Here is a 123,276-nt window from a genome sequence, read left to right as displayed (position 1 = left end):
CAGATACCGCCTCGCTGACAAGTGATTTATGCCGATTCTGGGGCCCCAGCGGGAGGCGCCATTTTGTAGCGAGGGAGGGAGGCTGGTCCTTGTGACTAGCCGGGAGGGAGATGGGGTGACAAGCGCCATTTTCCCCACAGGGGCTAGGAGGTGGCTTTGGCTCTCTCGGTGGGCTTCCTGGAGCGCGTTCTGGTGAATGGTTGGGCTTTGCTTAGAGATTGTGGAGTGTCGCCCCGTTGGGAGGACAGTGGTAGGGAGGCCTAGGACAGGAAAAGACGCCTGACCGCTCCCTGGGGGCTCTCGGTGCCAGCCGAGGCCTTTGGTTTGGGGAGAAGGCCCTGCTTTCCCAGGAGCTGCTATATGCCGGTCACTGGCTGCCAAGCCTGCCCGGGCTTTTCAAGTCGCCGGGACATCATTTGGTGGGGGAGTGGGCCTCCTGCCCCTGCTGAAGCTCCGATGGAGCTTGGCAACGGGCGGTCGTCTTGGTCTCTGCTGGGAGACACTGCGGGTGCTTTTGTGCTTTCATGTTGCTTAGGTTGTAAGTTTGAAGTGGGCTGAAATGGTGTCGCCACCCTCGTTTTTAACTTTCCCTTTTCTTTTTGTTGAGAATTAAAAGCGAGAAGGGTGGGGAAAGCATTGTCTCGGTTGGGCTCCGCAAAACTCTCAGCTCAGAGTTTTATTGGAAATACTAGTCTTTTCAGGAATATTAAGTGTTCATTTGCTTTGACAAGGCTTAGTAAAGGTGAGATAGTGTGGAGACGAGATTTGTTCAGTCGTGTATTCCAGGTGTAGAATTAGGTAGTTAATTAGAGAATGAGGTGGCTGATCGCTTCAACACAATTGTGACCCGCCTACAAAAACTGGAGAGCTGGACGGCGTTTGATTTAGTGACTCGGATTTCAGGTGATTATGGAATTGCCAAAAGATTAAGACAAAGAGGTGTTAAAGATACCCAGCCTACTAATTGAGTCTGGTTTGAGATTTTTAACGTTACCTTCTTTTTGGTGGGGAATGGGGGTCGACTAACTATAACCAAAGCGGAGTTGCATAATTGGTGCCCAGACTCCATTAGAAGGCATATAGGACTTTGAGTTTCTTTTGAATAATACTCTTTAGCAGTTTAAAGTAGTTTCTATCTTTTACGTCCTTATAAAGATGGAAAATGTGACACAAAACTGGATTAGGTTAATTGAAGCTGGAGGAAGTGGCTTACAAAACAGACCGTGTACCCAATGGATACATTCTCTTTGAGAAGTGGAGTTCAGATGAAAAAACAGGTGTTTTAATTACTTTCAGTACCTTCCAGCTGTTATATCTGCATTTTATAAGTAGATATGTCATTAATCAAAATACTTTCATGTAGTTTAGCCGGTTGTTATTGAGTCCCATGCCTTTCTTTAATCTACTTATTAAAGCACTATAAATATAAAATCTCATAAAGAATTTAAAAATCACCCTGTAGTTACAGGCTGCAGTTGCAGGACATCTTCATGTCCCCAGAACCTTCTGAGTGGTTGTAAAAATTGAATGGTGGTGGATAGGGGGTTATAATTCCAATAATTCAGAGAGAAACCTTAATTCAGATTTTGTTACAGGTAGTGGAACTTCATGTTAACAGTATTTACCAGTGACTATAGAACAGAGTTCAAGTGTACATAGTATTCAAGGCCATTCATAATCTTCAGATTTTCCCATCACCTCGTCTCATATCAATACATGTTGTCAAATTAATGGCTTGTTGAGAATACTTCCAATCAGTGCTAGTCCAGGCTTTTAAAGCTGAACCATTTCCTCAATTTTAGAAATAAGCAAACATTTCTAGCCCCCTTTAAAACTGTTAACATCATGTTTTTTTTAAAAACGTTCCTTTCAGTACCTCAAAACTTTTCTAAAGAATTATTATTTTTGGCATGTTTGTATAATGACATGACCATTAAAGTACTACATGCACAGAAAAAAGATAAAGAGGATGCATTAAACTATTATAAGTATCTCTGGGAGAGGGTTTATTTTTTCTGTAATAAATATGGATCTTTTCATCATGAATTTGAAGATTTTTTTTTTTTTTTTTTTCCCAGCACTAAAGAATTTAAAACCAGGGCACTTGGGTGGCTCAGTTTGTTAAGTGACTGCCTTTGGCATGGGTCGTGATCCTGGAGTCCTGAGAGCGAGTTCCGCATCTGGCTTCCCGCTCGGCGGGGAATCTGCTTCTCCCGATGACCTCTCTCTCCTCTCATGCTCTCTCTCCCAAATAAATAAAATATTAAAAAATAATAAAAATTGGGGCGCCTGGGTGGCTCAGTGGGTTAAGCCGCTGCCTTCAGCTCAGGTCATGGTCTCGGAGTCCTGGGATCGAGCCCCGTATCGGGCTCTCTGCTCAGCGGGGAGCCTGCTTCCTCCTCTCTCTGCCTGCTCTCTGCCTGCTTGTGATCTCTCTGTCAAATAAATAAATAAATAAAATCTTAAAAAAAAATAAAATAAAAAATTAAAATTAAAATTAAAACCAAACTAGTAGCTTGCTCTCCATTAGGAGTTGTAGAATTGTCTTGTTTCAGAACCTGGTAAAACCACTTATTTTCACAATGTAATTGGGAGGATATATGATAATGTGGATAAATGTAGCACACTACTTACCAGTGTACTACTTTCTCATATACTTCTGTTAGCCTGTCTTGGTTCTTAAGCACCTTGATAACACCTTTGAGATTCAGATGAAAGCTACGCAAGATGTACTAAAAAGCTTGAAGTTCTGGGACACCTTGGTGGCTTGGTTAAGTGTCTGCCTTCAGCTCAGGTCATGATTCCCAGCTGGGATCGAGTTCTGCATTGGGCTCCTTGTTCAGCAGGGGAGCGAGCTCTCTGACAGAATCTTAATAAGAAAATAAAAAGAAATGAAGTTCTGGGGCACCTGGATGGCTTAGCTGGTTAAGCGGTTAAGCGTCAGACTCTTGGTTTCAGCTCAGGTTATGGTCTCAGGGTCCTCTGATCTAGTCCCTCCTTGGACTCGGCTCAGTGGGGAGTCTGCTCGGAAATTTTTCTCTTCCGCTGACCCTCCCCCTTCTCGTGCTCACACAAAAATAAATAAATCTCTTTTAAAAAAGGAGGGGGGGGGCGCCTGGGTGGCTCAGTGGGTTAAAGCCTCTGCCTTCAGCTCAGGTCAGGATCCCAGGGTCCTGGGATCGAGCCCCGCATGGGGCTCTCTGCTCAGCAGGGAGTCTGTTTCCCCCTCTCTCTGCCTGCCTCTCTGCCTACTTGTGATCTCTGTCAAATAAATAAATAAAATCTTTAAAAAAAAAAATAAAAAAGGAGGGGGGGCTGAAATTCCATAGGGATCATGGAGTTTTGGTCTGTAATAAACTTACTGAATTAACCTCATTCAGCGTCCACATTAATCAAGGTTTAATTAGAACGTACTTTAGGAAGTGTATGATTAGGTTATTTAAAACATTCCCATCTCAGTTCTCAGTATATATGCTGATACAAGCATAGGTATCATAAAACTGGTAATGTGGTAATGTTGGGCCCCCTGGGTGGCTCATTCGTTAAGCTTCTACCTTTGGCTCAGGTCATGATCCCGGGGTTCTGGGATCCTGCCCTGCATCAGGGTCCCTGCTCTGCTGGAAGCCTGCTTCTCCCTCTCCCACTCCCCCTGCTTGTGTTCCCTCTCTCGCTAGGTCTCTGTTAAATAAATCTTAAAAGAAAAACTGGTAATGTTGTTAGTGACTAATTGCGCGATTTCCTTACTTCAAACTGATAATGCCCATATGAATGCAATTTTTTCTTTTTGCCAACTCTGTGCTTGGACTAATTTGTTAACCCCATTTGAAAAAAATCACCCAAGTAGTGAGCTTCAGGGTTTACCAGTTGTGGTTAATGTGTATTGTTTATTTTAGTGGCAAACTAAAAATACTCAATCCATAAATTATAAAACTTGTAAAGCCCCTTAAGATTTCAGGTGTTCCTTTGAAACTGGCTACCTTGATGATGTTCTGGCTATCATTTTGGCTTCTAATTAACATTTACTTAAAGTAGAGCATTACAGACAGTAAAACCAGTTTCATTAATATGCATAGTAAATCTGTAGCATTTCAGCAGAATAAGTAGTTAGTCCGGGAATGAAACCACTGATTTTAACATGATTTTATTTTTCTGGGGAAACAATATTTTTTTAATTTTTAAAATATATATTTTTTAATTTGACAGCGAGAGGGGGTACACAAGACAGGGGAGTGGGAGAGGGAGAAACAGGCTTCCTGCTGAGCAGGGAGCCCGATAACGGGCTCGATCCCAGGAGCCTGGGATCACGACCTGAGCCACTCAGATGCCCCAACAATCTTAAAAATAAATAAATAAATAAAAATTTTCATTTTTTAGACTTTTTTTTTATAAGCTTATGATTTTTTGAAAAAGATTTTGTTTATTTATGTGAAAGATCACAAGTAGGTGGAGAGGCAGGCAGAGGGAGAGGGAGAAGAAGCACAATCCCAGAACCCTGACATCATGACCTGAGCCAAAGGCAGAGACTTAACCCACTGAGCCACCCAGGCACCCCATAGATTTCATTTATTCAAGACAGCACGCAAGCAGGGGGAGGGACAGAGATAAGCAGAATTCTGTACAGTGCCCGATTTGGGGCTTGATCTAAAACCAAGAATCAGATCCTCAACTGACTGAGCCACCCAGGCACTCCAGGGAAAACATAATCTTGAGATAAAGTGAGAATGTTCTTAAAGATTCATTTTTTAGGGGCGTTTGCGTGGCTCAGTCGTTAGGCATCTGCCTTAAGCTCAGGTCATGATCCCAGGGTCCTGGATCAAGCCCCACATTGGGTTCCATGCTCTGTGGGAATCCTCTTCTCCCTGTTCCACTACCCGGGCTTGTGTTCCCTCTCTAGCTGTGTCTCTGTCAAAAAAATAAAATCTTAAAAAATATATATATATATTTTTTTAGAGAGTGAGTGACGATGCACACATGGGCCCCGGGAGAGGGGCAAAGGGGGAGAAAGAGAAAATGACAAGCAGACTCCCCAGTGAGTGCAGAGCCTGACCAGGGGCTCAATCTTATGACCATGTGGTCATGACCTAAGCCAAAATCAAGAGTCAGACGCTTAACTGAGGCATCAGGTATCCCAATAATTTTTTTAAAAAATACAACTCACGTCTCCAAATAAGCATTAAGATTGGTATTATTTTATAGAAAAACACTAACTGCTGTAATATTTTTGAGAATATAGTTTGGTTCAGTCTTTTTTTTTTTTAAAGATTTTATTTATTTATTTGATAGATCACAAGCAGGCAGAGAGGCAGGCAGAGAGAGAGGAGGAAGCAGGCTCCCAGCTGAGCACAGAGCCCGATGCGGGGCTCAATCCCAGGACTTCGAGATCATGACCTGAGCCGAAGGCAGCGGCTTAACCCACTGAGCCACCCAGGCGCCCCATGGTTCAGTCTTAAATTCCTAATACTAGGGACACCTGGGTGGCTCAGTCGGTTAAGTGTCTACCCTCAGCTCAAGTCATGATCCCAGAGGCCTTGGATCCAGTCCCGCAGCCAGCTCCTTGCTCAAAGGGGAGCCTGCTTCTCCTTGTGCTTGCCGCTTCCCCTGGTTGTGCTCTGACAAATAAAATCTTAAAAAAAAAAAAAAAAAAAAAAAAAAGATATTTACAGTAAAAAAAAAGTAAAAAAGAGAATTTTAAGGATCTGGTTTCAGGGGTCCCTGGGTGGCTCAGTCTTTAAGCCTCTGCCTTTGGCTCAGGTCCTGATCCCAGGGTTCTGGGATTGTGCCCTGCATTGGGCTTCCTGCTCCACGGGAAGCCTGCTTCTCCCTCTCCCACTCCCCCTGCTTGTGTTCCCTCTCTTGCTGAGTCTATGTCAAATAAATAAATATTAAAAAAAAAAAAAGTATCTGCCTCCAAAATTTTGGCACCAGTTACAGCAATAGGGCTGTTTGATAGAGTGATGGAATTTAAAACATGAATGGGGCACCTGGCCAGATCAGTTGGTGGAGCTTGCGACTCTTGATCTTGGGGTCATGGGTTTGAGCCCCACGATGAGCCTAGAGTTACTTAATAACAAAAATAAAAAAATGAGCTAGTAGCAAATGAAATATGGGGAGATATAATCAAACTATTTACTCCTAATCTCTAAGATTTTATTTATTTGACAGAGAGAGAGATGGCAAGAGAGGGAACACAAGCAGGGGGAGTGGGAGAAGCAGGCTTCCTGCTGAATAGGGAGCTCCATGTGGAGCTTGATCCCAGGACTCTGGGATCATCACCTGAGCTGAAGGCAGCCACTTAACTACTGAGCCACCCAGGCGAACCTACTCCTAATCTCTATACTATTTACAACCGAATGACCACGAGTAAAACTTTTAAATTTGGAAGCATTTCAGGTTACTTTTTAGAGAACTTTAACCAAATTTGACCTTAATAAAACTGAAAATTGAGATATTTATATAAAGTTCAGCATTTTAGTGTTCCACTTTAGTGGTTTTTAGTATATTCACAAGGCTGTACAAATCATCACCTCTAATCCAAATAATCATCCCCAAAAGAAACACTGTATCACCCATTAGCTGCATTTCTTCATTCCTTCTCCACCCCCACAGCCACGACTGTCTCCACATTTGACAATTCTAGACGTTCATATAAATGGAATGTTTTGTCTGACTTCTTTCACTGTTTCAAGGTTCATCCATATTGTAGCATTTAACAGTACTTTGTTACTTTTTATTGCCTAATATCCAACTGACTGTATGGCCACAAATTTATCCATCCATCAGTTAATGGTTATCTGAGTTGTTTCTACCTTTTGGCTATAATGCTGCTATGAACAATTCTGTGCATGTTTTTGTGCAGATGTGTTTCTCTTCGTTATGTTTATCTAGCAGAATTTCTGGGTTACACTATTTTCAATCTTCTGAAGAACTGCCAAACTTTTCTATAATAAGCATTTTCATATTACCAGCAATGTATGAGGTTTCCAATTTCTCCACATCCTTACCAAACTTGTGATGTTCACCTTCTTGATTAAAGACGTTATTAAAGTATGAAATACCTACTTGGAATTTTCCTAATGACTAGGGATGTTCAACATCTCTTGCTAGGATACTGGCCATTTATCTTTGGAGAAGTTCTTTTTTCAGTAGGCTCTATGCCCAACATGGGCCCAGAACTCACCACCCAGAATGTCACAGGCTCTACTGACTGAGCCAGCCAGGTAGCCCTTTATTCCTTTTTAAATTGGGGTTTCTTTGTTGAGTTTTAAGAGTCCCTCTATATATTCAGGATTTCCAAATATTTTCTCACATTCTCTGAGCTATCTTTTCACTTTCTGGAAAGGGTCCTCTGAAGCAGTTTAAAATTTTGATGAAGTTCAAGCTACCTGTTTAACCTTTTGTTGCTTGTGTTTTGGTGTTAGATCCAAGAAACTGTTGCCTAATTCGGTCACAAATATTTATGCCAATATTTTTTCTTAAGTTTTGTTGGAGGGGTGTCTGGGTGGCTCAGTGGGTTAAAGCCTCTGCCTTCAGCTCAGGTCATGATCCCAGGGTCCTGGGTTCGAGCCCCACATCGGGCTCTGCTCAGCAGGGAGCCTTCCTCCTCTCTCTGCCTGCCTTTCTACCTACTTGTGATCCCCGTCTGTCAAATAAATAAAATCTTTAAAAAGTTTTGTTGAAGTTTGAATGTTTACATCTTTGAACCACTTTGAGTTAGTTTGTGCATATGGTGTGAGGGTAGATATCTAACTGTCTCAGAACCATTTGTTGAAAAGATTTTTCTTATATTGAATGGTCTTGGCACCCTTGTCAAAAATCAGTTGACCATAAGGGTTGATTTCTGGACTCTCAATCTTATTCCATCTCTCAGCATGTCTATCCTTATACCTAAGACCACTGCCATGATTACAAAATCATGTTCGCTTTCAAGATTGTTTTGAGACCCCTTGAATATCCATACAAACTGTTATTTCCTGAAAAAAAAAAAAGTAGCTGTTTTTATAGGAATTACATAGAACCCATAGATAAATTTGGGGAGGACTGGCATCTTCCTGATACTGTCTTCCAATTCATGCATATAGGACATCTTCCCACCTATTTAGTTCTTCTCTCAAGTGTTTATAGTTTTCACAGGTTTTTCAGTTTTGCTAAAAATTTTGATGGGTTGTAAAAATTTCCTTAATTTCACTGGTGTTTCAGTACAATTGATTTTTTAATATTAATCCTGTGTCTTGCAACCATGATGATGTCAGCTTTTTTGTGAGGATTCCTGTAAGCTTTCTACAAGATCATGCCAGTTTCACTTCTTGCTTTCTAATCTAATAGGATGCTTTTTATTTTTTCTTGCCTAATTGCCCTGGCTAGTCTTATATGTACAATGCTATATATAAGTGGCAACAGGGAACCTGCTTGTCTGGTTCTTGATCGCAGCGCCAGGTAAAATTTTAGTTTCTCATTACAGCCATTAGCTTTAGGCTTTTGGTAATGCCGTTTTTCAGTTTTGAGGAGTTCCCTTGTACTTCTAGTTTGAGTTTATTAAAGGATTTTTAAAAAAAAATCTTTAAGACTCAGTTGGGAAGCATTTAAATACAGGATCCAAACTGAGTATAACTGACAAAATTTCAATCTATACATGAAAGCAGAATCCAGACATACATAAAAGGTCACCTATGCTTTAAAAAACCTGGAAGGGTGCCTGGGTGGCCCAGTGGGTTAAGCCTCTGCCTACCGCTCAGGGCACGATCCTAGGATAAAGCTCCGCATCAGGCTCTGCTCAGCGGAGAGCCTGCTTCCCCCTCTCTCTCTTCCTGCCTCTCTGCCTACTTGTGATCTCTGTCAAAATAAATAAAATCGAAAACAAACAAACGTGGGTGTGTGTCTGTTCCTTCACAAAAAAGTTATTTAAAAGACATGTTTTCCTTACATATTAATAAAATCCTGGATTTCTAGCTAAACACCTAGTTTCCCTTTTTAAGAACCACATTCAGCAAAGTGCTCCTACAAGAGTGGCCAACCTCATCAAAGGTAAAACGCAGAATTCAGGAATGCTTAAAAAAAAAAAAAAAAAGTCACAGATATCTTCACCAAATCTTAAATGATATAGAACAGAACTGACATTCTTGTGATGGATGTTTTAATGTAATTTTAGGCCATTCATTTTACAAACACTTATGGAGCGCCTACTATGCTTAAGGCATTGTGTTAGATCTTCCCAAAGACATGGTTTAGTCATATTAATACAGTTCTTAATGACTTTTTCTTCATGCTTGCTTCAGGGCCTACATCTAGGGCTGAACAGAAGCATACAATCGTAAGGCTGTGGTCTGGCCACCCCAGCTCTACACTCTGGTCTCTTCCAGAGGAGAGCACAGCAGTCACTATCTTGATAAGGTGTGTAGCTTAGCAATCACCATTTTATTACCTGGAGAGAAACAGATTAATAACTTCCTTTAATAGTGATCAACGAATAGCTTTTGGAAAAAAAATAGACGGCTTAAGTTTAACAAAAAGTGAAGATTCTACGCTGTCAGTCATTTGACAAAACAAAAATTGAAACCCAAACAAAATCAGAATTAACTTCTATAAATTAAATAAGTTACAGGTTAGTGAAACTGTGGGAAAGACTGTATATTAAATAATATCTACATGCAACTCATTACAAGTCTGTAAATACTCATCCAAAGTCCTACACCCTTATTCAGAAGCACTGACAAATATCAAGGTGCATAATCTGTAAGAAACTATAATTTGATGTTAAATTTAAGGGAATACTGTAAATAACTGATATATATATTTGATACATTAGAAACTAATACTTGAGAACTATTTAATATAATTTAAAGGTCTTTAATTTCAATTACAATCTATAAATGGAGATTAGTTTGGATTGTATGACAGAGGAGACAATAAAACTTTTCTCAAAGACATACCAGTACATTTTCTTAGAATAAAAGCTCAGCAAATGAGAATTTTCATACTGTGCATGGGAATAACTAAAACCTTTATTAGATATGGTTTTCCAATAACAATGTGAAAATTGGAATTATCAATTCAAAGAGCACTGAAGTCTGAAGTTTAAAAAAGTAGACTAGATATTAAGGGATAAAAGGTAAAGGAAGACGAAAATGTTTAATACTATTCAATATATCCCCTCTGTACACAATGTTGCATATATACAACTACTCCATTTTAATTTTATTGATTTTATATAATAGTGAAATCCCCTTAAGCAACCTAGGGTATACAGATGTTGTCCAACTTGGGGGAAAAAAAGTAGAAACACACTTGATTAACAGTTTTCACCCACACATTTTAGACAGACAATTTTTTTGTTTGTTTTTTTGCCAAGATTTTCATAGTAAATTCATAAATATAGGAAATACTTTCACTCCTTCAGTGTTAAAATAGAAAACCAAACAGTGCCAACAGTAGTGGCTTAATTATTGGCATACAAGAAAAACACAACACCAATGGGTTTTCTTCATTATGCATTTTAAATATCAATATGTGCATTTGTTTCATTTTTACAGTTATAAATTTCCTAGTCTGTTATAGACAACAGCATTTAATAGTTTTGAATCCATTGAGATGTTGCTTTCAATTTGAAATATTGTGTGTATACGTGTATATAAAAAAATAACCCAATGTATGACTCATCTGACAGATGTTTAAGATCAATAAAGGCTTATTTTTCAACATGCAGTTAGGAGAGAGGGAAGCAAGCCAACCTCTCCACATTGTCTTTGTTGCTGGCTTGTTTTTGCAGTGGTATCAATAGTGGTTTTTGGAGGGAACCGTGTGCCTTCAGCCTAGCTATTTAAGAGAAGATACCACAATCAACAAGAGGGGTAAGGAAGAAGGGGGTAGGGGAATATGAGCAGGTGTTAAATTTTAAAAGTGTGCATTTTGCACTGTTCCAGGTAAAGAATAAAAACAGGCCAATGAGGGAAAAGTTTTATAATTAGGAAAAAAATGCAATCAAATCAAGACATAATAGCCGAATTAAGTTCTTTTAATAGATTGCATATATAGATGTTTAGCCATACTCTTTGATCAACTCTTTAAGAGTAGAACTTTATATCCAATTTACATGCTTCAAATATCACCTTTCTTATTTGATACAGTAAGGTCTTGTATCCAAGTCTCCACTTGTACACTGAGAGCTTTAAGAAAAAACAGGACACAGAGGGAGTTGCCATTTTTAGCAGCAATGAAATATCACTAACCCCTTTTAACATACCGAATTCAAGTCACTATCAGAGGTGAGTGCACCACAAAGTCACCAGGTACAAAATTGCTATTTCATTTTTAAATTAATAACTTGAAATTACCCTGCCCCCCACCCCATTACATCCCTTCTTTTTATAAACAGCAAACATTTTGCTATTTTATACATAGGCTAGCAGGCTTGTTTCAATATGAAAGTGCTAATTCATTTACAGATTTTTTTTTTAATCAGTTATGTAGTGCTACAATAAATGTCCAATAATCTACATAGGAACAATCTTTGATGAATGAAAATGATGAAGATTGAATAAGGCTATCGATTACCTTATCTTATTTACATATAAAGAATAGATACCCAATGGTGAGGAAGAGACAAAATCGGACAAATACTCATAGGTGTAAAAATTACATCTACCTTTGAGCTTATACTGTAAATGAGACATTTTAAGTAGTCCTGTAGCCCATGCCTATTTTTTCCTCAGAAAAAGAAAAGCTGCCTTCATGACATCCCCTCATTTCAGATTTCCACAGTGTCACTTGAACTTTCAGTCAGAATCTTACTTTCTTCAAAAAATAAAGAAAATACCACCCCCAAATTACCACCCTCCCCCCAAAATCCCTCTGGTTTCTTTTTCAGTGCCAAGTTGCATGATCAGGTCCCACCGCCTGGGTTTTTTTGTCCATCTATTGATCAATTAGTTTAGAGTAGATAACATGAACCAGTTCTGGAACCGCTACTAGGAGGAACACAAGCTCTTCACTACAATCACACAGCAGGAAAGAAAGTGATAACTCAATTCATCCCTGGTGCCGGGCCTCCAAAATTGAAAGAACTTGGCACAACTGGAGCACTGAATTTGTATCCTCCATGCTTCTCAATCATTTTGGATTCTAAAAAAACAAGTAAATGAAAGTTTAAAAGAGTATTTAATCATCTTTACTACTTTGGAGAACAGAAGGAATTGATAAGACATTAACAAAAGCTTAACCCACTTAATAAACAGAAAGTTCCAAAGTTGTCCTCTCCCTCCTTCTCTTGTATAGGAGTAAGAGAGGGGAAGACGTACATTATAGAGAAGATAAACCCTCATGTTATATGCAGTAGACTTCTTAGCCAACTTTCACTTCCTGATGGTAAAAAGAAATCTTTAAATACACCCTTCTGAGTCAAATACTGAATCAGAACTCAGTCTTCAACAAAGGGAAGAACAGCTAATGAATCTAAATATAAAATACCTTAGAAATTTGTGCCTTCCTTGTAAGGAGGATACTTTTTTGAATACTAATTTGACTAATAGTATTAAGGCCTACAGAAAATTGTTAGGCTGTGTATTATCTAAAATGTCCTTTCCTGAAATGCATACTGAAATGTTTAAAGATGGTAAGATGTCATGATGTCTGGGATTTCTTTAATATTTCTAAGAAAATGCAGTTTTCATAACCTAAATTTTTTTTGTACTTTTAATAGAATTTTCTACTATCAAGCCATCACCAAGAGCTTGAGCAACTTTATCAAAGCCATTGCACACTGAAATTACACTTAAAACCAGTCAACTATGGCCAAAAACAAAACTCATTTCTACATTTCATTCTTTCCTAATTCCTATAACCTGCAACAACTGTAGACTTATACAATTTTAAATCATTTAATATAAAATGTTAAAGCTGTATTAAGTCATCAATTGCATTAGAGAGGGGTTGCGGTCAATTGACATACCATGGGCTGCTCTTCTTTGATCAGCCAGAGTTGCTATATCCTGTAACTGTTTTCTTTGTTCTTCATTAAGACCGTGAGTCAAAGCCTGATACCACACAGGATTACGATTTTGTATAGCTATCAAAACAAAAACAAAAACAAAAACAAAAACAAGGGGGAAAAGGGCAATAATATGAAAGGCCTGGCATTTCCTTTATAATATGTTCCTTCTACTTCACCTCCAGTTCTGAAATTCTGATCTACTTTATATTTTCCCAGAAGTAATTTAAGTTATTTTAAGTTATTTGTGAAACAAAAGATAAAGGGGAAAAAAAAATTCTGGTTTGGCTTTATGCTACAAAAAAATCTACTCATTATCATACTTCGTATTTCCAGCAAATAAATCATGTATATAATATATAAAATACAAAGTCACAGACAAAAACAAGCCAGTAATTCATGGCACCCAATCAATTCTTGATGCCTGCCATGTAGCTCAGAAACCATTCCTTTGTGTTTCTGTACCTTGCATCATAATTGGGTTTGTCGTGGGTTTGGAAGACTAATGCCTTGGTTATCAGAGAATTTATTACACATCAAAGTTCTCATAATACATAGGAATGATAGTAGAGTTATAACTCTGTGGAGAAAAGGGTGTTTCAAATATAATGCCAATTTTAATTTCTTAAGTTGGACAGAACAGAGATGTTATATTTTGTTGAAGTCCACGTAAAGGATGGCAAAGGCACATACAATGTATTACAGGAAAAAAAGGGATTCTAAGACCATTAATATTAAAAATGGTCAACTTCTCAGAAAGTTAATTGTGGTTTTAGCTGGAGGGGAAAAGAAAGATACACATACATAAACACACAACAAACAGATACAAGAGTGCATACTTCTGGAGAAAGCTGAAAGAGAAATCAGAAGTGGGAAAGAGGAATTGTCATTGTATAAATTTTGAAATGTACTACTTTCCTATAATGTGCATGTTTCAATATGATAACTTAAATAGAAGTAAAATAATAAAATGAGGAAATGCTCTACAACTCTATGGCAACCATAGTAACTTTGGATACTTCAGCTACCAATCCCCTCAATCAATCAAGTCAAGTTTGGGTTTGATATACCTAAAATCCCTTCTTTAAGTGACAGACACAAATAAGAACAGACAAGTGCAGAGAAATGGATCATACAGAGCTATCTGAATTACATATCTTACATAAGTCGACTTACTTTGAAATATAGCTTTAAATATCTGATACTCATCAACAGGGTTATCTTCATCATCGATGATTGTGGAATAGCCTTCCAGAGCAGTCTCCTCAGCATCATCCTCTTCCCAATCTTCATCATCTCCATCCTCACCTGCTTGCTTAGCCAAAATCTCCAAATATTCTTGCCCATCTTCATCAATATCATCTTCATCACTCCCCAGTTCCTCTGTAAGTCATAAATAGGTACATTTGTTAACAATGAAGTATTCTCTTACTCAACAAACTGACAGTGATCACAGTTAGTAAATTACAAATCACAACTAAATAAATTCAAGTTCCAGAAACTGGTGTTTAAATACAATATTCTGCGGAGCACCTAGTTGGTGCAGTTAGTTAACATCTGACTCTTGGTTTTGGCTCAGGTCATGATCGGCTCAGGTCATGAGATCAAGATCCAAGCTGGGGTTCGCTGAGCATAAAATCTGTTTGAGATTCCTTCTGCCCTACCTTTTACTCCTCCTACTCCTGCTCTCATGCTCTCTTTCAAATAAACAGTTAAATAAATACAATATTTGGGAATAAATAGAATAAAAAATATCATAGAAATCCAAGAAACCCAACCACAATTCCTAATACCAGAGGTTTGAAAAAGGATTACATAATATGAGATTCAGCACTTGTGCTCTGGGCCTTATGGTATATACCAAACCAAACACCGAGAGTAAAATAATATAGTTGGTTTTTTTTATAAGATTTTATTTATTCCTTTAACACAGAGAGAGATCACAAGTAGGCAGAGAGGCAGGCAGAGAGACAGGGGGAAGCAGGCCCCCTGCTGAGCAGAGAGCCTGACTCGAGGCTCGATCCCAGGACCCTGAGATCATGACCTGAGCTGAAGGCAGTGGCTTAAACCACTAAGCCACCCAGGGGCCCCTAAAATAATATAGTTTATGTTATATCCATAGAACACTTTTTGTGAGTTTTTATTTAAAAGGCCAAGTTGGTGAATGATAAAAGACAAAAATGGCAATACCTATCTTATTCTGAAACCATTACAATAATTTCTCTTAACCAACATTCTATCAATTTATACTCTTGTATAAATTTATACTCTTGTAGTCTGGTGTCTAGAAGAAGGAATATATTAGCCAACGTCTAATCAAATTAGTTTTATGGTGCAGGTATACTCAGGTTTTAGCACTAATAAATGACAGATGTTTGCCAACAGCAAAAACCATAAATGGCTAGAACTGCTTTACATGTCAGGAGACCTAGCCCAAGTTCCTGCCTTCACAGACCTTATCCTCTAATAGGAAGATAAGGTAATCTCTCTAGGAATGAACAAACATGAAAGCATTTGGGTATGATTCCACATTTCTTTAGAAGGGTCAAAAAAAAAAAAAGTCCACTGATTTCTAACTAGGTAAGTTTGGCTTCTTCCACCACAAATCCCTTACCAGTTTCATCATCATCTTCAGCTTCATCATCATCATCACTATCATTCTCGTGTTCTGCATGGCAGGCATATGCTCTTTTTAATCCATTAAATAAAAGGATAAAAGCTGGCAAAATCTGTCCAGAAACCTGATTTAAAACTTGTGGTATTTGTTCCATATCAATAAGAGCACAAAGGCCCAGAACACACATCTTTCTGTCATGAAGCCTAAAAAATAAAATAAAATAAAGATTTTCTTCTTTTATTTTTAATAAGCAGAGTTTCTCACAAAGTTAAATAAACAATGATCCAACATGTGTCACTTACCCCAAGAAACAATCTACATCATTAAGCCACTGCGTAATAAAATGATTTGTAACTGGTTCAACATTATTAGGGAAGCGAAGATTTTCTAAGGTGTTGAGAAGCAGGTGTGGATTATAATACAAAGCTGCAATGGCAACTTGCAGGCACATTGTCCGAAGTTCACTCGTCTTCACCTCTCTTGTCAGTCTCTCTAAAGCTGCTTCCACAAATAAGGGAATGCACTATAAAGAAAGACAGCAAAATATTCCAAAACCTTAAGTGACAGCAGTCTAACCATCCTATATTAACTGTTGCCTCAACTAACCTCTTTTTGTCTTCATTAGATGACCTAATAGTATTTACTATTGAGGCACTCACTGAGAAATCTAACTTTAGAGAAGACAAGTCTTCATCAGGCTATCAGAGCCTCATCACGATAGCCAGCTGGATTCACAGTATTCTTACTGGCTAATCTTACTGTAGTAATCACTTCACACTATATACATCTGTATCAATTCATATCATACACCTTCAGCTTATATGATGTTGTATTTCAAATATATCAGTAAAGCTGGAAACTGTATCATGGAAATTTAACAACGAAGTCTATCTTACTGTAAAGTGAGAATGTGACAAACAATACGTTCACAGCCAACTATAAATCTTACCATGCATGATAACAAAGAGCCATAAAACTTGTCAGTCATGTTTTCATACATATTTAAACACATGATCATTATATACTGGTTAAATTTTAAACCAATAATTAAAAAGTGTTATCTAGTGTCGTAATAAACAATAATACACAAAATACACAACTGTCCCAAAAGAAAAAAAAGTGAAGGGAAAGATTCTATGAAGCCTCAAATGGGAATCATAAATAGTTAGCCTCACTGACCTGGTCAATGCCACGCCCTTTGCATTGTAGAATAATGACCTCTAACAATTTTGCTGCATGACACTCTGCATCTTCTCCTGCAACTCCTGTAAGAACCTGATCAACACAGAAACAAAAAACCTGTAATAAAGCATCATGAAACCTTTAAATCAGAGAATATCTGTCCTCCGTCAATAGTCTCTGGAGTTTTTAAGATACTCTAATTAATATAAATGATTATGATATTCATTGTACAGACAGGAATCTAAAGCAACTGTGGGGATTTGGAGTTACTGGTTGGGTGTATCTCAGCAATCCCACACCTTAGTCTACATACTCAAATCACCTCCCTTGTAGTGCCATTCTGGACTACAGCATGTTGAAAAACACTATCTTCTCATACAACCATCATAGCTAAAGCACCCTACCTTTCTCAGGGATATTAGGCTCCTATGTAAAGAAGTACAAAAAAATAAGTAATAATAATAAGCTGACAGTGCTAGGAAAGACATTTCTTTACACAAGTCTCATAAAATAAAAATAGTGTCACTGGACTGGGAGAGGAGGAAGAAGCAGCAGCTTGTTGATGGCAAATGCTATTTTCAAACAAGAAATAAAAAACATGGACTTGACTTGCTACTTAGAGAACTCTCAAGTGTTATGAGTAACTTCTGGAAAAGAAAGGATTTGGTACAGATAGATATCACTGTTCCCAGAGTATTAACATTAACTGTATAATTGACAATAAATAATGAATAGTACACCAGATGATTATTTTGTGACTAGGTGTTCAGAAAGAAAAGATATCAATGAAGACAAACCCCTCTAAAAATTCCATGGAGCAAATCATTTTTTTTTTTTAAAGATTTTATTTATTTATTTGACAGAGACAGTGAGAGAGGGACCACAAACAGGGGGAGTGGGAGAGGGAGAAGCAGGCCTCCTGCCGAGCAGAGAGCCTGATGCGGGGCTCAATCTCATGATCTGAGCCAATGGCAGACACTTAATGACTGAGCCACCCAGGCACCCCCAAAATCATTTTTAAAATGCCTGATGTTTTTGTTTTGTTTTTACGATTTTATTTATTTATTTGAGATAGAGAGCAAGTGAGCGCACAAGAGAGAGAGAGAGCACAAGTGGGGAGCAGAGGGAAAAGCAGGCTCCTTACTGAGCAGGGAGCCTGACGACTTGGGGCTCAATCCCAGGACCCTGGGATCATGTCCTGAACTGAAGGCAGACACTTAACTGACTGAGCCAACCAAGCGCCCCTAAAATGCCTGTTGTTAAACAGCTAGCTGTCTCTTAGCACTGTTAGAAATGCAAACCCAATTATACTGACTTTGATACTGAAGGACCCCAATTCAACAACTGTATCCCTTATCTCTTGTGTAAGAAAATCATTAATAAACAAAACAAAACAACACACAAAACATTCGGCATACATTTACTTGTTTTCTAAGAAACGGCACAGTACTTTTGACTTTTTTTTTTTTTTAAGATTTTTATTTATTTATTTGACAGATCACAAGTAGGCAGAGAGGCAGGCAGAGAGAGAGAGGAGGAAGCAGGCTCCCCAGTGAGCAGAGAGCCCGATGTGGGGCTTGATCCCAGGACCCTGGGATCATGACCTGAGCCAAAGGCAGAGGCTTTAACCCACTGAACCACCCAGGTGCCCCAGTACTTTTGACTTTAAGTAAACCCTTCGTTTTTACAATTTTGTTATTTACTAAATAATCACTGTAAAGCCTTCATAAACCTGTATCTTCCAAGAATTTTCTTTATAAAACATCTTTGGGGGGCCTGGGTGACTCAGTCTTCAAGTGTCTGCCTTTGGTTCAGGTCATGATCCCAGGGTCCTGGGATGGAGCCCCATATTGGGCTCCCTGCTTGGCAGGAAGCCTGCTTCTCCCTCTCCCACCTCTCCTGCTTGTATTCCCTCTCTCAGTCAAATAAATAAATAAAATCTTAAAACAAAACATCTTTATTTCTGATCCTTTCAAATATCTCTCAAATAAATTCTTGTTCTTTCCTTCTTCTGATTCAAAGGCTAGCAAAGAATTAGGCCAAGGTAAGCTCCAGGCACTCTAAACATAAAAACATTTATAACTTCAATAAAATGTCAGGCCAGACAGGGGAACCTGGGTGGTTCGTTGGGTTAAGTGTCTGCCTGCAGCTCAGGCCACGATTCCAGGGTCCTGAGACTGAGTCCCATGTCCGGCTCCCTGCTCTGCAGGAAGTATGTTGCTCCCTCTGCCCCACTCGTGCCCACCCTCTCTGAAGTAAATAAAATCTCAAAAAAAAAAAAAAAAAAAAAAATCAGGGCAGACAGAAGACAAATACTCGTCAAAGCCATTATTGTGGCATGTAGGAATCAGTCTTCTAGTTTATAACTTTTAAAGCCCTTATTCTGTCAGACCCATATAGTGTTCACTATAATGTGTCATGTGACTCTTCACAATTTCATACTTATCACAGCACCAGCCTCATGATATATATCCTTATATTAACTAAAAAATGACCTACCTTCTTACACATACTATATATCATTTCAAGATACTTGGTATCAGAGAGAAGTGTGTCTGTATCAACTGTTACGTAATTATGGAGCAGAGGCATCATATCTGTATTAACAAAAAGCATAAAAATATTAAAAATGGGTTAAAAACATAAAAAGTAATATAAGTCAAATATCTTTACTAATACAAATGCGGTTTCTGAAAAATATCCTTAGAAAAAGAAAGCAAATAGGCGATTGTTTGGTCTGTAACACAGAGAGAGAGAGAGAGAGAGAGAGAGAGTGTGTGTGTAATGCAAGGAGTATTATTATATATTGTACAAAAAGACTGACAGGAGCAGGATGCTGAGAAAATGTGTTAAAAGAAACAAATCTAAAAGGATAACTAAATCAAAATATATAATGGAAATCAATGTTATCATCTCAGCATTAACTACAAGTGAAGACTTGTAAATAAAGAAGCCTTAGAATATTCAAAAGCGTATGTTCAAGTGATATACTAAAAATAAATCAAAACGGGGAAATCATCAGTATTTCTATGTTTACTTGTCTTACCTGTAAAGTAATCAAAGCCATCTTGCTGAAAAACCTCAAATACTAGAGGTAGCAACTGCCACATTTGTGGAGACACTTGTTGACACGTCAAACTATGTGCTAGAGAAAAGATCTCTTCATAGAATTCTGAAAGAGTATGGAGTCATTAGAACAATGCTTGCCGATATGAAAAAGCAGGAAATTCTAAGCATAAGTAAAGGTATATACCTAAGACATGCTGCTGTAAAACAGTTCCAATGACCTGTAAGCAGATTCCCTCAAGCTGCTGGGTTATCTAAAAGAGAAGAAAAAAGTGTATGTAACTGTAGCACACCAGTGAATTAATTAATAAATAATGTATAATGCAATTCACTGCTTATTAAAATACAAAGTCAGTATCTGAAATCATTTTAAATCTTTGTTTGAAGTGACTCATTATAAAATTATGGGTTAATGTGGAATTGAAATTTAGTAAAATACCATTATAATGAAACACACACAAAAAATCACTTGCACAGTTTACCTAAAAAGTAAAGTATCTTGGGAAAATATAAGTAATTATGAAAATACAGAGCCAAATCATTCTGCGGATAGATTACAGACCTTTTTGTGTTTAAATATAGATCAACTCAGCCCTGATGTAACTGAAGAGTCACTCTCAATAGCTTACAGAAAAATTATTTGAAAGAAGGCATTATTTTTACCACTCTCACTAATTCTTAAGTCACCTCTATTCACGTAATTGTTAGCTACAGTGAACCACACCCCAAGACCAAAAACACAAATTCCTCTTTAACTGTCAGTACGATCCTCAATCAGATCCCAAATCTCTGGAAGCCATGAGAATGTTTAAAAAGTGAAGAGGGGAGACAAAATAAAATTTACTAACTGGATAAAGAACCAGGACATCCATTTCAATTACATATACTTAAAACATTTTCAACTCTTCAAATATAGTAACATCTGTTTTGTTAACCAGACACAGCTATAGAATTCTTACTATCTTCAACTATAATGCAGAATATAAATAGTTTACCAAAAATCTCTGGTTGCAAAAGGCAATTTGAAGATAACATGGAATTACGATTTATGGATATAAATATCTGCATTGGAATTATAAACACCAAATTCAGGACACTGGTTACTTCTAAGGGAAAGAAGCAGGGAAATGAGATTAGGAAGAGGTCCTCCAAGGGCTTCAATTACATCTATCTGAAATTGTTCTTAATGGAAATAAAGTCTAAGGGATATACTATAAAATGTTAAAATCTAATAAATTTAGGTGGTAGCTAAAGGGTATTGGTTATAGTTTTCTGTTCTTTATCCTTTTTGGATGTCTTAAATTACTCCATTTTTAAAAATTCATGATTACAGTTCTCTTTAAAGACAACCATAAAATGGGGCACCTGGGTGGCTCAGTGGGTTAAGGTCTCTGCCTTCGGCTCAGTTCATGATCCTAGGGTCTTGGGATCGAGCCCCACATTGGGCTCTCTGCTCACTGGGGAGCCTGCTTCCTCCTCTCTCTCTCTGTCTGCCTCTCTGCCTACTTATGATCTCTGTCTGTCAAATAAATAAAATATTAAAAAAAAAAAGACAACTATAATAGAAAACTATAAAGATGATAGTAATGTTAGCACAACAATGTATACTTAATGCCACTCGACTATACTTTGAAAATGGTTAAGATGGTAGATTTTATGTTATGTGTAGTTTACCATCACTAAGAAAAAATTTTTTTTTTTTTTAATTTATTTGACAGAGATCACAAGTAGGCAGAGAGGCAGGCAGAGAGGAGGAAGCAGGCTCCCTGCTGAGCAGAAAGCCCGATGCGGGGCTCGATCCCAGGACCCTGAGATCATGACCTGGGCCGAAGGCAGAGGCTTTAACCCACTGAGCCACCCAGGTGCCCGAAAAAATTTTTTTTAATTAAAAAATAAAAACTAGAAAGACGCCTGGGTGGCTCAATCAGTTAAACGTTTGCCTTAGGCTCAGGTCATAATCCTGGAGTCCTGAGACCAAGGCCCGTATGCTTCTCCCTCTGCCCCTTCCCTCCACTTGTAATTTCTCTCAAATAAATAAATAAATAAATCTTTAAATAAATAAATAAATAAATAAATCTCAGGGTTTTGAGATTGAGCCCTGCAATGGGCTCTGTGCTGGGCATGGAGTCTGCATAAGATTCTCTTCCTCTGACCTCCCCTTTCAAAAGAAAAAACCAGGGAGCCTGGGTGGCTCAGTGGGTTAGGCCTCTGCCTTCGGCTCAGGTCGTGATCCCAGGGTCCTGGGATCAGGCCCTTGCTCAGCGGGGAGCCTGCTTCCCACTCCCCAGCCCCTGCCTGCCTCTCTGCCTACTTGTGATCTCTGTCAAATAAATAAGTAAAAATCCTAAAAAAATAAAATAAAATGGGAAAACTAGGAACTAGGAAGGTTTTCCTAGGAATCACCACACTATTGGATCTGGATCTGAGACAGGTAACCTAAGAGGCTGCCAAAATCCAAAGCCTTGAAGTAAAGATATGGTAATACAAATACCTCCTTCCTATTCCTTCTAATACTAAAGAATCTAAAATATTTGTAAGATACCAATCTTTTCCTTAAAAAAGGGAACTAGTTAAAAGATGGAACAGTTAGGATGCATGGCAAAGATAACCAGAGAATTTAGATAAGCCAGAGCCTTCCAAAAATGCATTAGAACTATTGATGAAAAACGGCTTTAAATTCCCTAAAACTGGGATCATTACCTGGATCAAAACCTTATAACACTGAATCATTTTACCTCTTTATGATCTTCAACTACACTAAGAAGTGTGTCGATGGTATTCAGAATTCCCATAGCAGTAACTGCTTTGTCATCACTTCCTTCTTCATCTGGCCCAGTCTGGATTACCTGATTAAATGTCATTGCCTAGAGTCAAGAGAATATAATTTAGGCTTGCCGTTATAGCAGTATAAACACATTTTGGTCTAAAACTTAATTTTTAAAATGTTCTCACAGAGACAGCAAAACCAATCAATGTTACCACTGATTAATATTAAGAGTCTGGGCTCTACAATCAGAAGGTACTACCACTTACTAGGTGACCTTAAGTTACTTGACCTGTTTCCTGACATTTCATTTGAGAACTTTATCATAGAGATACTTTGAGGTTTAAATGAGGCAAGGCATAGAAATTGCCTAATATTACCAATATTCTTATTAATATTATTGGCTAACATTTGACAATGCCCAAATATAGGTATATTAATCAAGTCTTTTTGTCACAAAATTGTTTTCAAACTTCTGAGAAGTAGAGGATGGAGTCCTAATAACCAGCTTATTATAAATGCAATATACATACTTAATGAATGCTGCTACAGTTATTCAAATATCCTTCCCCATTTCAAAATCAGGTTTTCACAAAACTCTGCTTTTGCGTAAATCTACAGCAGATACCAAGACCTAGATTCCTGAAACCTCAATACTCAGCAAAAATATAAACTGCATCAAATAAATCACTGTACTGGGATTATGAATGGTAATTGTTAGGGCATGTTCATACTTTCTATTACCCTTAAACAATTTACATTGCTAATTCTCAAAAGTTTGGGGCTATGTATAGTAAACAAAGGCCAACTATTGAGTAACTACTGTTTATAAATTTCATTAAAAAAAAACAACAACAAGGGCGCCTGGGTGGTTCAGTTGTTAGGCATCTGTCTTTGGCTGGGGTCATGATCCCAGGGTCCTTGGATGGAGGCCCGCATTGGGCTCCCTGCTCGGCGGGAGGTCTGCTTCTCCCTCTCCCACTCCCCCTGCTTGTGCTCTCTGTCAAATAAATAAAAATCTTAAAAAAAAAAAAAAAGAAAAAAAAGAAAAACTACCTGGGGTACCTGAATGGCTCTTTTTAGAACTCATATTTTCTCTCAGTATATGAATATATTAAAAATATACAAATATATTTTATATATATAAATATATAAAAAATATATTCTTTATATAGAATTAAATGAGCTAAATGTATGAATTAAATACAGATATAAGGCTTAAAACAGTACCTGATATACAGTAAGCTCTATGAAAATACTTAATAAAAGATTAAGTACTGAATAAATGATTGGTTCAAATAACATACCAAATGCTGTGTCATTTCTACTGCAATAGGAGTAACTTCTTCACTATACTCGCAGATCATTTTCTGAATTACATTGGTAAGATCATCATTTTCTGTTTCTCTTATTATATGAAGAAGAGCTTGCATTACAGGTCTGATGAATGGCGTAATATACTCTTTAGCTGTAAGAGAAAAAAAATTTGGCCAAAACCTCCTAAAACCTGATATAACATATATCAAATAATAGATACTTTCCCATAAAGGGGAAGAAAATGTGTCAAGTTTCTAGGATTATGCCTTTTTAAATTATTTGTAAAAACACTGCACTATTTTTGAGATATAAATCCTTTACCTTTTTCTTGATTGCTGATCAACACCTGAAGTGCAATGGCAGCTTCCACTTTCACGGGCATTTCCCTATCATCAATCAGACATCTTCTTGTCAGCTCTAAGGCCGTTTGCAGGTTCTGGTCACTTTTGAACTTTACTTCACAAAAATAGTGAAGGACCCAGCAAGCCTTTTATTAAAAAATGCAGTGAGTTACTATAGATATCCTCTCCTTAAAATGCCCCAAGCTACAGTATGTCTATTCCAAAAGTTCTGTGTGGGAATCTGGAGGCTGGCCAGTGGTAGATATGCCCAAAGACACAACACTAGACCAGTACTATGATCCCAAATTATTCTTTGGCTGCATGACATTTGTGTGGATAGCAAGGTCTGAATGCAAAACACAGACAGACACTGCTATCAGACACAGATAAAAACTATGCACACATTACAGCAGCCATTTAATATTTACATGAAACAGAGGTCTGAAAGGAAATAAGGCTTTTATTAAGGTGAGCATTAAAAAGGATCCACATCAAAGTCCACAGAAACAGTCATTCATTACAAAACATAAATACATAAGTGAATAAGGATGAAAACATACCCTTGCTCTCATATAGCCTAGCTCACTGCTGAAGAGAGGGAATACATGATTCTGCAGCATGTACTCCATCTGATCTTTGTAGATCTTTTTCTGTAAATATAAACAACAATTATTTTTCAAAGAATTCCAAATATAATCAACTCAAATGCCAAACAAATACACAAATGTTAAAAATAACTATGTCAAAACACATTTATTCTAATTCTTTCTACCTCAGGATCCATGTCTAATTTTCTCATTCTCAAACTTCACCATCAAAAAACACTAAATACCTTTCCTTTAATCTTTTTACCTCATTTGCTTAGAAAGTTTTTATACTAAAACTTAACAGCAATCATGTTTGAGTAATGGGAGTGTGGTTAATTTTATTCCTTACCTTATAAAACTATTATAATGAAAAAAGCCTCACTGAAAAAGTTCTAAATGAATACAACACAGTTTGAGAAAAGACCCTGCTTACAAAGTAATTATCTGGTTATCTAAAAAGATATTCTCAGGGTACCTCAGTGGCTCACTTGGTTAAGCATCTGCCTTCAGCTCAGGTCATGATCTCAGGGTCTGGGGATCGTGCCCCATGTTGGGTGTCCTGCTGGGGGAGGGGGGAGTTTGCTTCTCCCTCTCTTATTCCCCCTCCCAATCTGTGCTTATGCACTCTCACTCTCTCTCAAATAAATAAATAAAATCTTTAAAAAATAAAAAAAATTTCTGGGGCGCCTGGATGGCTCAGTGGGTTGAAGCCCCTGCCTTTGGCTCAGGTCATAATCCCGGGGTCCTGGGACTGAGCCCCTCATCAGGCTCTCTGCTCAGCAGGGAGCCTGCTTCCCTTCCCCTCTGCCTACTTGTGATCTCTCTGTCAAATAAATAAATAAAATCTTTTAAAAAAAGTTAAATAAATAAATAAATAAATAAATTTTTACGTTTTAAAAAATGCATGGTTAAGGGAAAAAAAGAGATATTCTCATGAATCTTTAAAGTCTCTTCTAAGTGGTAACAAGCTTTTAAAAAAAAATCCTAGGGGCACCTGGGTGGCTCAGCGGGTAAAGCCTCTGCCTTCAGCTCAGGTCACGATCTCAGGATCCTGGGATCAAACCCCATATCGGGTTCTCTGCTCAGTGGGGAGCCTGCTTCCCCTCCTCTCTCTCTGCCTGCCTCTCTGCCTACTTGTGATCTCTCTGTGTCAAATAAATAAGTAAAATCTTTAAAAAAAAAGAAGAAGAAATCCTGGAATTGCATATATCAAATCTAAAAATATATGCCTGAAAAACTGAAGACTGAGACATAGGAACTAAATACAATGTGGGATCCTGGACTGAATCATGGCCCATAAAGGACATTAGTGGGAAATCTTGCACAATGTGAAAGGGGTCTTAAGATTAGTGACTAGTAGGCTATCAACATTAATTTCCTGATTTTGAGAATTGCAATATGGCTATCTTAGATGCTAACATTAAGGGAAGGTGGATGAAGAGTAATGAAAAACTATTTTTGCCATTTTTCTGTAAGTCTAAAATTACTTAAAAATAGAAAGTTAAAACAGAAAAATCTGAACTTGCCAGGAGAACTCACTAAAGAGTCCCAGCCTGCCATGTAACAAATAAACACTGTCTTTAACTTATAAGCTAACAGAAGGATGGGTGGACAGGTATAAAAAAACTAAAATATAAACAAAATATATCTACAAACTCATGGTGATATGGAACAAGGTTCCTGGGAGTTAAATGATTGTGACTAAATATTCACTTACACTTTGGTTACCATTTATTAACTTTTAAGCAAAATAAATTTCAGATCGCATTTATGAAGTCAGACACAATGTGCACAATTAGGTTGAGGTTCCTAAATATAAATCTATTCCAGGGTCATTCTTTATAGAAATTTATGTCACAAAAGCATGATGTTCCTAGGCTATGAATGGAATAATTCATGTTTATAAATTTCTTTAGAGATAAATTTTTTGAAGGCAAAAACACTATTTCATAATTATCTTACAACATAAATATAAAACAACTCATTCAAAAGGAGTACCTTAAGCACAAGCAGCAAAAGAAAACATAAACTGGACATAATTTCAGAATCTTATCAAAACTTGTACTTCAAAGGACATCATCAAGAAAGTGAAATGATAACCCACAAAATACTTGCAAATGATATATATGAAAAAGGTCTAATATTTAGAATATACAAAGAACTCTTAACAATTCAACAATGAAAGGACAAATACCCAGCTAAAAATAGACAAAGGATTTGAATATACATTTCTCCAAAGAAGATATACAATAGCCAATATGCACATAAAAAGATTCACTGTATCATTATTCATCAGAGAAATGTAAATCAAAACCACAATGAGGTATTGTTTGACACCAACTAGGACGGCTACAATAAAAAGGTATTAATTGTTGGTGCAGACAATTGGAACCCTCATACAGGGCTGGTAAAAAATATAAAATGATACAGCCACTTTGGAAAACAGTCTGTCAGTTTCTCAAAATATGACAGCAATTTGACTCCTAGGTATGTGACCCTAGGGAAGTGAAAATATTATGTCCACACAAAGATGTGTGCATAATGATCAGCTTTAGTATACAAAACAGCCAAAAACTGGAAACAGTGCAAGTGTACACCAACTGATGAATGCATAAATAAAATGTGGTATAGGATACAATGGAATATTATTTGGCAACAAAAAGGAATGAAGTACTAACATATGCCACAACACGGATGAACTTTGAAAATATTGTGCCAAGTGAAAAAAGCCATTTCCCACGAAGCACATGTTACATAGCATTCCCTTTACATGAAATGTCCAAAATGGACAAATCCATAGAGATGAAAAGTAGATTGGGGGTAGCCCAGGGCTGAGAAGTTTGGAAGAAAATGGAAATTAACTGCTAATAGTTTCTTTCGGGGTTGATGGTTGTACAACTCTGTGACTATAATAAAAACCACTGAATTACTCACTTTAATGGGCAAACAGTACGGTATGTGAACTGTATCTCAATAAAACTGTTATTAAACTACCTGCACACAAAAGAAGAAATACCTTCAGAAGTATTTCAGCTAAAGAGCCAATCATATGCAGGGCTCCATCTTTTTTTCGAGGATCAGCATTTGGTTCTGTAAGAATCTGGTAGCAAAATCCCATTGTCTTTTGCAGTACCTAGATTAAAAAAGAGAAGTTAACGCTTTATTCAATTTCCTAACAATCCTTAACAATAAAAAAGGACAAAATGACTTACATGGCTAACGTTAAAAGCTTAGTGTATATCTGAACAGATTTTAAATATTAAAGCAAAACTTCTCTATATTAAATAACCCACCTCTTTCCTCTTGCTACAAGCTGTAAACAAGAGTGTCTGGGCAGCAGTGGTAGGAGAAATGAAATCTTCAAACACATCTGGAGAATAAATTTAAAATTAATACGAAAACCAGTAATTTCAATTTCTTCAACATTTTCAAGTAATTTACAAATGATGCTCTGTAAAAGTAAGACCTTAAATTTATGCTGAATGTTCACGCTAGGTATAAAGAGGAAACCAGATTCCTATATAATTTTGCAACAGCCTAATTTCATGTCTCTTCAGTACAAATTAAATTTTAATCCATTAATTTCTCTTAAGGATCATTATCTTTCATATAAAACCAACTACCGTGAGAATTTTCACAATATGGTTACAATAGTGCAATTTACTACAAATACAAAAGATTTTGGTACGAAGGACTAATATTCAACATTAGTCAAATTACAATCCTTTAGTTCCATGCAGAGATTCCACGTGATTCCAGCTTCCAATATATGTCTTCTCAATTCCCATACATATGATGACTGACATGGGATCCAAAAGTATAGTTTTGACACTTAGTGTTAAGGTGTAATCTTGAATTTCTAAGTTTTAGCATGTGCCAAAAGTACATCCAATAATTGCAACTTATTAACACTACTATCAGTGTCTGCTAAAAATGAAGACTGTCATTATTAAATGCCATAACTAGTGAACACACTCCGAAAAGTCTAAAAAATGGATAAATTACATTAAAACAACAAAGATCTTTCAGTACCAAAGGAGAGACCTTAAGATACCACTATGAATACTATATACAAACTTAGCTACTGACATATTTTGTTTCTAAGAAGGTGAAAATTTACCAAACTTCATGCGTATATATTCATAAGGGTCTTCTTGCCAAAGTTCTTCATCAGCATCTGTATAGCACATCAATGGAAAAATAACATCTTGGATAATGCCCTGAAATTTAAAAGTTAAGGAAGTAACCTTAGGTCAGTCTTTAAATTTAAACCTTTAATTTTGGTTAAGTGCTGAAACAAAAGCAACCCAATAATATATCTATCTATATATTTTTTTTTATTTTTTCCCCGATAATATATATTTTAAACCTTAATACTAAACTTTAGCAATGATTCTCAGATCAACTATTAAGGTACATAGTATTTTGTGTAACAAATAATTAAAAGTAAGACATATGTGCATATAGGCAGCAATTAAGTATTCTGAGAAAATACATTATGACATTTTATTCCATCAAATCCTATAGTTCTAAATAAAGCAAATAAATCACTCACAGAAATAATACATAAGCTAATTACCCTCAAAACCAATCTGGTGAAAGTCCTTAGTTTATTCCAAATTACATGACTAAAATGTTATAATCATAAGCCAGCACTAAGAATTTAAATGCAAATTTTAAGATAATAGCTTTAGATTAAAAGGAATCTGAATATTTACAAAATACCTCTTATAAGTTTATGTCAAGGTATTTTCTCATTTTCCTACTATACCGTCAAAACAATTAACAGAACTAGAAAAACACAAGTAAAAAATAAGCATTTTTCAACCTTTATGTTATTTCAATTATATTCTCCAGAAAAACATCTCAGATAGAAAATTATTACTAACCCCCCCCAAAAAACAACAACAACAAAAAAAACCCAAAACAAAACAATGACAACAAAAACAAAAAAAACACAAACAAAAAAAATTATTACTTGTATATGAGGCTTCAAATTCTTCCAGGTGAGGGCATGAGAAACTCCTTGATTAATATAATTTAATGTCTGTTGTAAAACTCGAGGAGCCATATATTGTTTCTCCTTGTACTGATATAATACCTTCAATAAGACCTTTGAAAAAAATATTTGATCAGAAACCAAAACTTAAATAGAAATTTAACCACTTTATAAGTCAGCAAAAGCATCTGACCCGTATCTTAATACCCAGATCATCATCCTAAAATAACAACCATATTCTCTTAAAAAGAAAGTAATTTTGAAAATTTTGTGTCAGAGAAACATATCTATTCCCAAGGTAGTCAAATAAACAAACTGAATTAATACTATGTCAAAGGACTAGTTTCTGATTAAGTATAAAAAGAAAACCACAGGTTACTCACTGAACATGCCATAACTTTGAGATAGCCCTGTATTGTTGTTTACCTCCCAGAAAAACCTTATGCAAACCACTTACCAATTTAATGTCTGCTGTCTGGCAGGAGTTCTAATTCTATGTATTTGAGAATAGCAATTGTCAAGATTTGGCCCACAGACCTCCTGAAGGGTCTGTGAGGTCAAAACTATTTTCATAATAAGGCCAAGACATTATCTGCCCTTTTCACTACGTAACATCTGCATCGATGGTACAAAAGCAATGGTGGCAAATCCTCTGGTGCCTAACATGAATCGAGAGGCACCCAAGTGTACCAGCAGTCATCATATTCTCCACAGCCACATTAAATTCAAAACATTCATTCCTTAAGAATACTCTTAATGAATCAGAAATACAAGTATTAAACGGGGAGTATACAACATATAGCACTTCTTCTACATACCAAAGTACAATGGTTGGAAGAAAAGCTGAAATAGCTTTCCTATCAAATGCTATCATATGCTTGAAAGAAAAACTGATAGACAAATTATAGTTATTTAGACTTGTGTATATGGCATATTTTTCCTCAAAAATGAATAAAATGAGCCTGTCACCTCAAGGAAAATAACTGAGAGTATGTTACTGATGTTAAAATCTGAGCTTTTAAACAAAATTAGAATTCTCAAAAATCTTAGATGCAAAGACTTAGATCTGCTTAGTTTCCAATATTTAAAGATATTTCTGATAACATCAGTGGTAATATTAGCAAATATGATTTTTTAAAAGATTTTATTTATTTATTTGACACAGAGAGAGAGATCGTAAGTAGGCAGAGAGGCGGGCAGAGAGTGGGGGGAAGCAGGCTCCCTGCTGAGCAGAGAGCCTGATGCGGGGCTTGATCGAAGGACCCTGAGATCATGACCTGAGCCAAAGGCAGAGGCTTAACCCACAGAGCCACCCAGGCGCCCCGATTTCTTTTTAAAAACTGCATAATGAAGGGCGCCTGGGTGGCTCAGTAGGTTGAATCTCCAACTCTTGATTTCCACTCAGGTCATGATCTCAGGATTGTGAGATCAAGCCCCATGGTAAGTAAGCTCAGCGCTCAGTGGGTAGCCTGCTTTTCCTCCCTCTCCCTCTGCTCCCCCCCCTGCTCATGCATGCTATCCTTGCTCTCTCTCTAAAATAAAAAAACCTTCTAAACAATAAAATAAAATTGCATAATGAAGTATATTAACATTTGGAAAATGTTCATTAACTCAGTTTTCCAAATGACCAGCTATTACAAAATCATGTATGGATAAATGATCCATTCAAAGTGCAATATAGATCAACAGGTGATAATGTAAAAGAATATAAAATACTTGTTGTTAACAAACTTTACACTGCAATTAACTTTTAAGAAACTACCACTATTGAGTGGCTCAGTTGGTAGAGCATGTCACTTGATCTTGGGGTCATGAGTTAGAGTCCCACATTGGGTGCAGAGTTTACTTAAAAACAAAAACAAAACTATCATTATCATATTTTGATGTGCTATCAAAGAATTTCCAAAATTTTGTGAAAAGTTTACAAGTCTTTCTTTTTCCAACTTATCTGGGCCACAGTGTGCAGTTATGTCCACCAAAGTAAATTTAAAAAGACTAAATACATAGGTAGATGAGTATATAACTGCCTTTTATTAAGCCATATATTAAAAATTTAGTAAAAATGTTTAACAATACCATTTCCTTTTGTTAAAAACTTTTCATTTTGGGAAACAGTTTTTTAAAAAATAATACATAATCTGTGGGCACCTGGGTGGCTCAGTGGGTTAAAGCCTCTGCCTTCAGCTCGGGTCATGATCCCAGAGTCCTGGGATCGAGACCCATATCCGGCTCTCTCCTCAGTGGGGAGCCTGCTTCTTCCTCTCTCTCTCTGCCTGCCTCTCTTGCCTACTTGTGATCTCTATGTGTCAAATAAATAAATAAAATCTTAAAAAAAAAAAAAACCCATATTCTGTGTTAATATACATTAGGTTATTATTTTTAAATGAATTAATACTCTTACATTTTAATTTCTAGTATGATAAGTAGCATAGGTATAAATCACATAAATGGAAGCTTGCTGAGGCTCTCAAAAATTTAGGGAATAAGGAAGACCTAAGACCAAAAAATGAGAACTGATACAGGGTTCAAAATATTAAAGACTGCCACATGCAATCTTTGGGTACCAATAAACCAGGGAAAAGAGCAGAAATTAACCTAATAATAATGTTTCAATTTAGAAAAATTCTTAGACATACTTGCTGGACACCAACAGCAAACGCCTTCAGAAATACTTCAGCAAATTCATTATACTCCTTGGAAACATTGCCAGGGCTTCCATACCTAAAAGAACATTAAAAAGCCCACTGTTTCTTTATAATGCTTTATATACTGACACTTATAAAAGAGCTTGAAAAAATAAACTTAAGTCATCATACACTGAGAGAAGCTTACCTTTCAAAAAGCCTTGCTAAGATATGTAAAGCCCACTTCTTACATTTCCACCATGGTAACTCTGGTCTGTCATCTTCTTCAACCTGAAGTGTTTCCTTCAAAGAGATTTATTTAATGATATTAAGAGATGATACAATCTAAGAAGAAGAGCATGAGGTGAGAAGAGACTCACAAAAACCATTTATGTTGGCCTTTAGAAATAAAAGGCTAGATTTGGAAAAGTACTAACTCTTATTTAAATATAAGAGGCACTTTCATCTGCTTCACTACTTGGCTACGTAGCAAACTCAAACACAAACATTTTAGTCAAAATCCAATTAACATAAAGCCAAGGCCATGAAAAGTAGTTTAATCAAAACCAGTATAGTTCAGGGCGCCTGGGTGGCTCAGTGGGTTAAGTCTCTGCCTTCAGCTCAGGTCATGGTCTCAGGGTCCTGGGATCGAGACCCACATCGGGCTCTCTGCTCAGCAGGGAGCCTGCTTCCCCATCTTTCTCTGCCTGCCTCTCCCCCTACTTGTGATTTCTCTGTCAAATAAATAAATAAATCTTAAAAAAACAAAACAAAACAGTATAGTTCAAATCAAAAGGGCATGAGAAACACCGTCTCAAAAATCTAATTTCAGAAATATTGGTATAAACACAAAAGGATAAACAGATGAAGACACTAATTTAAAAACAATAGGGAAAAACTACCACGGTAAACATTCGCAAATAAGGGAATGCTTACTTATGGAACACCTATAAAATACTACTATACAACCACTAAAAGAATGGACTGGATCCTGGGGCGCCTGGGTGGCTGAGTCATTACAAGTCTGCCTTCTGCCAAAGTCATGATCCCAGAGTCCTGGGATTGAGCCCCTCCTCAGACTCCCTGCTCTGCTGGAAGCCTGCTTCTCCCTCTCCCGCTCCCCTTGCTTGTGTTCCCTCTCTTGCTGTGTCTCTGTCAAATAAATCTATAAAATCTTAAAAAAAAAAAAAAAAAAAAAAAGGGACTGGATCCTTACATATTGACCTACAACATCCCGACATATTTTTAATTTACAATGGAAAGTAAGACTTGGAACAACCAAGTCTTAGCTTAACAAACTAAAACTAAAAGTGAGAGCAATGATACAGCCACTTTGAAAATCACTTTAGAAGTTACTGATGAAGTTAAACATATACCTATCCTATGACCCAATTCTACTCTTTGGTAATTTGCTCAAGAAAAATGAAAACATGTGATCACAAAAAGATTTGTGTAAGGACATCCATAGCAGCTCTATTAGTACTACTAAAATCCTGAAACCACCTAGGTGTCAACTTGTGAATGGATAAATAAATTATAGTATATCCACACAATAAAATACTACTTGGTAATAAAAAGGAACAAGCTACTGTAACACAACATAAATACATAAGAAACAGACTAACACATGATATATCTCATATCATGCAAAAGAAGGTAAATACCAAAAATTAGCTTTAAGTTCTAAAACAGGCAAAATTAATCTATGGTGCTAGAAATGAGAATGGTGATGATAGGAAAGACTAAAACTAGCCACCAGCAAATATTCTAGGTGATGATTACATGGATATATGCAACTGAAAACTCACTGGACTGTTTATTTATAATATGTGTGTTTATAAATTATACCCAAAAAGTACAGAGTGGTTATAAAGGAAAACTTAACATTTTATTTTGTACCTATTAAATATGTCCAGAAAAATATACAACAAACGTTTCCTACAGAGAGGAAGAAATGTTCCTTCACTTCGTCTACACTGTTGTTTTGTTTTTTTTAAAGTAGGCTCCACACCCACTGCAGAGCCAAACACACTGGGCTCGAATTCACAACCCTGTGAGATCAAGAACTAAGCCAACTGAGATCGAGTCAGACACTCAACCGAGTCACCCAGGCGCCCCTACACTGTTTTTCCTTTTAAATAGGAATTTAAGCAATAAACCATAAAACAAGGTGGTCTCAACTAATGCCACTAATAAAATTGTTTTGGATAAATTATATAATCCTTCAATGTCTCCATTCAAAATAAATTCAGAGGGGATAGGGGAGAAAAATTAATTCAGAGAAATTTTTTGAGGATGAAATAAGTAAGGAATATTAAAGCACTTAAAGCGTATTTTGTATTTAGGACTTATAAATTCCCTTACCTCTCTAGAAAACTAGATTATAAAGAAAAATTGCATTTACTTTAAAAATTTTGACTAAATTGGGCTCCTCAGTGGCTCAGCTGGTTGGTGTCTTCCTGGGATTGAGTCCTGCATCAGGGTCCTTGCTCAGATAGGGGTCTGGTTCTCCCTCTGCCTCTCACCCCCAACTTGCACGCTCGTGCACTCTCTCTCTCTCTCGCAAAAATAAATCTTTTTTAAAAAAGTGACTAAATAAAACAATTCCTATATACTAAATTCTGTATGTACAATTCTGTATGAACTAAAACCTACTGAACTGTACACTTTGAAAAGGTTAAATTTATGGAGTATGTGCTATCTCCCTATAAAACTGTTTTTTTAAAAAAACAAGTAATATAACTAACTACAAAGTCTTCTGGTTCATGAGTAGCCACAAATTATTAGGCTAAACTCCAGATGCAAGCACTTTTTAAAAAATACATAATATATAAAATTGTATTAGTTTAAGGTATATAATACAACGTGATATATGTATATACTGTGAAATGATTACCACAGTAAATTTAAGAAGGTGGTCAAAACTTTCAGTTGTATGATAAATAAGTTCTGGAGATGTAATGTTCAGCATAGTGACTATATAGTTAACAGTACTGTACTATATACTTGAAGGATGCTAAGAGAGTAGATCTTAGAAATTCTCATCATGGGCTGCCTGGGTGGCTCAGTTTGTTAAGAATCTGCCTTCAGCTCAGGTCATGATCCCATGGTCCTGAGACTGAGCCCCAGGTCAGGCTCTCTGCTCACCAGGGAACCTGCTTCTCACCCTCCCTGCCATTCCCCCTGCTTATGCGTCCTCTCTAATAAATAAATACAATCTTAAAAAAAATATATATCATCATAGGGCACCTAGGTGACTCAGTCGATTAAGTTTCCGACTGTTGATTTCAGCTCAGGTCATGATCTCAGGATCCTGGGATTGAGCACTGCGTGGACCTCCACGCTCAGGGGACAGTCTGAGGATATTCTCTTCCTCTGCCGCTCCCCCTGCTCACCCATTCCCTTTCTCTAAATTAATCTTTAAAAACATTTCTCATTAGAAAAGGATTTTGTGGGGCGCCTGGGTGGCTCAGTCAGTTAAAGCCTCTGCGTTCAGCTTGGGTCATAGTCCCAGGGTCCTGGGATAGAGCCCTGCATCGGGCTCTCTGCTTAGCAGGGAGCCTGCTTCCTCTTCTCTCTCTGCCTGCCTCTCCACCTACTTATGGTCTCTGTCAAAAAAATAAATAAAATCTTAAAAAAAAAAAAAAAAAGAAAGAAAAGGATTTTGTAGCTATGTGAGTTGATATATATTATGAACTCTTAATTAAAACCTGAGAAGATAAGATGGGGTGCCTGGCTGGCTCAGTTGCATGTGACTTCTGATCTCGGGGTTGTGAGTATGAGCCCCATGTTAGGTGTAGAGATTACTTAAATAAAACTTTAAAAAAAGGGGCTCCTGGGTGGCTCTTAGCTGAATGTCTACCTTTCGCTTAGGTCATGATCTCAGGCCCTGCATTGGGCTCCTTGCTCACTGGGGAGTCTGCTTCTTAGCCCCCATCCCGCCGCCCCCAATCATGTGCTCTCTCTCACTCACTCTCTCTCACATTATAAAAAAACTTTATATATATAGATAAATACATAAATAAATAAAATTAAAAACTGAGAAGAAACAGAAGCATTAGGATATAAGTACCTATAGATATAAGTACCTAAACAACAGTATATGAAATAACACTGCACAATTTTTAATTAGTATTGCACATACGTAAACAAACAAAATGGTCTCTTTATCTAGAATAATTTGCATCATGAATTATATAAACTCATAAAAATGTTACAGAAAGTATCAGTTAAAATTCCCAAAAGATAATTAGATATTTCAGTAATACAAGAACACATAGAGACTTACATTCGGTACATCTCTGTTCACAACAGTCTTCAAAATTTCTATCCATTCTGTCAGGTTCTGTTGGTTTATCAGCTCCAATGGTAGTGTATACTAAATGAAAATCAAGAATCAATACTTTAAAATCATTACAAAAGAAAATCCTACTTCCTTTAACTCTTCACAAAACCTATAAAAAGTATTTCATTCAATCCACATTTCCCATTTTTAGTATACAAGCAAATTTCTTATCTGGCTGATCTGATCAGTTATCCACAACCGAGAATTGTGGCACTACAGTGACCATCCTTCTCTTAGTCTCAAATTACTGGGAATACATCTTATTTTTACCTAAGAGTGATATTGTGATTTCTAGTGAATGTCTTTTATCAAGTGAAGAAAATTTCTATTCCAGGACTCTTAGCTTGTTTTTTTGTTTCTTTAAAGTGGGAATGGTTATTAAATGTTATCAAATGCTTTATCTGGCAATCTTAGAGATGGTTATAGGTCTTCTTCTATGAGTTCATCATAGGGGCGCCTGGGTGGCTCAGTGGGTTGAGCCTCTGCCTTTGACTCAGGTCATGATCTCAGGGTCCTGGGACTGGGCCATGCATTGGGCTCTCTGCTCGGAGGGGAGCCTGCTTCCCCTGCTCTCTCTGCCTGCCTCTCTGCCCAGTTGTGATCTCTCTGTCAAGTAAATAAATAAAATCTTCAAAAAAAAAAAAAAAGTTAATCATAGAAACTGATCTCTTAACCACTGATCCACTCTTTCTTGCATTCCTTGGATAAATCCTCTCAACAGGGATAAAATCAATACCCTATTTGGGACTTTAGAATATCTATTTTCACAAGTGAGAAAGGGCTATACTGAATATCAGGGTATGTTAGCATCAAAAAATTAGTTGGGAAGATAAATATCTTGCCCTATTCCCTAGAACAATTTACAAAAATAACTTATTCTTAATCTAAAAGTTATAATCTTACCAACTAAAAAACAAACAAAAACAGTGTATTATATACCCAAATCACTTGTAAAAATTCTGTAAGCAGCCAATGGAATGGCATTAAAGTGTCCTCTGATTAAGACTGGGAGATAATAGACTATCTTTACTAATCTAGCAAAGACACACAAAATCCAACCAAACAATATGGTGAGTCAGTTACAATCTTAGTGGAAGTCACAGGTCTATTTAAATGAGATTTTGAAGTAAGTGTATAAATGAAACCAAAGGTTCTAGTAGATAAGATGAATCCTTCTATGGCTATATGGCACAAAAAGAACTAAAATTTTAATCTTGATCTAAACCAGTTTCATTTAAGTCATTATATCCCTCTGCGAAAATACACACAATCATTTCCTCATTGGGTATCTTTTATCCCAGGAAGATTCAGAATATGTAAAAATGATGAAGCCCATCACTGTGTGCCAGCCAAGCCACAGTACTAGTATTTTTGTTAAACTTGGGAATAGGTTTTGTAATCACTGGGACAATCTATATATATTTGGCACATCAGGTTCATGCTAGATATAAATTGTAATTTCAGTAATTGATTTTCAGACTTGTGAGCTTTGCGCAGTGGCAGTATCATAGCCAATGGGGTTTATCCAAGGCGTGATTATTACTAATTGATTTTCAGACTTGTGAATTCTTAAGCTGAAAGGCATAAAAATTTTTTACTAAAATTTTGTAAATAGTGTCAGATGATTTAAGAGAACTTAAGATTGACCAGTTATAATTTAAGATCTATTGGACTTGTTTATGTATTTAGGGACGTGTACTTCGTTAGACTTTTAATGCACACATAATTTTGGCAATTTATATATGACTAGCAAATCATCCATTTGTAATCCATTTGTAATCTAGATTTTCAAGTGAAATTATTATTAAGACATGGAAATTCTTTGTTATCTTTTAATGTAGCAAAAGATAGACTTTTATATATAAAAATTACCTGAACAAGAGCATAGAAGATCTTGAAAATCTGTTTCTGGATGAGGACAGATTGATCAGACTGATCAGAAAGAAGCTGGATAAAACGGTCCTTTAGAACTGGCAGGAAATGCTGCATTGCTGCTACCAGTGGACTCCGTTCCTCTGGTTTCTTGTACCTTTGGGTAGGAATACAAACTAATTCTGTAAGAATTTGCATCACAATTTCATTTATATGAATGAGATACAAAATTAAACTGCTTGTTTGTCCACACAAATATAAGCAAATACTTCCTAAGCAACTTTAGATTCCTAGAAAAAAAAGGAAAAACCAACAATGGAACTATATCACAAGCAAAAGCAACCTAAGAAAAACCTCAAATAATAACAAAGTATCTAAAATTTTCTGAGCATTCATTATGAAGTCAATAATCCTCAAGGCTCCTGGGCGCCTGGGTGGCTCAGTGGGTTAAAGCCTCTGCCTTAGGCTCAGGTCACAATCCCAGAGTCCTGGGATCAAGGCCCGCATTGTGCTCTCTGTTCAGCAGGGAGCCTGCTTCCTCCTTCACTCTCTGCCTGCCTCTCTGCCTACTCTCTCTCTGTCAAATAAATAAAATCTTAAAAAAAAAAAAAAAAAAAAAAAAAAAAAATCCTCAAGGCTCCATTAGTATCCTCACTTCAATAGTCTGAGGAGACTGAAGCACAGAGCAGTATCTTTCTCAACATACTCCTCTAGGTATGAACTTCAGCAGTCAAGATCCAAGGTCTGCCCTCACTACAGTCTCTAATTTGAATACTTATATAACTGAGGAGCTACAATGACTTAGCTTTTAAATATTAGCAGGTAACTGATATAAAATTGATTATCTATTACCCTCCTTAAGTTATTTACATACCAAAAGCATTAAGGCAGAAGTGGCATCTAGAAAGCAGAAAATAAGCACTTTATAAACAGGAAGTTCTTTTGTAACCTATTTGGCAAGAAAACCTGACTTCAACAGGCTATTTATGGTCTTCATTTATCCCATCTGGAGTGGATATTCATGTATTTTATAGCAGATATGATAATATGCATCTGACTACTGGGTGTTGGTCCAATTTCAACAGGAGTGTTTAACATGTATTATTATGTGAACCTTCTTATCTTTCTAAAATCCAAAAACTTCTGAATTCTGAATCACATTTGCTCCAAGGATGTGGGTAAAGAACTGCTGCCCTAAGTAAGAAATTTCCATGTATAGATTTCTTAGCATTTTAACAGTATTATTTAAAAAGGTCTGTTGATTTATTTTTAATTAAACTGTACTTCAACTTAAAAAACACTGTGTCAACTATGCTTCAATGGAAAACAAAAACGAAAACAAAAACAGATTAGAACTATAGGGGGACACCTGGATGGTTCAATTGGTTAAGCATCTGCCCTTGGGTCAGGTCATGATCTCCAAGTCCTGGGAGAGGCCAGAGCCCAGCTTCTTACTCAGCAGGGAGTCTGCTTCTCACTCTCTCTCCCCATTCCCATCACTGATTCTCTAATAAATAAATAAAATCTTAAAGAAAAAGAACTATAGGAATGACACCCCACCTTCTATTATTAAGGAGTGGATAGGCAGAATAGCTTTACAAAATACAGACTAGTGGTTAAGTCATTATTCTAAAAAACTGAGTTTATCTTTTTTGATTAAACTGCTTTTTAATTGGTTTTTCCTACCAGATTCCAGTTTTATCTATTGGTAGCCTTCTTGAAGAACAAAATATATTTAAGAATTGAGTATCTGAGCACATTTTTAAAAGGTAAAGGTAAGGGTCACCTGGATGGCTCAATTGGTTAGGCACCTGACTCTTGATTTCAGCCTGGGTCATGATCTCAAGAGTTCTAAGATCAGGCCCCAAGACAGGCTCTGCACTCAGCAGGCATCCACTGAAGATTCTCTCATTCTCCCTCTGCCCTTACCCCCACTCACACACACTCTCTCTCCAAAATAAATAAATAAAATCTTTTTTAAAAAAGGTAAAGGTAAAAAGGCTAGATTATTTTCCCCTACTAGATGGAACTAGAACTGAAATAAATTGCCAAGAATAAAACACACCACAGGGGAGCCTGAATGGCTCAGTGGATTAAAGCCTCTGTCTTCAGCTCAGGTCATCATCTCAGGGTCCTGGGATGGAGCCCCACATCGGGCTCCCTGATTGGTGGTAGCCTGCTTCCCCACTGCCCCCACCCCCCCGCCTGCCTCTCTGCCTACTTGTGATCGCTGTCAAATAATAAGTAAAATGTCAAATAATAAGTAAAAATCTAAAAAATAAATAAAAAAATAAAAAAATAAAAACAAAACAAACAAAAAAAACACCACAACAAATATTCTAATGATTGAGACTATTGAACAATTAACTCACAGATTATTTAAAATACTGTTTTAACATGCTGGGAAATTACACCTAGCATACATTTTAAAACATCTGTACAATTCTTTCAGTCAGTAAAAACAATTAACAATTTATGAAAGGAAGCCATTTGCAGTCTCCAATCTGATTACACAAACTACAGTGATTAAAGACAGTACTTCCTTTTAACTACAAAGGCAGAACTATATTATGCGCTTCTCTCCATTTACCCAACCCAGATGATCACCCACATTAAGAGGGTTTGAGTATCCAGTCCATATTACACATTCTTCTTTCCTACCTCCCTCTCTACATTCAGGAGAGGACTTGAAATTAGGTGGTACTAGCTGCTAATCTACGCTAACTGATATATGAAAGTAATTATGGTAGGAAACAAATTACTAAGCCTAAGACCTGAGGGTTTCTGACAGCACGAAAATGTGACACTAATAAAAGTGGACTACCACAAGGCTACAATGTGCCAATCTGGTGAGCCATGCTCACAGGAAATCCTAAGTACTAGCCCATCATTTTACCGTTAAAAACAACAACAACAACAACAACAAAAAACAAAAAAAAATCTTCAATGGTACATTAGTATCTAAAAGGTTACATCCAAATTCTCCATCCCGGCATTCAAAACTGTCTTTAACATGGTCCCAATTTACCAACTCCAAATTTATCCCCCCCGCCGCCTCTAAACAGAAATTATCCATACCATTGGTGGTCTCCTCACTACCCACTAAAGATAATATCTCATTTCTACCTCTGTACCTTTCTTTGGTCATACTACTCCGTATGGTGTGACATGCCCTCCTCTTCAAATGCTCCTACTGTGCTCTTTCAACTGACAAGCATTTCCTGAGGATCTATGCTCCTGAAGACCACCACAACTTCCAATTTCTCCATGAATTTTCTTAGAACTGCTTCAGTCCACACAGATCCCTTGTGAACACCTTGTGCTCCACAACTGAACACTGGCTGAAAATGAACTGGAATTCCAATATTGTAGCAGCCTCCTACGTCTCCCATTTAAAAAAATCTCTGTCACACTCTCTCCTGCTAAGATTATAGGACAGGAGAGACTTAACCTCCTCAATGACAATAACAGCTTATTATTGTTATTCTCTCTCATTTTAGTCACTCACTTACCAGAACTACAACAACTGGCACTCTGATAGAAGTTGGAGCAACAGCTGGAACATTCCTTAGCAGGAAGATGGGTAGCTGGTGGGAACACAAGAAAACACCAGTACCAATGCTGTAAATGGTATACTTCTCTCCTGCTCAGAAGAAAAGCAGCAGTTCATCAGCTACTTTAGTTGGGACCCAAAAAGGGTATCGGAGGCTAACTACAGGCCCCAGAATTAGCGGGCTCACAATGGCATCTGTGCAGCTGTCAGGACTGGAAATAAGGCCACCATCATGGTGTAAGTGTTCCTCATGCCTTCCTCAAAATTTTCTGTTATCAAAACTTTCAAATGCCTACAAATTTCATTACTTCCACTACACGACTGAGATAATCCCTTCAATGTATAGCTTACCACTCTTAATGCTATACCTCAGCTTCCAAGGTTAGATCTTTTTTCTCATCCCTAAACCCAGATCTAAAATGATCCCTTGGCCTAAAATCTTTCTTACTGATACTAATTACTTATATGAACTATAATTTGCTCAAATATGCAAACACCTGATATATGAAAGTAATTATGGTAGGAAACAAATTACTGAGACAGGTGACTGAATCCCTAAAACACAATGATTAAAAATGATCATGTGAAATTCCAACATATCCTTCTTAAAGAATTACAGGTAGGTTCTTGAAACTTATCAAGACCCCAAATTAAGATAAAAAATTCACAGAAAGCCAGAAGTTAAATAAGCTCTAATGCTCAAAGTACTCTGATACCCTTCACATTTTAAAAAAGCTTATGTTTAGGCCTTTTATCAGCACAAACTGAGGAGCCCATATTGAGGAATTAGAGATAACCCAGTTTTTGAATAGGGAAACAGATAATATGAAAAAAAGGGCACAACAAGTTTCTAAGCTGAATCAACAGAAGTGACTAAAGAATTAAAATAAGAGTGCTACTTTAAAAAGAAAATACTGCATTAAAATCAACATATAATTCGCTAATTTTTATATACCAAATGTAATTTTAAATGTTCAAACAAAATACCTTAGAATTTCCAAATTTTTCCTACTTCTCAAATTTCTGTAGGAATTGAGAGACACTTACTCATAATTTTTCACAAGCTGATAAAGGCAAAGAAGAATTCCTAGCCAACAAGCACTGTTATCAGACTGAAGATAAAAGCCAATTTTGTCCACAATGGCAGTCCAGCGGCTTGGATAATCATGTTTGATGATATGGTGAATGCATGTAGTAAGTTGTACCCTGAAAGTCAAAAATAAACAATAAGGAGAAAGAAATGGTACCTAGATAAAATTCTGCTCACACAAAGAAAATGGCTGGTTAGGTAAAAATAAGTAAGTCACTGAGAAAAAACTACCCATTCCTAATGATTTAAAAGAAACCCAACAAATGTTACAAATGTAGGTATGATTTTATTTTTCCTTATTTTTCATCCCTATCATCAACTGATGAATTTCATTTAAAACACAGCTATTTTCATTAAAAATTCTGCAAAATCGGGGTGTCTGGATGGCTTAGTCAGTTATGCATCTGACCCTCAATTTTGGGTCAGGTCGTAATCTCAGGGTTGTGAGATCGAGCCTTGCATCAGGCTCATGTTCAGTGCAGAGTCTGCTTGTCCCTCTCCTCCCCTCTGCCCCTCTGCTCTCTATCTAAAATAAATAAATACAATTCTTTAAAAAAAATCTACAAAATCATATAAAAATAAGAACTTTTAGTGATCAAGACCATATAATATATAGGTCAGCATTCTACAGTTTTCTTTAACCCCTCTCACCTGCTCACACTGTTTCATAAATTTCACATGAAGAAGTTTAGAAGTTCTTGGTTTAAAAATAAAAGAAGTTGTTCTTGGTTTTTATAAATATAAAAACTACAGTAAGAAAATACAAAAGGAATTTGCCTGTTATTAAGTTTACCGCTATAAAAATGACAGGTTTTTATGTTCTGAAAGGACCCACTGTGCTGTCCCCTCCCAAACTCCACAAATTATGTACCTGAAACAATGGGTAAGTTTTAAAATATACATATACCTGATGAGCTCAGGAGAGTGGATAATAGCTTCTACAATATTTTCTCGAATACAATGTCGATCTTCTTCTGGAATAGTATAAGGGGATATATCCCCTGGTGCGGTTTCCCGATCAGGCCAATACTGTGTTATCATATTTTTCAAATAGATAACACCTAAAATGTAGATCAATTTGACAAAAGAGTGTTTACTGTGAAAGTACTGTGAATATCCCTTTTAAGTGTCCACACCTCCATTTAAAATACTGCATATTTTATTATTTTCCAAGTTGATATTCAAAACAGTTTAATTCTTAGCTACAGTAATCACCCATGAAGTTAGTATTAAACATACAGGCTAAGAAACTCTACAAATAAACACACTATACAAACAAACTATTAAGGCTTTTTACATCACATTTATACTTTTTATCCTGCTTTCTGTAGGAAAGCTATTTGGATTGATTTCACCATATTAATTTTCTAAATGAAGCCTCTAAAGACAAAACTACATATACATACTATACTGTTCCCACAATTAATAACACTGCTATAGACTGAGTATTTGTGGCCCTCTCAAATTCATACTGAAATCCAAACCCCCCAGTTTGATGGTATTAGGGGTGGGGTCTTTTGTGATTAATGCCTTTATAGGAGAAACACCAGAGAGGTTCCTCTCCTCTCAACATGTTGGGCTCTAAGAACCAGAAAGTGGGTCCTCATCAGACACCAAATTTGCTTGCTCCTTGATTCTGGACTTCTCAGCTTCCAGAACTTTGAGCAATATATCTATCATCCAGCCTATGATATTCTGTTAAAGGAGCCCAAACTAAGACACACAAAGGCTATTATTTTTATCATAGGAAAATTACAGCATAAAAATTTTTAGTCTATAAATTTAAGCATTTCATTATACCACAATCAACCACTTCAAATTCATATTATTTTATGGGAAAATGTTCTGTGTTCAAAAATTACAGATTACTTTTTCTGTTAACTATCACACCACTATCTTGAATACTGCTGGTCAGTCAACACAAGATGAACTAGATTGCTAATAATGCTTTTTATCCAGTTCTCTACCCCCAAATGAGAAAAAGAACCCTCAACCACAAATGTATATGATGTATAGGAAATGGAAATTATTCAAAATTAATCAATTACTAAATTCTACAAAACACCAGCCCTTCTCTGATTAGTAATTAACACTTACCTGGAGTATTACACCTATTTGAATAGCATAACTCATACATCTATGACTTTTATATTCTACTTGGCTCTACCTTGGGAATTAAAATACTACTCCCCCCCCCCCCAAAAAAATACTACTCCACCTTACAGAGTATCTCAAAAAAGATTGACTGCACATTAAAATACCCTTCAACAAAAGTTTTAAGACAAACTACCTCTACAGTAAAGAACACTGACTCAGTATATGTAATATGTTTTAGGTTAGTACTATTTCCAGAATTTTGATTCTTTAGCTCCAAAACAGAACAGATTAAAATTAAGACGTGACACAGTGCTATGTCTTCTGCACAGAGCCTCTGAGTATTTCTTTCTATCATAATACATAAAAGAATGGGTATATAGGAGTGCCTGGGTGGCTCAGTCGTTAAGCGTCTGCCTTCAGCTCAGGTCATGATCCCAGGGTTCTGGGATCAAGCCCCACATTCCAGCTCCCTGCTCAGCAGAAGCCTGCATCTCCCTCTTCCTCTCCCCCTGCTTGTATTCCCTCTCTCGCTGTGTCTGTCAAATAAATAAATAAAATCTGAAGAAGAAAAAAAAAAAAAAAAAAGAATGGGTATATATATTTATTTGTATAATTATGATTCAGTATTTTAAGGTTTTTGGTCTCCAAAACACATAAACAAGTGAGAACTGCACTGTAAGGATACCGTGATTCAAAGTCTATTCCATCCAGGATGCTTGGACTCTGCTACAAAGACCAAATGCATCTCTCAAGTCTAGCAGACAGAATCACCATATGCCCTACACTATAGAGTATCATTCAATTATTAAAAGAATATAATTTGTAAAGTAATGATTAGATTTTAAAATTCTTGACTAATTCCACAGTTTGGATGCTTCTGGTTTTGTACATACTAACTACACAACTTTTTAGTATAATTTAATTTTGCTAATGCACATAATCAAGTCTCAAAATGTTAATTAAGGTGGTCCCTCCTCCTTTCAACATCTTAGCAAAAATCTGAGATTTAAAGGCAATTATTTTATTCATTTCAGAAGTAGAATTTAGTGACTCATCAGGTGTATATAACACCCAGTGCTCATTACATCAAGGGCCCTCCTTAATGCCCATCACCCAATTATCCCTTCCCTCCATGCATCTCCCTCCAACAACCCTAAGTTTATTCCTAGTGTTCAGTGTCTCTTATGGTTTGCCTCCCTCTCAATTTTCACCTTGTTTTTCCTTCCCTTCCTCAAATGTTCACCTGTCTTGTTTTTTAAATTCCACACATGAGTGAAATCATATGGTATTTTTCTGAGACAAAGATTCTTATCTACAAAATAACCAAATAGGAAAACACCAACTTCATTAGCAGAAGAGAAATGACAGTTAAAATGCATAAAAGCAACTTTTCAGATGTAGTGAAAAGAAGGGCCATATGTACCCCAATGTTCATGGTAGCAACAGCCACAATTGCTAAAACTGTGGGAAGAGCCAAGATGCCCTTCAACAGATGAATGGATAAAGAAGATATGGTCCATATATACAATGGAATATTACGCCTCCATCAGAAAGGATGAATACCCAAATTCTCTATCAATATGAATGGACTGGAGGAGATTACGCTGAGTGAAGAAAGTCAAGCTGAGAGAGTCAATTATCATATGGTTTCACTTACTTGTAGAGTGTAAGGAATAATATGGAGGACATTAGGAGAAGGAAAGGAAAAGTGAATTGGGGGATACTAGAGCGGGGAAGGAAGCATGAGAGACTGTAGACTCTGAAAAACAAACTGAGGGTTCTGGGGGGGGCAGGGGTGAGGGGATAGGTGAGCCTGGTGGTGGGTATTAAGGAGGGCACATATTGCATGGAGCACTGGGTGTGGCGCATAAACAATGAATCTTGGAACACTGAAAAAATAAAATTAAATTTAAAAAAATAAAGGCAACTTTTTTCTATTAATTAGAAATTTTTAAAAAAGACTTATAGGTGACCAGGGCCTAGTGAAATTACTATATTTCATAGGCCCCCAAAAATGTTCCATTGTTGTGCTACTTATATAATACCAATATTTTAAAAAATAATAAACTTATATGCATTCATTTATTTACTGAGTATGTTTGGTGTGTCAGGCAATATTTTAGGTACTGTGAATACAACTGTTAATGAAACAAATCTAAGATTAAGTGCTAACACTTGAAAAATGGTTCACTTCATATGGCACATTATGGTAAATTATTTAATCACTGAAATAAATGTTAAGACTAACACTATGTAAAGAAAAGGGATGAGCTTACTATACATTAAATGAAGCAAAAAAAATGTTTTTAACAAAACTGATGTACAGAAAAAGAACAGTAAGAAATAGTATCATAACATAACTGGTTTTTCTAGAATGGTGAAATTATTAGTAACTTTATATTTCCTATAACAAAATTAATACACCTGCAAATAAGTAATAGGACACTGAAGATGTGCATTCCATTATTTTGCAGACCAACAGATAATATGAGAAGTAACCCACCACATTTTCACAGACCATTTGGTACTGAGAGAACTGCTCAATATCTTATTGAAACTGGAACTAAGAAATACAGCAGTCCCCCCCTTATGCACAGATTCACTTCCCGTGGTTTTGTTACCCGTGGTCACCCAGTCAAGAAGCATATGACCTTTTCTGACATATTATCAGAATATATTTTGACCATGTGAAAATGCCTACATCATTAATCTCACCTCATCTCATTACACAGGGATTTGATCTTTACACATCATCACAAGAGTGAGTACCGTAAAATAAGATATTTTAAGAGAGAGACCACATTCACATTACCTTTTATTATAGTATCCTGTTATAATATTCTAATTTATTATTAATCATTGTGGCTAAATTCTTACTTGCCTAATTTACAAATTAAATTTTATCATAAGTATGTACATATAGGAAAATATGTAGTACATATAGCATCAGTTCTATATGTACTACATATTTTCAGGCACCCACTGTGGACCTTAAAATGTAACAGTCATGGATGGGGCAGCTAATGTAGTACTTTTTAAAAGGTTAAAAACAGTAAATGCACAAGCTCTAAGGAGCAAGTGCATAAACAAAGGGGTTTGTATCTTAGAATCATCCACCGGGCTACAAAGAATCTTTTAATAAACCCTATCAATTTCTCTTTTCAGCTTCTCTTTTAATTCAACGGAATACCACATTCCTTTAACTCTGCCACCAATAACAAGGCACTAGCTGTTATAGTAAACACATGAGGGCAAACGGATTTTCAGGGAAGAAAATCACTGAAGGGTCACCCCAACATACCTCTGCTATTCAACTATGAACCTTTTAAATAACTGATTTACACAAACCCAAGAAAATAATTCAGGAACTTGCCTGCCTGTCTCACAGGTAAATCCAGTTGTTCCGACATAGTAATCTGAAGCAGTGTTGAAACAAAATTCAGAGACTTGTGTGCCTACAAACAAAAAAAAAAAATAGGTTTTAAATTTCTGCAAATAAATATTCCCAGTACTCTGTTCTACTGTTTGACTGGCACAAAAGGTTAACCACCCACAAGTTGGTCCAAGCCTATTTCCCATCACTCACCGACAATGAACTAAAAAAAAAAAAAAAATTAATAACCTAACTCCTAAAATATTCTGGATGTTTGCATTTGCCTTCATTTCATACTGTTCCACTTCCCGTTTTTCCTAACCGGCACTCTTAACCTACCTACACTTAACTTACATGAACAGCTCAAGAACAATATCCTCTTTAATACCTACTTCCCCAATTCAGTAATAATTTCTCCACAGAGATGTTCTACTGAGTGACCAGACAAACTAAATCAGTAAAAATTAACAGTCTGGGAAGTGGTTTCCAAGGTGCTAATAATGTTTTATTTTGGAATGTGGCTATTTCATCGAAGTGTTCAGTTTGTAAAAATTAATCAACAGTACCCTTCCAATGACTATCCTGTATGCATGTTACATTTAAATAGAAATTTAAATTAATAGCTCTGAACATACAATAAAAGTAGGATACAAATTATATGTTGATAATTTAATAAATACATTTATATGAAATTCCAATGTAGCATATACAGAAAATAAAGAAATACACCCAAAATGTTAATATAGTTATCTCTTGGGTGGTGGGATTATAAAGGGGCTATTCTTCACATATTTTCTATTTTCCAGTTTATACTACAGACCCTGGACACTTTCATTAACAGTATAAAAAAGTTATTTAATGATTCCTAGACTTGTCATATTTGCTTGTTTTTTTAAAAAAACAACCAAACACTCAAGTTATAGCCCTTCTTAAATGTTTTCAGTTGCATTCTCTCTCCCCCAATATAACTACCACCTATGTCATCTCTTCCTTTCTGTCCAAGTTTTAGTATTTTTTCTGCACATGTTCACATAAACAATAGTAATTTTTTTTAATCTTTCTTTTTTTTTTTAATTATTTATTTACTTATTTGAAAGTGAGGCAGTGAGAGAGAGCATGAGCAAGGAGAAGGTCAGAGGGAGAAGCAGACTCTCCGTGGAGCTGGGAGCCCCATGCGGGACTCGATCCCGGGACTCCGGGATCATGACCCGAGCCGAAAGCAGTCGTCCAACCGAGCCACCCAGGCGTCCCAACAATAGTAATTTTTATTTTAGTTTCTTCTTTACAGACTTTCCCCCATAAAAATATTCCATACATTCTTAGAAACAAAAATTTCCCTTTGGATATAAAAAAATTTCTTCTACATTAGAAGCTGGAATTCAGTCACTCCAAAAAATGTTTATTTAAATGTTCCTGGTGTTGGGCACCTGGGTGGCTCAGTGGGTTAAAGCCTCTGCTTTCGGCTCAGGTCATGATCCCAGGGTCCTGGGATCGAGCCCCACATCGGGTTCCCTGCTCAGCAGGGAGCCTGCTTCCCTCTCTCTCTCTCTGCCTGCCTCTCTGCCTACTTGTGATCTCTGTCAAATAAATAAATAAACTCTTTTAAAAAATAAATAAATAAATAAATGTTCCTGGTGCATGACCCCATGGCAGGAGCTGAGAATACAAAGCTGAAACAAAACAATAAGGTTCCATGACCTCATGGAAAAAAGAGTTTAATGTGAAGGACAGTGTAATCAAACAAGTAATTACAGTAAAGTACAGTAGAAGAGGTAGACACAGTATGGGAGAATCAAAAGGAGAATCTTCCAACCTAGAAGTAATGGGTAAAGACCCAAATGGGAGTAGTTAAGTGGATGAATGATAGGTATTTGTCCTTTCTGGTACTCTAAACACCATTAACCACTATAACTTTCCTGAAACACCCTTCTAACTATGCAATTCACACACCACTGTTCCTTCTCAGATTGCTTTGCTGGTTTTTTATCCTATTTAAACTGTAACTGCTCAGTCATAGGCCATCTTTTACACTTCCCAGCTGATTTCATCCAACCACTGTCTTTAAATACTATGTCAGATATATTATTTCAAGTCCACTTCACTCTTAAGAGATTTCTTTAACATCCCTACCTCCACAGGCTTCTCAAATTTATTACGTTCAAAGCATATTCTCCCCTAAAAGCTATGTTTCTACTTTCTTGTACCACTTCTTCCCACCTTTTTCATCACAAACCAAAGTTACTTATGTCTAACACCTGAATGACATCTTTAATACTTCCCTCTTTTTTATCCCAATTCAATATTCAGGACCTGTCAATTCTATATCCAAAATACTTCTATAATTAATATACCCACTTTCTCCATTCCCTCTAACATAAATCTCATCCAAACGACTATCATCTTCCTTTATGTAAGTAAGTACTCCTCACCTCCACCATTCCCCTTTTAACAGCCAAAGGTCTTTAAAATTGTAAACCAACCCCCTTAAAAAAAGGGAAAAAAGCCTTTTAATTTTTTTTTTTAATTTTATTTGTCAGGGGCTCTTGGGTGGCTCAGGTGTTAAGCGGCTGCCTTTGGCTCAGGTCATGATTCCAGGGACATGGGATAGAGCCCTTCATCAGGCTCTCTGCTCAGCAGGGGCCTGCTTCTTCCTCTCCCACTCCCCTTGCTTGTGTTTCCTATCTCGCTCTGCCTCTCTGTGTCATATAAAATAAATCCTTTTTAAAAAAAAAACTTATTTGTCAGAGAGAGCACACAAAGCAGGGAGAGCAGCAGGCAGAAAGAGAAGCAGGCTCCCTGCTGAGCAAAGAGCCTGATGTGGGAATTGGCCCCAGAACCATGGGATCATGACCTGAGCTGAACGGAGACGCTTGACTAACTGAGCCACCTAGGCGTCCCAATGGCTTTCTACTCTACTTCCCAAAGGCTGTATAAGGGTCTGTATTATCTTGCCCCTACCTATTTCATCTCATTTAAAGAAACTTTCTCACCTCCCACTGTCCCACCTTACCAGCCGCCTTTAGGTTCTTTCAACAACAACCATAATTACTCCACTGTCCGTGCTGTGACTTTCTACCTATAACACTCTTCTGTCCACTGCTCCACCGGAGTTAACTGATTCACAGCTTCACATTCTTTGAGTTTCCACTTAAACATTTAGAGAAGGCTTTGCTGACTGATCATTCAAGTTAAAGAAGGGCTCCCTATTACTCTCATAATCTCCAGGGTTTTTTTTTCCTGTAACATTTATTACATATTTATAGACTGATTTATGTCCATCTCTTCTGTTAATTAGATTTTAAGCTTCACTGACAGTAACTATTACTATTTTTATTCCCAGTTCCTCATGATGGTTGGCATTTAAGGTGTTCAACGAATTTATTAAATGAAGAACTGAAATGAATCAACAAAAAAATGCCTTGGAAGCAGCAGTGAGCACCTAGGAGCAGTGTAGTATAAAAGAGTACTTACATTAAAGAGACAGATGAGCCCACAAAGGACACTACTATCCACACTAACACTGTGGTTCTTTTTAGGACATTTATATTATTGTATATATCTTATCCCCTGCATCAAATTATGAATCCCTGGAAAGGACAGCTAGATTCAGACAGTCTGATTATAAATACAAGTGATACTATTTCCGACATTTTAAAATCTTGAGCAAGTTGCTTCAGTAAATCTAAGACTTAATTACAAAATTAATGTAACAAAATCTGCTTCACAGGATGGCTATAAGAAGTAAGTGAACAAGGTGCCTGGATGACTCAGTTGGTTGAGTGTCTGCCTTCGGTTCAGGTCATGATCCCGAGGTCCTGATAGGGAGCCCAAAGTGGGGCTCCCTGCTCAGCGGGGAGTCTGCTTCTCCCTCTCCTTCTGCACCTCCCCCCAGCGTGTGCTCTCTAGCTCTCACTCATTCTCTCTCAAATAAATAAACAAAATTTTTGAAAAAAGGTGAAATATGTAAAATATTATAGTAAATATCAAGACATAACAAATTGTTATGCTGTTTTTATCTCCATACACAGTAGAATCTCATCTTTCTCAGAGTATGTTTTGGCATAAACTGAGCATTGACAAATGGTTCTTAGTTCTTTAAATCACTTAAAAAGGGCGCCTGGGTGGCTCAGTGGGTTAAAGCCTCTGCCTTCGGCTCAGGTCATGATCCCAGAGTCCTGGGATCGAGCCCCACATCGGGATCTCTGCTCCACAGGGAGCCTGCTTCCTCCTCTCTCTCTGCCTGCCTCTTCGCCTACTTGTGATCTCTGTCTGTCAAATAAATAAATAAGTAAATCTTTTAAAAAAAAAAATCACTTAAAAAATACAACATCTGTGGAGCACCTGGGTGGCTCAGTTAAGTGTCTGCCTTCGGCTCAGGTCCTAATCCCAGGGTCCTGGGATAGAGCCCTGAATCGGGCTCCCTGCTTGGCAGGAAGCCTGCTTCTCCCTCTCCCATTCCCACCTGCTTGTGTTCCCTCCCTCACTGTGTCTCTCTGTCAAATAAATAAATAAAATCTTAAAAAACAAAACAAATATTTGTGGTTTTGCATATACAGGGTTCTCTCAAGGTCCCAATACTGCAGTTTTTCCTTCTGAGTTAAAAAGTACTTCTAGGATTGGAACCCCAGATGAAGTTGACGGATTCTGTTTAGGGGTCATGTTAAAATAACAAAAACCACCACAACCAACACTGTTTTTGTTGGCTAGCCACATATACAGGCACATGTGAGTTAAAAATGAGCATATGACACTAACTACATCTTCCTACAAGCACAACAGGTACTCCACAATGTTACATCAACAAAAGACCTTTATCAATTTCTAATTTAAGTTTTAAATATAAAAAATAAAACCCCAGGGGCACCTGAGTGGCTCAGTCAGTTAAGCATCTACCTTTGGCTAAAGTCAGGATCTCAGGATCCTGGGATCGAGCCCCATGTCAGGCTCCCTGCTCAGCAGAAACCTGCTTCTCCCACCCCCTCCCCATGCTCTCTCCCTCTCTCAAATAAATAAATAAAATATTCAAATAAATAAATAAATGAAAGAAAATCCCAAGAGTACCTGAAGGAAACCACTGTTAAAAACAAAAACAAAGGGGCGCCTAGGTGGCTAAGTGGGTTAAAGCCCCTGCCTTTGGCTTGGGTCATGATCCCAGGGTCCTGGGATCGAGCCCCATGTCGGGCTCTCTGCTCGGCAGGGAGCCTGCTTCCTCCTCTCTCTCTGCCTGACTCTCTGCCTACTTGTGATCTCTATCTGTCAAGTAAATAAATAAAATCTTAAAAAAAAAAAACAAAAAAAAAAAAAACAAAAAAAAACCCCAAAACAGGGGCGCCTGGGTGGCTCAGTGAGTTAAAGCCTCTGCCTTTGGCTCAGGTCATGATCTCAGGGTCGTGGGATCGAGCCCCGCATCGGGCTCTCTCTGCTCAACGGGCAGCCTACTTCCTCCTCTCTCTCTGCCTACTTGTGATCTCTGTCAAATAAATAAATAAAATCTTTAAACAAACAAAACAAACAAACAAACAAAAAAAAACAGGGGCACCTGGGTGGCTCAGTGGGTTAAAGCCTCTGCCTTCAGCTCAGGTTCATGATCCCAGGGTCCTGGGATCAAGCCCCGAATCGGGCTCTCTGCTCAGCAGGGAGCCTGCTTCCCCCCCCCCCACTACTTGCCTCTCTGCCTACTTGTGATCTCTGTCAAATAAATAAATAAAATCTTAAAAAAAAAAAATCCCTCTCTCTCTCCATATATTTATTTGTTTATTTATTTATTCATTTTAGTTTCAACGGTAAGTATTTTTATCTTAGTGGAAAAAAAACCTAAGCCTGACACCAAAGACTGAAGACCATAAAACAGTTTTTGTCTCAAGTAGAAAAAAAAGAATTATAGATGCTCCACCCCTCATCAATATAAACAGTGTAAAAAAAAAAAAAAAAAAGAAGAAGAAAATATCTGCAACATCTGAGGAAGAGTTAAAATCACTCCAAAACAAAAATTAGCAAATATAGGGGTGCCTGGGTGGTTCAGTGGGTTAAGCCTCTGCCTTGGGCTCAGGTCATGATCTCAGGCTCCTGGGTTTGAGCCCCGCATAGGGCTCTCTGCTCGGCAGGGAGCCTGCTTCCCTCTCTCTCTGCCTGCCTCTCTGCCTACTTGTGATCCCTCTCTCTCTGTCAAATAAATAAAATCTTAAAAAAAAATTAGCAAACATATGCAGGCACATTACGAAAGAATCAGTACAAGCAGACAGTCCTACCTGAAAACAATGTATGCAATACATGAAAGTACTAGTGAGGATGTGAAAAATATCAAACTCATACACAGTGCTGGTAGATGCATAAAACAGTACAACCTTACTGGAAAACTGGCATTTTGAAACATGCACTTACCTTATAACCTAGCAATCTCACTTTTACATATCCAAGAAAAATGCTTGTGTCCACAATACCTGTCCACTGACAAGTGAACGCAAAAACAAACTGTAGTAGAAGTCATACAATGAAATACTATACAATAACTTAAAAAAAAAAAAAGTTTACCTATGGAATCAAGTAATATGGATCTCAAAAAACATGTTAAGAAGCTAGACTACTTGGTTACATACCAGGTGATCCTATTTGTATGAAGTTCAAAGACAGGCCAATCTAGTCTTACAGTTAACAGAAGTCAGAACAACAGAAGTCAGAAAAATGGCAACCTGAAGGAGGAAAGGTATTAATTGGGAAGTGTCTCAAAGGAACATTCTAAGCCAATAGAGATGTTATATAAATTTTGATTTGGGGCGCCTAGGGGGCTCAGTCAGTTAAGCATCTGCCTTTGGCTCAGGTCATGATTCCAGGGTTCTGGGACTGAGTCCCACGTTGGGCTCCCTGTTCAGCAGGGACTCTGCTTCTCCCTCTGCCCCTACCCCAGCTTGTGCACCCAGGCTCTCATGCTCTCTCACAAATAAATACCTGAGATATAAATAAATTATTTATTTGACAGAGAGCAAGAGAGAGAGAACATAAGCAGGAAGTGGCAGGCAGAGGGAGAAGCAGGCTCCCTGCTGAGCAAGGACGATAACTGGGGCTTGAACTTAACAGGTGCCCCAATAAAATCTTAAAGAACAGCAACACCACCACCACCACTGAACTGGATACATTAAGTGGTTGAATTCAGTAAGTTATTTAAAAAAAAAAAAAAAATCAACAAAACCGAACTATGAAAATAAGTACTGATTTTACTACTCTTCAAAGTCATTTGCCTTCAAAAATACACAAGTACAAATCTAAAAAGTCCAACTGAGGAAAAGTTATTTTCAGACAGCTGAGCTGGGCCAAGGGGTAAGAAAGAATGTTTTTGACAGCAGAAATCACAGAAGCAAATTCAACCTGGCGCATCTATCTACTTGACCCATACAAATTTCCATCTAGCTGGAATCCCTAATGCCTTCTATTCTCCCAAAGTAACAAATGGACATAAAGTAATAATATCAGACATGAGATTCTTAAAATTCTGAGGGAAAGTAGATTAGCAATCACCTAGGCCTGGGATATGAGATTGATTAAACTGGAAGGAAGGATTAGTGCGCCTGGGTGCCTCTGTCAGTGAAGTGTCTGCCTTTAAGCTCAGGTCAAGATCCCAGGGTCCTAGGATCAAGCCCTGAGTTGGACTCCCTGTTCAGTGGGGAGTCTGTTTCTCCCTCTCCCTCTGCCACCCCCCCGGCCCCCCGCTCGTGCTCTCACTCTCACTCTATCTCAAATAAATAAAATCTTAAAAAAAAAATAAAAATAAAAAAATTGGAAGGAGGGATCTTACTGGGATAATGAAAATATTCCAAAATTAGATTGTGGGGACACATGGGTGGCTCAGTTTGTCTGCCTTCAGCTCAGGTCATGACCCCAGGTTCCTGGGATTGTGTCCTGTACCCAGCTTCTTGCTCAGCAGGGAACCTGCCCTATCCCTCTGCCTGGTGAGGCACCCAGGCATCCCAAAGTATGGGTTATATTAAAGAGATTATTAAGAGGGGCGCCTAGGTGGCTCAGTAGGTTAAGCCTCTGCCTTCCGCTCAGGTCATGATCTCAGGGTCCTGGGATCGGGCCCAGCATTGGGCTCTCTACTCAGCAGGGAGCCTGCTTCCCCCCTCTCTCTGCCTGCTGCTCTGAATACTTGTAATCTCTCTCTCGCTGTCAAATAAATAAATAAAAACCTTTAAAAAAAAAAAGATTATCAAGAGAATGAAAGACAACAATGAAAGACAAAAATAGGTAAATTGTGACCACATCACAATCTAGTAACTGGTACTTTTTTTTGAAATTTTTACACAGCTGCACCTGGGTGGCTCAGTCGGTTAAGTGTCTGCCTTCAGCTCAGGTCAAGATCCCAGGGTGCTGGGATCCCATCCCGCATCAGACTCCCTGCTAGGTGGGAACTGTGCTTCTCCCTCTCCCTCTGCCACTACGCACTGCTTATGGTCTCTCGCTCCAGCTCTCTTAAATAAATAAGTAAATAAATAATCTTTAAAAGATTGTTTTTACACAATCAGTTAAGGAAGATAAGGTCTTCTTTAAAAATTTCTATTTATTTGTTTAATTGACAGAGAGACAGTGAGAGAAGAAATACAAGCAGGGGGAGTGGAAGAGGGAGAAGCAGGCTTCCCCCTAAGCAGGAAGCCCAATGTGGGGCTTGATCCCAGGACCCTGGAATCATGACCAAGCCAAAGGCAGATGCTTAAGGACTGAGCTACACAGGCATCCTGGAAGATAAGGTCTTAAAGCAGTATCAAGGATGTAATTCTGGGTATATGACTATAAAACATCACAGGTAGAAAGCTATTACCACATAGTAATAGGCCTGAAAAACTACTCCCTGGGCAGCCTTTCCCCACTCCCCAAAATATGTCTAACTTTACAAAAGAAAAAGATGAAAAATACACATACATAAACAAATTTCCCCTGACCCTACTATGCCTTTAACCTACAGTCTTATTCCCATTCCCTTTCCAGCATTCTAACACTATATTCAGAAAATTGCTTTCTCCAAGGTTACCAATATTTTAAAAGCTTACCCCCAAAGTCTTCATTCTGCTTTAACCCCCCTCATTTGGAAATATCAATAACCCTTTCTTTTTCTAATAGCTTTTTACTTATTACATAAGTAATTCATGTTTACTAGTAGAAAAATCTATGAAATTCATTTAAGTAAAAAGAAAACTAAATTACCCACAACCAAGCTTACTTAAAATTCCTTTTCTTGTTTCCTACTTTTTTTTTTTAAAGATTTTATTTATTTGAAACAGAGACAGAGATCATAAGTATGCAGAGAGGCAGGCATAGAGAGAGAGAGGAGAAAGCAGGCTCCCCGCTGAGCAGAGAGCCCGATTCGGGCCTCGATCCCAGGACCCTGAGATCATGACCTGAGCCGAAGGCAGAGGCTTAACCCACTGAGCCACCCAGGCGCCCATTGTTTCCTACTTTTTAAAAAATACTTTATTCATTTACTTGACAGAGAGAGCAACAGCACATATGCAGGGGGAGCAGCAGAGGGAGAGGGAAAAGCAGGGACTAAGGACTCCCGCTAAGCAGGGAGTCTTTTGTGGGGCTTGATCCCAGGACCCTGGGATCATGACCTGAGCTGAAGGCAGTTGCTTAACCAACTGAGCCACCCAGGCGCCCTTCTTCCTCTTACTTTTATGCACAATTCTCCTTTTTCCTGCTTCTCCAAGTTCCAAAAATGGGCATGGCCAACAGTGAAGCCCTCCAGTCCATCCTACACCTCTAGATCATACTTAATTTACTGAGAAAAATAACTTTTTCATTGTTGGTTTCCCTCCTAACCTTCAATTCCATATTCCCTATTGCCTGCTATACATTTTCTATTTGATGTTTACCAGCTCCTCAAATCTGACTTAATACTCAAGTCATGTTTTTCTCCAGTGTTTCCCCTCTGGACCCACATTTTTCAATGTAATTACCTAATGTCAGTATCTTTTATAGCTACTCTTTAAGAAGTAACTTTTTAATATTTCTCTCCATTGGAATGCAACCGAAGAGAGCTTCAATTACTACTGTACTTTACACTATTTATAAGGAAAAACAGAGGCATAAGGGCACTGTGACATCAAAGTACATCAATGAATATAACCAGATAATTCAAGAGCAAAGTGATTTCTAACTTTTCTGTTGTACTAAGGAATTTGACAAAGACAGGGGCACCTTCGTGGGGCAGTTGGTTAAGCATCTGCCTCTTGGTTTCAGCTCAGATGGTGATCTCAGTGTGATTATTGAGCTGACAAAGTCTGCTTAAGATTCTCCTTCTGTCTCCCCCAACCTCTAGTGTGCTGCCTCTCTCAAATAAATAAATCTTAAAAAAAAAAAAAAATAAATAAAAATAATATGACAAAGACAATACTATCCCAATTTTATCTACACAAAATATTAGGCATAGTGAGGTTAAATCATCACAGTGGTAGAATCAGGGCCAGGCTTGAGGCTTTTCATTATGTCTTCCAGCTTTTCATTAAATAGTGGTAATACTTAAATGCTTTTCAATCAAGGAGTTTAAAATAACTTTTTTTTTAAGATTTTATTTATTTATTTGACAGACAGAGATCACAAGTAGGCAGGGAGGCAGGCAGAGAGGTAGGCAGAGAGAGAGAGGAAGGGAAGCAGGCTCCCTGCTGAGCAGATAGCCCGATGCACGACTCGATCCCAGGACCCTGAGACCATGACCCGAGCCGAAGGCAGAGGCTTAACCCACTGAGCCACCCAGGCGCCCCTAAAATAACTTCTTAATTACAAATTATCTTAGTTAAAAACAAAAAAACAGGGATGGCTTAGTCGTTTAGGGTCTGTCTTTAGCTCAGGTCATGATCCCAAGATTCTGGGATTGAGCCCCATGTAAGGCTCCCTGCTCAGCAGGAAAACCTGCTTCTCCCTCTCCCATTCCCACTGCTTGTGTTCCCTCTGGCTGTGTCTCTCTCTGTCAAATAAATAAATAAAATCTTTAAAAATAAATAAATTAATCAAATTTAATTAAGTTTTTTAAAAAAGAACCAGATTGGGAACTGTTATTCAGAATAAACATTTCAAAAAAATTTTTCCTGACATTATATTTTTTAAAAATATCTTATATGCAAGTAAGAGAGAGCGAGAGCACACACAAATGATGGTAGAGGGGCCGGAGGAGAGGAGAAGCCGACTCCCCGCTGAGCAGGGAGCCTGAGGGATGGCTCCATCCCAGGGTCCTTGGTTCATGACTTGAGTGGTAGGCAGACGCTTAACTGACTGAGCCACCCAGGCCCCTCTCCTGACATTACATTTAAAACTTCAGTTCAAATGTTAGATTGTTGAGAAAGAGGACTCTGTCTTGTATACAGTATCAGATCCCCGGCATAAAGACAGAATCTGCCACATGATAGGCAAATATTTTTAAAATATTTGAAAATAATCTGAAACGGGGCGCCTGGGTGGCTCAGTGGTTAAGCCTCTGCCTGTGGCTCGGGTCGTGATCTCAGGGTCCTGGGATCAAGCCCCACATCGGGCTCTCTGCTCGGCGGGAAGCCTGCTTCCCCACCCCCCTCTCTGCCTGCCTCTCTGACCACTTGTAATCTCTGTAAAATAAATAAATAAAAAATTTAAAAAAAAAAAAGGAAAGAAAATAATCAGAAACAATTAGTTGTTAGTGTCCATTCTCAGTTAATTAAAAAAATCTTCATCTACTGATTTTATTCCTATTAGAGATAAGTTCAAAGTCCATGAACTTTTAGAGTAGAAAAGAGAGCAATCGTCTAGTTCAAATAAAAATAGTTAAAATTTAAGGAACACATAAAACTAGGTGTTAAAAAGGTATGAACTTTCAGCTTACAAGTATCACAGAAGGTCAGAGTAGGAAAAGATAGCATTTAAGAGGGGATTAATGAGGGGCGCCTGGGTGGCTCACTGGTTTAAGCCTCTGCCTTCGGCTCAGGTCATGGTCTCAGGGTCCTAGGATCGAGCCCCACATCGGGCTCTCTGCTCGGCGGGGAGCCTGCTTTCCCCTCTCTCTCTGCCTGCCTCTCTGCCTACTTGTGATCTCTGTCCGTCAAATAAATAAATAAAATCTTTAGAAAAAAAAAAAAAAGAGGGGATTAATGAGGGGCGGCTGGGTGGCTCAGTGGGTTAAAGCCTCTGCCTTCAGCTCGGGTCGTGGTCCCAGCGTCCTGGGATCGAGCCCCGCATTGGGCTCTCTGCTAGGCGGGGAGCCTGCGTCCCTCTCTCTCTCTGCCTGCCTCTCTGCCTACTTGTGATCTCTGTCAAATAAATAAAATCTTTAAAAAAAAAATGGGATTAATGAGATTTGTGAATAGGAAACCCCCCCCTTTTTTTAGATTTTATTTATTTGACAGAGAGAGAGAGAGAGAGAGAACACAAGCAGGGGGAATGGGAGAGGGAGAAGCTGGCTTCCCACGGAGCAGGGAGCCCAATGCGGGACTCGATCCTGGGATCCTGACCTGAGCCGAAGGCAGATACTTAACCGCTGAGCCACCCAGGTCCCCCTGAATAGGAAAACTTTTAGTTTTAGGTGCTAAGAGCTTAACAGGAGGGGTGAGCAGCAGGAGCAAAGGTTTGTATAGAAGGTTTCCACTGAGAACACGGGTAGTGAAAGCAGGAAGAATGCAGAGACTATGTCTATTATAATAATCTCCCAAAATCTTCAGAGATGTCTTAACTTCATCTTAGAAAGAAACAAGTATTTCTGAGTGAGAGTAGGAAGTAGCAGTCTCTGGAAACATAATAAACAATTAATGTTGAATAAATGAATACCAAATGCCATAGATTTTAGATTTCCTTAAAAAAAAAAACAACAAAAAAACCCTTTTTTTTGAAGATTTTATTTATTTAAGAAAGATAGTGACCAAGAGAGAAAAAGCACAAGCGGGGGCAGGAGCAGAGGGAAAGGGAGAAACAGATTCTCTTGCTGAGCAGAGAGCCATATGTGGGGTTCAATCCCAGAACCCTGCCTTAAGCAGTCAGGATTCTGGGATCATGACACAAGCCAGGCAGACACTTAACTAAGCTACCCAGGAGCCCCAAAAACCAAATTTTTAAAACTGTACTTCAAGATATACAGAAGTCAATTAATCTCAAAGTATATAATTTAAGTGACAAATGAGATTCCTGTACACAACTCTAAAGACGAAAGACATTTCTAATATTATACAAGTTCTTACTTCTCTTTGCATACAACAAATATTTACTGAGAGTCCATAGTGTGCCAGGCATTGTGCTTATAATTGTGCCAATTTTCAAGTTACAATAAGCTACTTACTAATGATCTCACTGTTTAAATAGGCACTTATATTCTTTCTCCATTAGTGCTGATTGTTTTCCACAGAAATATACAACTACTACAGTTAGACTGAGACAGGAAATAAAATGTATGGCATGGTAGATGGGTCAATCAATGGGCACTTATGCGTGATTCAAATAATCTGGAGAGAACTTAGTAGGTGCCAAATACTTTGTTGAATTTTTTACATGCATCTCACTTAACCTACATGACACTATGACACATATACTATTACTATTTTTATTTTGTACATAAGGAAAATGAGATGCTTAGAAGTTAAATAACTTTCCTAACATCCCCCAGCTAGTACAGAATGTTTCATAGTTTAAAAAAAAAAAAAATCAAATAACTAAGCGGTTTTCAATTTTATTTCCAAGAAAGCTTGTACTTCTTATTGGTTTTCTCCAGTGTTTGAGGCAAAGCTTATTAGATGAAGATATTTCAAATTGGGAAATGACAACGCGATCAAAAAATGTTAACAGCATTAGGGAAAAAAAGGATCAAAATTCGTGCTACGCTACAGAGTAGTAAGTCAGTGGGGAATATTAAAATTCAGCTTTTTTAAAAAAAGATTTTATTTCTTAAGAAGAGGCAAAGTAGGAGGAGCAGCAGGCAGAGTGAGAGGGAGAAGCAGGCTCTTCCCTGCTGAGCAGGGAGCCCAATGCAAGGCTCGATCCAGGACCCTGGGACCATGACTGGAACTGAAGGCAGACACTCAACTGAATGAGCCACCCAGGCGCCCTAATACTAAAATTTATCTCAAAAATATCTGCCAAAAAGAGAGTCCTTACTGTGGTCTCCAGCAGTCTAATGGAACTTTCTTAATTTTATCTATATGTAATATTAAAAAATATATAAATAATCTAAAAATCCTTGATTTGGGGGCTAAAGCCTATATTATTATCTGCTATAATTAAGGCTTAATACTGACAAATCAAAGAATTACAGTAACAAGACAAAAATTCCTCATCTCATAAAACTCTAAAATTATACTAGTGAGAATAAAATATGTATGATAAACTAGTGCTACAGAGAAAAATAAATGAAGAGAGATCTAGAGTGTCTAGCATGTTGTAGTCAGGGGAACTCCTCAGTGATATGAAGGAAGTTAAATGATGATAGATCAAGTCTGGGAGATCACTGACTAAAAGCGGATCCAAACAGATGGAACAGTTAAGTGCAATCACTGTGAGGCAAGAGCAGAGCACTTTGTTGTTAACTATCTGCACTAGAATACTTTGATAACATTTATAATTTTTACAGCTAGTGATTACTTCACTTAGCTGAAGAGATTTACTCAAATTCAGTAATCTTTTTCTTTTAACTAAGTTAACCAAAATATAATTTCAATAAAAACAGTATGGAATGATTGCTTCATCCTGTCTTCTACAAAGCGAGAAGAGCCTGAAGGAAATAAAAATGTTACTTCCTCATTCTTACTTCAGTCAAGCTTCTTCAAGACTTATCTGGGATCTATTTCTTAAATCAAGGTTCTGCCACAAAATAAGTCAAAGCAAGTTAAGTGTTCAAATGGAAGCACTTCATTAAAACAGAATGAGGACTAGAGCTGAGGATATTCTAATTAAAAGAAAAGTTACCTTAGGAAAATTACTAATAAGTTAAGGTGGAATAATTGAAAGAAATTTGCAAAATGTAAACAGCTAACAATCACAGAAATACAGGCTAGACCACAAATTTTCTTTGACAGAAAAGCAGTGTTTACTACTCAAGAGTATTCCAAAACCCTAACAGAAGCTTAAGAGTTAAGCAAAAAAATGCTATGAATACTATTTTGATTATTCATCTTCTAAAGATCAGCTTGTTAAGTATTTATTCCAGGTCTCAATTACAAGATATCAGTGCATATAACTAGACATTCAATACCTGCTTGAGGAATGAATGAATTTCAGATTTTTCTACAAGGGAACCAACTCTTTTTTCAAATAATTTTTAAAATTATTACACACAGCATGTTTAATCAGAATAATAAAATCATGGTAGAAATCACTGTAACTAAACTGTTAGGGTGCCTTAACTTACACATCTATAAATACTTCATGAACAAAATAATGTTCATCTTAACCTGTATCACAAATCAAAATAAAAAGTGATCCATAACTCCCTCCATATTTTCATAATGGTTCAAAAGAGGAATTTGTTTCAGCACACTATTTTATATAAAAGAAATCTAAACTCCTCCCAAGGTGACTTTGAGCCTAAAAATTTGAGTATGGGGGGTGAGGCCTGGGGCCTGGCTGGCTCAGTGGGTGGAGCATGGGACTCACCAACCTGGAGTTGTAAGTTGGAACCCCATGTTGGGTGCAGGTTACTTAATCATAAAATCTTTAAAAAATTTTTTTGAATTATCACTCTTGGTTGAGCTAATGACAGTCGCATTTATGTATATGTAAGACTTAACTTTTTTATTTTAAAACAACTTTACACTTGATTTGTCTAAACTCTGTGGGTAGTCTTAAAATATAAGTTCCTTGAGGGCAGAAATCTCTAAAAAGAGCACTGTACATTTAAGATGTCCAATTAGGAATACTCCTGTGGCTTCTGTAAAGTCAATACAAATAATGTTTTTAAGTGAGTTTCCTACTAGATAAGAGGAGCATTAAAATAACTGAATTTCTACCTTAAAGAGGGGCTTCTTTTTCCATTTAAAAATAAATGTACACTGAACTTCACTAAAGCTTGCAGACTCAGTGGGATACCAAAAGACAATTATTAACTGGCATAGGAAATTACAGGGGTCCTTTTAAGATGCCTTTAAAATATTCATTGAAATATAAAAAGTTGCAGAAATTTAGAAACAAACAATGAAACTGAAGATAGTACAATATACCCCACATATTACGGCTGTTTTGCAAAGGGTGGTCCCCGAAAATAAAGGGGGAAAAGGGAACCAATCCTCCGCAAGCTGATAAGGAGCTTGGCACGTTTCAAGGCACCCTGCTTTACACTGTCTCACTTTGACCGTCACAGCAACCCTGTGGCCTAATTTTATGAATGGGAGAAATTCAGCATCAAGAGGTTAAGTGACTTGTCCAAGGTCAGTCAAGAAAATTAGTGGTTCAGCTCTACCTAGAAGGGTGTACTTCACCTGACACTTTCTACTACATCGCCGTGCCTCCCCGACTGAGGCATTAGCAGAGTAGAACAGTGAATCAGACTGATATAGGTAGCCCGCACTACCCTAGCCCTGCCCAAGAGGCGGGGGCTTGCCTCTGAAAGCTTTCCCTGGCCGCTCAGTCGCAGAGAAGAAAGTTGTGCAGATCACGGATCAGCCCACTTAAGTGACAAGCTGACAGGCGAAACCCCCAAAGGACCGGCTCTGCATTCCCAGGAGCCCCTCCGACCCCGGCGCCAGCGAGACTGCTCCCGGAAACGTCTGAAAAACCTCCCAGTGAGTTTCGCCCCCTCCTGGGCGCGAGGAACGAGCTGGGAATGAGCCAGAGGGCGGCCGGCCACCCAAGCCAGCCATGTGTCCAGCCCGTCACGCCCGCCTCGCCTCAGCCGGCTCCTCATGCCTTGACCGCAGCCAGAGGCCCAGCTCAGGATCCGACGCAAAGGCTGCCTTGGCCGCCACCACCACCGCAGCAGCCTGAGGCGCCCTGGCGTGGCACTCGCAGTCAGGTCCCCGCCCCACCCCTCCAGTTGGGCCCCTCAGCGACGCCGTCCGCGCCTGTGGCCAGGCCCAGAGGGCTCGGCCTGCCACAGTAAGCCGCCCGCCCGGCGTCCTTACTTCATTGAGCTGGCGCTCCGCGGCCTCACGCAGGGCTGGGTCCATGGTGCCCCTCAGGGCCTCGATAATGGTGTTGGGGTCCATCGCAGCGCGGACTCGGTCAAACCCGGGGCTCGGGTGCTACTGGGCCAGAAATAGCGCCGCTCACTGCGCACATGGACCCGCCGCGCTCCGCAGCGGCAACCGGCGCGAAAGGAAAGAGAAGCGCCAAGGCCCCGGATAGAACCTCTTCGCCTCGGCGTGGAGGCGGGAGATGCTCCAGCCACTTCCTGTCGGCGCGCGCGCGGGGCACCTTGGGAGATGTAGTCCACGAGAGCTTTACGCAGCCCACGTGGCCCTGAACTGTCTCTCCTACAGACCAGTCTTGTTTTTCAAAAAGGAAAAATGTTCAAACTGCAAGAAAAAAATTAAAGCAATTAAAGCCCTCTGGCTCATTCCCAGCTCGCAAAAAATTTCCCAGAATTATATACCTATAGTGACCGTGAAGTGAATCTGATGCAATGTGTGATGCGATCCATTGCTAGTAGCTTTGTAATTGAAGGTAATCTTCTGGAAAGCAGTTGAGATGTATTTATAAATGCCATAAAAATGCTCATAATCTTTGCCCCAAGAATTACCATTCATGAGACTTTATCTTAAGAAAATAACACAAAAGATTAAATGAGCTTTATGTGTGAAAGGTATTATGACACTACATATTTATGATAACCAAATACTAAGAGGGTTTTTATTGAGTATCCAGATTTTGGTTAGGAACTTTATATAAATCACCTGTAAATGCAGAATAAGACATAATCCCTATTAGAATCCCACCTTCTTTAAAACAGTTAAACAGTTTCAGAAAGGTTAAATAACTTGCCCAAGTTCACTTCCTAAGAAGCTGACCTAGGATTTCAAATCCTAGGATGTTTCTGTTTCGAAAGTTTTCATTCTCTTCACTGAATCATTCTGCCTTTCAAGAAAAATGTCAATATGGGGGGACGCCTGGGTGACTCAGTTGGTTGGATGACTGCCTTCGGCTCAGGTCATGATCCTGGAGTACTGGGATCGAGTCCCGCATCGGGCTCCCAGCTCCACGGGGAGTCTGCTTCTCCCTCTGACCTTCCCTCGCTCATGCTCTCTCTCACTGTCTCTCTCTCAAATAAATAAATAAAATCTTATAAAAAAATGTCAATATGGGGATTGTCAAGCAAATTAAAAGAATTCGATCAATTAAATATTTCACAGCCATTAAAAATTACAAATATTATATACATTGTAACAACACAAAAAGTTATGTGTGTGATGCTATGGCTTTGTAACATGGACAAAAACTGGGAAGCAAAGCTGGCAAATAAAATCAATTGATTTTCTAGGATGGTGAGATTTTGAGTAATTCCCTTTTATATTCGTCATCATTGTAATAAGGTTATATAAACATAGTTATGTGAAATTAATCATATATCTTCAAATGCAACTTGTTAAAAGGTCACTTATTGTTTTCAGTTTGCAGAAAGGAGAAAGGGGCGCAAGAAAGCCTTTCCCTGGAATAATGGACTTTGTAATATTAATATCTCTTATATGCCAACCATTGTGCCTGGAAGTGAGGTTTATATAATTATTCCTAATTTATGAATGAAGAATCAAAGGCTCATATAAGCTACTTAAATTGTGAAAGATCATAAAATTTCCATAATATAACCTGTTGTTAGCTCTGTCAGTGTACTGGTACAATCTGTTCAAGAATTTCCTCTCCCTGGGGCTTCTGACTGGCTCAGTAGGAAGAGCATGGGACTCCTGATCTTGGGGTCATGAGCTATTGATCTTGAAGTCCTGAATTTGAGCCCCACATTGGGTCTACACCTAGAAATTGCTTAAAAATAAGTAAACTTTAAAAAAACACAATTTCCTCTCCCTACACATCCCTTGATTGTGAGAACCTTAAAAATAAGGATGATGTTTTATTCACTTTTGTATCCTTATCTCCCATCATGAAGCTTAAATGTCTGCTAAGAGTTCAATAAATATTTTAGTGAATAAATGAAGAAAGGAATAAATGAACTAGTGATGACTTGGTGGCTGAGCCAGAATTGAAACCTCAATCTTCATGATTCCAAAGCCAGTCCTCTTTGCACTACTACATATCTATTTTAGATTCCAGAATTGATTGTACATTATGAAATTGTGACAATTATAGCATAGCACAATGTATAAAAGTGCTCCAAAAATGTTATTTCCCGGGGCGCCTGGGAGGCTCAGTGGGTTAAAGCCTCTGCCTTCAGCTCGGGTCATGATCCCGGGTCTTGGGATCGAGCCCCGCCTCAGGCTCTCTGCTCAGCAGGGAGCCTGCTTCCTCCTCTCTCTCTGCCTGCCTCTCTGCCTACTTGTGTTCTCTGCCTGTCAAATAAATAAATAAAATCTTTAAAAAAAAAAATGTTATTTCCCTTTCCCTGAAACTGAAAGGGAAAAGAAGTAGTAGTGGAAAATAGGGTTTTTAAGCTATAGTACTAGGAACTGGGAACCAGCAAGTTTTGCAGATCTAAAGCTGAAGTGGGGTTTGTGTCTCATACTTCAGATAGAGCCCATAGGATGCTCGATACCGTCTGGGGAGCCAGAGCTCCTTTATCCACACAAGGAACTTGGCTCCAGGACCCTTCAAAAGGTTAACTGCAGTGTGATTAGTATACCCAACTTATTTGTAGGTTTATTATTTTTTTGTCAAGCAAGTGACAGAGAGGATGTTACTTATATGACTGGAAATACAGATGTGAGCTCCTCCAGGGCAGAGACCATGTCTATCTCTTTGTGGCAAACACAGAAATGAACATGTGCTCAACAAACAAATGTGTGAAGATTAAAGAAAAAACTGCCACATTAGATCAGTATAAACATCAGTAGATAAACTTTTTATCTCATTGCTCAATCCCAATTCCTAGTACCACGATAGCCAATATAAATAAAATACCTTCTCGGGCAAGATTAGTCTGAGGAATTCAGAAAAGTATAAAATAATTTTGAGCTGGAATGGAATTGGACAAAAACAGAGGTAAGGAACAATGTAAGGGTGACTTGGTTAACTAATCTTATAAATGATGGTTCTGTTGTTCATACAGAAAAAAGGCATATCTTCTGCAGATATGAAAGGAAAGGAGGGTTCGGGGCGTGACCATACAGCTATAATATAAGGAAACAAAAAGAATCAATTTTCTCTTTACAAACTTCCATTGGAGGCTTTTGTGGATGGACACCAGTGATAAGGCCTTGAGGATAAATATCTAGCACCCAAAGGTATCTTAAGACCTAGACGGATGTGTCTGAGATGACTGGATTTTGTAAAGACATTCCACAATTACTGAAGCTTCACATCCTGTATATCTTTTGTTAGGCCTATTTCAGACAACCCAAATATTTCAGACAAAATTTTTCATGAAATTTAATTTTTTCAATAATGGTTATCATTATACTTGTAACTAAATGAAATTCATTTTTACACCTTGGTAAGATTTTTACTCTAAACAATTCAAAATGTAGGGGTTAGGGTGCCTGCCTGGCTCAATCAGTAGAGCTTGGGACTCTTGATCTTGGGGTAGTGAGTTCAAGCCTGACCTTGGGGGTAGAGTTTACTTTAAAAATAAACAAATAAAACAAGTTTTCCTGTGCAATATCCTTTCCCAGTGTCTGCTAACTCCTGGGACCACAGTGGAAGAAAAAAAAAAAGGTGGGGGTTAAAAAAAAAAGACAAGGAAGCTAAAAAAAAGAGTGATTGATTATGTTCTGAGCCATGTACCAACTGTGTTGCCTTGAGTAAAACTTTTATCTCCCTGGCCCTCTTTTTTGTTGTTGTTGTTGTTCCTGTGAAGGGTTAAATAATCCTATCTAGGCTCCCAAAATTATTCTGAGAATCAAATGAGGTTGGGGAGTGCTTTGTAATTAAAAAGCTCAGAACAAAAGTAAATTGTTATTGGTATTTTAAGGCAAGGACTGAGGAGAAAGGAAAGTAAGAGGGCAAGGAAGGAGAGTTATAGAAGGTGAGGAAAGGAGGACTTTCTTCAGAGCATCCTTCCTGGCAGCTGTGGTTCTGCATGTTCGGCAGCTTGGTAGGTACGTGTGTAAAGCTTAGTATGTGCAAGAAAAAGTAAAAGACAATGTCGTACAGAAATTGTTGAATGAAGACCATTCTTTATTGCATTTCTTTTAAATACACTGAATTGCACAAAATTGGAGTTCATGCCCTAAACCACATAAACAATTTTAAAGATCAACTTCATCAAAGTATTATTTACTTAAAATTCAATGAGGGTTCACAAAGTTATACATTCATGTCACTCTACCACAATCAACACATAGATTGTTTCCATCAGCCCTTCCCGATTAATCCTTATGTGTTCAGCTCTGTGCCTCATATGCCCACCGATGTGCTTTCTATTGCTATCAATTAGATTTGCCTTTCCTACTGTTTCATATAAATGGAATCATGCAGTAAGTGCTTTTTGTGTCCGGCTTTTCTTTCCATGATGTTGAGGGTATCAGCAGTTCCCACCTTGCTAAATGACAGTCCATTACCTGATATACAACAATTATTCATTCATCCATTGCTGGACATTCGGGTCATTTATAGTTTTTTTGCTATTGTGAATTAAGCTGATACGTACATTCATGTACAAATCTGAATGTGGATATATGTTTTCATTTCTCTGGTAAATAGCGAAGAATGGAATGGTTGATTTGTATTTTAATTGTATATGTAACTTTACAAGAAACTGCTGAGGGCGCCTGAGTGGCTCAGTCAGTAAAGTATCTGCCTTTGGTTTAGGTCTTAATTCCAGGGTTTGGGGATTGAGCCCCATATCCAGCTTTCCTGGCTTCCTGCTCCTCAGGGAGCCTGCTTCTCCATCTCTCTCAGCCTGCTACTCCCCTTGCTTGTGTGTGCATGTTCTCAAGTGAGAGTTCTCTCTGTCTCTCTCTGTCAAATAAATAAAATCTTTAAAGAAAGAAAGAAAGAAAGAAAGAAAGAAAGAAAGAAAGAAAGAAAGAAAGATTTTCTCCTATATTTTCTTCTAGAAATCTTGTAGTTTTAGCATTTATGTTTTGATCTATGGTCCAGTTTGAGAGAGGTGTGTGTGTGTGTGTGTGTGTGTGTGTGTGTGTGTGTATGTGATGGAGGTAGGGTTGAAGTTATTTGTTTCTGCATATGGATATCCAGTTAGTTAGTACAGCAGAATTTTTTAAAAAGTTTACCCTTGACCATTGAATTACCTTGGCCCCTTTGTAGAAAATTAATTGACCAAATACGTGTAGTTCTATGTTTGAATTCTCTACTCTGTTCCATTGATCTATTTATCTGTCTATGTCAATATCACAGTGTCTTGATTAATGTAGCTTTCTAGTAAGTCTTACAGTCAAGTAGTGTAAATTTTCCAACTTTGTTACTCTTTTCAAAATTGTTTAAACTATTCTAGGTTATTTGCATTTCAAAATACATTTGGAAAATTCAGCTTGTTAATTTCCAGTTTTAAAAAATTCTATTGAGGTGCGCCTGGGTGGCTCAGTCCATTGAGCAGTTGCCTTCCGCTGGGGTCCCTATCCCAGCATCCTGGAATCGAGTCCCGCATCAGGCTTCCTGCTCAGGGAGGAGCCTGCTTCTCCCTCTCCCTCAACCTGCCGCTCTGCCTACTTGTACTCTCTCCATCAAATAAATAAATAAAATCTTTTTAAAAATAAATTAAATTAAATTTTTTAAAAAGTCTTTGAGGGGCGCCTGGGTGGCTCAGTTTAAGTGTCTGCCTTAGGCTCAGTTCATGATCCCACGGTCCTGGGATAGAACCCCCGCTTCCCTGTTCACCAGGGAGTCTGCCTCTCTCTCTCCCTCTGCCCTTCCCGTCCCCCAACCCCACTGTTCATGTGCACCCGCACAATCTCTCCCTCAAATAAATAAGTAAAATCTTTTTTAAAAAGTCTGTTGAGATTTTGATAGATATTGCATTTAATCTACACACCAGGGGGACCTGACTGGCTCTGTTGGTGGAGGGTGCAACTCTTGATCTTGGGGTTGTGGATTTGAACCCCACATTGGGTGTGTAGACTACTTAAAAATAAAATCTTAAAAAGAATCTGCACATCAGCTTGGGTAAAATTAACATCTTAACAATATTGAGTGTTTTGATCCTTGAACATAGTATATCTCTCCATTTATTTGGATATTTAAAAAATTTCTCCCAGCAATATTTTTAGTTTGCAGTGCATAGATTTCACACATATTTTCTTAAATGTATCCTTGAATATTTCATGTTATATGTAATATATGTATCATTTCAAATTGTTTTTTAAATATATTACTTCATTACTCATTATTTTTAACTGTTTTTGCTTATATCTAGAAAGACAATTAATTTTTTGTATTTTGACCGTATCCTACAGTCTTGTTAACTTACTGATTTTAGTATTTTTTTCTAAATTCTTTAGAATTTCCTGTGCATATAATTAGATCTTCTGCATTTCAAAATGGCTTTAGTTTCTCACCATACTTTAGCCATAGAGTTTTCATAGTGTCTCTCTACCAAGTTGAAAAGTTTCCCTTTCATTTCTAGTTTTCTTAGAATTTTTGACATGAACAGGATGTTGAATTCTGTCACATGTTTTTTCTAGAGCTATTGATACCATCGTATGCATTTTCTTCTTTATTCTGTTCATGTGGTGAATTATATATATATATATATTTTAAAGATTTTATTTATTTATTTGACAGACAGAGATCACAAGTAGGCAGAGAGGCAGGAAGAGAGAGAGGAGGAAGCAGGCTCCCTGCTGAGCAGAGAGCCCGATGCGGGGCTCTATCCCAGGACCCTGGGATCATGACCTGAGCTGAAGGCAGAGGCTTTAACCCACTGAACCACCCAGGCGCTCCGTGGTGAATTATATTAATAGATTTTTTACATGTTGCTTTCCTAAAATAAACCTCACTTGGTCATAATATATTAACATTAAAAAGCATTTTTATATATTGCTGGATTCAATTAGCTAATTTTTTGGAGGCGATTTGTACCCATCTTCATGAGGGGTATTTGTCAGTAGTTTTCTTTTCCTAAATGGCTTTACCTAGTTTTAATATTAAGGTAAAGCTAGTCTCCTAAAATACACTTCTTCCGTCTTTGTTTTCTGAAAGAATTTGTGTAGAACTGGCATTTAATTTCTTCTTTAAATATTTGGTAGAAATCAGCAGTGAAACTATCTGAGCCCTGGAGTTTTCTTTCTGGAAAAAATTTTGAATTATGAATTTAAGTTTTAATAGAATAAGACTATTTAGACCTTGGGGGGGACGTACACTAAATTTTTACTTTGTTATTATTATTTTTAGTTCTCTCCTTAATGTTTTCTCCTTTTCAGATAGAATTCTAAAAATTTAAGTACAGTTGACATACAATATTGTATTAGTTTCAGTTGTACAACATAGTGATTTGATAATCACTAACTGAAACAATTAGTTTCAGTTGTACAACATAGTGATTTGATAATTATATACATTACAAAATGCTCACCATGATAAAGTGTGGCTACCATCTGTAACCAAAGTTTTTACAATATTATCAACTATTTCCCCTATGCTGTACTTTTTATCCCCCGACTTATTTATTTTATAACTGAAAGTTCGTATGTCTTAATCCTCTTCACTTATTTAACTCATTCCCCCACTCCTACCCCTCTGGTAACCCCTAGCTTGTTCTCAGTATTTATGAGAATGTTTCTACTTTGTTCCATATATAAGTAAAATCATGTGGTATTTGTCTTTCTCTTTCTGACTTACTTTACCTAGCCTAATCCCCTAGGTCCATCCATGTTACACAAATGGCAAGATTTCATTTTTTTTAATGGCTTAGTTATACTCTATTATATACATTGACAGGGAGAGAGAGAAACTCTTTAACTTCTTAGCTTTGACATGACTAAAGTCCTCAATTTTCTATTCTGTAAAATAGAACAATAGTATTTCTATCATTGGATTGTTGTAAGATCATATATACCAAGCAGTTAGCACAAGCCATGAACACAGAGTACAGGAAACTCAACAAGTGGTAATTTGAACAGACATCTCACCAAAGAAGATATGCAGATGGCAAATAAGTATATGAAAAGATGCTCAACATCATACATCATTAGAGAACTGCAAATGGAAACAATGAGATATCACAATACACCTATCAGAACAACTAAAGTCAAAAACACCAACAACACCAAAACCTGGTGAGACTGTGAAACAACAGAAACTCTCTTTCATTGCTAGTGACAATGCAAAATGGTACAGCCACATTGGAAGTTTGGCAGTTTCTTACAAAACTAAACATATTATTTTTTAAGATTTTGTTTAGGGGCACCTGGGTGGCTCAGTGGGTTAAAGCCTCTGCCTTTAGCTCAGGTCATGATCCCAGGGTCCTGGGATCAAGCCCCGCATCGGGATCTCTGCTAGGCAGGGAGCCTGCTTCCTCCTCTCTCTCTCTGCCTGCCTCTCCACCTACTTGTGATCTCTGTCAAATAAATACATAAAATCTTTTTTAAAAAAGATTTTATGTGTTTATTTGAGAGAGAACAAGAGCGAGAGAGAGCACAAATGGGGGGGGGAGCAGCAGAGGGAGAGAAAGTAGGTTCCTCGCTGAGCAGGGTGCCCAAAGAAAGGTTCCATCTCAGGACCCTGGGATCATGACCTGAGCCAAAGGCAAATACTTAAGTGACTGAGCCACCTAGGTGCCCCAAAACTAAACATATTCTTACCACACAATCCAGCAATTGTTTTCCTTAGTACTTACCCAAATGAGTTGAAAACATATTTCTATACAAAAATCTGTACATGAATGTTTATGGTAGCTTTATTCATAATTGCCAGACTTGGAAGCAACCAAGATATTGTTCAATAGGGGAATGGATAAATAAACCACGATGTTCATGCAATGGTATATTACTCAGCAATGGAAAGAAATGAGCTATCAAACCACAAAAAAATAGAGGAAACTTAAGTGTATGTTGCTAAGTGAAAGAAGCCAACATGAAAAGATTGCATACTTTATGATTCTAACTAAATGACATTTTGGAAAAGGCAAAACCAGGGAAAAAGTGAAAATATTAGTGTTTGGCAGGGACTCAAGGGATGGAGAGAGAGATGAATAGGAGGAGCACAGAGGATTTCTAGGTAGTAAAACTACTCTGCATGATACTGTAACAGTGGTTACTATATGGTCTTATGTATTTATCAAAACCCATAGAATGTACAACATAAAGAGTGAATCCTAATGTAGATGATAGACTTTTGTTACTAATATATCAATATCAGTATCAGTTCATGAATTTTAATAGAAGTACCACATCAATGAAAGATATTAATAATAGGGGAAACTATCTAGGGAGAGGTGAAGGGGCAAGTGGAACCCATTGTATGTTCTGTTCACTTTTTCTAAAGTGCTCTAAAAACATAAAGTCAATTAAAAAAATCAATAGTGGTAAAATGATAAAATTATATAAGGGGAGAACAAATTAGTGGTTATCAAGGGTTAGAGATGGAGAAGGGGGAAAAAGAAGTTGTGTATGAAGGGAGTAGCACAGTGGTGATGTGGTGATAACATTATCTTGATTGCAGCAGTAGCTACACAAATCTATGTGTGTTATAGTATGATATAGAACTATGTACATTCATTGCACCAATGTCACTTTCCTGGTTTTAATATTGTGCTACTTAAGATATAATGGGGAAACTGGGTGAAGTGTACACAGGGTTTCTCTGTACTATTTTTTTAAATTAATGTACAGTGTTACATTAGTTTCAGGTGTACAATACAGCGATGTAACAGTTCTGTACGTTATTAAGTGCTCATCACAATAAGTGTACTCTTAATCCCCTTCACCTATTTCACCTATTCCCCTCGCCCACCTCCCATCTGGAAACCACCAGCTTGTTCTCTAAATTTAAGAGTCTGGTTTTTTTCTCTCCTTTTTCCTTTGTTCATTTGTTTTGGTTCTTAAATTCCACATATGAATGAAATCCTTTTATTTCTCTTTCTCTGACTGACTTATTTCACTTAGCATTATACCCTTTAGATCCATCCATGTTGTTGCAAATGGCAATAGTATTCACCTCTTTTTCATGGCTGAGTATTATTCTTCTGAGATATCTATCTATCTATCTATCATCTTCTTTATCCACTCATCTATCAGTGGACACTTGTGTTGCTTCCATATTTTGGCTATTGTAAATGATGCTGCAATAAATATAGGGGTACAGGGACACCTGGGTGGCTTAGTTGATTAAGTATCTGACTTCAGCTCAAGTTATGATCCCAGGGTCCTGGTCAAGTCCTGCATTGGGCTCCCTGCTCAAGCGGGAGTCTGCTTCTCCCTCTCCTCCTCCCTCTGCTTATGCTTACTTGCTCTCTCTCTCTGACAAATAAATAAATAAAACTTTAAAAAACAAAATAAAACAAAACAAAAAACATAGGGGTGCATATATCTTTTAAAATTACTGTTCTCAAGATGCCTGGGTGGCTCAGTCGGTTATGTGTCTGCCTTTGGCTCAGGTCATGATCCCAGAGTTCTGGGATCCAGCCCTGCTTTGGGCTCTGTGCTCAATGGGGAGTCAGCTTAAGGATTCTCTCCTTCTCCCTTTGTCCCTCCCCCAGGTTTATGCAAGCTCTTTCTCTCTCTCTCTCTCTCTCTCTCAATCTCTCTCTCTTTTTCAAATAAACAAATCTTTAAAAAAATAATAAGGGAAACTAGGTGTGAGGTATAGGAGAACTTTCTGTACTATCTTTACAGTAATCCTGCAAATCTAAAGCTATTTAAAAATAAAAGTGTTTTTAAAAATAACAAATAGGGGGCGCCTGGGTGGCTCAGTGGGTTAAGCCTCTGCCTTCGGCTCAGGTCATGATCCCGGGGTCCTGGGATCGATCCCCACATCAGGCTCTCTGGTTGGTAGGGATCCTGCTTCCCTTCCTCTCTCTCTGCCTGCCTCTCTGCCTACTTGTGATCTCTCTCTGTCAAATAAATAAATAAAAATCTTTTTAAAAAAACAAAAATAACAAATAGGGATGCCTGGGTGGCTCAGTCAGTTAAAGCGTCTGCCTTTGGCTCAGGTCATGATCCCAGGGTTTTGGGATCAAGTCCCAAATCGGCTTCCTGCTCAGTGGGGAGCCTGTTTCTCCCTCTGTCTGCCGCTCCCCCTGCTTGTGCACACGTGTTCTCTCTAACTCATAACTAAATAAATAAAATCTTTAAAAAATAACAAATAACAAATAAATTGGGGCACCCGGCTGGCTCAGTTGGTGGAGTATGTGACTCTGGATCTCCAGGTTGTGAGTTTGAGCCCCATGTTGGATATAGAGATTACTTGAAAAAAATTTTTTTTAAAAAACACAAATAAATAAATAAATAGTGGCAAGCTAATAAGATACACAAAACTAGGTAAGGGCTTATATCCAGAATATATAAAGAATTCCTACAAATCAGTTTTTTTTAAGATTTTACTTATTTATTTGACAGACAGAGATCACAAGTAGGCAGAGAGGCAGGCAAAGAGAGAGAGAGAAATGGGGAGAGAGAGAAATACCCAGCAGGGAGCTCGATGTGGGGCTTGATCCCAGGACCCTGGGATTATGACCTGAACCGAAGGCAGAGGCTTTAACCCACTGAGTCACCCCAGTGCCCCAAATCAGTTTATTTAATAAGGAATTTATTTACTTATCTAACAGAGAGAGAGATCACAAAGAGGCAGAGAGGCAAGCGGAGAGAGAGGAGGAAGCAGACTCCCTGTTGAGCACAGAGTCCTATTCAGGGGTTCGATCCCAGGAACCTGAGACCATGACCTGAGCCCAAGGCAGAGGCTTAACCCCCTGAGCTACCCACGTGCCCCTCTTCTTCTTCTTCTTCTTCTTTTTTTTTTTTTTAAAGACAGACAACTCAATTTAAAAATATACAAAAGACTGTGGTGCCTGGCTGGTTCAGTCAGTGGAAGGTTTGACTCTTGATCTTAGGGCTGCGAGTTGAAGTTGCATGTTGGGTGTAAAGATTACTTACAAATAAAATCTTAGGGGCACCTGGATGGCTCAGTCAGTTGAGCATTTGCCTTTGGCTCAGGTCATGATCCCAGGGTCCTATGATCGAGCCCCACATTGAGCTCCCTGCTCAGCGGGGAGCCTGTTTCTCCCTCCCTCTCCCCACCCACTGCTCATGCTCTCTCTCTCTCTCTCTCAAAAATAAAATAAAATAATATCTTAAAAATGTATAAAAGACTTAAATAGACCTCTCACTAAAGAGAAAAACAAAATGCACGATAAACATATAAAAAGGCGTTCAACATCATTAACCATCAAAGAAATGCAAATTAAAACCACCATTAGGTAGCATTACTCACCAAAGAACATCAAAATTTAATGATTCATGGGGCACCTGGGTGGCTCAGTTGGTTAAACATCTGCCTTCGACTCATGTCGTGATCCAGGGGTCCCAGAATCAAGCCCTGCATCGGGCTCTCTGCTCAGTGGGAAATCTGCTTCTCCCTCTGCCCCTCCCCCTGCTCATGCTCACTCTGTCTCTCTCCAATAAATAAATAAATCTAAAATAAAAATAAAAGATTCCCTTAAAAAATTTTTAAAAAATAAAATGTAATGATTCACAATATAAAGGTTGGTTAAGATGTGGAACAACTAGAATTCTTTGCAGGTGAAGTGCTTTGCAGGTGGAGTATAATTTAATTTGGTGCAATCGCTTTGGAAAAATGTTTGGCAGTGCCAACTAAAATTAAGCATACATATGACCCTGGATATATACCATAAAGAAATTAGTGCTTATGTCCATCGAAAGACAGGCATGACAATGTTTATGGTAGTTTTCTTTGTAATTGTTCAGAACTGGAAATGACCCAAATATCTACTAAAAGAATGAACAAATAAATTCATACAATGGGATGCTACATTGCGATGAAAAAGGACAGACCACTGATATGCACACAACATGGATGAGTCTCCCTGACAATGCTGAATGAAAGAAGTCACACACAAAACAGTATGTATTATATGACTCCACTTACATTAAATTCAAAAGCATGCAAATCTAATCATTGGTGTCAGAATAGCATCTACCCCTGGAGGAGACACTAACAGAAATAGGACACAAGGAACGTTCTGGGATAATGGAGGTGTTTTCTATTTGTCTGGATAGTGGTTACAAGTGTTAAATACACACATGCAAAAATTACCTAGCTCTTCATTTAAGATTTGTGTACTCTATTATACATGTTATACCTCAATAAAAAATTTTAAAAGAAACAATCTTGCCTACATCAACCATAACCAACTAGAAAAGATAATAGGAAATAAGATATGATTCACTGGGGCACCTGGATGGCTCAGTGGGTTAAGCCTCTGCCTTCGGCTCAGGTCATGATCTCAGGGTCCTGGGATCGAGCCCCACATTGGGCTCTGTGCTCAGCAGGGAGCCTGCTTCCCCCATCTCTCTGCCTGCCTCTCTGCCTACTTGTGATCTCTTTCTCTCTGTCAAATAAATAAATAAAATTTAAAAAAAGATATGATTCACTATAACACTATATTGATATACCATAAAATCATAGTAATTTAAAACATGCAACAATCACTTGCTCAGAAATAGGCAAAAAAGAACAGAACAGAACCGAAAGCTATAAGCTGGATCCTTATATATATGGGGATTTCATATATGACAAAGTGGACACCCCAAAGTAATGTGGAGAGTACAGGTTGTGTAGTGGGTAGTTTCGGAAAAACTGGCCCTTTATAAGGAAAGAAATTAAACTGGTTCCCTACCTCACACCATATACATAAGTGGATCCCAGAAAGATCAAAGACATTTTTAAAAGCATAATTCTGGGGCACCTGGGTGGCTCAGTCGTTAAGCAGCTACCTTTGGCTCAGGTCATGATCCCAGGGTCCTGGGATGGAGGCCCCACACTGGCCTCCCTGCTCAGCAGGAAGCCTGCTTCTCCTTCTCCCACTCCCCCTGCTTGTGTTCCCTCTCTTGCTGTGTCTCTCTGTCAAATAAGTAAAATCTAAAAAAAAAAAAAAAAGGCACTCTCGTTTAGCTATTTTAGAAAATAATCTGTTGGTACTTAACAAAATTAGATAATGCTTACATACTATAACGCTATACTCCCAGTCCAAAGTTTTATAGTTCAGAGTTTATTCTTCATGGCTTTTGGTTGTTGTAGGGGGAAGTAGGCAGTAACCCAGATATCTATCACTAGAGCACGAGAAAAGATAAAAGTAGTAAATTCACACCGTGGAACATTATGCTGCAGGTAAAAGCAACAAACTCTATGTACCTACCCACAACAATATGAACAGATCTTTGAAAACACACTGTTGTGCAAAGAAGGAAGCAACTCAATGAAATTTACAGCATAATGACATTGATGTAAATTACAAGTCCATACACATGCCACTTTTTAGAAAATATTTTATTTATTTATTTGATGGAAAGAGAGAGATCACAAGTAGGCAGAGAAGCAGGCAGAGGGGGAGGGGGAAAAGGGTTCCCTGCTGAGCAGAGAGCTCCATATGGGGCTTGATCCCAGGACCCTGGGATCATGACCTGAGCAGAAGGCAGAGGCTTAACCCACTAAGCCACATAGGTGCTCCACACATGCCACTTTTGATCATAATGGAGTAATTACAGGAATAGACCTCTCATTGTAAACAATGATAAAATTAGAGAGAATATATGAGGTATTGATTTTGGGGTAAAGGAAAAGAAAAAGACAGTGTAAGACTGTGATCCCTTGGAGAAAAGGAACTTAGAAAGCGAGTCCCGTGATTGTCCATTTACCTGTCTGAGAATAATTCTTACCTAGAGTTCACAGAACTCGGATCTGGCAGAACCCAAGGATCCTGCTGATCTGAGGAGGCAGAGATCAGAATTCAAGACAGGTGAAATTACTAGGATCTTTGGAGTACAATTTTGTGGAAGAGGGAGCTTTATAGAGATGATCCCTGGAAGTCTGGGTAGTGGTCTCCGTACACACACTCCATGAGACCACTGAAGTTTTGCTAGATAGAAGCTCCTAGAAGCTTGAGAATGGAACAGAAATACTACAGACTAAGCAGTCTGGGTGTCACTGGAGTTTTTGTCCTGATAAAGGGGAGAAATCTCATGAATATCCCTGGACTTCAGCAGAATCACTAGAAAGACTATAGCTTAGGTGTAAGGACCATGTCTTTTTTTTTTTTTTTTTTAAGATTTTATTTATTTATTTGTCAGAAAGAGAGAGCATAAGCAGGGAGACTGGCAGGCAGAGAGAGAAGCGGGCTCTCTGCTGAGCAAGGAATCCAATACAGGACTGGATCCTAGGACCCCAGGATCATGACCTGAGCTGAAGGCAGGAGATTAACTGACTAAGCCACCCAGGTGTCCCAAGGATCATGTCTCAAAGAAAAATCGACACTAGGTTCACCCTAAAATTTAAAAACAAACCCTCAAAAAAAAAAAAAAATAAAAACAAACCCTCAAAGATGTCTAATATGCTTTCAGGAAATATACATGGAAGAATTTAGCAGTAAAGGTGTATCATGTCTGCCAACTTAATCTCAAACTTTTTGAAAAATATATGCAAAGAGAATGATAAAGCAGATGTAGTAAAATGTTAACATTTGGAAAATCAGGGTAAAAAGGTATATGAGAATTCCTGGACTCTTCCTGTAAAGTTTGCCATTCTTTCAAATTAAAAAGTTAAAAAATAATAATAATAATAATGAGGTGCGCCTGGGTGGCTCACTGGGTTGAGCGTCTGACTCTTGATTTCAGCTCACATCTTGATCTCAGGGTCGTGGGTTCAAGCTCTGCATTGGACTCCACACCTGTGGAGCCTACTTAAAAATATATATAATATATATAAAATAATATAATACATACCACACATATTATATTAATATATAATTATTTAAAGTATACATTAATATATAAATAATAAATATATTTATATATACCATAAAATAACACGATTTTGTATATTAATTTTAATTTTTAATAAATTTAAAATAATATAATAAACAGTAAACAATAATAAAAATATACCACATTGTCACTCTTTTTTTTTAAATAATAGAAATGTATTCTCTCACAGTTCTGGAGTCTAGAAGTTCAAGATCAAGATGTCAGCAGGGTGGGCTCCTGGCTCACTGTGTCAGGAGGAACACGCAACTCTTGATCTCTGGTTGAGTGTGGAGGTTATTTAAAGAAAAAAAAAGATGTCAGCAGGGTTAGTCTGTCCCAAGGATTTTCTCCTTGGCTTGCAGATGGCTGTCTCCTCACTGTGTCCCCACATGCTATTTCCTCTGTGTATGTGCTTCCCTGGCATCTCTTTTTGTAGAGTTAATCTCCTCTTCTAATAAGGACACCAGTCAGATTGGATGAGGGCCCACTCTAATGGTTTCATTTTAACTTTGCCTCTTTTAAGGCCCTATCTCCAAATACAGTGACATTCTGAGGTACCCATACAGCTTCAACATAGGAATATTGGGGGGACACAATATAACATTCCTTGTTCTTCTCCTCTTTCTTTTTTTTTTTTTAAAGATTTTATTTATTTATTTGAGAAACAGAGATCACAAGTAGGCAGTGAAGCAGGCAGAGAGAGAGGAGGAAGCAGGCTCCCTGCTGAGCAGAGAGCCCAATGCGGGGCTCAATCCTCAATCCCAGGACTTTGGGATCATGACCTGAGCTGAAGGCAGAGGCTTTAACCCACTGAACCACCCAGGCGCCTGTCAATAGGTTTTTTATATTCCATATTTGGGGCTATGTTATTTCCTGGTGAACTGAAACTTTTGTCATTATGAAATAAATCTGTTTATCTCAATAATTTTTTTCATTAAAGTCTGTTGTACTTAACATTTAAAGATGAGGGCACGTGGATGGCTCAGTCCGTTAAGCGTCTACCTTTAGGTCCAGTCATGATCCTGGACCCAGGATCGAGCCCCAAATTGGGCTCTCTGCTTGGTGGGGAGTCTGTTCCTCCCTTTGCTCCTCATTGCGTTCATGCTCTCTTTTGCTCTCCCTCAAATAAATAAATAAATAAATAAATCTCTTTTTAAAAGATTTTATGTATTTATTTCACAGAGAGAGACACAGTGAGAGAGATCCCAGAACCCTGGGATCATGACCTGAGCCAAAGGCAGACACTTAACGACTGAGTCACCCAGGTGCCCCAACAAATAAATCTTAAAAAAATTTTTTTTAAATGTATCCTCACACAGAATAATCTTATATATTCTACAAAGATTATAATTATTCAGGGATACATATCAAACATATTAAAGTGTTGCCTGTGGAAAGGAAGGAGATGCTAATGAGAGTCTCAGATGAAAGGAGGAAAAAAAGTAAAGGAGTCTCACATAGGCTGATGATGATAATGTGCTAAGAACTGAGATTATATATAATTAACTCAACTTTTCACATCTGCCACCCAGAAAGTAAAGTATGAAAGAGAGAAAGACAGAGAGGTAGGAAGAATAGAAGGAAAAATGTAAGGCTAAAAAGATGGAAGAACTGACTATAGTTCAAAATTTTTAAGGTGTCCAGAAAGATTTTCAGATGACTATTTTGAACTCAAAGGATGAGAAAGAGACACTTCTACAAACGGAGTTAAGATGAGCATTTCGGGAAGAAGACATAGTAGGTATACGGACATAGAGTAATGAGAGCACAGAGTCTGTTGGAGAGGAACAGGGAGGACAATTGTGAGAGGTGAGTCCAGAAAGGTCATTTAGTGCTAAAACGTTAAAGTGTTATGTTAAACTTTCTGCTATAGGTAAAAGTATTTAAGACAGTACTGTGGTGTGTTTGAAAAGCTCAGATTTAAATAAAAAAGAGTTGGACTTGAATTTGAACTGTCCCACATGGCAGGTAAATGACCTTGAGCAAGTTATTTAATCTCAGTGAGACTCAGTTTCTCATGAACATTTAAGTAATAATAATATTTATCTCAGTGAATTGTGAGAAATGCATAAATGCAAGTAAAGCTCTAAATACTGTACCTGGGGACACTTGGGTGGCTCAGTTAAGGGTCTGCCTTCAGCTCAGGTCATGATCCCAGGGTCCTGGGATGGAGTCCCGCATCAGTATACTTGCTCAGAGGGGAGCCTACTTCTCTCTTTGCCTCCCGCTCCCCCTGCTTGTTCTTGCTCTCTCTACCTGACAAATAAATAAAATCTCTCTCTCTTTTTTAAACCCAAGCTGATTTTTTTTTTTTTTTTTTTTTTTTTTACTGATGACAGAGAGAGGGTTAGAGAGCACAAGCAGGGGGAACAGCAGGCAGATGGAGAGGGAGAAGCAGACTTCCCGCTGAGCAGGGAGCCCAATGTGGGGCTCAACCCCAGAACCCTGAGATCATGGTAAACACCTACCATGAAGAACCCAGAGCTGAAAGCAGACACCTAACTGACTGAGCCACCCAAGCACCCCCAAATAAATAAAATCTTTAAAAAAATAAACACTGTAACTGGCACATAGTAAATATTCAGGACTTGAATTATTATCAGTACTTGTATTATTGTTATTTTTATTATCTTTGTCATCATCATCATCATTGTTCTCATCATGCCCATTATTTGAATCAGAGAGTTACCTGTGTTTTAGAAAGATTGCTCTGGTAATAATACGAAGGTTGACTTGGAAGGACTGAGACTAAGAATAGATAACAGATAAAAGTGAGATGCAGCCATCTAGGTAAGGGACAATAAGGATCTAAGTGTTGCTAGAGAGTAATAATTCAGGAAGTAAAGTTCAAGGGTCTTTTATATACTCCTTATACACCACTTCAAATCCTCATAACTACAGCAATAGTGACCAGTTCTGTGCAAGTTTCATCTACCCTCACGTCAAGGTACAACATGACAGCACTTCACTTTTTTTTTTTTTAAGATTTATTTACTTATTTTATTTTATTTTTTTAAAAGATTTTATTTATTTATTTATTTATTTGATAGACAGAGATCACAAGTAGAGAAGCAGGCAGAGAGAGAGGAGGAAGCAGGCTCCCTGCTGAGCAGAGAGCCCGATGCGGGGCTCGATCCCAGAACTCTGGGATCATGACCTGAGCTGAAGGCAGAGGCTTTAACCCACTGTGCCACCCAGGCACCCCTATTTACTTATTTTAGAGAGAGAGAATGTGCAGGTGGGGAGAGTCTTAAGCAGTTGCCAGGCTGAGCACAGAGCCCAGCTTGAAGCTCAACCTGAGATCATGACCTGATCTGAAATCAAGAGTGGGACACTTCATCTTAACCAACTGTGCCACTCAGTCTCCCTGTCAGCATTTCATTTCAAGCCTGCAATTTACCTCTCACTTCCTGCCCTAGGACTTCTCTAATTCCCATCTTGGGATCTGAGGGCACCTGCTTGGCTATTTGCACATGAGTAACCCTGAAGTGCCCAGGCAGGTTTCAGCCTTGTGGGGCAACGCTTAACCAGTGAAAACAGGAAAGGACAGATGGTCCCCCTTCTCTCCCCTTAGGTGGACAGTCCTGAGATACATTTCAAATAATTCCTCAGATCGTCTCCCAGGACCTAGCGTTCTGCAGTCCAGAACAGTGGCTAACTCCATAGCCCGTCTCTATCTTGATTTCTGCCTCTTTCCTTGCTATAACTCATGCTGTCCTTTACTTCTGCCCTCTGAAATCACACTCTAAAATGAATACATAAGCCTTTGTCTCAGGGTCTGCTACCAGGACAACCCAGGCTAAGAGCACTGATACAAAAAATGGTCTTAGAAAGCAGACCCTCAGGAGAGAATTGTATCACCCAATGAGGACGTCATTGCTATTGGTAACAGGCTTAGTTAGATGGGTTAGAAGACCTCTGATCTGCCCTGGAATCCCATTTACTAAGAATCTTACCTGTGGTTGATTGGGATGAAGTGCAGGTGAAAGGAACTATTGGCTACATATACAGTGGTTGTGGCACTTGAATAGCATAGGGCAGTGATAACTCTGAAATTATGGATGGAGTTCACTTTTGTTAGCATTGGTAGACTGGAATTAAAAAGGAAAAGGACAAACTCCTGTAAACCAATTAACCACTCTAAGCTATGAAAGCGAGGGCCTCTACAATAGCATTTCAGGAGACCCCCAAGGCTGGTAAAAAAATTGTAGCCTGTGTTGAAAATCAGGCATAGGTTCTAATCGTAAGGACAGTATTGCTTCAAAGTCTCAATGGATTTCTTATGTCAAAGTAAATCCCTGATAAAAAATGGAACTCTGAGATCTAGGATAAAGATAATTAGATGGATAAGCATGAGAATTTTGAACCGCTGGATTCTCTTAAATCCTTCAAGCTCACAGAAGCCAGAAAAAAGTTCAGCTAGAAGTGATCCTTCCCTTCACTTGAGGATCTGTCATCTGAAGATGTAATCTGAAGCAGATCTCTCATAAGATGACACTTGTCCTTCTTAAGATCTACTCCCGCCACCCTTCATTGTTCCAGGCTAATACTGGTACCTAGGATTTGGTCTCGGTACAGCCCTGGAAGGGAAAGATCATTGCTGCTCCAAGAGAAAATCAATTATATACTAAAAGAATTCTAGAAATTGGCTAATATGCCCCAACAGAAATCAAAGGAGTCTATCTTGAGCGTGTTAAAGAGGCAGGGTAAGACAGAAAGCTAAGTAGGTGAGAATTTATTAGCATGGAGGCATTCGCCCAAAACTCAAATTCAGTGTTCTGGCAAGAGCAACCCTGGAGCTAGTTCTAGCACCCTGCCATGAATGGCTCTTTTGAAGCTTGAACATAAGGAATGTATATCAACACATGAACACAGCTTCTAGTAATTAGTAAGTGGCTATGGCTCTGTAGAAAGCAAAGACCAAAACCAGTTTGCCTTTAGTGGAAAAGACATTCATACCTATTTACTGCCTTGCCCCATGACTGTTTTATTTAAGTCTCCTGCTCTGTCCTTATACAGTCTGTAGTGATCTTGATCTCTTAAGAATATTCTACAGAGCATAACACTGGTCCAATATACATCATACAAATTGGAATTGGTGAGCAGAAGTGTTAAATATCCCCCAAATACCCTAGTCTTACAAATGCAGACCAGAGAGTGAGAGATAAAACACATGAAGACTTAAGGGACTACCACATTGGTGAAGTGTTTAGGGATCCGACGGCCTGTGACATCCCTTAAAAGATAAAGGACAAATTGCTTCCCCTTACACAAAGAAAGACAGCATTCTTTAGTTCTTGGTGGACTTCTTTCATTTATGAAAGCAGTCTATCCCACATTTGGGGATATTGCTTTATCCATTTATCAGCTATGTAAGAAAGCTCCCAGTTTTGAGACAGACCAAGAGCAAGAGGGAGACCCTGCTGCAGAGAAGGTCTAAGCAACAGAGAAAAGCTGTCCTTTCACCTCGGTCATATGACTCAGTAGATGGGATACATCAGAGGGATCCATGCTGGGTAAAACCACTCTTGCAAGCTCTAAAGGAGAGATGCCACATATTTTTAGGGTTTTAGACCAGAGGTTGGAAAACTATGGCCTGGGGGGTCAATTCATTCTGTCGCGTTGTTTGGTTTTTATTTCAGTTTGTTTGGGTTTGTTTTTTACAACTCACAAGCTAAAAGCAGTTTTCACGTTTTTTAAACAAGGTATTATAAAACAGAATATGCAACAGAAATTATATGTTGTCTACAAAGTATAAAATATTGGGGCACCTGGGTGGCTCAGTGGGTTAAGCCTCTGCCTTTGGCTCAGGTCATGATCTCAGGATCCTGGGATCGAGCCCCACATGGGGCTCTTTGCCCGACAGGGAGCTTGCTTCCCCCTCCACCTCTGCCTGCTTCTCTGCCTACTTGTGATTTCTCTCTCTGTGTCAAATAAATAAATTAAATCTTAAAAAAAAAAGAAAACAAAGTATAAAATACTTACTATTTGATCCTTTAAATAATTGTTTGAAGAAACAATTTCTTGTGTCTAACTGGGATCCAGTGGAGCCCAAGTGCTATTCCATGGGACACTGGTGACCATGCAGTCAGAGGTCCCAGTGATGTGCCGTGTGTTACAAGATCTACCATGTCCTAAGGTCAAGTATTCCGAAGGCGCCTGGCTGGCTCAGTCAGTAGAACGTGCTACTCTTGATCTTAGGGTTGTGAATGAGCCTCACTTGGATATGGAGATTACTTTAAAATAAAATCTTTAGGGGCGCCTCGGTGGCTCAGTGGGTTAAACCTCTGCCTTCGGCTCAGGTCATGATCTCAGGGTCCTGGGATCGAGTCCCACATCGGGCTCTCTGCTCAGCGCGGAGCCTGCTTCCTCCCCTCTCTCTGCCTGCCTCTCTTCCTACTTGTGATCTGTCTGTCAAATAAATAAATAAATAAAAATCTTAAAAAATATAAAATAAAATAAAATCTTTAAAAAAAGAGAAAGGTCTAGCATTCCGTAGTCCAGTAGAAATGCTGGATTTGGGATTGGTTCTAGGCAGGGTGGAAAGGCATAAGTGAATTACAGTAACATGTGACCCCAACTCCTGGGTCACTTACCTCTGTAGCACTGAAGCCTCCCTTAATTCATTTCAATGATGGTAGGAAAGGTAGGCCTGGTTCACAGAAAGATCAGCTAATGTGCTGGTCCTAATGAAAAATGGACTATACTGAACCACAGCTCTACTCAGGGGGTGGCTCTAAAGAGCCCATTGGTGGTGAAGGAAAATTCTCCCAGCAGGTGGAGTTGATAACAGTATACTTGCTCATCACTTTATATGGCAGGGTAAGTGGCTTGAGATATGGATATATTTGGACTCTAGGGTGAATGTTTTATCTGGTTAATCAGGGTGCTAGAAAAAGAAACACTGGAAGATGGGGACAAAGAGAACTGGGGAATGTAAATAGCTGGACTTAAAGAAATAGGCACAAAGTGTGTAGATCTCTGTGCCTCCTTATAATGTCCACCAGAGACTAAACATCACAAAAAATGCACTCAGAAACTAGGCAGGCAGAATGACTTGTCCTGTGGATGGCAGCCAGACTCTCTCCGTGGCCATCCCAGTACTTAAACAATGGGTCTACAAATGGAGCGGCCATAATAGCAGGGATGGAGGCTCCGCATGGGTCCAACATTATGGGTTCCTTCTAATCAGAGTTGATCTGACTGTTGTTACCTAATGTGTGCCCAACCCGCCAGCAGAAGAGATGAATGCTGAGCCCACAATATCACTCCATTCCTTGAGGAAACTAGTTGGACACTTGGTAGCAGACTGATTACATCAGATCCCTTCGTCCCTTGAGGGACAGCAGTTGGCTCTTACTGAGACTGACCATGACTCCAGAAATAGAGTACTGATGTGAACATAAAACTGCTGCTGCCTGCTGTGTAGTGAGTAATAAAGTCCTTTGCCTCTGACCTAGGAGTCTTTTAACTTCTGTCAGCATCCCTATTACTGTGGCTTGCAAATACCGTACTTTTTTTTTAAAGAAATATTTGTTTATTTATTTATTTTTGTAAGAGAGAGAGAGAGAGACTGTGAACACAAGCAGAGGGAGGGGCAGAGGGAGAAGCAAACTCTCCGCTGAGCAGGGAGCCCCATGCGGGACTTGATTCCAGGACCCTGGGATCATGATCTGAGCCAAAGGCAGACACTTAACCGACTGAGCCACCCCACAGCCCGCAAATACAGTTCTTGACATATACGTATACAACCTGTCTGGGTGACTGGACCTTGCTTCATGCCTGAACCTCAGGCCTCTCACTTCCTACCCCAGGGCTTCTGTGATGCTATCTTACAGTATGTGCACGGAAACATGCTTGGCTCTTCTGCATGTGGAACCTAGAAGTACTAGAAAGTTAATAGTCTGTGAGGCAAATCCTATACCAATGAGAATATAAGAGCTGATTCTTCTCTCTTTTTCCTCTTGGTCAGATGGTCCCAAGATACATTTCATAAATCTCACAATCTCACAGGCCATCTCCCTTAGTAGCAGACAACTGAAACCTTTCCTTGTGTTGGCATTATCTCCTTCCTAGTTTTATTCCTCACTCCTGCCATCTGGAATTATACATCCAAATAAACTACTGGCATTATGGCCCAGGCTCTACTTCGGGGGAAACCCAGACTATGGCAATGCAACTTTAGATGAACTGGGAAGACAACATAAAATTTTTAAGTCTGAGTGATTGGAGGGTGGTAACACTATTAGAATAAACATGCAGGGGCCCCTGGGTGGCTCAGTAGGTTTAGCATCTGTCTTCAGCTCAGGTCATGATCCTGAGGTCCTGGGATCAGGCCCCATGTCGGGCTCCCGGGGAGCCTGCCTCTCTCACTCCCTCTGCTGCTCCCCCTTGTGTTCTCTCTCTGTCAAGTAAATAAATATTTAAAAAAAAAATAGAATAGATGTGCAATGTAGTAAGAGGAACATGTTCGTTACTCAAAACATTAATTTCAAATATTGGGTATATCCTTTTGATGCCTGCTACACAGGATGTGATGCTGAGCTAGTCTCAAGTAAAACACAGAGCTTCCATTCAGCTAACACATATTGAAAATCTACTATGTGCCCACTAGTTTTGGTTCAATGCCATGTTCCTAAGGATAGGGACACCATGAAAGGACTGAGATCTGAGAAATGGGGAGAAGATAAGCAACATATCAGTTGAAGGAAGAGTGAATAATTAAGCACCCATTCTGTGCATGTGTAGCCCTGCTAAAAAGGAAACATACGTGACAGTCTTTGCATTTACTTCAAGGGGCTCCTAAAATCTAATAAAGATGATGTTTTTATATAATATATATAATATAGAGTTGGGAGGGGAAAATGTTCTTAAAGGCAGTAGAAAAGGGAGCTCTGAGGAGAGAGGGAAGTATCCCTTGCTACTGAGACTTTGGGTTGGGTAGATGAAGGAGGTGGCATCTAAGCTGGGCTCCACATGCGCGGCACAGTAACAAGACCGAGGGCAGAACAATGCAAGCAGAGGACATGACGAAGGCCCAGCAATGGGAGAGCGTGGTTTGTGAGAATGTGGTAGTCAGGATCTTTGGTTGCAAAGATTGTATTACTTTAAGTGATGTGATAATACTTTAAGTGATAAAGATTACTTTCAAGGGATGTCTGGGTGGCTCAGTGAGTTAAGCTTCTGCCTTCCCTCAGGTCATGATCTCAGGGTCCTAGGATTGAGCCTTGCATCGGGCTCTTTCCTCAGTGGGGAGCCTGCTTCCTCCACTCTCTGTTTCTCTGCCTACTTGTGATCTCTCTCTCGTCAAATAAATTTAAAAAAAATTTTTAAAAAGATTACTATCAAGGCTATTCAGGGAAATAAAGAACACAGGAATTTCAATCACGTGGGATTGAGGCCTCGTGGGGAATTAAATTCTGTCTGGGAACTGGGAGGTCATACTGGATCCAAGGCAGCTGACAGGATCAGGTGTTTTGCCTAGATCTCTTTCTGTGGTCTGTCACTACATAGGGATGCTCTCCCAGCATCTACTACCACTTAACGTCTTGTTTTGTTTCTGCACACTCAAGATTCTGTCTACTCCTGGCTTCTGCTCTGTCCGAACTTCCAGTTACACTTTTTCCTCTGTATGTCTTTCATCTTATGGCCCTGCTATTAACCACTTTACTGTCTAGGTCTCAAATTCAATCTTTGCAAGAGAAAACTTAATTGATCTGGTTAATTATTATCATTCTCATTGAGCAACTCCCTTGGGCATTTGAACAGGCTATGAATCGAATGGTCAATTAGATGTGTTAAAGGTGAGAGAGTCCTGTGGTATAGAACAAGATGACCTCACAGCTGTGGGGGTGAAGGTACTGCGCCAATGCTAGACATATTAAGTAGAGCAACTTGCCTGGTCTTAGGTATAACAAAGAGGAATAAACCTGGGACAAGACAATGATGACCATAAGTGCCAGGATAAGTCATCTAGATTTAATTAACTAGGCCAGAGTTCTCAACCTTATCAGACCCCTTTTTGTAATGTTCTATTATTCTTTCTTTTTTCCTTTTTTGTTTTTGTTTCAAACTCTCTACTCTTCTTAAATGCGGTACATAGATGCTATAGTCTAACTACACAAACACATATATATTTTTAAAATCAACAAAGTGCTCTAACTGTATTACAAAAAAAAAAAAACCAACAAAAACCCAAAAGAAAGTTACTTATAATAAAGTAATATGTACTTCAGTATGTAATTGCTCATGCATAGCTATACCAGAAGTCATAAAGCGATAGTCAGATGCTTGCAACTATACATAGCAAAACTATAAATGTTACAGTTGCAATTTGGACTGATACAAGCTTGTTGTGTTGGTGACTCAGATGTCATCAGCAACACTGCAATCAGCAGTGTAACTTTTTGAAATGGTATCATTAGCCCCAACCATAGTGTCTAGTTAAATTTAGTATTTTTTGAGATTAAAAAAAAAAATCTGAAAGCAAAAGATACCCATTAAAGATTTTAAAAAGACAAGTGTCTGGATCAGAACAAAGTTCAGGAAGATTTAAGACTCTTAAATGATGACGAGCTTCAAAGTCTGGGTTGTTTTCATCTTTGGCTGATCTCCCACTCCTACCCCAGTGCTTCTAAGTAGTAGGCACTCAATATATGATTTCGAATTGAATTGATTTGAATCAAATAATATTTCCAGCAAAGTACCCACAGGGCCCTTTGGTATAACATTATCTTAGGGCAGAGTTCCAGAAAGACAGTAATAATGGAAGCAACTCCCTCACCATAGGACCCAAAATCAGTCGTATCTCCATTTCTCATGCACAGGACCCTGGAGTCTGAAGCAGAATTTCTAGATCCAGCTCTATTGGGGGGGAAAAAAAGGCAAAGTAAAAGAAAAAGAAAAAGCTACATTCTATTAGATCATCTCAAGATTTTCTAGCAACAAACCCAAGGAACCACGATAACAGAAGTCTTTTTTTTTTTTTTAAGATTTTATTTATTTATTTGACAGGGAGAGAGAGAGAGAGAGGTCGATCAATCTAGAGAACAAGCAAGGGGAGCAGCAGCAGAGGGAGAGGGAGAAGCAGTCTCCCCGCTGAGCAAGGAGCCTGATGTGGGGCTCATCCCAGGACCCCGGATTATGATCCAAGCCAAAGGCTGATGCTTAATTGTCTGAGCCCCCCAGGCGCCCCTACAATAACATAAGTCTTGAATAAAAATGCATTATAGGTAGTTGGCACACATGTTCCAAATTTTGGTTGGTTATTTAAAGAAACATCTTCAGCACATAGGGTAGCGCCTGGCCCATTATAGCCACTTACTAAATCTGTGTTGAATGGAGGAATGAATAACAGCAGTTGAAAAAGTACCTAAAACAGAAAAATGAAAAAAGAAAATTCTAGTGTGTGTTACACCAGAATCAGATCTAGGACTCAGATGGAAGTAATGAGCTCCTGGCTGGCTCAGTCGGTTAAGCCTTCAGCTCAGGTAGTGATCCCAGGGTCCTGGGATTTAGTCCTGCATCTGGCTCCCTGCTCTGCCGGGAATCTGCTTCTCCCTCTGCCCCTCCTCCCACTAGATCTCTTAATCTCTTTCCCTCGGATACATAAATAATCTTAAAAAAAAAAAAAAAAAAGAAGTAATATATTTGCATAGTTACAATGTAGTACTAGAGAGTTTAAGATAAAAAGTAACAGCTTCTGATCTCCCTCTTCGCCCATCTTCAGTGCCACTGCCTCCAAATAGGTACAAGTTTCTATACACAAACTTTGTTCCAAAGATCTTGTGACATTATAGCTCTTTTCAGCTTTCATCCATTTTCTCTAACTATGAAATTACTGATCTGATGGCGAAGACTTACACATTGAGTTGATTTTCAAATGGTGCAGAAAATTTGCAAGGAACTACTTCTACAATTTCAGCCTTGGTAGCCATGATAGATGTGCCTGTCATTGCTCAATACATAGCTATTGTTGTCTTTGGTAGCAAAAAGACAATATTTATAAGAAAACATCTATGGAGCACTCTGTGCAGGCATCATTCTAAGCACTGTACACATTCTAAGCACTGTACAAATATGATCTCATCTAGCGCTCACAACAGTTTTCAAGGTATATACTATTATTAACTCCATTTTTCAGATAAAGAAACGAGAGACCGACACAGGTTAAATAGTTTGTTCCAAGTCACACAGAAGACTGTAAACAGTGGCAGCTGATCATAAACTGCTTGATGGAAATCTGTAAATGTCTCAGACACAACTCTGAATCCCATTTGTGTCAGACTCCTGGCAAGGTTTAGTCTTTTTACACGTATACCTCATAGGGGCACCTGGGTGGCTCAGTCTCTTAAGCATCTCACTTCAGCTCTGGTCCTATTCTCAGGGTCCTGGGATGGAGCTCCTCACAGAGCATCCAGTGACCGTCCCCCTCCCACTCTCCAGCTCAGCAGGAAGTATGTTTTTCCCCCTCCCTCTGCCTTCCCCGTACTCGTGCTCTCTCTCAATAATAAAAGTATATTAATTTAATATTATTTAATATATAATTATATATTAATTATATAACTATAATTAATATATAATATAAATTATAATATATTAATTTAATTAATATTAATATTAAAATATTAATATTAAAAGTAAATAAATAGATGTAAGAAAGGCTATGAATATCCAAGTGGGATAAAATATCAAAAGAGTAATTGGAGAAATTATGCCGGGTCTTAAAAAAAAAAAAAAAAAGCTTTCCTATAGTGCAAGGGTTGGCAGCCACTTTTCCACATGAGGTTCTACCATTTTGCCCAGTGAGGTTTCCTGATGGAAGACAAACATGGACAATCAGAAACAAGAAAAGAGCGATTCCAGTCAACAATCTACAAGTACACCACAGGAGGATAATTTAGTAGTTTATGTGGTGAACTTAAGGCAGTTATTTAAAATAATGATCTTGAAGATCTGTGAGACATGAGCAAATGTTTATATAACATTACCTGAAGACAGTAAAATAGAAAATGATAGCTCTGATGCAGCTATGGAAAAACCTCTTATTGTGAACAGAAATGTAAGGGGAGAAGCAAAAGTAATTGTGGTTTCCACTTTTAGGGACTGTAATTAGGTATGATTTTTTTTTTCCCCCAGAAATTTCTGTAGTACCGTTTTGACCAAAAAAAAAAAAAAAAAAAAGGAACTTGACTAAAAACAATAAAATATACAAAAATGGGTTTCTGGCCTCAGTAGAATAGTAGTGGGGAGAAACTGGAGAAAAAGCTACTGATCCAGTTTACCCGGGACCTCTAGAAAGTTTCCTGTGCACTGCTCTCATCCAGGCGGAACTCTATCTTAGGTAAACCTTTATTCCAAGGTTTTTTTTCTCCTGGAATTCTTGAAGTTTTGCTTTTGCTTTAAAAAACTAATAATAGGGGAGCCTGGGTGGCTCAGTGGGTTAAGCCTCTGCCTTCGGCTCAGGTCATGATCTCAGGGTCCTGGAATCGAGCCCCGCATCGGGCTCTCTGCTCAGCAGGGAGTCTGCTTCCCCCTCTCTCCCTCTGCCTGCCTCTCTGCCTACTTGTGATCTGTCTCTCTGTCAAATAAAATAAATAAAAAATCTTTAAAAAATAATAATAATAATTGAGTGTGAGTGTTTTGTTTTAATTATTATTCACGGCATTTTGGAACTAAGTCAGACAAATCATTTTTGGTCCTGGGCAAGTCTTCAAAATCTGTCCTGTCTTTGACAAAAGGCTTGTCGCTTTTCCAAGGTCAGTAGCTGAAACCTGCTGCTTCGGGCCACCTGAAGATTCGGTCTCCGCTTCCAGTCCCCACCGGGCGCGACCGCAGGAGCCTGCGCGGAATCGCGTCCAAGAGAAGCGGTGCAGACCGACTGCCGGGATCCGCGCGCAGCCCCGGCGCCCACGAGCCGACTCAGCTCTTCCGGCCGCGATTTGCGGTCGGAAGCCCTGAGTGTGCCGACGCCTCGCGCGCTGCGGTCCTGCCCCGCGGTGACTCAGCCGCTTCCGCCTGGAGGCGCGCTGACCCGCCGCCGCCGCAACGCGCCTTCTTCCGTCCTTAGGTGCGGGCCTCGAAGGTCTTGAAAGGGACTGACAGCTCCTTAAGGCGTCCCTGAACTGCAGGGTCTGGGCCCTGCAAAGCCCTTCGCGGTGCAGGAGTTGAGATTTTAGCTCACGAAAATATTCCTCAGTTCGCAGTGCAGAGTGAATAATCTTGATCTGGGCTATTGAGGTCTAGGGCAGCCGAGAGTCTTTGAGGCCGAGGACAGACATACGTTGCCAGCTCAGCTCCGACACTGGGCACAAGTGGAACCCCCCAGAAAGTTACTTAATCTAGCCAAATCTCACTTTGCACATGGGCAAAATGGGGGGGGGGGGAGGCCGTACCCACCTTGGTGGTGTTGTCACAGCCTTGGCAAAACCTGCCTTGGCAAATCTCAGGTTGTTGTTTTTTTTTTTTTTTCCCCCTTTGAAATACCTAGTAGATATAGCTGTTCCTATCACCATGGGCACCCCAATCATCTGGCACTTCTTACATCCCAGTGCAGGGCCACTGCAGTGACTTCCTAACTGGTTTTGCTGCGTTCCCATCCAGCTCTCACACAATGACCTGGTACATTTTTTTTTTTTTAAAGATTTTATTTATTTATTTGACAGACAGAGATCACAAGTAGACAGGCAGGCAGAGAGAGAGAGAGAGAGAGAGAGAAGGAAGCAGGCTCCCTGCTGAGCAGAGAGCCCGATGCGGGACTCGATCCCAGGACCCTGAGATCATGAACCGAGCTGAAAGCAGCGGCTTAACCCACTGAGCCACCCAGGCGCCCGACCTGGTACATTCTTAAGGCACTGCTATGTTCTTCAAGACATTGCCGTGCTCAAGAAAATGTAACACTTCCCCGTTGTCTTTTGGTTTGAGTAGAAAGTCCTTTTCCTAGTATTTAAAGCACTGAAGCCTGGCTCGTCCACACCCCCAATCCGTCCCATAAATATTTTATGCTCACTTTTTATCCTGCATTGTGGCACCCTTGCAGGAGCTGGGGGTTGGGGAGATAAACACATAAGCGCATACTTATAAAGCCATATATTAAGTGCTTTGATGTAAGTATGAGCAGGCTAGGGAGCAACTAAGCAAATAGAGGCGAAAGGGGAAAGGTTGGAAAGGTGTGCGTGCTCGCATGCTGTCTCTCTCTAAAATAAATAATCTTAAAAAAAAAAAAGGCCAAAATTTATGATTTCACTACTGTGAAAGGATGGGGAAGAAGAAGTGGGATTGTGTAGCTGGTGTATTTGTAAGGGTGCTACATCCTTACCTACCACGGCAGCGAGGCCATAAAGCATGTTTAACACAGATCAAGAAATAGCAACATTGGGACGCCTGGGTGGCTCAGTTGGTTAAGCGGCTGCCTTCGGCTCAGGTCACGATCCCAGCGTCCTGGGATCGAGTCCCACCTCAGGCTTCTTGCTCGGCAGGGAGCCTGCTTCTCCCTCTGCCTCTGCCTGTGCTCGCTCACTCTCTCTCCCTCTGTCTCTGACAAATAAAAAAAAAAGAAAAAGAAAAAGAAATAGCAACATAAACACATTATTTCAAATATGGAGGTAAATAGCCGAAACAACAGGAAAGGTAGAAAATGGTTGTCCTTGGGCTATGAAGAAGACCAAGCAAGGCAGAAGACAACTGTTTCTCCACCATACTTTTTAAAAATTTTTTATTTTTATCTTTTAAAAGATTTTATTTATTTGATACGGAGGGAGTAAAAGCAGGCAGAGCAGCAAGCAGGGAGAAGCAGGCACCCCACCAAGCAGGGAGCCCAATTCGGGACTCCATTCCAGAACTCTGGGATCATCACCTAAACTGAAGACAGACACTTAACCCACTGAGACACCCAAGCACCCCTATACATTTTTTTAAAAGATTTTATTTATTTATTTGAGAGAGAAAGAGAGCATGCGAGAGAGAGAGAGAGAGAGAGAACAGAAAGGTGGAGAAACAGAAGGAGAAGCAGATTCCCTGCTGTGTAGGGAGCTCAAGGCTGGCCTCCCAGGGCCCTGGGCTCATGATCTGAAACAAAGGCAGATGCTTAATGGACTGAGCCACCCAGGTACCCCTCACTATACATTTTTTAGTAGTATTGTAGTATTGAAATATTTTTTTATATTTTAGTGAATATTTTCAATGAAAAAAATTTAAATTAATTGTTACATGAATAAAAATAAAAGCATGCAAACTCATCCTTCTATAATTTCATTTCTTTAAAAAAAAGATATTTGTTTATTTTAGAGAGGGAGAGAGAGAGAGAGCAAGAGGAGGGGCAGAGGGAGACAGAGAGAGAGAGACTCCTCAATCAGGTTCCATACTGAGCATAGAGCCCTATGTGGGACTCTATCTCCCCACCCTGAGATTGTTACTTGAGTTGAAGCTAAGAGTCAGCCTCTCAACCCACTGAGACATACAGGAGCCCCTTCCATACTTTCATTTCTATGTATATACCAAGATAATAATTACAGATAAGGGCAACAAGTCATATACAATAGTCATTGTAGGATAATTTAGTTAGGAGCAAAAAAATGGCAGCAATGTAAATGTCTAACAGTGAAAAATGTATAAAATCGGGGCACCTGGGTGGCTCAGTGGGTTAAAGCCTCTGCCTTCGGCTCAGGTTATGATCCCAGGATCCTGGGATCGAGTCCCGCATCGGGCTCTCTGCTCAGCAGGGAGCCTGCTTCCTCCTCTCTCTTCCTCCTCTCTCTGCCTGCCTCTCTGCCTACTTGTGATCTCTGTCAAATAAATAAAAAAATTTAAAAAAAATGTATAAAATCATGATGCTTCTTGAGAATTATTTAATTTCAGAGTAAAATACTAATTTAAAAATGAGGGGAGAGGTGCCTGGGTGGCTCAGTGGGTTAAAGCCTCTGCCTTTGGCTCAGGTCATGATCCTAGGGTCCTGGGTTCGAGCCCCGAGTCGGGCTCTCTGCTCGGCGGGGAGCCTGCTTCCCTTCCTCTCTCTCTGCCTGCCTCTCTGACTACTTGTGATCTGTCAAATAAATAAATAAAATCTTTAAAAAAAATAAAAATGAGGGGAAAAAAGCAATGCAAAAGTACATAAATTCTTAGTAAACAGACACTTGATGGTAGTCCTTTAGAATGCTTATGCTGTGTGTCTCTGGGAATTAGGATTATGGAATTAAGATCGTGTCATTTGGGTTCTATAGGAAGCAAATGCTGAGTTGGAATTAGTGAAAAAGTTTGTCAGGGAGTTAAACCAATAAAAAAAGGGGGAGGAAGTAGAATTGGGCTGATGTGATATAAAATCTTTCCCAGCAGAGCAGGGAACTTTGGAGGAGAGATGGCCTATTGGAGGTGTTCTGTAATGGCTAGAAATAAACAGGCCTTTGTACCGCTACCTACCATCCTCATTGGTTGCACCACTCTGAGAACAGATTGACCTTGGCTGGACAGCTGAGGATGACCAAGAGGTTAACAGCTGAATGCTGTCACTCCCTGCAACTGGGAAGTAAGTCCTTTCTTGAGGGGAACTCTGACCAGTACATCTCTCTATGTGCAACAAAGTCAGATTTTTTTAAAACCTATTTTTATACATTTTCTTGTGATCTAATTTGGGCACCAAATGTGCCATTTTAAAAAATAATACGAATATTAAATTAGTAAGTAGACTCCGAATAAATAAATGTTCAGAAAGGATTCTCCTATGGTAAAGTACATGTGCTTTTAGAGCATTGATTTTTTTTTTTTCTTTTGTTGGTCAGAGGTCATTGCTGTCCCTTTCTGGCTTGCAGGGTATGCTCCAAATATGTAAGATTGCTAGAGCTGAGTGCTGAGTTCCAGGATCTCACTAAAATTCCACTAAAACTGTGAAAATAATGTTAGTCCTTTCACTCACTCAACAAATACTTGCTATGTGTTTACCTATTAAATTACTGTACTAGGCTCTTTGATATAAAATTAATAAGATGTTAATCATGCACTTATAGAGCTTGCAGTTTAGTAGGTGAAATAAGTCATAAGTCATGTACTTAATGTGTTAAAAATGTACATACCCTTAGAGTCTCAGTTTTGCAAGAAGAAAAGCGTTCTGGAGATTAGTTGTACAGCAGTATGAATATATGTAACACTACTGAGCTGTATACTTAAAAATAGTTATGATAGTAAATTTTATGTTATGTGTATTTAACCACAATTAATTTTTTTTTTAGCAGAAAGAGAGAGAGGAGGGAAACTGTTAAAAAATTGGTAGTTCTGGGTGGTGAGAGTATGTACAATTTTTGTTTTATTAAACTGTTTTGTATTTTAAATTTTGATTTCTTAAAAATAAATGACCGAGGCGCCTGGGTGGCTCAGTTGGTTAAGTATCTGTCTTCAATTCAGGTCAGGATGCCAGAGTCCTGGGATCAAGGCCTGTATTGGGCTCCCTGCTCATGCAGGGAACCTGCTTCTCCCTCTCCCTCTGCTCCCCATGCTTGTGCTCTCTCTCACGTGCTCTCTCTCTCCCTTTCTAATAAATAAATAAAATCTATTAAAAAATAAATAAATTACCACAATTGTTTGTTTTGTTTTGTCTGTGGTTTAAAGCAAAAGGCCTGTGAATTGAGCCTTCAGGGATGGAGAAAATGAAGATAGACGAGAAGGGGACTGTGGAGCGGTATTCCAGGAAGGAGGAATGGCACAAAAGAGGCATGGAGACAGGAAATCAAGGGACTCTTGATAGTCAGGTTGGCTGGACCAGAAGATACCTGACAACAAATAGCAGGAAGCTGGGGTGTCGGTTAAGTATCTACTCTTGATTTAGGCTCAGGTCATGATCTCAAGGTCATGAGATGGAGCCCCACATAGAGCCCCTGATGGAGCCCCTCGGTGGGCTCCGCACTCAGTGGGGAGTCTACCTCTATCCCTCTCTCCTTCTGCCCCTTCCCCTGTTCCTACTCTCTCTCTTTCTCCATTGGATACATAAATAAATCTTTAAAACAAACAAACAAATAGTAGGAAGTGAGGTTTATAAAGTGGTTTCTGCCTCATCTAAAAGGACCCTTCTATGGGAAACCAAAGAATTTCAGTCTGTTCTGTAGATCTTTAAGAGTTTGGAGTTGGGATGACAGGATCAGAACAGGAAGATTAATCTGATAGTGAAATATAAAATACTTAGAAATACAGAAGGACCAGAGGCAGAAAGAGCAGCTAGGAGGAAATGCTTGTAGGAGTCCAAGGGACAGACGAATACAGGTCCTCTCCTATATGCCCCAAAACTTTTTTTTTCTACAGATTACTGATCCCTTTTGAGTGTACACAACAGTCTCTGAAATAGTGTGTCTGCTTTGGGTGAATGTTTCCCAGTCATTTTTCATGTTCCTGCACATGGCTGAGGATTATAACATGCTTTTTCTTTAGGGGGCCCTGGGTGGCTCAGTGGGTTAAGCCTCTGCCTTTGGCTCAGGTCATGATTTCAGGATCCTGGGATCAAGCCCCAAATTGGGCTCTCTGCTCAGCTTCCCCCTCTCTCTCTCCCTGCCTCTCTGCCTACTTGTGATCTCTGTCAAATAAATAAATAAAATCTTAAAAAAAAAAATGCTCTCCTTAGTTACAGTGGTTCACTGAGGCAGGGTTTCTAGAGACAACTGATAGAAAAGTGCAGTTTGAAAGAAGATCCAAGTGATTTTTCTTTTGTTTTTTTTTAAGAATTTTTATTTATTTGACAGAGAGTGAGAGAAGGAGAGAGAGCACAAGTGGGGGGAAAAGCAGAGGGAGAGGGGGAAGCAGGCTCCCTGCTGAGAGGGGAGCCCGATGCATGACTCTATCCCAGGATCTTGAGATCATGACCTGAGCCGAAGGCAGAGGCTTAACCCACTGAGCCACCCAGGTACCCCCCAAGTGATTTTTCTGATCAATTAGAACTTTCATCCTATACAAAGGTTGTTCAAAAATGTTTAAAGTTTCCCATCACCTGATTCTATTCAAAGACTCTAGTCCCTGAGAAGAGGACAGAAACTGCATTTCTCAGTACACCCCACCCCTGGATTGGCAGTAGTTTACTTCTCCAGCTTTAGCAACCTCTCCTATACAGATTCTACAATGCAGCCATGTTGACATGTCCTGTACTCCTGCAGATAGAGCCATTTTCTCACTGCTGTCTTTTATTTAACTGGAATTCTCTTTCTCCCAATCTCTGCTGATCAAAAATTCTGTTCATTCTAGGGGCGCCTAGGTGGCTCAGTCAGTTAAATGTCTGACTTTGGTTCAGGTCATGATCTCAGGGTACTGGGATCAAACCCCTAATCGGGCTCTGCAATCAGTGGGGAGTCTGCTTATTTCTCTACTCCTCCCCCTCCCTTCTCCTCCCTTCCCCTTCCCCTCCTTCTCCTCTTCCCCCTGCTCATGCTCCCCCCCAATAAATAAATTAAAAATCTTTAAAAAATTCTGTTCATTCTAGGGCCCAGATTTGACTTCTTCCATGAAGCCTTTATTTCATCACACCGGAGGGAATTAACTTCCTTCCTTCAAGTTATCGAGTCTTCTGCCAGCCACAAGACAGCTTATACTGCCTGTCTCTCTTTAACATTGTGTCTTTTCCCTTACTTAGATTTTTTTCTTATTTATTTATTTTTATTATTTTTTTAATATTTTATTTACTAGAGAGAAAGTGAGCAAAAGAGAGAGACCACAGCAGTGGGGAGGGGCAAAGGGAGAGAGAGAAACTGGCTCTCTTCTGAGCAGGGAGCCTGACATGGAGCTCCATCCCAAGACCCTGACATCATGACCTGAGCCAAAGGCAGAGGCTTAACTGACTGAGCCACCCAGGCGCTCCTACTTTTTTTTTTATAACTTTTTTTTTTTTTTTTAAGTAGGCACCACACCTAATTTGGGTTTGAACTCATGACCCAGAGATGAAGAGTCACATACTTTACCAACAAGCAACTAGGTACCCATTGTTTTTGTTTTTTAAATGCCCTAGCCCGAAGTCCTTGCAGTTCAAGATATTTGATGATTAAAATAAGCATCATCTATTGAAAGCCTTTTAGTGCCAGGCACCATATACATTATTTCTATTCCTCATAATAACCCTATGACATAGGTAATATTATTTCCATTTTACAAAAGAGGAAACAAAGCCTCAGAAGTATTAATTAACATGCCCCATATATACAGCTAGACTATAGAAGCTTTAGGATTTGAACAGGGCTCTGATAGGCTCTGAAGCTTGTGTTGTTTTCATTGCACGATGCTGCTGTTCTCATGCAATAGTTGAATGAATGAAAGAATATCTTTTTGAGCACATTTTTCTTCGACTTGCTTTTCTTTGCTGTATTTCCAACCTGGAGGTTTAACGAGCTGGCAAAACAGGAGGAAATAAGTCAGTCTTGTCAGTCAGCCTTGTCAGCTGTATTAATTTAATTTACTTATTTGTTTGTTTGTTTTAAAGATTTTATTTATTTATTTGAGAGTGGGAGAATGAGAGAGAGAGAGCATGAGAGTGGGGAAGACCAGAAGAAGCAGCAGACTCCCTGCTGAGCAGGGAGCCCAATGTGGAACTCCATCCCGGGACTCCAGGATCATGACCTGAGCCAAAGGCAGTGGCTTAACCAACTGTGCCACCCAGGTGCCCCTGTTTGTTTGTTTGTTTGTTTGTTTTAAAAAGACTCCACACCCATGGTGGGGCTTGAACTCATGATCTGAGATCCAGAGTTGCGTGCTCTACCGACTGAGCCAGCCAGGCGCCCCAGCTGTATTAATTTCAAAGTAATAGAAACACAACTCCTACTGACTTACACAATAAAAGTAAATATGTCAGTTAATAAACTAAGGAGTCCATTGGTGGATTGTTGGCTTTAGGATTGGATCAGTGTTGTAAGAAACTTGCTTCTCTAAGTTTTGCTCTCTTTGAACTGACTTCATTCCCAGGGAGGCTTCCTTATGTGGGAACAAAGATGGCCACCAGCTCCAGGTTACATTCTACCAACTTAGTAACCCTGGCAGAAAGCATCTCTATCCTCCTCAGGTAAGACTGTCACTGGTCCAGCTTGGGTCACATGCACATCCCTACACCAATTACTGATTCTGGGTATGTTGTGTTGCTCTGGTTGACCAGGGCTAATGCTGGAGTAAGTATGGGTCAACTCTGCCAGAAGTTTATGGCGTGAGAATGGGGAAGGGAAAATCATGGTATCATGATATCAGACCAGAAGGGGTGATGTCTACCGAACTGGGATTCAACAATCTCTGATCCAGGTTGACTGTGCCTGAATAGAGACAATGGGAGATTCTATGATCTGTCCTCAAAGGGCTCATTGACACAGGGCTGTGCTTTTCCTGGTTTGGTCCCAAGGGTTGCACTGCTCTTCGGACCAGCTGTATAAGAAAACATCCTGCTCAAGGGAAATGGTTCATGCCTGGCTTGAGGTCTGTGGTGGTCTGGGACCAGCTGAGAGGGGACACAGTGTCAGCTGCAGAAGCACTGGGCAGGCCAAATCTGCCATTGGGAGGGCACACTTGCCAATAGCAAGCAGTGTCATAGGCAAGCCAGTGGTATCTGAAGCCAAATAGAAAATGGCATGTTGTCTTACTGAGAGACAGAGCATTTTATGATAGTAGATAATACTCCATTTCAGATAAACAGGTAAGTCTGCTCAGCAGGTAGTAGGACTCCCCTCACTTAGCTAAAGTTCAGGGACATTCCAATCCCAAGGAGTGGGTGATGGAAAGGAGCTGGACTGCCCCAGGGACAGGGCTATCAGGATAGGATATGGGCCCAAGGCTGGAATCCATGGACCGGGTCTGGAGTCCAAGGCAGGGCGGAGTCTTAAGAATGAAACTGAAGGTCAGCTATCTGATAGAACTTGGGCATAAGTTCAGCCTAGCAACAGCCTCCGTGGGAAACCCTAGAGTGAGTGCCATAAATTCCTCCTGCCTCAGTGTAGGATCCAGTGACTGATCAAGACTGAGGCTGCAGGTGCTTGATGGTCTCAGCTAAAGGAAAGGAGGGAGACAGAGGTTGGTCCCATCACAGGGGCTAACGAATTACAAAATGTAAGAGGCATGTGTTCCCTCATTGAAATGGATAATGTAATAAAAAATTAAATTGAAAAATTTCATCTGGAATGTGTTAAGAAACAAAGAGACCTGGGAAAGAACTTGATGCCCTTGTAGCAGGATGTTAAATGAGATTTCCCTATTTCCTTCATTTCAGAACTTAGAATAATAGGTGACAAGTGTCCCAATATTATAAGGAGATGTGTCAGATCATTTATGCGTGACTTGCTCAGGGAGCAGCGCCCTAATTGGTTCTGAAACCTGTCGCTTGTCACCCAATTTGGGCCTGAGAAAAGACAAAGAGAAGAGGCTAAAAAAGTGAGGACTTCTCTGAGGAAAACTATCAGAGTGCTGTGTTTCTCTCACTCTCCAGTCAAGGGATGGTAAAGAGTGGGGATCTACCAGGAGGGGAGACTGACTGACATTTTATGGCCATGTGTGCTGAATGGAAGCAATGCCCTGAGGTGACTGGAAGAGAGTGCTTGGGACAGTCTGACCTGAGCCCCGGGAGTTGGGGAGTTGCGGGGTAGAGAGACTGATGTCTTGTCCCACCTGAGGGCAGGTCAGAGGCTGGAGGACCAAAGACGGTAAGTTAAGGGGATAGGAAGGGAGAGTTAACAGAGTTTGAAAGGCAGTAGTAAGAAAGAATAAAATTATTCTTTCATTTGGATAAAAAAGAAGAAGCCTGAGTTGTCTTTTCAGGTTTTCCACTTATTAGCTGGGCTAGTGTGGAAAGAAGCCACTTGCTCTGTCTGGGTCTCAGCTTTCTTTTCTATGAAAAGCAAGAATTGGACTAGACTGTCTTTAAGTCACCTTCTGTGACTTTCTAATTCCATGGGTGTATTTGGCTGAACTCTACAGTGACTCCTGGAGTAGAATGGGTTATTACGGTATAACACATTCCATTACTCTGGATGCTAGAAATTCAGGTCACAAAGGTGCAACAGTATTCCCTTCCCCACTCCCTCTTCTTTTAGCAAGTATTTAAAAGGCGAACTGTTTTAAACATTTTAAAAGAAAAAGTCACCCATTATACCACTAACCTGACACAGTACTAATTATATTTTTGGCATATCCTTTTCCAGATCTTGACCACTTATATGCGTATTTGCCCTGGATGTAATCACTAGCACCTACTTCCTGTGTTCTTATAGCGCACCAGTTCAATAATAAATTGTGCCTGACAAAGAGAAAAGCTTGGGGTGCTTCCAGTTATTGCACAATAAGAGCGGGCAAGAAGCAAGCTGGTCTTTGATAACACAGTCTTTTGGGGCACAGGACTATTCTGGTGTGGCCTCTCTTCCTCCTTAAGTCCCCTTCCCCCCCTCCCCACTTCCTGATCCTTTAACAACAACAGGAATACAAGAGGCTCAGTAGAGGTAAGCCACGTCACTTGTGATCTACATGACATTCACTTTGAGGTTGTTTCTGAGTTAGAAATACCTGGTGATCCCTTTAGCAGACATTGCAACAGCCACCAGAGAGTTATGTCAAGCCCCTAAAATCACAGAGAAAACCATTACTAAGGGGACATAGAGATGCACTAGTGTTTCTGCTGTTGTTAAGGTAGGAATGAGGAGATGTTTGCAGATGGTCACCAACGTGATGACACTCCCCACATTTCAGTGCCAACTCAGTCTCCATCCCTATAACTTCAGTCCTACTCACAGGAGCACACCTGAGTCCAACCCCAACAAAGTCAAGTGTTTGGAGAAGTCTTTGTCCTTCCTCATCTAGGCAGAGAAGGAGATGGTTCAGTTTGGACCTTGAGATGCTGTGTCTTATAACTTAGTCTGGTACTTTAAGGAGCAAGGTGAGAGGTAAAGGGCAATGGGGCTAGAGAAGCAGGTGGGTAACTAGTTCATGGAGTCTCTGGGGCTTGCAGGGGGAAGAGAACTCTCAGATAATTTGAAGCAGGGATGGGACATGCTCAGATCTATGTTTTAAAAAGATCACTCTGGTAACAGTGTGGGTAATGATTTGAAAAGGGCAAGGCTAGAGACGGAGACCTGAGGTTATTATAATTCTGTTAGGACATTAACATTTCTAGAAAAGCACCAGATTTCATCATTAGAAGAGAAAAAGGACAGCATATGCAAGATATTAGACAAAATACTACTCTCTTTGGAGAGCTCCACAGCTAAAAGTTATTTTCTGTGGTTTGCCTTTTATTTGGCATTGAACATATAAAGAAATATATGTTCACATTATTTTCTGATTACAAAAGCAATCCATGATCATCGTAAAAATTTCAAACAAGTCAGAAATATTTAATTTAGGATGTAAAGGCCTGCACAACCCCTCCACCCCCCAACTTCAAGGTAACAGCTGTTACTAGCAAAATACTTTTCTCACAGTGGGAAATCCTACTCTTACCAAAGGACTTGAAATGCCTCACGACCAGATCTCAAAAGGCAATGCAATGCTCAGATTCCCTGAAGAGTAAATGATGAAAGATTATTCAGAGGAGGAAAGCTGTGCAGAAATAACTGGGTGAAAAAGATTAAATGCTAAAGGAGCTAATTCCCAATCGTATCTTCTGCTCAAGGGTTCATTTGCCTGACTCTACCTAGTGTGTTTGACTAAGGGAGGGGCCAGTGTTTACTTAAGGTGGAATAAATGAGCTCAAGAAGTTTACCTTCCTTCTTGTTAACTGCTGATCTGTTGCAGTTTACTCTTGAAAAGGAAAAAATGTAGTCCTGAGGCTAAAAAGGGGTTTTCCATTCTTAGCAGACCTATTGACAGGTGGATGAAAACAAAATAATTCAGTATCTTTGGGTCAGATTGCGATTTTAATACCTCTTGCCTCCCCATCTTCCTCCCCAGGAAGATGATGAAGCAATTGAATTATTTGTTCTTGGTCACTTGCTTTTGAAATGATAGGGGAAAAATCTGGACTTGAGGCCTTTTTAAGAAAAGAATGGTCTATTGTAGACAATTCTTGGAGAATTTCTTTAGAATGAAAGCTTTTCTCTGAAACCATCCTGGGGTTTAACAACTTTTACCATCAGAAATTCTGAATTCTTTCAATTGCATATAACAGAAACTCAATTTAAAAAATTTTCAGTGAGGGGCACCTGGATGTCTCATTCGGCTAAGCTTCTGACCCTTGATTTCAGCTCAGGTCTTGATCTCAGAATGGTGAGTGCAAGCCCAGTGTGGAGTCCCTTAAAAAACAAACAAACAAGGGACGCCTGGGTGGCTCAGTTGGTTGAGCAGCTGCCTTCGGCTCAGGTCATGATCCCAGTGTCCTGGAATCGAGTCCCACATCAGGCTCCTTGCTCGGCAGGGAGCCTGCTTCTCCCTCTGCCTCTGCCTGCCACTCTGTCTGCCTGTGCTCCTTCGCTCTCTCTCCCTCTCGATCTCTGACAAATAAAATCTTTAAAACAAACAAACAAAGGAACCTGGGTGGCTCAGTCAGTTAAGTGTCTGCCTTCTGCTTGGGTCATGATCCCAGAGTCCTGGGATCGAGACACGAGTCAGGTTCCCTGTTCAGGGGAAAGCCTGCTTCAGCCTCTCCCTCTCCACCTGCTTGTGTTCTGTCTCTCTCTGTGTCTGTCAAATAAATAAATAAATAACTTAAAAAAAAAAAAAAAAAAAGCCACTCTACCAAATGCACCAGTCAGGTGCCCTCAATTTCCCTTCTTTGCCATGTTGACTGTCTTTGCCTTCTTGAATTTCTTCTCCCTCAGTCTCTGTGATTCCCCCATGCATGGATTCTCCTTTTACTTTTCTGACAGCTCTTTCTCTGTATCCTTCACTGTTTTCTTTTCTCCACTTGCCCTATAGAGACCTCTGAGATTCTGTTCTTAGACATCTTGCCCTCTTGCTCTACCCTCTTTGCTGAATAATTTTATCCACTACTACAGTTTTCTGTCTCACTCATAAGCTAATTCCTATGAATCATTTCCTCATTTATTATTCATAGCCTTGAAGTTTGCTGAGCTTTAGGTCCTAATTTTTTTTTTTTAAAGATTTTATTTATTTATTTGACAGAGAGAGATCACAAGTAGACAGAGAGGCAGGCAGAGAGAGAGAGAGAGAGAAGCAGACTCCCTGCTGAGCAGAGAGCCCGATGTGGGACTCGATCCCAGGACCCTGAGATCATGACCTGAGCCGAAGGCAGCGGCTTAACCCACTGAGCCACCCAGGCGCCCCTAGGTCCTAATTTTTACTTTCCTGATGAAATCTTCACCTACATAATAAGCAAACACTGTAAACATGTCCCAAGCTGAATTTCTCCTTTTCCTAATCTAGTACCAAATTACTTTTCTAGCCAGCAGTACCTCTCATACAGAACCTCTCTGGCAAGCCACACTCTCTTCCAGATTCCTGCCCAGTCTTATAGGCTTCCTTTCTCAACACCTCTTCTCTCCCCTAGGTTCTCTTTCTCAGTACCCATTTCAATTCTCACTTTCTTGTCTAAATGCCGTCTTGTCCCAACATTTATCCTCCTTCTTTTGCTTTCTTGGGTACCACTTTCCCAGAACATGTCATGCATTTTATGCCTCCGGGCCTCCTTTCTTTCTTCGTGGAATGCTGTTTCCCCACCTTTTCCTACCTAAATCCCACTCATCTTTCAAAATCCAACTCAAATACTGATTTCTTCCATGGAGCCTCCTGACACACCCTGTCGGGACCCACCATTCACTTCTTTGGGTTCCCACAGAACCGCTAGAACAAATACCATAACCCTATTGGAGTTATTGCTAGTTATGTGTTTTCCTTTCTCTCCTGGTAGAGTGTGATTTTTCCTGAGGGAAGAAACTATCATAATAGTGCACTGTACAGAGCACCTGGGAGGCTCAGTTGGTTAATGTCCAACTCTTGATTTTGGCTCAGGTCCTGATCTCAGTGCTGTGAGATCAGCTCCACGTTGGACTCAGCCCTGGGTGTGGGGCCTGCTTGAGGTTCTCTCTCTTCCTCTCCAAAAAGTAAAAAAAATGACAGTGCACTATACAATCCAGACACCCAACAGCATTTGTCAAATTGAATCATAGAAGAAACTAACTTAAAAAACTGAAGAGATCTTTGACAAGAGGCAATGTAGCTTAAGAAAGACATTAATCCTTTGGGGAGATGTTCTATTGTATAAATTCTTTGCTGTTAAAAAATGGAATGAGAGGGGCACCAGGCTGGCTCAGTCGGGTAGATAAATCATGCAACTCTTGATCTTGGGGTGGTGAGTTCAAGCCCCACATTGGGTGTAGAATTTACTTAAAAAAAAAAATGGAGTAGAGACAGACAATAGCAGAAAGGGCAGACATCCTCTTAACTCTTCTTGGTAGGTGACAGCATTTGGCCTTGATCCTACAACCCAGGTGGGCCTTACCTTTAAAACCTCTGCTTCGTAGAAGCTGAGATTTCTTGAAATTCATATCATGAGAGATTTTATTCTTTAAGGAAGTGAAAGAGAGAACTCTGAACTCACACATTATATGGTTTGGATATGGGGTGAGCTGCACATACATGAGTAATTGGCTTATGAGGAAATCTAAACCTATCAAGGGCATAAGAAGCAGTAGAGCATATTAGGTGGAAGGTTGGCTGTGGAGCAGGACTGTTGGGGCTGCAATTAGGCAAATTAACTTCTCCATGCCTCAGTTCCCTCTTGTGTCTGGTGGAGATTGTCATGGACCTAACTCACAAGGTTATTATGAAGGTTAAACAGGTTAATATATGTAAAGTTCTTGAACAGGCTAGGCACCTGGTAAGCATTCAATAATTATTAGGTGTTATTATTATTCTCAATCACCACTTTCTTTTTTTTTAAGATTTTTTTTTATCTGAGAGAGTGAACTAGAGAGAGCAAGCACGAGCAGGGAGAAGGGTAGAGGGAGAGGGAGAAGCAGACTCCTCGCTGAAGAGAGAGCCCCGTGTGGGCCTTGATCTCAGGACTCCAGGATCATGACCTGAGCCAAAGGCAGACACTTACCTGACTGAGCCACCCAGGCGCCCTTCAATCACCACTTTCAACTGAGATGTCAAATCCCCCTCTCGTACCTTAATGACACCCCTGGCAGATTCTATGACTTGACTACTACAGTGCAGTTCAATCTGGCTTAAAATATCATCCTCCTGTTTGGTTTAAAATGTTCTGCCTTGTCCAATAAAAGCTAGACATATCCAGGAGGAGACTTTTGACTTTTTCAATCATTTTCCCACTCTAGAGCCCTGGAGGGCAAGTACATCTAGGTCATGCACTTGGGCCAGTTCTTGGGAAGGGGTTAGGAAGAGGGATGAGTCAGTCAGAGCTCTCCTCACATAGTTAGCTGCCACTTGTTAGGGAGGTATCCCTGAAATTCACTGCTGGGGTTCAGTTTTGTTCTGCTCCTGATGTGGTCTCTGACGAAGTCCAAATGGGTGCATAGGCTCCTAATGCAGATACCTTGTTAGTGTTACATTCTTTTTTTTTTTTTTTAAGATTTTATTTATTTATTTGACAGACAGAGATCACAAGTAGGCAGAGAGGCAGGCAGAGGTGGCGGGGGGAGCCTGCTTCCCTGCCCAGCAGAGAGCCTGACACAGGGCTCCATCCCAGGACCCCGGGATAATGACTTGAGCCGAAGGCAGAGGCTTTAACCCACTGAGCCACCCAGGCGTCCCTAGTGTTACATTCCGTCATAGGGCTCAGTGTGGCTGAAGCAGATCACAAACCAGAAGGCCAGGTGCTACTCAAAGGGCTTCTGGACCTCAAGTACTTTAGAGAGAGAGAGAGAGAGAGACAATCCAAAATAACATTTACTGAATATCTTCTAAAGCAAGGTGCTTACACCTAAAGCTAGGTATATGTCATCTATTCTATGTGATAAGGATTATTAGTTCCATTTAACAGATGAGGAAAGTGAAGGTAAAAGGAACGAAATCAATTGTCATTTTTTCTGAGGGCCCTGCTTCTTACAGACAAATTTCTACACCAACCCAGAAATCTAGTTAAGATTTCAGAGAGGCGGCGCCTGGGTGGCTCAGTGGTTAAAGCCTCTGCCTTCGGCTCAGGTCATGATCTCAGGGTCCTGGGATCGAGTCCCGCCTCGGGCTCTCTGCTCAGCAGAGAGCCTGCCTCCTCCTCCTCTCTCTCTCTGCCTACTTGTGATCTGTCTGTCAAATAAATTAAAAAAAAAAAAAAACTTAAAAAAAAAAAAGATTTCAGAGAGGCAATATTACCGAAGTTATATTTTGGACATTTAGAATAAATCTGTGTTTGGTAATATGAATTATTTGTGGTGCAAACATAGAGCTTTACTTGGTATCAATTCACCACAAGTACAAAGGCCATACAATATCCTTTTTTTTTTTTTTAAGATTTATTTATTTGAGAGAGAGAGCGAGCAGGGGGAAGGGGAGAGGCATAGGAGTGACAGAATCTCAGGCAGATTCCCCACTGAGTGTGGAGCCTGACGTGAGATCATGAGCTGAAACCAACAGTCTGATACTCAACTGAGTGGTCCCCCAAGTGCCCCAAGTCCATAAAATATCTTAATTTTTACCATCCTGATAGTCTTTTTCTCCCCAGCTTTTATTTCTTTCTTTTAAATTCTAGTATAATGTACATGCAGTATTGTATTAGTTTCATGTGTACAGTAGGAATCCTATACATTGCTCTGTGCTCTTCACAATAGGTATACTCTTAATCCCCTTCATCTGTATTACCTAACCGCCCCCCTCAGTAACCACTAGTTTGTTCTCTAAATTTAAGAGTCTGTTTTTTGCTTGTCTCTTCCTTCCTTTGTTCATTTGTTTTGTTTCTTAAATTCCACATATGAGTGAAATCATATGATATTTGTCTTTCTCTGACTTTTCTTATTTCATTTAGCATTATACCATCTAGGTCTATCCATGCTGTTGCAAATGTCAGGATTTCATTCCTTTTTAAGGGCTGAATAGTAGTCTATTATATACATTTTTATATATTTTTATATTTTATATTTATATATAATACATAATATATATAACATAAAAATATATTATACTTTTTATATATTTTATATTATATAACATCTGTATCACTTCTTTACCCATTCATTTATGGGTGGACACTTGAGTTGCTTCCATGTCTTGATTATTATATAATGCTGCTATAAACAAAGGGGTGCATATACCTTTTTGAATTAGTGTTTGGATAAATACCCAGTAGTGCAATTGCTGGATCATAGGATAATTCTTTTAACTTCTTGAGGAACTTCCATACTGTTTTCCACAGTGATTGCACCATCTTACATTCCCACCAACTCTGCACAAAGTTTCCCTTTTCTCCACATCCTCACCAATACTTGTTGTTTCTTATCTATCTGTATAGTTTTTTCACTACAGAGAACTAAAGAAAGGGATGATCTCATTGATACGAAGTTCTGTGGGTACTTTCTCTATCCTTTTAAAGTGTGTCTTCTCTATACACATGCATTAATTGAGATTCATTGAGCAAACTTTTTCATTACTAATTTGCATGTTCCATTGAATAACAATAAGTTTTAGGGAAATTCTTGCAAGAGCTATTGAGGGAAGCATGTGTTGATGGTTTCCCTAAGATTTGCTAATGGTTTTTTTTTTTTTAATTTCGATTGATCTCAGATCCAACTGGTGAAACTAGCATTGTGTGTTTTATACACTCATCCCATGTAGAGAAACGGGGGCCAAGGGCACAATTAGAAGTTTGCAATGGACACAATAATCCCAATTCATTTTTCTTTTTTTTTTTTAAGATTTTATTTATTTGACAAATGGAGATCACAAGTAGGCAGAGAAGCAGGCAGAGAGTGAGGAGAAAGCAGGCTCCCCGCTGAGCAGAGAGCCTGATGCGGGACTTGATCCCAGGACCCTGGGATCATGACCTGAGCCGAAGGCAGAGGCTTTAACCCACTAAGCCACCCAGGCACCCCCCAATTCATTTTTCTTTTCCTTTTTTGGCAAGAAGATAATTCACTGAAAATTAAAAGTTTTCTTTTTAAAATCCTTAAATAAATCAACTTTCCAAAGCTCTTGCCCTTAGTCACTTGCCTGCCATCTATCAGCCACCATGTATTCAATTATAAATAAATACGTATAAAAAACCTCTGTACCAAACAGTGCTAGGATACTGGGGTCACCAAGGCAGACAGGATGTTTGCTTTCATGGTGCATAGGTCTTACCTAGGGAAACAGACAATAAGCAGATCAATAATATAATTTCAGATGATGTGGTGTGAGGACAGTAATACTAAGTGACATGAAACAGAGAGATGGGAAGAGGGCATTTGTTATTAAATAGGACAGTCAGGGAGGACTGATATTTGACTGAAACCTGAATGATGAGGAGGGAGCCACTCAAAGATTTGGGAAAAGGGTCTCTCAAACCAAGGGACTAGCAGGTGCAAGTGCCTGGGAATTACTTGGCAATTTTAACGTTTTGGATACTGAGAATATGAGTCCTCTCTCCATTCCTCCCAACCCTCACTGACAAGAACCCAGTGACAAGTACAGTGGAAGATGGGAAGATTTTGTTTAACTTCTGGAAGTTAAAAGACCTGATACGAAGATCAGCAGGAGTCAGGAAGAAAGTAAAAGTGAATTGAAGCCCATCGTAGAGCCCATCCCACTGAGAAGCTTTTCTGTAACGAAGATGAATTCTAGGATTTGATTTAGTTTTGTTGATTCAATGATGTTATTAACTAGCAAGGAATCTACCCTAAGTCACTCTTCTGTGCTTAGTGCATTATTTTATTTATAACTAAATGTTTCCTGAAGTAGAAAACAGCCACTTTGCTCTCTGTATTTATGCTCAACAGAGATCTTATAGTATATGACTTTCTTACAATTGTGGTAAACTGCTTCTAACCATGCATCAAGGCAATAAAAATAGTTTTCATGTGATTATGTCTTTGGAAATCTGGCACAAAATGTGATTTCACTTAGTGAGTGTGGTGTGACAGCTGTAAATTGCCACATTACAGCATAATGCTTCAATATTGTATTTTCAGTGTGGCTGAGTTGCTGTTTTTTTCTGGCTTTGACTGCATTTTCCACAGAGAAGCTGGCACTCGGACAAATCCCCTGAGACATCCTCACAAAGAGATGCTGACAGATCTCTGTCTCTCTGAGGATCTGACTGGGCAGCGTTCCATCCAGACAGGCTGGGCATGAGGATGGGTATCTGTGTGTGCTGGCCTGTGGGAGGGGCTCCTCATTTTGTCTTGCCAACAGTCAAGAGACATAGAGAGCCCTTGGGATGGGAGTTCTGCCCTGGGGCCAACATGCTCTGATATGAAGGCACTGGACCAATTTAATGGGGCAAAGAGTCGTATGCAAGAAAGCCCAAAGTAGTGTTGCAGGCCAGAGAATCAAATTTCTCTCCACAGTATATGGGTGGGTCATTGAGTAAGTGCTTAATAAATAATTGGTAGAGTGTTCAGGCACGCCCCCCGATGCTTGAGATGTATGAAGGAACTCACTCTAACTTGGTTGGGGAAATAGCCTATAGTTGCCAACCCTTTTTTTCCCTCCACCCTTAATCTAAGACCACTTATAACTCATTCAGTGGATTTGCAGCTAGTTTTTGTCAAGTACTTCAGTGCCAGGCACTGTGTTCTGCCTAACAGGTGCAGAAATGAACAAGACAGATTTTTCTAGGATTAGTATCATACACACAGAAGTGTTATAAAGGTTATCTTTGGGGGCTAGAATTAGATTGAGATATAGACAAGTTCCCTTAATTTTTTCCTTTTGAACTGTATTATTTGAACTTTCTGTGACAAGCTTTCGGCCACGATACTTTTTTGTAGCTCAGCAAAAATCTCCTGAGCCACTGTTTTTGCCATCCTCCTGAGCTTTGAGAACACAGCAATGAATGAGGCAGAATAAGTCCCCTGTCCTCGTGAAACTTCCATTCCAACTGGGGAAGCAACACAAAACAGAACAAAGCAAAATCCATACAGGCATGCCATACAATATAGTGATGATTGATGACATGTCCTACGGGAAAAAATACTTTTTAAAAATAAATAATTAGGGGCACCTGAGTGGCTCAGTGGATTAAAGCCTCTGCCTTCGGCTCAGGTCATGATCTCAGGGTCCTGGGATCGAGCCCCGCATCGGGCTCTCTGCTCAGCAGGGAGCCTGCTTCCCCCTCTCTCTCTGCCTGCCTCTCTGCCTGCTTGTGATCTCTCTCTCTCTGTCAGATAAATAAATAAAATCTTTTTAAAAAAATTATTCTGATCTGTTCAGATACTCTTGACTCCTTAGAGGCCTGGATTCTTTACTGGGCTAAGCAGATGGCATTGAGGGAAACGGGCCAGAAGGCCAAGCAAGCCTTGAAGCCTGGAACCATTTGAACTCATTCTGCACTCTCTCCACCCAGTTACAAATGAAAAGGCAGTCTGAGCTGCCTACATTCTTTGGGCAGAAGAGTGATGTCAGTCCAGAGAGTCTGACCCAGCTGGCTGCTCTTGACCAGAGCCCAGGCCTTTCTCTACCCCGTCTGGGGACAGAACTCACTGCTATGCCAGTATCTGAAGGTGCTGACCCTCCCTACCCCACATTCATTGCCTGCTTCTTCTTTCCAGCTTCACCAACTGGTTTCCAGGGACCTGATCCTGCTGGCTTCTGGCCTGCCCTGTCTGACAGCTGCCTGAACACTGGAACTTAAAAATTAGTTCTAAATTCCTGAGTCCAGTCACCACATTCCAGTATATTTTTAGGACAATCCTCCTTCTTTTCCCTGAGAAACTACTCTTCTTTTTGTTTCTAAACTGCTTCCATGCCTAGTTTAGACTGGGGTTTCCTCACCTGGGAATGCAAAGCCTGGGGGTTCCAGTTCCTACTCACAGCTAAGCAGAAGATGTTGTTTTCACTAAATTCCTCTACTCAAAGAAGTGGTAAGAATTAATATGATAGTAAATTAAAGAAACAGCCAAAATTGTATGCACACTGACATTACAAACATCTAAAAATCGTTTTCATTTCAATCATGAAGGTAACACAAGCTTATTTCAAAATGCTAGAAAAATACAGTACAAGTAATTTATGCTTTTTAAAAATTTTTTTTAAAAGATTTTACTTATTTATTTGACAGAGACACAGCAAGAGGGGAACACAAGCAGAGGGAGTGGGAGAGGGAGAAGCAGATTTTCCGCCAAGCAGGGATCCCGATGAGGGGCTCGATCCCAGGACCCCGGGATCATGACCTGAGCCGAAGGCAGACAATCAATGACTGAGCTACCCAGGCGCCCCATAATTTATGCTTTAATATATTATTTTCTTTTTGATCTGTTCTCGTGCTCAGAATTTTGTTGTTATTAGTTAAATATATTATTCATGCACATAGGACAAATTTCAAATAGTAAAATTTCACTTTTCCCTGCCATCCAGTTCTTTTCCCTGAAGGGAACTGTTCATAATATTCTTTTATAATCCTTTTTATTTCTGTAAAATCTGTAGTAATGTTCTACTTTCTTTCCTGATTTTAGTAATTTGATTTTTCTCACTTTACACTTCAGTCGACCTAGTTAAAGTTGGTCAGTTTTGTTGGTCTCTTTAAAGAACCAGCTTGTGTTTTTGTGGATTTTCCTTTTATTGTTTTTCTGTTCTTTATTGTTTCTGTCCCCACTCCATTATTCTCTTCCTAATGCTAGCTGTGGATTCAGTTAGCTCCTCTTTTTCTAGTTCCTTAAGGTGTATAATTAGGTTATTAATTTACTCTGCCACTCTTTCTAATATATATGTGTATATACATATATTTTTAAAGACTTTATTTATTTATTTGACAGAGAGACAGCGAGAGAGGGAACACAAGCAGCGGTAGAGGGAGAGGGAGAAGCAGGCTTCCCACAGAGCAGGGAGCCTGATGCAGGGCTCGATCCCAGGACCCCAGGATCATGACATGAGCTGAAGGCAGATGCTTAACAACTGAGCCACCCAGGTGCCCGTGAATATATTATTTTATTTTTATTTTTTAAATATTTTATTTATTTATTTGAGAGAGAGACAGTGAGAGAGAGCATGAGCAAGGAGAAGGTCAGAGGGAGAAGCAGACTCCCCGCGGAGCCGGGAGCCCGATGCGGGACTCGATTCCGGAACTCCAGGATCATGACCTGAGCCAAAAGCAGTTGTCCAACCAACTGAGCCACCCAGGCGTCCTGAATATATTATTTTTATTTTATCTAAAAAGTTATCCTACAGTGGGGTGCCTGGCTGTCTCCGTCAGTAGAGTGTGTGACTCTTTTTTTTTTTTTAAAGATATTATTTATTTATTCAACAGAGAGAGAGAGAGAGAGATCACAAGTAGGCAGAGAGGCAGGCCTAGAGAGAGGAGGAAGCAGGCTCCCCGCTGTGCAGAAAGCCCGATGTGGGGCTCAATCCCAGGACCCTGAGATCATGACCTGAGCCGAAGGCAGAGGCTTAACCCACTGAGCCACCCAGGCGCCCTGAGTGTGTGACACTTGATTTCTGGGTTGCGAGTTTGAGCCCCCACATTGAGCATGGAGCCTACTTAAAATTAAAAAAATATATATATATATCCTACAGTTTAATTGAGTTTTTGCAGTGTTGTTCTATGAATTTTAGCAAAGATACAGACTCACATAACCAATGTCACAATCAGGATCTCCTTGTTTTGTTAACTACTGAGAGATGAGTAATGAAATCTTCAACAATAACTGTGATTTGTATATTTATTTCTTTCAAAACTTTTACCAGCAGTTGTTGATATGATAGGTGAAGTTACTTTTTCCTTTTGTAGTTAATCATATTTTATTATTTTTTGAAACTATTATTCTATTTTCATCAAAATTTTAGTTTATTCATTGATTTTATTGATATAAATTCATAATTTCATGTTTTATCTAATGAGCTATTGTCTGTTAATATTTAATATCATTATTTATTTTGCAGCTCACATTATACCTGATTTCATCATTGGAACCTCTTCAAGCTTGCTCTTGAATCCTTTTGATACGTCCTTGTCATTCTTTGGCCATTAGTTCTTAAAGTACTTCAGGTACCTTATTTTTTTCTTCTTTCTGAAGTTCTGATTAGGCTTATGTTAGACTCAGCCTTTTTCTTTCTGTGCTACAGTTTGAAGAGATTCTTTTGCCCTGTCTTCAAGGTCACTGTTTTTTTCTTATATGGTGTCTGATCTGATGTTAAGTCAATCTAATGAATTTTTCATATCAGATAATACATTTTTTAGTTCCAGAATTTTTATTTTGTTCTGTTTTATGGGTTACATTTCTTAATTGACATTTCTCATTTGTTCCCTTATTATGCTCATGGTTTCCTTTAAGTCCTTGAACATTTAATGACAGATTTTTTAAAAAGTCATTTTTGGGTCTTTATTTTTTGGGGGGTCTCTCTCTATTGATTAATTTTTCTTCTGATTATGGATCACCTTTTCCTGCTTCTTTGAGAATGTCTAGTAATTTTATTTATTAAGCAATTTTTAAAATATATATATTTATTTATTTGAGAGAGAAACAGTATGAATATGGGAAGGGACAGAAGAGAGGGAGAATCACAAGCATATGGTGATTCTCCCTGCTGAGTGTGGGACCCAATGTGGGGCTCCATCTCATGACTCTGAGATCATGACCTGAGCTGAAATTAAGAGGTGGAAACTTAACCGACTGAGCCACCCAGGCACCTGAATGTCTAGTAATTTTAGATTACAGGCTGAAAATGATGGATTCCACGCTGTAGAATTTGATTTTCTTTTTATTTAGTAAATATATTTTTTCAAGATTTATTTATCTTAGAGAGGGAGAGAGAGATTGGAGGGAGGGGCAGTGGAAGAGAGAGAGATTGAATCTTCAAGCAGATTCCGTGTTGAATGTGGAGCCAGACTTGGGGCTCTATCCTAGGACACTGAGATCATGACATGAGCTGAAATTGAGAATCAGTGGCTTAATGGATTGAGCCAGCCAGGCACTCCTATTTTCTTTTTAAATTATTTTATTTATTTATTTGTCATAGTGAGAGCAAGCAAGCGCAAGCAGGGGGAGTAGCAGGCAGAGAGAGAAGTAGGGAGAGGGAGGAGATTCCCTGATGAACAAGGACCCCCATGTGGGACTTGATTCCAGAACCCTGGGATCACGACCTGAGTTGAAGATTTATTCCTAACTGACTGAGCCACCCAAGTGTCTCCCTGTTTTCTCTTTTAAAAAAATTGTACTTTGAGCAATGTTGAGGCTTCTTCTGGTAGGCAATTAATTTAGTTGTGCAGCTGGGTGCCTGGGTGGCTCAGTTGTTAAGTGTCTGCCTTTGGCTCAGGTCATGATCCCAGGGTCCTGAGATTGAGCCCTGCACTGGGCTCCCTGGTCAGCAGGAGGCTGCTTCTCTCTCTCCCACTACCCCTGTTTGTGTTTTTGCTCTCTCTCTCTCTGTCAGATAAATACATAAAATCTTTAAAAAAAAATTTACTGTGCATCAAATTAATCCTTTGATTCTTGTTTTTAAACTTTATTAGGGTGTGTCTAAAACAATCCTTTCTCTAGGGTTATATTATCCCTAATGCCTAGGCTTTGCCTCCTTTGGGGTCTTTTCTGAATGCCCAATATGGTTTAGAAATTTTCTCCATTTTGGTGTTTTTTGTTTTTATGGGTTTTTTTTGTTTGTTTTTGGTGGGCAGCAAAGCAATGTTTATTGAATGATAGCAAAATGTAGTACAAAGCTCTTGAGGGAGGAACCCAAAAAGGTTGACCTTCTCCACTTTGCTTGGTTGATTAGAACTTTAATATCTTCGAGCCCCATGAAAGCTCTGGTATCTCCATTCAGCTCATAGTTCAGCACTTGTAATTTCAGCACTTGTAATTTCCCCAGCATTTGTTCTTTGCTCTACCTCATATAGTCTTACCCTGGCTTGTGTAGATATTTAACAAAAGATCCAAACAGAGGGTGCCTGTGTGGCTCAATTGGTTAAGCTGCTACCTTCAGTTCAGGTCACGATCCCAGTGTCCTGGGATGAAGTCCTGTATTGGGTTCCTTGCTCAGTGGGGAGTCTACTCCTCCCTCTGCCCCTCCTTCTCTCCCCCTCAACTCCTGTGCACAGTGGGCTCTCTCTCTTTCCCTCTCGTAAAAATAAATAAATAAAATATTTTTAAAAAAATACCCAAACAGACTCCTATGCAGCTATCTAAAGCTTCTTCTTTAACCCTCTCTGGTATCCTGCCCTGCAAATTCCAGCCATACTGATAGCCTTGAACTCCAATCCTTTTCTCCTTGGTTCAGTAACACCACTGTGCTTTGGTAATCTTTGGATTACCTCTCCTTGTATAGTGGTCCAGAAAGTGCTTCTAGGCAGAAAGCCATGGTGATCATGAGACTTGTCTTATCTGTTTCCATTATCCCAAGGACTATAGTTCCTGACTACTCTTTGGTACCTAAAACCACTATTTCAGAGTTCATATTCTAGTTGTTTGCAGTGGGAAGACTGGTCTGGTACAATTACTTTGTCATAGCTAGACATGGAAATCTCAAATTGGCTTTACATTACAAATTGGTTTTACATTATATTTTAAGAGGCCTTTGTAATTTTTTTATCATGGGGAGCATGCATAGTGACTTGGAAGGAAATATGGGGTCTTCTGTTATCGGTAATGTTCTATTTATTGATTTGGGGGCTCCCATGTTGAGTTAGTGAATATTCAGCAAGCTGTAAACTTATGTCAATTTTTCTTTATGTATAACACACTTAAATGTTTTTCCTAGTCCAATATTAGTTTTAGATTCTCAAAAAGGAAATTTCAACTTTATTAGATAAAGACTTTTTTAAACTTGCCATAAAGCTAGGCCTTCCATGGTCTGTGAGTCAAGATTAAAAGCAGAAAAAGATGGTTTATTCTAGAGATTATGAGGGAAGATAAAAGAGGGAGGAGCTGATAATAAAAGAGAAGAAGAGAAATGTCTAAAAGAATTTACTAACTGTTTCTCTGTCTTTCTTCAAACAATTCCATAAACTCTTCGGATGCCTGGCTGGCTCAGTCGGTAGAGCATGTGACTCTTTTTTTTTTTTTTTTAAAGATTTTATTTATTTGTCAGAAAGAGAGAGAGAGCACAAGTAGGGAGAGCAGCAGTCAGAGGGAGAAGCGGACTCCCCACAAAGCAAGGAGCCTGATGTGGGACTAGATCTGAGGACCCTGAGACTATGCCCTGAAGCCAAAAGCACACACTTAATGACTGAGCCACCCATGTGTCCAAGAGCATGTGACTCTTTTTTTTTTTTTTTAAAGATTTTTATTTATTGATTTGACAGACAGAGATCACAAGTAGACAGAGAGGCAGGCAGAGAGAGAGAGGGAAGCAGGCTCCCCGCTGAGGAGATAGCCCGATGCGGGACTCGATCCCAGGACCCTGAGATCATGACCTGAGCCGAAGGCAGCGGCTTAACCCACTGAGCCACCCAGGCGCCCCAGAGCATGTGACTCTTGACCTCAAGGTCATGATTTCAAGCTCCACTTTGGGCATTGAGCCTACTTAATTAAAAAAACAAAACCAAACAACTCAGTAAACTCTATGCTGCTTATTATTGTTTATATAGAGTAGATTTTCTTTTGGGTGTGTGACGAAGTGTTATATTCTGTTTTTAAGGGTTGCAAGAGGGTAAAATCAGAGGCTTCCCTATTGGATTTTTTTTTTTAAAGATTTTATTTATTGATTTGACAGAGAGAGATCACAAGTAGACAGGGAGGCAGGTAGAGAGAGAGAGAGAGAGAGAGAGAAGCAGGTTCCCTGCTGAGCAGAGAGCCCGATGTGGGACTCAATCCCAGGACCCTGAGATCATGACCTGAGCCGAAGGCAGCGGCCTAACCCACTGAGCCACCCAGGCACCCCTTCCCTATTGGATTTACTAAGCAAGGTCTTTTTGCTCAAGGTAACAAAAGCATTCTTTCTTTTTTCCCAGTAATCTCATAGTTTTGTTTCTTAAATTCAAAGCTTTAAAATCATTTGATGGGGCACCTGTGTGGCTCAGTCAGTTGATTGTCGGACTCTTGGTTTTGGTTCAGGTCATGATCTCAGGGTTGTGAGATCTAACTCCCTGTAGGTCTCTGCACTCACTGAGGAGTCTGCTTGGGATTCTCTCCCTCTGCGGCTCCCCCACCCTGTTCATGCACACACACACACTCTATAATAAATAAATCAATCTTAGAAAAATAAAACTTTTTGATAATTCATTTTGTATATAGTATGACAGGCATCTGACTTTTTAAAAATTGGTTAAATATCCCAGTACCACTTATTCATTTATTGAATAATCTCTTTTTTAAGATTTTATTTTTAAGTAAAATCTTAAAAACCCAGTGCGGGGATCAAACTCACAACCCTAAGATCAAAAGTCTTATGCTCCACTGAGTGAGCCAGCCAGGTGCCCTTGAGTAATTTTTTTCCCCCTGATTTAAAATGCTTCCTTTATCATATACTAATCCTTGTAATTATGTAAGTTTATTTGATCTCATTTATTTACTTTTTTTTTCCTGCCCCAGTATACCCTTGTTTTAATTACT

The 123,276-nt window shown here is 39.1% G+C and overlaps 1 protein-coding gene and 2 non-coding genes across 3 annotated transcripts; 1 reads left to right on the top strand and 2 right to left on the bottom strand.

The window, feature by feature from the left end:
• Positions 1 to 9,965: 9,965 nt before the first annotated feature.
• On the bottom strand, positions 9,966 to 66,094 carry IPO7 (importin 7). The gene is made up of 25 exons (XM_032853442.1): positions 65,855 to 66,094; positions 48,807 to 48,888; positions 44,244 to 44,397; positions 43,294 to 43,452; positions 38,694 to 38,850; positions 36,765 to 36,854; positions 32,685 to 32,779; positions 32,489 to 32,573; positions 29,832 to 29,966; positions 28,974 to 29,073; positions 28,147 to 28,223; positions 27,870 to 27,986; positions 24,827 to 24,916; positions 24,247 to 24,412; positions 23,916 to 24,076; positions 22,580 to 22,708; positions 20,032 to 20,098; positions 19,825 to 19,950; positions 19,278 to 19,375; positions 16,776 to 16,871; positions 15,899 to 16,119; positions 15,594 to 15,799; positions 14,156 to 14,362; positions 12,941 to 13,057; positions 9,966 to 12,114 (listed from the first exon to the last, which is right to left on the bottom strand). The coding sequence occupies exons 1-25, from the start codon at positions 65,936 to 65,938 to the stop codon at positions 12,017 to 12,019; spliced, it is 3,117 nt and encodes a 1,038-aa protein (XP_032709333.1). The 5' UTR covers positions 65,939 to 66,094; the 3' UTR covers positions 9,966 to 12,016.
• On the bottom strand, positions 24,494 to 24,677 carry LOC116865481. Its single transcript, XR_004382207.1, has one exon. It is a non-coding gene; the product is annotated as a small nucleolar RNA SNORA23 (small nucleolar RNA).
• LOC116865456 lies at positions 38,307 to 38,445 on the top strand. The gene has a single exon (XR_004382189.1). It is a non-coding gene; the product is annotated as a U4 spliceosomal RNA (small nuclear RNA).
• Positions 66,095 to 123,276: the final 57,182 nt, after the last annotated feature.

Source organism: Lontra canadensis, unplaced genomic scaffold (genome assembly GCF_010015895.1).
Source record: "Lontra canadensis isolate GAN:19392208 unplaced genomic scaffold, GSC_riverotter_1.0 scaffold7, whole genome shotgun sequence".
NCBI lineage: Eukaryota > Metazoa > Chordata > Mammalia > Carnivora > Mustelidae > Lontra > Lontra canadensis.
Note: the sequence above shows the minus strand (reverse complement) of the source record. Positions and strands in the feature narration are given on the sequence as shown.

Bases quoted from the DNA above. Each gene is read 5' to 3' on its own strand.
- IPO7 (XM_032853442.1), bottom strand. From the start codon at position 65,938: ATGGACCCCAACACCATTATCGAGGCCCTGAGGGGCACCATGGACCCA. The intron at 24,413-24,826 runs GTATGTTTTCAT...TTTTAATAAAAG, and splicing joins TAGGCTATATGAGAGCAAGG to GCTTGCTGGGTCCTTCACTA. The intron at 24,077-24,246 runs GTAAAGGATTTA...TTTCTCTTACAG, and splicing joins GATCAGCAATCAAGAAAAAG to CTAAAGAGTATATTACGCCA.